Below are 128,734 nucleotides of genomic sequence, written 5' to 3'. Positions count from 1 at the left end.
AATTTCAGTAACATTTAGGAATGTAAGGTGCTTTGAAGTTTGAAGTTTGAAGTTAGGGCTATATTTGTCTAAAATATGAAAGATACAAGTATAGGGCTAATTTTCTTCATAATTTAATTATTTTTTTAAATCAACAATTAACTTATGAATCCAATAAAAGTTTAAATTATTTCAAAGTACTATTCTTAATAATTATTATGCCAAAAATTTTCAATAAATTTAAATTAATTAATCTATATCTACACATACTATCATGAATTTTTACATAACACGGGTGTCTCGCTAGTTTCAGTATAAGGTGCTGGGAGCCTAAGGAATCCACCACTATCCTATGCACAATTTTGGATGGGCCCCATGATTCCTGTGGCAGAAATAAATGGGCCAGGAGCCTAATTAGCAAGGGTCTTGGACCTTGGTGCTTGAATACTTAATTCTCATGAATCCAGATGTGGAGATGTCTATTGCCTATTGGGCAAGTGCTCCGGAAAATAAATCACATTCAGACGTAGGCACATATAGTGACAATCCAACCCAACTTTTTTTATGTTGGGAATCACGGTGGCAATCCAACATTGTAGCGAATACTCCAGTTGGAGTTCTTTTGCTTGCAAAAACGTCAGAGTGTCTTCATAATGTTGCAAAGAAAAAAATAAAAGCTTCATGGTGAAAAAGAATTGGCTTGGATGCATCAACCACGAGTCTAAGAAAAGACAAATCTTGCATTGGGAGTGCTCTCTTACAGACTAAAGTTGTTTAATCAATGAGAATGAGACACCTTAGAACGCCAACTCCATCAAAGAGTGGCCCAGTTAATTGGGTGATGGGGATCTATCTGGCTTTTGAATCCTCAGTGACTCAGTGTGACCCAGCTGACGAGAGGCAATATTTGTGCTGACTGCTGACTGCTGAGGGAGAGAGGTCATTCAACTCTAGTTAGTCTGCTCACAACCAATAAGAACAGAGGGGGCGGATTTGATTTAACTTTTGAGAGTGAGGTCACCAGTGGAGAAGCACTGTGCCCAGCGCCCACCTGACCCAGAGGCCGAGCCCAGGACTGAGTCTGACTGGGCCTAGTCCAGTCCATCAAGCCTACTATCAGCAAACCAAGTCCAGAGTAATTTAGCTGGGTAAAACATACTAAGGGTGAAATTTGTACAGCCAGCCCCGCTATGAGCCTATGAGCAATGAAACGCTCATGAAACCCTTCCCCTTGCCGAGCAAAAAATTGTTAAATGCACTATACTAGATGGGGCATGTTTGCTTGTTTGGTCTTACCCTAGAAAACAAAAACCTAACAATCTTATAGAAAAAACAAAGACCTTGTCATGTACATGTGAAAGTTGTTTTTGTTTTTAAACTTTTTACTAATATCACAATTGCTTTTGTTTTCAAAAGCAAAATCATACACATTAGAAAATGCCCCTCAAACTTTATGATTGCTTTAGGCTGCGTTTGGTTGCAATGCAAATAAATTTGTACTGATACAAAATCATGACACTGCAAATGATTTGAGTGTAAATTCTAACTTATTTTTGTTTCAAATTTTAACTTATTTTGTTTGATTGCAATACAAATAAAATAAAATAAGACATAAAACAGAATAAAGTAAGGTCTAAAATAAAATTAAATAAGAATTTCCATTTTTTCACATTTGCACTCCCATGCATTTATACTAGTGCAAATAAATTTGTATTGCAACCGATAATAAAATATAAATATGTTGGAATTTACGTATGAGTAGTGTATGAAATAAAAAGTATCCACATTAGACATGAATAAGAGGGAGGTATAAGAAACACCCCTTGCCATTCACTATAAAGCATAAATCACACTTATTAGACAATTTCAATTCAAAGGCCACACTACATTGGTTGTTGGGCCCCACAGCTTGGGCCGTTGACGAGTTTTTTCCGTATGACACATCAACCTATTCAGAGCATCTTTCTTGTCTTTTTTTCTCAAAAGATTATGGAATACAATTACTCTTTTGCTCCAAACCCATGGTAAATGCTGATATGGATTGTAGGGGTGAACAAGAAAAAAATCATTGTTTTTAAAAATGATTCGGAGACCGAATCGGTCAGGGGTTCGGTTATCAGGTCGAGCAGTTTAACTGTTCGAACTGAATAATCAGCCTGTTCTAACAAAAATTTTAAAAAAGATAAAAAAAAACGGTCAAAATCGTTCGAACAGTTAACCATCTGGATCAGTGGTTTACTGACCAAAATTAATGGTTTTGAACAAATTTCCAGTTTTGAAAAAAACTGAAACCAATCACCTGACCGGTTCCCGGTTTTTTCGGTTCGATCTGATTTCGGTTTGAAAAATAGACTAAGCACCCCTAATGGCTTGATATACCGCATAAGTGACCAATCCAGACATCCACTTGGTGGATGGCCCATATTGGACACATATGAATAGAGCTGTTGATGGGATGGATAGAATCTGGTTATTAACGGTTCAATAAGATGGACCCTAGAACCGAACTGATTATATATTAATCGGGATAATTGGATTTGACCAAATTAGACCCAATTATTCGACATCTACAATTACCCGTGATATTAACAACTTAAAACTTCATTTTTATAATGCAACCTAAAAAAATGACAGTAAAATAGTAATACATTCCAACCCAATTATTAATTGGGAATAAACATAGAAATAGAACCGGCATGAAATCGGATTTGTCCTCACAAAATTGTGTTTCCACTGTTATCACAGCCCTTTTCAGCCATGCCATGCAGGAAATCTTCCCATGAATAAAAAGATACAAATATAAAGATTTCTCAATACACGGCTGAAAAGGGCCGTGAGAACAGTATGAGCACAATTTTGTGAGGACTGAATCCACCCTTAACTAACATAATCAGTTTGCTTGTTTCAATTTCATTTGCTCCTTGCAAGATTTCCTTGCATCAATCTCAATACAGAGTAAGATGTGGCTGCGAGGTACGCTCAGTGAGAGCAGATCCCAATTCATGTATGTTGTAATTTATGAGAAAGTGTGCCCAATGCACGACTGGGACTAAATCTGGATTTGGCTCCTAGGGTACGTAGTCAGTAGCCTTTCCATCAGCATCATGAGTAATGAATAATAATGTTCCATGGCTTTCAGTTTGAGAACTCCCACTCCTGGACTGTCAAACAATGGCTTAATGAACTGATTAAAAAAAAAAAAAACTCTCATCTGAGTAAAACTACAATTGAATATGTTCTCTCTATTGGTTACTATGGTGTAACAGGAACAAGGTGGTTTTGATCTTTGGAAGGCTGCTTCTTCTGCCCCTACTGATGTTGCTTCGCACGTAAACAGGCTAACAAACAAAATGATGGAAGCCTACAGAAAGATGTTCCCTGCTCAGGGGAGTTTTAAAGCCTTTGCTGCATTACTGGCTAAGTGGGTTTCAGATTGATTGGCTAAGAAGATTAGTGTGAGACCCATTTGCTGATCGTGTGACCCTGATAAATGTAACGACAAAAAAAGGAGTGTTCACCACCTATTTGACATTTTGACATGTGTTCTGGGAGATATTAGAAGGGAAATGGCTTCCTTTGACCAGGTTATCTGGAAACATATTGATCGATCCTTGAATTTGTTAGCTCACTTTCTGGCGAGTGCAGAGTGCTGTGGTGGTGAATGGATTTCCCACCCCCACCTCCTATCTTGTCTTCTTTTTAGGTTTAATCTTGATACTGTTTGTAATGTCTCCTCTGAGCCTTGTCATTGTTTCTCTAGTTTAATGATAGCTTCTTTTTTACCCCCAAAAATTCTTGTTCATTCAGGTTTTCTCTTCATTCGCATTCATATGTTTATTTCTTTTCATATAATAGCCATTGGATTGTCGACTAGAAAGCATCTGGTTACTTCACAGATAAGTAACTTTTTCTCTTATAATATCTACTTTATGATCCGGATGAAGTATGTCCCTTTCTGCTATTGAAAAAGAACGAACTTTATCGGTCTTCCATTTTTTACTTCTAGTTTATATTCTAAGTTTGCCCTTTTATTTTTAAGATTTGGTGGCAGGAAAAAATTGGTTCTGAAGATCATGTTTTCTGTTTTTTAGTCTCAAATGAGGCAGCTAGAGGTAATTTTCAATACTAGAAATTCAAAGATGCAAAAGTAATGGAATAAAATTGAAATTTTAGTCACTTATCAGTGGACATATGGACTAAAGTTGAATCAATTAGTCATCGCTATGATATGTGGGTGTGTTGGAAAACAAGTTGGCATCATTATTCATTACTCATTTGCCATTAAAAGACCAAGTTCTCTGTGAATACCATATCTTATTTGAAATTCTCATTTCCCACTTCATTGACCATCTCAATGCATTGATGAGTTAGGAAGCACTATCAAAGAGGCCAATCCCCATACAGTGATGCCCATCTCAGTTCAAACCTGGTCCTTAGAGAAATCATATGTTTCAATTAATCTCTGACTTCCGCCAAAAAAATTCATAAATACTTCACTCTGAACAATGAAAAAATCCTAAAATAAATCATTTGGATTAAAATGCCTGCGTGGGTCAATTAAATTACTAGAGGTTTCCCATTTATTTTCTTTGAGTAGAAAGATACCCACTTACAGTAATCTTGTTGGTGGTTCTACACTAATGTGGGACTAAAGCTGAAGCCCGAAATAGGTAAGATTCATTTTCAATTGACTCTTTTTTTGGTAAGGAAAAGGGACTTTATTAAAAAAAGAGAACCTGATACAGCCACCAAAGCAACCAAACACAAACAGAGCTAAAACTAAAAGACACAAAACAGCAAACTAACAAAGAGAAAACTGGACTGTGACTACCCTACAATATACAGAAACTATCACAAACTAAATATTGTCACAAACACCATAGCTCCCAAGTCTGCAAATCCTCGGAAAGAAAAGGCAAAAGCCAATCAGGAGAGCTGTCAACAAAACAAAATAAAATAAAATAAACAGAACCAGAAAAGCCTTGCTTTGCAGCATTTTCAAGTGAATTTACTGTGATATTACTTGTACACAGGTCTCCAAAGTCAGTTCTATATTTTAGATGTAAGTCGAGCTCTTAACTGCTAAAGGAAAGATCCAATTGCTTGGAAATGACAATGATGGAGCCCAAGTAGAAAAACATTCCTTATAATGTCTGTACATAGAAGCCGACCTAAATATTTATTGGGTCCATGATACAAGCAGACACCTTATCTTCTTTCATTGATGATATACAACTGCAGATCCCTTTTTTGCACCTCTCTTCCCAAGCCACATGCAGGGATGTCAAACTGGTTGGGAGTTTGGTATGATTTTGGCTCAACCCCATACCCAACCTGAAGTCACTCCATTCTGAATCGGGCAGAACCCAACCCACTGTCATCCCTACAAGAGTGAAAAATTTCCCAGGTCCTTGGTATATACAGAAAGAGACTTGGGAGAAGAGGGGATCAGATCTACTACCCACAAGATGCTACAGCAACACATCTCAAACACGTTTTGTACTTGTATGTTGTCATGATGCGGTTGTACGATGTATGGATGTAGGGTCTTGTGGATAGCAGATCTGGACTCGGCGCAAAGAGTCCCAAAAACTAACAGGATGATGGTAAAGACTGGTTAATTTTCAAAATCATGATTTGTTTGGGCTCAGAGGTCTGTTAAAACAATGTGACATTGGTTAATAGATATCAAAATAGTTTAATTTCATGGGGAAAATATAGCTTTTAAATATACTGATCCAGAGATTGGTGCATATGGCACAAACATAGCTAGGTTGCTTTTGGGACAGTGGAGATCCTACACTACATGATATCCATGTAACAAACCTGTCTTTTGTGCTATAAAATTCCAAAAACATGAGTACTTGGAAAGAGAAGTCACTCCTACCACATGAAATCGCCTCTGGTTGGTTGGTCATTTATGACTTGGGCTTGTCAATTGATGACCCACAATGGGATATTCCTTCCCAGAACCATGGCTTATATCAAGATTTTGGAGTTCTACAGTAAGCTTGGGATGGGTCTAAATGAGCCACAATTGGCCTAGTTTTGGTGTTTCAAGCACATACTCCTTGTTTACAGTGATTTACTATTGTACCCAGATCAAATTAAACTAACAGTAGTCCTTGAAAGATGTAGCCATTCATTTCACTCACAGCTTTGGGAAATAAAGAAGAATACCAAGTAGACTTGTTTCTTACTTCTCAGTGGGTTCCAAGAAATGCTAACCATAACTCCATTTTTGGCTAAGTACCAACACCATTAGAGCTACCCCTCTCTGGCTCAATTAAAGCACATGGGTGATTGTTAGTATCAGCTTCAGAAGTACTTGGGTGCCAAAATTTCTCTGTAAGGTCAGTGCCAGGCACATGGCTTGAGCAAATTGGTTGCTGTGGTATCAAATAATATGCTTCTCAAGGTTCCAGGATTCCAGTACTGATTTCAGCATATCCGCATGAGCTGCGGAGAACCATTAACCAGACACACTTTTCCTAGATACGACCCACCATCTGTGTAGGGACGCAGAATTGGGATGTCAACCAACAAGAAATAATTCTCCAAATCACAATTGTTTAATGTTTATTCATGCCACCAATAGCAAAATCCAGAAACCACTGCATTTGTCTGGTCCTGTAGAGCGCATATCTCCCTGTGAGCAACCAAGTGGAAGGTAGCAATGCCATCAAATTGGGTCTGATGATACCCCCACTGAATCCAGGTTGGACCAGAAGAAACTCAGACCTTGGCCTAGCCTAGTCATAGCCCTTCTTAATTACAACTCAAGTATAGTTCCTCAGTTCCTCAGATCTCTGTGCTGAGCAAATCCCCAGATCCAATTAACCTGATAAAACAGGTTCCTGAATCGCTAATTGTGCTTTAATTCCTTCAACCATCAACAATTATTAATGGCATCACTATGACACATCAGATTAAACTCAATCACAATTTGACTGATAAGTTTCAGAAAACGAGACATTGCTTAAGTCATAAGTTCTCATAAAGGAAATTAGAAGGAAAGTGAAAAGAAGGTGGTTAATATATTACATTTAATTTTGTTTTTGTATTAAAAATAGCCTACTGAAACAACAAGGGACAAAAGGTGTTGTCATGGAAGTAGATAATTGAAGGTGCTCGCCGCATATCCCATGGAAGATGCTGGCTCTTGACAACCCCATTGCACTCTTTTTCAACTTTTTCTTTAAACCCCAAAAGGGGCCAACATCTCTACTACTTGTGTCACACTATCACTTCACCCATTTATTGCTCTCATGACCATCACTAACCCATTCACCCACAAAACCATTATAACAACCCAGTCGGCCTTGTTCATTCACTCCTCCGATCAGCACTGCACCAGCCCAATGATCATGTGACGCCGGCGGCAAGGCCAACGGCCACCCCTTCAACAAGGTGGGGGAGGGGCTTGGCCACATCAGTTTATTCAATCTTTTCTCTCTTTCTGTCAGTCAGCGACGTATTTGTCCTGTGCTGGTGTGGCTTGTTTGTGTACATCCATCGTCGTCCTTCCAGGGCTCTTGCTTATTCACGGACGTCTCTTGCTGCAGATGGGAGGAATGAGATTGATCAGGGGTGAACTGCCTCTGTGAGCTAGGGGGCAGTTTCTTCTCCTGTAGGGCAACTTGAATCCTTTGGCATTTTCACTTTCTCAGATGCTCTTTCTAGTCTTTATCTTCATAATTCATACTATGTAGGGCGGAGTCGATCAAGAGATATGTGAGGAGTGGCTAGTCTGCTTATCTTTCTTTTCTTTTTTTCCCACTTTATCATGCATTAAGTTATCAAGCTTTGTTGTCACCTTACTGTATAAGCTTAGGACAAACTTTATAATTGAAGCTTAATCGATGCTTGTAGTGTATTTCTCATTATTTTAATTGCTTGTTTCCTTTTTCACTTCCTTCTTCTTCTTTCACCATGACGCATAATCTCGCTCTCATTGAGTATTCAAGTTTTGATCACTCGCTGCTCATCAAAAACATCTCTCTCTCTCTTCAATATAATACTGGTCAATCTAGAAAACCCACGTCGACATACCCATCACGATTCATGAGGTGACCCAGTTTCCCCAGGTTCCGACAGAGGATTCCGAGTGTTGTTTTCTCTGCTAAAGGATTCAAAGTATTAATCCCTAATCTTTATCCAGTCTTCCAAACCGTTACAAGACGAGGCAAAATGACAAAAAGTGTCAAGAGTGATCCGATTGGCTCATTAATTCTTAGTTTCGTATCTCCAAAGTGCAAATAATAATAGTGAGTCAACTTTATTTCTTACATAGAATAAAGAATTAATATTCTCAACTTCTCATCTTATCCTTCATTGATATTTGTGGGTAATGGGTTTATGGGTAATGACTTGGATCAGAATGTTCAAGATAGGATTTGGGCGTGCAGGGTTAGGATCATTTTTTTTAATCACTAGCTGGCCCTCATGGTTGAAACATTCAAGGGGTCAAGGGGAGATGGGAGTTATCTTAGAAATCATGTTAGTTTAGGTCAGGGTAGTCATTTCATTTCCATAGAATTGGCATGCCCTTCTATTGCAAGTAGACTTTGACAAAAAGTCGACCCAATCCGACAAAACGGGTTAAGACCCCCTATCTAGCGACCTGTATCAGAAGTCGGGTCATGGGTCATCACGGCTCACCTCTTTTCAAACTAATGTTTCTTTCAAAACGGTTGACCTAAATGATTGAACCATTCAAACCATACAGTTAAATCCATATTTTTGGTAAAAAGGTGTTGACTTAGTCAAAGATCAGCTGGGCCGGGTGGTTGAAACCTGAATATTTAGCGTTAGGGTCTAGCCTTTGCCCACCAAATTTGCTTTGGCCCAGCCCAGCCCAACCTGACCCGATTGCCAGGTCTAATAGCAAGTAAACCATTTGCAGGAGTAAAAAGGGAGAAACTAAAAGATTAAAGCAACCCTAAGCAAAACTGTTAAACTAAAAATTATAGCCATTGCTTTATAATTAAGAAACACAAAACAGAGATGTAATTAGTTGTGGTAATTGGACTATATAATGTCAAATTATCAATAAATGAATGAACATTTTTTTTCTTGGGAGCCATAGAGTCTATGACTATACATTTACAGCACCAAATCTTTATCATTCTATCAACTCAACCAAGAAATGTCTAGTCTAGGGCCACAAGGCACCAATTTTCTGGCTACGAATCATTTACTTTTGTTCCCCTCTCTAGACAGTATAATACTATGAATCCAAGACCCTCCATTTTACAATTTTCAATCCTTCCCTAGTGGCCTCCCAATTTTTTGATGAATTTCTTTAGTAAAATCCACTTGGCAAATTGATTTATAATGTTTCCAAATTCAAGTTAGAGCTCGGGTCAAGTTGCAACACTTTGGCCTCTTGTACCAAGGATGAGTCCAAGGTTCAAAGTATCGTTACGTATCGGTTGATATGTATCATTCCGGGATCCTTCCGATACGCCCCTACATGAGTGTATCGGGGGTCTGACCGGTTCAGAGGATAAAAGGGTTCTAGACCGGCTCTCCTGAACCAGTTTAAAAAAAATATAAAAAAATAAGTATCAAAACACCCGATGCATATCGATATTTTGAAATTGGATGAGTCTATACCCCATAATTATATGCATGAGCAGATGCGGAAGGTTTATATGTGATGGTTCATGGGCAAGAATCATAGGTCAGAGATTTTTTTTTTTCCTTAAGCAAGACCATCGAGGATGGCCCAATTTGTTGATGGGATTAGTGTGTTAAAGATATGAGTTGAACATGGGCCGACGGGCCCAATATGCACCTGAGCCCAGTCCACTAATATTGGGCTTGGTTGTAGATTTAGCCAGTGGGCTGGCTGGGCTGGGTCTAACTTAAGGCTCATTTGTTTGAAGGCCTTAACCTGGGCCTGGCCTATTAGGCCCAATTGTCATGATAAGTTTGATATATTCGTTTATACTTTAAAATACTAGAATAGAACAAATCCGCAGGCTCTCTATGGCAAAGTCTGTGCATCAACGTGTATATATGTAAGATTATTGGCAAGGTTCAAAGTATCGACACGTATTGTCCTGTATCATTTTAGGACCCTTCCAATACGCTCGTATAGTGGGTGTATCGAAGGTCTGACTGGTTCAGGGGTAGAGGAGACCTAAACCGGCTCCCCTGAACCAATTGCAAAAAAAATAAAAAAAAAACAATAAAAATGTGTATCGATTCACCGGATATGCCCCTACCAGCATATTGGGCGTATCGATATTTTGAACCTTGATTATTGGTATCAAATCCTAAATTAACTTTAACATCTAGTGTTGTTCATAACAAGACGCAAACCAACCAACCCGGTCTGATCCAACCCGAGTTGGCTGGTTGTATTCAGCACTGGTCGGTTTCGGGTTACAAAAGAACATAAACCGATGGCTCGGCTTGATTTCGTTTTTCATGTGTGAAAACCAAAACCGAAGTGACCCAAACCGACTTATATATATATATATCAGCTTTATTTCAGAAATATACATATTATATATAAAATTTCTGATATATAAAATATCAGTTTTAATCCATCAAATCATTTTTAATATTCGGGCATCCAGCCTTTGCTTTTTTAGACTTGAATCCTTTACCGTTCACACCAAGAGAATTATTCACCAAACCGACCCAAACCGATTCAAACTGACCAGGTCGGTTTTAATTAGTACTTGGTCAGCTTCGGTTTCATTTCTAGGTAAACTGACCAGGTTGGGTCGGTTGGAAAAACGCCAATAAACCGACCCAACCCGACCCGTGAACAGTTCTATTAACACCCATCCCCCTAACTCCAAGAAAGAAAAGAGAATAGAAAAATTTTGGATTTTATCCTCACAAAATCCATTCTCACGATCTGTATAGCCGTACATTGAGAATATCTCCCCATAAATAAAAACATACAAATACAGAAGTACAAAAATGTTTCCAATTAACGGGCAGGGCTGTGAGGACCAAATCCGCTCTCATCTCCAAACACAGTTCCTAATCAATTCACTTGCTGGCTGGATGCATTGGCCTAACTAAAAGGTTAGTGTAGAATTTAAGACCCAGCCAAAAAATCCCAATTAAGAATCGGTTCTAAAATAAACAGGCATATTTTGACCAACTTATTTTTCTTTTGTGACTCAGAATTATTTGGTTATAAATAAATTGCAGTTAAAACCGTCTAACAACTAACACCCTTAAAAATGTGTGAAGCATAACCACTAAAAGCACCTATAAAAGGAGGTATACAGAACTGCAAAAGGCAGCTGTGATAAGATTTCCTTTCAACTCTGAGAAATCAGAGTTAAAGGAAATCAAGTAGTACTAATTAGATAGTTGTTTATTTCATTCTTTATTAAAATAATTTAATTATTATATATTTTTTATATCATCAACTGCATGCACTTGAAATTGAAGAAGAGCAGTGTTATTACAAGAATAAGATTGTGTTTTCTTTCTTCTGATTATCATGGTGAGGAGCTTAACTCAGAAGATTAAAATATGATTTGGGTTCTAGGCATTGCCCATGTGAGCCAAACAACTCATCAATTTTTCTTTTATTGTGCAGGATTTTCTGGCTGTTCTACTAATTGTTCTAGCTATGGTTTGCTGTATACCAACATGCTTGAATGCAGAAAGAAATTTGATGGCGCATACGATCAACGTTAATACCACAAGCCTTGGCATTAGCTCAACAAGCTTTAATGTTGTACGTTATGGAGCAGTTGGAGACGGCAAAACAGATGATTCCCAGGTAAATTATTTACTCTTTATAACAACTTGAGTCTGTTTGGTTCATAGCTAGAAATAGGAATTCGAAACGAAAATAGTCCATTCTATTTAACTATTTATTTGGTTCAAATAAATTTGGAATTGGAATCAGCTGGAATGAATTCTCATTCTCAAAAGGAAATGATCATTCCCTCGACTCTCCATTCAATCAAACAGTTGGAACCGAAATGGTTTCATACCCCTATTCCCGTGAGCCAATCAGACGCTTAATTATGACAAATTTTAATTCCTATTTGCAGGCATTTTTGAAAGCTTGGAGCATGATGTGCTCAGCATCAACAGGCATTCCTACCATGGTTGTCCCAAAAGGACTGACATTTTTGGTGAAGCCTGTAATTTTTAAGGGTCCTTGCTTGGCTCAGAACATCAGTGTTAAGGTACAAAATCAAAATAAAAACAAAAACAAAACTAGAAACCACTTATTTGATAATTACTTATTTTCTTTTCTGAACATTTTGGTATTGAAGTATAATCGGTCCATTCCCCTTTTCAAAATTTTTATTTGCATAGATAATGGGAACCATAATTGCCCCCAACACAACTGATGCATGGAAGGGGATTGACCAAAGCCTATGGATGGCTTTCACTTCTGTAAGTGGACTCAGAGTCAGTGGATCTGGAGTCATTGATGGACGGGGTTCTGATTGGTGGGATCAGTCATGCAGATATCATCCTGGGAATGTGAGTTGAATCATAGTAAAGATGATCTATAATTATATTTTTTTTTTGTCAATAATTTTTTAAAGCTATTTTTAATCACTAAAAATGGAATGTTAATTTACTTTTGGTGGAATATAATTTCAGGGATGCACTAAATTGGCACCAACAGTAAGTATTTCCCCTCTAGTGATGTATTTTTATTACAAATTAGAGAGAGAGACTCTCAATCTTCATAGCCCCTTGCAATTGTGCATTCAAAATTTCTCTTCATGAATAAAAACATACAAGTACGGAAATATTTTCAAGGCATGTCTATAAAAGGCTGTGAAAACGGTTTTGTGAGAATAAAAACCAAATTCTAGGGAATGATAGAAATTTCTTGTGGTGACCATTTTATGGCTTGGCATCATCAAATTCTCTTTTATAGGCATTTAAATTAAATGGTGGGTTTTATTGTTTTTTTATTTTAATATTAGTAGAGAATTTTAATAAAAGTATTAATGAATTTTTAAATAAATGTAAATAGACGATGAAATTCCTCAAGTGCAACCAAAGCCATCTCAGCAATGTTCAGTTCATCAATAGCCCACAAACTCATGTCCTCGTCATGGGATGTACTAGGTTTTATATCAATGGAATTGTCATAAATTCACCTGGACATAGCCCAAACACTGATGGTATCCACATCCAATCAGCCCAAGGCATGTTAATCCAAGACGCAAAAATAAGCTCTGGTAACTTGTATTTCCTTTTATTCCATTTTAGATTTCTCATTCTTTCTCATTTCTCATTCTCCATCTTTCCCATTTTAACTAAATATATGCCAAACAGGTGATGATTGTATCTCCATAGGGGATTACACTTCAAATATTGTGATCAATGATGTTCTTTGCGGTCCAGGTCATGGCATAAGGTAAGTTAATTCATGCTACAATAGGGGGTTTTCAACAAGAACCCAGATTTCATACTCACTTTTTATACCCACACTCTACCTGCGGTGAATTGCAGCCACACATCTCACAATTCAAGATGGCGGTGTATAGGTGTAATTCATGACGGATTGAATATGGATAAAGAATGGTGGGTAGGAAACCTGATTTGGTTTGACAAGATGGTTGGTTTTGTTTTTAAAACAAACATAGCAGTTGTTTTTGTTTCCGAAAATAAAATCAACCATATTGTATAACACCCCTTAAATGTTCTATTAGATGCATATTCAAAATTCAAAATTTTTATTTTATATAGGTTTCTAAATAGGTCATCAAGAGATAAAATGATACACATTTTATTTATTTATTTATTTATTATTTATTTTGTGGATGACAGCATTGGAAGCTTAGGTAAGGATGGTTCATTCTCGAAAGTAGAGAATATTCATGTTAGAAATGCCTCTTTTACCAATACGACCAATGGAGTGAGGATCAAGACCTGGCAGGTATGGAATCGAAAAAACCACCAATTCATCTCCATTTCTGATCATCCAAGCCAACACATACTAAAATGATTTAATTAGAATGGTTTGACCTAACCTCCATTATGAACACGATCAATTTTGATAATCTACCAAAAGTCTAATATGTATTGTTTAGATAACCAAGATTAGTTAGTGTTTTGGGACCCCAATATACAATATGGGGCGTATCATATTGATACGAATAATGGTTTTTGCTCATTTTTTATTTTTTAAATTAGAATGAGTCATTTGTTCGAATTGAATAATCGATTGGATTATTCGACGTAAAAATCGATGGCCATAATGGTTCTATGTCTAATCCGATTTCAATAGTTCTCTTTTTTATTTTATTCATTTTTTTTACAGACGGGAAAAGGATACTGTCAAAAGATTTCATTCAAGAGAATAAACTTCACCAATGTGGAAAACCCTGTAATTATTGATCAGAATTATTGCAGTGTACGTGGTGCATGTAAAGAATTGGTGAGACTTTCTCTCTTTCTCTCTGTTTAATTCTTCTTTGTTGTATCTTGAACACTATACAAGATGAAGTGTAACCATTTCTTTGTTCTTTAATTTGTTGAAGCCTACTGGTATCCAAATAAGCGATGTTGAATATGCCGATATGGTTGGAACATCAAGCACAGAAATGGCTATCAATTTCAATTGCAGTTCCTCATTCCCTTGCACCGGAATATCATTGAAGTCTATAAAGCTATCGTCGGCGACTCCTGGACAAACAGTTAGCTCCGCATGCTATCATGTCCATGGAAATGTAACTGGGCTGGTCATACCCAATGTTCTTTGTATTCAAAATTAAGTGAAAAAGAAAATAATGTACAAGCATTTGTTGTATGGCTTTTGATGAGCCTTCATGTTAAAGAAAGAAAACCACATTGTATCTTTACATGATCTGCGTCGAATGTGATTATTGCAAATTTATGTAACTAATTCAGAGCATTCTATTTAGGGTCCTTATCCGATCGGATTCGCTTGCATTCCAATCCGATTTGAATCTTATCGGATTTAAACATCTTGGATTTAAATTTGAATCCTAACAGATTCAGATCGGATTAGATTTAATCTGACTTTGTTTTAATTTTTTGGATAAAATATAAAAACCTCGCTTAAGTTTTCTGACAAAACATAAAATCATTTAACAAAACCCTTCCCTTTAGTTTTGAAAAACCATGCATTTGCCTGCCTTCCCCCACCAACCCATATGGAAAGCGCTGATCTAATGTGTTTATTTTTTAAATACCTATTTTGCCCTTATATCTATTAATTAAGATATTAAAAATACTCCAGAACACTATTCATCTTCTTCTCCAAGAACTAAGAACTAGAGGCAGCAAAGACAACCTAATCGTTGATCCCTCCATCTTTTCAATTTTCTCTCTCTATCTCTCTCTTTCCTCCTGTTTTTCTTGTCTAACCACTTCTTCCTCCCTAGTCCTTACTATATCAAATATCTCCGCCTCTCTCTCTTTCTCTGAACTTTTACCCTACTCATTGCCATTTCCATCACGGACCCATGGCCATGGGTATGGTATAATGATAATTTACTTGTTCCTTATGATTAATATGATATAATAATGATCGGAAAAGTATGGTTAGACCCAATGCAGATTTCTGAATTCCATGCAGATCTATAAACATTCAAAATGTTAAAAACCCCCATTCTATACATCAATGCCCGCCCATTAATTAGCATCAATTCCGAACCGGCACCTACCCCAATTGTGCTTTAGGCCTAAAAATTCTGACCCTGGGCGAAACTGTCATTCTCCCTCTAATGATAACATATTTCTTCCCATTTTTGGTATGCTATAAATTTTCATCACTCAATGGAAATATATACAAATATTTTACGCTAGCTTTCTCTCTGAAACATTTCCCTCAAATCTTCTACAAAACCCCATTTTTTAATATTTTTTTCTCATTTTACAATGTTTGTGTCCTGACTTAAATCTGAATTTCTTTGTTAAAAATCAGAACAAAGCACGCCATGAATTTCTACAAAAAATATATATATATTGTAGTTTGCCTCCTTAAATCCTTTAGTTGTAGCCTGCTATTTATTTGTTGCAGAAATTGAAGTTGCTGCACACCTTTTTCTGTGTTTGTCACTAGGTACCAACAATATGAGAGGTGGAAAAGAGGTCATCTGCTTAGATACCTACTTGTTGTAATCTGCAATTCCAGATTTTGTTGGATTTTTTCTTTTTCATTTTGCCTTTATCCTGCTCCTAAAGCAACAAGTGTTCATGGACAAGACATCCAAAATTTTAAACTTGGAGGGCTCTCATGCTCTCCCTTTGGGGTAGAGTCTCAAGCTCCTCACTGTTTTTACATGGAGTTTCAGGGCTTGGGTTTTGGAAATGGCAACCGTAGAGAAGACTCACTCCCATGCCGATTTAGAAGAAGGAGGTCGTTGTGGTTTTGTTGTTGCAAGCAATGCAGGGAGTGAGGGAAGCATTTGATTCTCCCTTGCTGATGAAAGATCGTGGCATTCCCAGTTTGGTTCCACTACCAGTGGGTCGTATGAAGAGCATAGGTTCTCCAACGTGTCTTATATTGAGAATGGGGGACTTCTGGCCACCGCCAGAATTCTTCGACGTTAGATTGTTCAGTCAAGATAGATTTGTGTAAAGTGGTATACCAGAATTTGGTGCATTCAGTTAAAGTGGACAAGGATTGTAGGGTTTGTCGTTTGAGATTGAAGAGTACTAATGAGGAATCTGAAATTCCTATTGAATCGGGTTGTTCTTTCAAGGATGATTTGGCTGCTGCTCACAAGAAATGCATCGAAGCTTGGTTCAAGATAAGGGAAATAAGTAAAAACTCAGGGGAGGGAGTTCAAAAGATGGAGGGATGATGAACGATTAGGTTATCTTGGCACCTCTACTCTCTAGTTCTTAGTTTTTGAAGCAGAAGATGAATAATATTTTGGGGTATTTTAATGAATTTATATCTGAATTAATAGATAAACTAGTGAATGACCCCATACTAAGTACGGGGAAGTTAATTATCTTTATACATACATACATTCATACATATATATATATAAACATTAATGATTTTTATTACCATTTTTTATTATTGTTTATAAACTGCCATTTTTTAAGACATTCGTACAGTCTACGGGTCCACATAACCCTTATATGTCAAACCCGTAAAATTATATGGGTCATTAATAGATAAACTAGTAAATATTTACTTAATTTTTTCCAACCGACTATAATTATTATATAATAGATTTGTTGATTCATATTTTGCATTTAAGAATAAACATTAATGATTTGGCTTAAAATTTTAATGAATGTTAATAAATATTGATTCTTACATAAGGTTTAATTATTGTATTCGTTAATTATTATGGGGCATGCTTTGAATAAACATTAATGATAATTGATGATTGTTATTTTGTTTTTTATTATTTACTTAATTAAGTACTTGATGATTGTTATTATTATTAATTATTTCTATAAATAATTGATTGTTATTATTATTTACTTAATTCAGTAATTTTCAGCAAGTAATTATTTGAACCCACCTCCGACCTTTCTCTCTCCATCTGCCCCTCTTTCATTCTCTCTCTTCTCCTCCTCCTTTTTCTTCTTCTTCCTCCTTTACTTCCCTCCTCCTGTGTCGACTACAGTAGCTCCCATCTCAGGTTTCGTCAGTAGTTCCCATCTCACCGAATGCACACCTTGACAACCAAACATAGTCGTGTAAATTTTCAAAATCTACCGGTCCCAATTTCCATAAACAACTAATCAGTTCACATTTCCCATCTGTGTAAAATTGAATTTACACCTAAAACAAATGCAGCCTTAGGGATAGGAAGAAAAATAGAAAAATAGAAAGGAAGATGAACCTCTTTGTTTTGTCACTTCAACTAGGGGTAGGGAAGCATAGGAAGCATAGTTTAGGGAATAGGGATTATTTAGGGTCTATTGCTTAACCGCTTAGGGAATTGGTAATTATTATGGGAAAATTCCACTTAGTACCCTAAACTTTGGGGTAGTGTCAAGTTAATACCCGAACTTTCAGACGTGTCACCATAGTATTTAAACTTTCAAAAAGTGTTAAGTTGGTCTTTGCCGTTAATCTATCGTCAATTATCTATTGAAAATGTCAAAACTACACTTCAAAAGAAGACATTATTCATTGTCTTCTACATTGAGACTGAATCAGTTATCTTCAAAGAAAAAGATAGAAAAAAAAACATCAAATATAATAGAGGGAAACAATAACTAAAAGCAAAGAAATAACTAGACAAGATTTTGTTTCAGATCTAAAGATAGAAGACAATGACTTCATCAATCTAGAATCTCAAACACCTCAACTGGTTCAGTCTCAAGGTAGAAGACAATGAACAATGTCTTCTTTTGAAGGGTAGTTTTGACATTTTCAATAGATAATTGATGGTTGATTAATAGAAGGGACCAACTTGACACTTTTTGAAAGTTTAGGTACTGCAGTGACATGTTTGAAAGTTCGGGTACTAACTTGACACTACCCCCAAAGTTCAGGGTACTAAAGTGGAATTTTCCCTTATATAATCAAATCGCATTGGATTTATTTTGGATCAAATCATGGGTATATTTGAATTCAATCTGATAAGCAAATGGATGGAATTTTCTAATTTGATTTGATTCGATAATCCAATTAGGAATATTCAAATATGACATAATTGGATCGAATTTGGATCGGATCAAAATCCGATCCATTTGCACCCCTATGCTTACGGATCCAACAACTTGCTTCTTTCCCTAGATATATCACATAAAATCTCTTGGTTTAGATCTAGTAACCCCTTTTGTTCAACCTCAATTATTTACTCATTAATTCTCTCAACCTTCCAATTTACATCCCCAAAGTTTTCCTTGCCCTGTTCTTCAACTAAAATCTTAAAATGTCAAATTTAATCATAATTCGAAAACTAGCATAACCCTCTATTATGTTATCCAAAATTCCTCAATTATTTGATTACACTCCTATAACTTGGCTAATTAATAAAAAAAAACTCAAAGGCATGCTAGTTCTTGGCTCTTGATTCAACATTAACACCACGGCCCTATTTCCTTTTCGAAAAGTTACTTACCCACCTGTAAGATGGGTATTACTTATCCGGGTAAGTGATACTCGGGGAAAATATTTTTTTCCATAGACCCCACATAAAATCTGAAAAAATAATTTGGGTATCTTGGAAAATGGGAACCAAAATCCCATTGTCCAACTTTCCCCTTCTCAAAATCAAAAAAAAAAAAAAAGAGCCCTAAGGCTGAGTTTGGAAATGATGCAAATATGTAGAGTGTAAAACAATTCATATAAATTGCAAAATTGGGTTAGTTTTGCATTGACAAATTTACCTTCTTACCAAGCAGACTTTTTAGTTGTAATGGATGCAAACATGAATTCCAATAAAGCATATTCTAATAAAGCATATGCTTTTTTTAATCAAAAACCCACTTGAATGCAAATTTACATCTTTTTTATTGATGTACTTTTACATCTCATTGTCAATGTAAATATGCATTGGTCTGTCATTTGTCAATGTATAAATCTAATGTTGCCAAACATAGGCAAAAGTGAACCTGAGTGCAAATTTATCATGAACCAGGATCTACACTCCATTTGCATCATTTCCAAACAAAGTCGAAGGGTTTGTGATATGATCCCTACCTAGGATACATAAATCCATGTATCCTATGATCCCATCCCCATCTTGCCAAAGCAATCTCCATCCCCAACCCCATGGAGGCTAAGTACTTGGCGAGGATGGGGAAAACTGCTGTCCCTATTACTTTCCATTTTATGGATGAAGGCAATGTCTTTATTTCCATTCTTGAGCAATTTGGGACTTGGAGCCACACTCAATAGTGAGTGCTACCTATGGATGCAAACGGATCGGATCATATTCGAATTAGGTATATCCAAATCCAATCTAATAATACAAATCATAGATTCGACCCAATCTAAAGATCCAATCGGATCTCACAAATGTCGATTCAAACTTGAATAAGGATGTTGGATATTCGAATCTGATTTGATTCAATTTATTTTCTCGAGTATTTGTCAACTATCTTTATTATATATACAACTTTTGTAAAAATAAATAATATTAGAAAATTACAAAAGTGCAATATAACATATTTATAAATAATATATAAAATGATTGATTTGGATAGGGGTGGTCCAAATGAGATCGGCTTCCAGTAGGGAAAACCTGTGCCCACACCGTTCTAACAGCCTTTCCCAACCCTGCATTAGGAATATCTCCCCATGAAATAAAGCGCATCAGTACGGAGATGTTCTCAATGCAAGGCAGTAAAGGCTGCTCGAATGGGTTTTGCCTTGATTGAAGCCGAACTTGGTTCGAATATCATTCAATCCAACATAAAAATTCAATAAGAGGATATCTGAATTCGACAAAATAGGATCGGATTTTGAGTCAGATCTAATCATGACCCAATCCATTTGTACCACTAGTGTTGCCATTGAATGTTATCCCAAGCCCCACATTTCTTGGGAATGAGAATGAAGGTAATGACTTCATCTATATAATGCCTTGCCTAGGAAGACGGTTCTCATTCTTGAGTTGACTCATGTCTTGGCAATTAGCACATGTGTTGACATGTGTCAACTCATGAATATTTATTTATATGTTAAAATTTAAAAATTTTATATTTTATATAAAATAATAGACATTTAATATAAAATAAAATATACTTGTTTATATATAATATACAAAATGTAATACAAAATATATAATATAATTATAATATAAAATAATTATAATATAAAATAATTTATATTATATTATATATTTAAAAATATATGTTATATTATATTGTGGGTCGGGCTTGAAATTTTGGGCCCATGTACGGGCCCGAAATTTCCCAAGCTTGTAAGCTCAGGCTATGCCAAGTTAGCACAAAAAACTTTGGGCTTGGGATCAAAATTAGTGGGTCGGGCTAGGCCAGGCCAAGAATGACCACCCTTAACTTGACCCCCTCCCCAACTAGAGGTGTAAATTGGGTTGTGTTGGGCCGGAACAACACGACCTATGTGTAGCTCGTGCAAAGTGCAAGCTGTGTAGGGCCATGCTTCCCTCCCCTAAGATACTTTGGGGGTTGGTTTAGCATGATCCATGGCTTGAACCCACACGTGCCCGTACTGTGCCATGCCTTGCTAGGAGTCGGGCTGGTCCGTGGGCCAAGCTATGAGAGGTCTATTTTAAAAAATGAAAAAAAAAATCTTAAAATTTTTATTTTATATGAATTTTGATGTATACAATTGTTTATATATACAATAATTAAATAAAATGGTATAATCAAATTGAAAACAATATATATATGTACTATATATAAAAGTGTGAATGCAATTTAAAACTTTTTTGGGACTAAAATTACCCTCTACTTTTTTGTTTGAGAAAGGGTATAAAAGCCAGTTTATTACAGCTTTAATGGCTACAAAAATGCACATAATTGTGTATTTAAGGTTAAAAATTTAACTTCAATTATTACTTTTCACCGTCCGAGAAAGAGGAAGATTTTGTAGGATAAAAAGAAATTTTTTGAAGACGGGAAAACATTTCCTCAAGAAAGGGGAAAGTAGACTCACCCAATATTTGTACTCGAACATGTTCATATTCAGCCTTTAAACCCATTAAAAACCTTGTCACATCAAGTTGCTCTCATTGTTGTTGTTGAACTTGAACATTCAGAGTCGAAGCATGATACACATTAAGCTTATTACGGAGGTTTCTCATTCTTGCATAATATTCTTCCAAGCTTTGATTACACTACTTCGGGTTAAAGTACTCTTGGTAAAGTTGATATACTCTTGTTATTATCTTGGTCGGAATAGAGTTTCTTAACATGGTTACAAATAGAGGTGTAAATCAGGTTGGGCCACCTACGGTCCAACACGATGCCACGCGGGTCATGCCAAGCCCGACATGGTCATGTGGACCATGTTGGGCCTAGGGTTTAGAGTCCACGGGATGGAACGGCACAGCATGACTGTGCATGCTGTGCCACCCACGGGCCCGTAGTGCGGCCCTCCCGAAAACTAGCCATTGGGGGGGGTTACAAAAATAACCCCCAACAACTATATAACAACTTGTTTAGGGGGCATTTTGGATAAAATGATAAATAACTTTATAATGACCAAAATACCCCTCCTAACAACTAAAAAATGGCTAGTTTTTAAGGTCTTTTGGGAAATTTAATTATTTTTAATTCCTATAAATAGCCCTGTCCTCCACTATTCTCATTATACCAATTTAACAATTTTCTTAATCTATTCTCTCATTCTCTGAACTCTGAAGTGATCTAAACTCTGATTGACTGTTCTCAACTTTATTGAAGTTTCAACAAGAAGAAGGCTTGCTTTGCTCAACTAGCGCAAGTATCTCAAGTTAATTAGCATTTAGCAATTTGGGAGGCTTGGACTCTTGGAGTTGAAAGGGTTAAACCATTGAAATCAAGTTGGGATTCCGAACCGGCAATTCAAGTAAGTCCAATTAAATTAATTTTTATTTTTTAGAATTAAAAGAAAAATGGTTGGCTCCTCCCAAAATCGATTCCCCAGCATGTTCAATGTTGACGATATTCAGTCATATCATGATAGTGTTAGCACTGATATGGATGCTATTGATATTGATGGTACATCCACCCTTAGTACTGATACTAGGGGAAAGAAAAAAAAGGCCACTAGGTTGGTTAGCCCAGTTTGGAAAATATTTAAAGTAGAAGAGGTTGAGGGGAAGGGAAGAAGAACTGTTTGCCAAAAATGTAGGAAGGACTTTAGCTATTGTAACAAGAGTGGCATTGGCCATTTGGGCAAACATTTGCTAAACCATGAGAAATAAGAAGAAGGGAGATAAACAACACAAACACAAATTGGGCGGGGGGGGTTGGTATATTTAAATATTCTCAAAAGATAATGAGGCAATAATTAGAAAAATACATTGTACATGTTGAACAACCATTTTTGTTAGCCAAAGATACTAAACTCGAAAAGTGGTTACATAACTCTATAAATCCATAATATAAAAAAGTTTCTAAGAATACTATTAAATCAAATGCTCAATTTTTTTTATTCATATAAACAAATTTTAATTTATATGTTATCAAATATTAATTATAAAGTTGCAATTACTTTTGATGTTTGGACTTCTAAATTTAACATAATTTATATTTGTGTTACCGGTTATTTTATTGATGAAAAATGACTTCTAAATAAAAGAGTTTTAAATTTTACTAGTCTTGATTGGCCACATACTAGTCCAACTAGTGTTGCAAGCATTTTAAATATTTTACATGCTTATGGAATTGAGAATAAATTATTTTCTATTAGTTTTGATAATGCTAGTAATAATGATTCCATAATAAATATTTTAAAATCTCAATTATTACCATGTTTAAATGGTAAATTATTTCATATCAGATGTTCATTCGACATCTTAAATTTATATATTCAGGATGCTTTAAATAGTATTTCTACTCATATTTCTAAATTTAGAAATTGTATTATATATATTAAAAGTTTTGGAGTAAGAAAACAAGAATTTAAATATTTATGTCAAAATTATGGTTTAAAATATAAAAATTTTATATTAGATATTAAACATAGATGGAGTTCTACCTATGCTATGTTAGAAAGTTGTATATTTCATAAACAAATTCTTAGTGATTTTTATAATGCAAAAATGCCTAATGATATTATATTTGAAGAAGACTAGGAAATGACAACCTGTATAAGAGATTTTTTAAAACATTTTTATGATGCGGCTAATGAATTATTGGGTATTTATTATCCAATAGTTGTAATTTACCTTATCAATTAATGGAGATTAGTGTTTTTTTTGTAAAATATAGAAATAAGCTATAATTTAAAAGTATTATTGAAATAATGAAAAATAAATTTTAAAAATATTCGGAGAACATTTCTCCTCTTTATTGCTTAGCTACAATATTATATCCTAGGATTAGGAAAGATGGTTTGAATATTTTACTTGAAACATAGTGTGAAAATATGAACTGAATTTGGAAATGAAAAGAAGAAATTAATAATTTATTTTTTGAAATATACATTTTATTAGAATATGAAGTAACGAGAAATAATTCTACAAGTTGTGTAGTTGCATCTTCTACTTCTGAATCTGAACTTGAGCCTAGTAGTAGAAGATAAAAACTTTTTATTTAATAAGTAGAAGGCAAAAATTTACTACCTCAACAAGTTCTGGATCTGAACTTGATGCTATCATAACCAATTCACCTCACCCCACACAAAAGTCAATATGATAAACAAAAGAGTCACCTTTTACTATTTAGCACTACACCACACACCACACAATAAAATATACTTATGACCACACTATTGCTGTCATGAGTTCAGCACTCGAAAACCCTACTGCCAACACATATCCAGGTATAAACAATAAAGAAAGAAGTTCATATGCATACCTAACAATACACATTGTGACATGAATGAAATCCAACCCAAAAAGAAGGAACCACACTCCACTATTAGTCAATTAGAGATTTCTGTTCACACCTATCCACAACCAGCCCTTTTTATACCATCGAGTAGAGGGCATTTAGTGCACCACCACAATGGCCACCACCACAACAACTGTTTACCTCCAAGAAGGAAAAATGATCACTCCTTTTTAGTCCCTTATTGATCCTCCAATCTATTTAAAAGTTACTTCCAAAATAAAATCTGATATGGTGATCTCAGGAGGACAAAGGGAGATGAAAGAAAATGGAGCTCTAAACTGATTTCTTACTGCTCTGATACCATGTGAATAAATCGATTAACTCTAGTTCAGTTTTTGGTCTGAAATATGTAAGAAGAAGAAGAAGAAAGAGAGAAAGGAGAGAATAACGGGTTCAGTCAGTGAGAGAAAAGTTACATCTCCCAGCTGACCCACTTTGTATTTATATTCTATGTGTTGGATTACAAAAGATAATATTGTCCCTCATTAAGAATGGGACACATAAACTCAAATAAAACAAACTATTCAACCTTAATTAGATAGACAAAAGACTTAACTACCCTTTTACTGTCGACTCTAATAGAAAGAAAATGAAGAAAAAGGTAGGAAAACCTTTGCAAAACTATCATACATACCGATACTTTAAACCTTGAATTTGACATTGATATTTAGGGACTATGAATGCAAAAATTGTCCCTTTGTCATAAGATTTTGCTTCCATGAATTTGAATCTGAATGTATTTGCTTCTGCCATGTCTAGCTTATGTTTCAACTTTGAAATAATATATCAAGCATATCTCTATTGTTATTCCTCCTCCATCTTGCAAGGCTTTCATGATTTTTTCCCCTTCACTCTTCAAGTTTGGGCCAATCCAAAAGTTCTATAAGCAGTATTCAATAAAAATTTGGGAGGGCTAAACTTGGTCATTGTACAGTAATTTACACAACTCTATACCAAAGTGTCATTTGTAGCTTCATTGAATCAAAGTTAAGCCCTTCCAAACAACTCCCTAATAAGGTTTATAGTAATATTAATACATAAACACTATTAATTAGTGGCGGTGTATTAATGAGAATCTTCCTTGTAAGCTTCAATATTGAACTAGTAACATGCTATATTGCAACATAACTTCTACGAAGGAGTAGCATGGAATTAAGGGGCGTGGAAGTTAGAAGAGGTGCTTGGTTTGTTTAGAAAGAGGGCAACAAAGGTATTAAGTTCCTCTACTTAAGTTGAGTATCTAGATGGTAAGCTCTCTATAAGTTAATAGATAGTAAGGGTTTCTACTTTTCTATTGTGTAAGTTAGTTGGGTTTGGTTGGAGAATGTGTGAAATGTTTTTTCATTAGCTGTTATAGGTGTTAGTAAGTTGTTGTCGTGTAGCTGTTTGTGAGTTTCTTGTATGCTTTTGTTGTATTTTGTTTGCTAACTTAAAGTGTTGTTAGGTAAGTTTCACCCTTCCTAGGGTTCCTTCATCCTTATATGTAGGGCTATTTCTTCCATGTGGAGTCATTTTTTTTTCTTTTCCTTTCTTTGTTTCTTAAGCTCTTTTGTCTGTTTAGGTGTGAAGATGAGTGAGCAACAAACAAACATGAATGATTTGGAAGCAGAATTTGCCCAAACTATGCAATAATTTGATGATCATGTTAGTGGATTTGTTCAACTATGGAGATTTAAGTAATGATGAAGGGTAAACAACTTATAGTTGAATAGGAAGTGGTGGATCAAATTGTAGTTGCTTCATTGGGGGTGCAAGGAATTAGAATTACAAAGCAAATGGGGACCATTCCGAGTCTCTAGTAATACTTTTTTGTTCTTTTCTTCTCATATTAATAGGGAGGCTCGATCTGTTTTTAGTTGGAATTGTATGAGGAGTGGCTAGGAAATTTTTTCTTCCAAATGTGAGGAATTTTGTTAAAAATAAAACTCCAGACTTTGTTTTCCTTTCTGAAAGCAAGACCCAATGATGATAAAAATGTTTTCCCTCGCAAGGAAATTAAAATATCCTAATATGAACTCTTATCATGCAAATACATTGGAAGGAGAATTTGCTGGTGTATCTTTTGGAAACTTCGAAGAGATGCATTTTTGTTCTATGAACTCTTGTCTTACCAACATGTGGAACCTTATAAATTAAGCTAAAAAACTTCAATTCTAGAGTTCATTTAAAGATTCTATCTCACAATTTGCTCATCAAAACTCTCCCTTTTTTCTGTATTGGTGGTTTTAGTCTTTATTTGTCTATGGTCATGGATGATTGATGATATGAATCATGATCTAGTTTACTATTCTAGGTAAAAGACTCTAAAACAAGTTATCTTGATTTTCTCTAGTTTTTTAATTTTTTTGAAATCATGTGTTGGGGGTAGAGTTGTAAATCAAGTCATGCTGCCCGTAGCCCGGCACGACAGTACATGGGCCGTGTCAGGTATGGAACGATGGGGTGGGTCGTGTCAGGTCTGGTGTTTTAGGTCCATGGTAGGCCTGTTCATGGGCTGGGTAGCCCGATGGCCCGGCCCGAACCCCGGTCAGGCTTGGTCATGTAATTAGGCCCGCGGGCCTAACACAGTAAGCCCGACAGTGTTTCGGGCCAGGCTCGAGATTTTTCAAAAAAGCCCGGCCTGACTCAACATTATATATTATATAAAATATATAAATAATATAATATTTATTAAAATATATATATATATATATAATTTAATATATACATTTTTTATTCTTTTATTTATAATCTCTCTCTCTCCCTCTCTCTATTCAGCCGCTAACAATATGGACTAAATTTTGGGCTTGGGCCCAGGCCCGAGCTTCGGAATTTTTATGAGGGTCGGGCTCGGGCCCAAGTTGTAGGCCCGATGGTCGGGTCGGGCTCGGGCTTTAGAAAATTTTGTTAATACAGAGTGAAAGCCTGGCCCGGCCCATGAACAGGTCTAGTCCATGGGCCGGTATGGCACAACACAATTGAGTGGGCCGTGTCACCACAGCTCACGTTCTAGCACACAGACACACACATATATACTAGTAAGTGTAGACGTGGTAATTCTAGATGATAATAATGATAATAATGATGTATCCAAAATTTTCTATAAACTTTATATATTTTTTATTTTTTGTTTTTTATTATTGATCAGGTGCGAATTACCAATCCAAATCTAATTACATAAGCACCTATCCAAATATGTGATAATCGGATTGAGTTGTAAAGTTTTAAGTATCATTGATATGCTTATTTTATTGGATAGATTTTTCTTTTAGTGATATTTGATCATTTTTGTGTATCTTTTTTTTTTGTTCATTTATAAAAAAAAATGTAAGATTTAAATAAAAGGAATTGAATGGGGTGAAAAGTTGCAGTTCAAATTACAATTTAAACCTCATAATTAAATAGGGACTAAATGAGTATTTTAGTCAAAAGAAAGTTCCACAATCTTATTCATATTTATAATAGTAGTGTAAATATAGAATTATAAATGTGTTCAATTTTTTCTATAACTTTTTTGTATTTTTGTGTGTATTCTAATATGTCACACTTACTTTTTGTTTAATCTGATAAATATATGATTTATATACATCATACATGTACCTAAATGTTTTTTTTTCAAAATTTATGTATTTTTTATTTTTATATTTTATTAACTTTTATTATTTATTTATGACATTAATGGTTAATATGTTTGACCCAAAATCTGAACTATTGATCTTTTCCAAATAATAAAATAATTCAATTTTTTTGTCAATTCTAAATTATGTATTTCATTTTCATTATCAATAAAAATAATTATTGTTTATTATACTTATTTTTTTAATTTGATTAATAAAAATATCATAAATGTGTAATTTTTTTTTATATTTTTTTGTAAGTTTCTATATTTATTTCTATTTTAAAAATTTTATTACCTAATCATGACTTCTTAGGTTGATCATTTTGATTTGGATGGTTGAATTGCTTAGCCACCATTTGGATTTAAAATGGTTTTGTTTTTTGAGTCAATTTTAAAATATATGGGTTTATATTTTTAAAAGTATTGACACAAATCTAATAAGAGAAAATGGAAGTTAATAATTTAAGTATAAGATGTAATAAGAGGGGAACAAGAGGGGAAGGTCATGGAAATAGAAGTGGTGGAGGTGGATATGGATTTTCAAGGAACCAAGGTGGTCCTATGTTTAATCGTACTAATAGCCATAGTGGAGGCCAAGAGCTAGGGGGAGGCCATGATAGAGGAATAAGTAATGGACCTGGGAAATGCACATACTGTTAATTTTTGTTATGATTTACTTGGTCCACATAACACTTGGGCTAATCATGTTATGATTATTAGCAGTGGTACAATGAGTGAGAACCAGTAGACTGATCAGGTTCCTTCCACATCCACTAGTGCTTCTGGAAAGGAAATGATGAGTGTCCCACGTGAGGTATATGATAAGTTTCTTTAGACATTCTCTTAGTAAAACATAGCTACTCTTGCCTATTCAGTTAATGGCTTTCTTGGTTTCCAAACTCTCACATTGGATCATTGACTTTGGAGCCTCAGATCATATGTCTGGGACTCCATATATGTTTTCTTCATTTTCTCCATCTTCTACTTCTCAAACAGTTACCCTTGCTAATGGTTCTACCTCTCCCATCTGCGGTGTTAGTGATGTTGATCTAAAGTCCTTATCATTATCCTTTGTTTTATATGTACCAATGTTCCCTTTTAATCTTATATCTGTTAGTAGGTTAACCAAGTCACTTAATTGTTCTATAACCTTTTGTCCCTTTTCTTGTGTGTTTCGGGATCTCAAGACGGGGTTGAAGATCAGTGGAGGGCATGAGGCAGGTGGATTGTATTATCTTGATGGTAGTGGCTCGAAAATAGCTCTCTAGTCATCTCTTACCCCTCTCTAGTGGCACTGCAGACTTGGTCATTTATCACTCAAGGCTTTGAAGTTGTTGGTTCCATCTTTAAGTTGTCTTCCATCGTTGGATTATGAATCGTGTCAGCTTAGGAAAAACCATAGAGTCTCTTTTAGTCCTAAAGTTGATAGTCGTGTTTTAAATCCTTTTTATTTAGTTCATTCAGATGTTTGGGGTCCAAACAAAGTAGTGTCATACAATGGTTTTAAGTATTTTTGTTAATGATTTTTAAAGGATGACATGGTTCTATCTTATGAAATATCAAAGTGAATTGTTCTCTATTTTTTAAAATTTTATGCTAAAACATGTACCCAATTTGGAGTTCATATTAAAATTATTCGCTCAGATAATGCAAAAAAAATACACCTTAACACCATTTCAGCAATACTTAGAGTGTCACGGGATAATTCATCAAACTTCTTGTTCTTATACCCCACAACAGAATGTCGTGGTTGGATGGAAAAACTGACACTTACTTGAAATTGCTCGGTCCATTATGTTTGATATGAATTTTCCAAAGCATCTTTGGAGTGATGATGTCCTAACATCATGTTTCCTCATCAATCGGATGCCCATGCCCATCATTGGAAGTCAATTCACTTTTCTCAGTCTTGTTCCCTACTCTTTCTCTATTCCCTCTTACCCCTAGAGTCTTTGGTTGTGCTTGTTTAAACAAGTTAGATGCTCGTTTTACCAAATGCATCTTCCTTAGATACTCCAAAACCTAAAAAGTGTACAAGTGTTATAGCCCCAGCTCTCATCAGTCATTTGTGTGCTTTGGTGTCACTTTCTTTGAGTCCATTCCATTATTCTCGAATATTGATGTCCCTCCTCCTTCTCCTATGGTTCCACTTCTAGTTCTAGTTGAGGACCCCCTTCTATGGTTCTTATTCTATCTTTATTGCCACCTTTCCCAGTATAGGTTAATACTAAAATGCCACCAATCACATAAGTGTGTACTCACAGAAGAGCACCAACCCCTCCTCCAAATCAATCATCATCAATGGATCATGTGTTTGCATCTCCTCCTCCTAACCTTTATCTTCCTATTGCATTTAGGAAGGTAAACATAGTTGTACATCTCATCATATTTCTCATTATGTTTTTGTTGCTCACCCTTTCGCTTCCCATCGCCATTTTATATATTTGCGATCCTCTGTTTCCACTCCTAAGACTGTCTTAGAATCCCTTACTTCTCTAGGGTGGTGACAAGCAATGGAAGAGGAATTGTTTGCTTTGCAACACAATCACACGTGGAAGCTTACCAATCTCCCTCCCGGTAAGCATGTTGTTGGATGTAAGTGGGTTTACATTGTAAAGTATCTTCCAGATGGTAGTGTGGAATGATTAAAGGCCAAGTTAGTGGCCAAAGGCTATTCTCAGTTATAAGGTGTTGATTATACAGAGACATTCTCTCTTGTGGCTAAGATTGGTTCAGTTGGGGTATTAATTTCATTAGCAGCAATGTATGATTGGCCTCTCTTTCAACTTGACATAAAAAATGACTTCTTACATGGTGATTTAATTGATGAAGTATATATGGAGCAACCACTAGGGTTTGTTGCTCAGGGGGAAGATGGTAAAGTTTGTAGATTTAAGAATGTGACTGAAACAATCTCTACGTGTATGGTTTAGTAGATTCAGTGAAGTAGTAAAGAACTTTGGCATTAAACAGTGTTAAGTAGACCATTATGTGTTCAATCATGACTCAAAAGATGGGAAATCTTGTTAGTGGTGTATATGAATGATATTGTCATAATTAGCAGTGACAATAATGGGATTGGCAGGTTGAAAAGGATATTGATAAACTAAAATACTTCATGAAGATAGAAGTTGTAAGATCAATGCATGGAATTAACTTGTGCCAAAGGAAATATGTCATTGATTTACTTGAAGAAATAAGGTTGTTGGGTGCCAAACCAGCTGAAATACCTATGGGACCGAATGTTAAGTTGAGTATTGATGCAGGTGAAGAGTTTGATGATCCTATAACGTACAGGAGGTTGGTGGAAAAACTGAATTACTTGCTATTACTCAGCCAGATATATCATTTGTTGTAAGCATGATGTGTCAGTTTATACAGCATCATCGAGTTTCATATTGGGAATCAGTTGTAAGAATAGTTAGGTACCTAAAGGGTGCTTTAGGTCGTGGTTTGTTATACAAAAGTGGATGGACTCATGAGATAGAAGAGTATACAGATGCTAATTGGGTCGGATTTGTGTTGGATCAGAGGTCTACTACAGGATATTCTACTATAATGGTGGCAAGGAGTAGTACATAAGCTGAATACAGGGCTATGGTTCATATTACATGTGAATTAGTGTGGTTGAAAAATCTTTTGTAGGAAATGGGCTTCTCAATTGACAGTCCCATGAGGTTGTACTATGATAATCAAGTTGTTGTACACATTTATTCTAATCTAGTCTTCCATGAGAGAACAAAGCATATTGATGTCAATTACCATTTTGTACAAAAAAAAGTGATGGAGTGATAAATACAACTCATGTGAGTTTAGGAAACCAGTGTGCAGATCTGTTTACAAAAGGGGTTGAGTCGGGGAAGAGTGAATTACATATGTGACTATATGATATATACTTTACAGTTTAAGGGGGGAATTTAATGTCGATAGTACAAAGGTAGTTAAATCTTTTGTCTATTTAATTAAGATTGAATAGTTTGTTTTATGTGAGTTTAAGTTATGTGTCCCACTCTAACACAGAGAATATAAATACAAAGTGGGTCAGCTGGGAGATGTAACTTTTCTCTCACTAACCGAACCCTTTCTTCTCCCCATTATCTATTTTTTTCTTTCTTCTTCTTCTTCTTCTTCTTCTCTTACATATTTAAGACCTAGAACTGAACTAGGGTTAATCGATTTATTCACACCTTCAAACCAAACATTGCCTAAATGGCCAACACTTGGCTATCTTTTTTCTCAAGAATTGGGTCGGGACATGTATAGGAACGATGTCATATGTCCTAACTCATTGTGTTTAATATTCTAGAAAGATTAAAATACAATATGATAATATCCGATACTAGACATTTTTTAAATTTCAGCTTTGCATTTGATTCATCACAACTCAAAAAAGGTAAAAACAACGCCCAAACAGAAATTTGGTGCTTCACTGCGACTCCCTTGTTCAATTGCAAATGCTGGGTCATCCGGTTTTGAGCCTTTAGATCTCCATAGACGAACCATGTGGTTCGACCACCTTTCCATATAGACATGATCACATGAATGAATTGACTGCATCAACATGTAATCCTTTTGCTCTGTACTAACATATCATAGGCAGTTTGAATTCTGTATATTGTAACGGCTATACCTTCCAATTGCCACGTGTCAACCGAGTTTACCTTCCCGCCATCTTCCAATCCAAATAAATGAATAATTTTATTCCTCTAAAATACTTTCTACTTTTCCCGCGAAAATATCACTTTCTCATACTATTACCAATTTACCATGTACGTATCCGCACAAAAATTTAAATAAATAATTCTAATTTAATATTCAGAAAGAAACCATGCTGAGCCACGAAGATTCCCATTCAAAATTTTGAGAACTATCGGAAAAGAAGAAATAAATGTAGAAACAAAACCAGCTCTTGCCCTAAGCTACTGCGGTACTACCCTTATAAGTCTAGAAAGACCAAAATATCCGTTAATGGAAAATGGAACCAAGTCGATTCTGAATAGATAGAGTTTTATGGGCAGGGGTATATTTGGCAATGTGGAAGTAAATGCCTCTCTTCGTAAATTGGCTCCGGAGATTGTTAAATTTATTTACGATATCTACCCTTTGCCCCTGCTTATCTACCACCTCTTGCTTTTTTCTCTCTCCCTAGCTCTCTTTCGCTTTGGCTTCCCATCAAGGAAACCTTGGACCTATCGTCTCCGTCTCCACCTATTTTATTTCGTTCGTGACTCGAGGGATCTCACAAAACCCTAATTTTTCTTTGTTTTTGATCTTTTGTGGATTGTCTGTTGATCGTTTGTCATTGATTCGGAGGTTTTGAAATCGTTTGCAAAGGATTATATGCTTGGGTTTTATTTTCTTCGATCTGAATCTATTTCAGGAGCGGCAAATTTAGGGTTTTTCGTTCTTGTTTTTTGGGTTTTTTGTTTGGGATACGACGGATTTGGTTTTTGCTCTCAGATGCATATCTTGTGAGGGTTCTATTATTCGATTTGTGCCGGATGGCGAAGGGCACTGATTCAGAGCCGTTCGTATTGTTGTCGGGTGTTAGGACCGGTCTCAAACGCGAGTTTGCTTTCGCCTTGAAGGTCCAATCGGAGCTTTCTGGTTCACTTGGTCGAACTCGGTCGAGGAAGTTTGAGAATAGCCCTTCTAGTGAAGGAGTTTCAGAGAATTCGAGGAATAAGAGACTCAAGAGTTCTCATGCAAAGAAGGGTGTCAAGGATGCTAAGGTGAAAAGTTCAACCATAGAGGAGGCGAAGAGAGACTTGGTGGCATCTCTTCTCGAGGAGCCTAAGAGTGATCTGGTAAAATCTGCGGGCGAAGAGGAGGCCGAAAACAATTCTGTACAACCTATAGGAATAGAGGAGTCAAATGGTGATCTTTTGAAATCTGAAAGCGAAGAGGAGCCCGAGAGCAATTCTGTACAACCTATAGGAACAGAGGAGTCCAATGGTGATCTTTTGAAACCTGAAAGCGGAAATAAGCCCGAGAGCAACCCGGAACAATCAGTAGGAACAGGGGAGCCCAATGGTGACAATGTGAAACCTCTGACCGAAGAGGAGCGCAATTGCAATCCAGTACAATCTGTGGGCATAGAGGAACCCAACAGTGATCTGGTGAAACCTGCGATCGAGGAGGAGTCTGAGAACAATCTGGTGCAATCTGTTGAAGCGGAAGGGCCTGGCAACGATCTGATGAGACATGTCGGAGAAGAGGAGACCAAGAATGATTGGTCAGAGTATGTAGAATCAGAGAAGCTGGAAAAACCTGCAACCGAGGAGGAGCCTGAGAACAATCTGATACTATCTGTTGAAGCAGACAGGCCCGCCAGCGATCTGATGAAACATGCCGGAGAAGAGGAGACCAAGAATGATCGGTTAAAGTCTGTAAAATCAGAGAAGCTGGTGAAACCTGCGACAGAGGAGGAGCCTGGGAACAATCTGATACAATCTATTGAAACAGAGAGGCCCGACAGCAATCTGATGGAACATGCCAGAGAAGAGGAAACCAAGAATAATTGGTTAGAGTCTGTAGAAGCAGAGAAGCTGGTGAAACCTACCGGAGAAGTGGAGACCAAGAGAGATTGGGTACAATCTATAGAAACAGAGAAGCCCACTAATGAGCTCGCCTTGAAGGTTCAATCTGAGATGTCTGATTCAATTGGTACGACTAGAGCTAGGACGTTTCAAAATGACTCTTCTAGTACTGGGGTCTCAATGTATTCAAGAAATAAGAGATTTAAGAGCTCCCATGCAAAGAAGGATCTGGAGAATAATGAGGTAATGTCTTCAACCGATGGCGGGCATAAGAGCGAGCTTAAATCTCTTTGTGAGGATGAACCCAAGAGTGATCTGGCTAAACCAACGAATGAAAAGGAGCCCAAGAATAACTGTGTACAATTTGTCGGAACAGAGGGGTCCAATGGTAACATGGTGGTGCATGCTGGTAAAGACCATAATTCACCCAACAGCGATTTGGTAAAATGCGTAGAACCAGGGGAGTCTAATAATAATGAAGCAAAATCCCAGGCTGAAAAGGATCCAGAGGGCGACATTATGAAATCCCAAACAGAAGAAAGCACTGTCAAGGAAGCCCAAATGGTGGTTCATGATAATTCTGAGGTAGAGACCCCCTTGCCTGCAAGGCCTCCAAGGCGTTTTACTCGTTCAGCCTTGACAGAGGAACTGAAGAACAATTTACTAAAAGCAGTTGTGAAAGAGGAACCAATTGAGATTCTATCTCCAGTTAGTAAGGAGCCAAGATGTGACCCTGGGAGACCTAGAACAGAAAGAACCAGTTCGGGAATTCCAATGGTGATTGATGATGTTAGTGAAGGACAAAATGCCTTGCAGGAGAACTTGCCTAAGCGGTTTACTCGTTCAGCATTGAAGATACCCAAGGCTGAGCCAATAGAGGTATCTGCAAGTACGAGCGGGGATTCTGTTGTATCAGAAGATTCCAAGAATGCAGCAATTGCAAAAGGCAGTTCTGTTGTGTCAGATGATGCCAAGAGTGAGGCATTGGCCAAATGTGACAGCAAGAAGGATGATGTGGTTAGCCCATTGAAAACACCCCCAAAGAAGAAGTTAGAAATGAAAATGTCTAAAAAGATTGCCTTGACCAAGTTTCCCTCAAGGGTGAAGGAGCTCCTTGAGACTGGTTTGCTGGAGGGATTGCCTGTCCAGTACGTTTATCGCAGCAGGAAGGTATATCTTGCAGCTCTCTTAGGTTCTAGTCTTTGTTTCTGTCTCTGTGTCCCTAAGAGATTTCACTTTTGTTTCTTTACTGCACTTTCTTACAGCAAGGAGGACTTCGGGGAACGATTAAAGATTGTGGGATCTTGTGTACCTGTACATCCTGTAAAGGATGCAAAGTAAGAATCATTTCTTAAGTGAAGGCAGCTATTATGTCCTTTATGTCAAGATAGTTGACAAATTGAATGGATATTGTTTCCTTTAGGTTGTTACACCCTTTTATTTCGAGCAACATGCGGGTAGTACAAATAAGCGCCCATCGCAATATATTTACTTGGAGAATGGGAATAGCCTTCGTGATGTTTTAGAGGCATGTAAAGGTGCTTCTTTGGATGAGCTGGAAGCAGTTATTAAAAGTGCAATTGGTCTATCAACAATGAATGATTCTACCACCTGTGAGACAAGTCCCGCTTGTACAACTGGTACCACTTCCAGGTATGCTCTATTTAAGATTCGTCTCCAGCAATGTGGTGCCTTTTCATTTCTGCTCTAGGGATTGCTATTTTGTTCTAGGCTTCTGGGTGCAATCTGTAATATTAATTGCTTGTGTAATTATATTTATAAAAAAATGCTTGTGTAATTATAGTTGATTGATGGGTTTTGGATATTTTTCTGGAATATTATTGCAATAGTATGAACTAGATTCATTCACATTAAAAAATAATCATACTGCATATCTATATGTATTTTTTGCATATATATATACTAATTGAATCTAGAAAGAACATGAAAAGAGACATCAACAGGAAAGTTGGCAATAACAAATTCAAGTTTTGGGTAATACCATTTGGGTGATAGTTTGGCTTTGGACTTGGGATTCCATTTGCCAATTTGAGGAGAGTTTTGTAATTTTTGCATATGCTCTGCGATACCTGGATAACTGTACATGGTTAGCTTTCCATTTTGTAGTTTTGAGGAGTGTTATTATCCAACATGACACTGGATACTACATGGACACTTTAGATATACTTTATAGCATTACTACTTCTTATATATGTGAAACAATATGTTTAAACAAAGCATACTCAAAAAAATTGTCAAGTTAATTCAAATTGGCAAGACAAGTTATTGAGAAATGACACTTAGCTTAAAGAACAAGGTATAAAAGCATGATATGAGCATACCATGCGGGATGCCTGTATCCATATCTGTGTTTGGGATTTTAGGAAATGAAGAGTTGTTTCATCATAGCATATAATAAGTGAGAGATTGGACAGTGTAGATTAGAAATTGTAGGTTTGCTATCATCTTTGTCATTAGATATTTTTCCATGATGTGGAGCTAGAATGTGTGAACTAATCATTTGTTTACATGGTGTGGAGCTCATTTGTCAAGGCAATCAATGCCTAGGCAACAAGGTGCTCATGGAAGGTTGCTTTCTTAAGCACCTAACTTTTTTTTAAAGGTGCTACATGATACTTATTATTATTTTTTGAATATATAATAATAAAATATGCATTATTAAACTAAATTATTGATTTTGTGAATTTATATACTAGTTTCTCTTTATTGTTTTCTTTTTTGTTATGGTTCAACCAACACACATGTTGGTGTATGCTGTCTTTAACCCTTGAAGACTTCAAAACCTGAACCAATAAGCAAGAAGCCTAGAACTTAAAATTTTGTCCAATCAATGCATCTATATAATGGAAAATAGATTCTTTATTTGGGTCAATGAGGGAGCTCCCTATCCTGCCAGTTCAAGGCACCGGGGTGAAGCTAAGTGACCAAAGTGCACATAGACACCTAGGCACCTAGGCCTCGCCTAGGTGATGGATTTTCCTATAAAGCATCTACTGTTTACTCTTAGTCCCTAATGTGTGATGCTACTGTTTCAGCAAATTTTTACTTCAAGAATGACGAAAAGAAGGGGTGCAGCCCCTATTTTACAGTTGATAATCCAAGGGAAAGAACTATAAGAAGTAAAAAAGGAGTGGATCCTTGTTCCAGTTGAAGAGAAAGAAGCAAAAATGTAGAAGAAGTGTAGCCCCTGTTTTAGTAAACAGAAAGGAGCAAAAAAATGAGAAAAAAAGGAAAAAGGAGAAGAAAAAAGAGGGGCGGAGAGCCCATTTTGGTCCAAGAGAAAGAAGGAAAAAGTTAGAAAAAGAAAGAGAAAAAATTAAGAAAAAAGGGAGCAGAGCATCCTATTTATGTTTGAAAGAACCAAAGAAGAAAAGAACTAGGAAAAATCTAAGAAAAGAAGATGAAGAACAAGGTGGTGGAGCCCCTGTTTCAGTCCAAAAGAAGGAATAAAAAAGTAAGAAAAATAACAGGAAAGAAAAAGAAGCAAAAAGGGGCAGAGACCCTGTTCAAATCCAAGAGAATGAAGGAAAAAACCAGGTAAAAATCTAAGAAGAGAAGAAAAAGAACAAAGGGGGGGGGACCCCTATTTCAGACCAAGAAAGGACATGAAAAAAAAATAAAAAAGGTAAGAATAGAAGGGGCAGACTAAGAAGAGGAGGAAGAGGAGGAGAACCAAGGAAGAATACATGCCTGATGTTCTGTTCAAGTTCAAGAATCAAGGCTCTTCGATTGAGACATCAAGTCTCTTTGGTCCTCAAAAACCCTGTTTGAGCACTAACAAGGCTTAAAATAAATAAATATAATAATATTCACTATTCAGTACATATTACAATTAAAATAGTGGTACAGTATAGCATGATTTACTTAAAGATATATGAACTAATCAATTAGAAAATTACAAATATATATTTATTTACTTATATAATCCGCCCACCTTGCAATTAGGAACTTGCCTTGTTGCCTAGGCATGTCCTTAATTCACTGGGTATGCACCTAATTTATAAATATTTAGTCATTTGGGCGAGGTGAGCTTGTAATAGTGTTCAGTGGCCTAGGCATCACCTAGGCGTCGCCTTGACAACTATGCCTGCCACATGGAGAAATCCTGTGTTCAATCCACACTGTCCATTCTTTTCTTTGTCAATGCTACTCCTATAGCCATTTCAGCCATATATTTCACCATGTAAAAGAGTTTTGTCAGAGTAATGATACTTTCTATTTTTGTTTTTTAAATTTAAAATGCTCATAAAGGATATTTGGCAATCGGTAAGTTTTTTGGGCTGAAGTATACACCTTAGTTTAAGGGTGGAAAGAGGTATGCCAGGCACTTTGAGCCCCAATACAAGTTGCCCCATGGAACATCCTTGTTGTTTAGACTTCCGAAAACACAATGACTAGCAGAGTGCCTATGTATAATTTTTGGATGGCCTTTGAGCCCCAAAACAAGTTACCTTGTGGAAATCCTTGGTTATTTAGACTTCTACAAACAGACAATTCTCTCAGGAATTTATACAGGTTATTTTGAAGGCTTGAATTTCTCTAGTTCTCTAACTTTTGTAGTGATTGGGAGAACATTACTTTTGGCTCTTTGTTAGGGGGGACTGGGTAGATGTGAATGCTTTTTAGCTACTAACCTGCTCTTTTTCTCTGATTCATTTCGGTTTCTTTGTACGGATTATTTCAGGTCACCAAACCCAGCTTTTACTCCAAGATCATCCAACAGTTCTTTGAAGAGTGTATCTGTGCCAAAGAGTAAAGGGAGGTTAACGAGGAAGTCAGTATTCTCTTTGTTGTGTGCATTTATGTACTAATATAGTCCATCTATGACGTGTAATTATTAGCTGTTTTCTTTGAGTACTTGCTAAACTTAATTTTTGGTACCATTTCCCCAGAGATCTACGATTGCATAAGTTGGTCTTTGAGGAAGGCGGGCTACCAGATGGAACTGAAGTAGGATATTATGCACATGGAAAGGTTGTTGCATTGAAGATAATGCAAAAAGAATCTCCTTTCGTTTTTCTTTATGATTCTTTTTGTAATAACTAATGCTTAACCTCCTGATGGACAGAAATTGCTGGAGGGTTACAAAAAAGGTTTTGGAATATTCTGTCGTTGCTGCAACACTGAGGTACTCCCATTACTTTGTGAACTACTGATTTTCTGGATAGTATGAACAGCGCTGATTTTCTATACATTCAATGAGCAGGTCAGTGCATCACAGTTTGAAGCTCATGCTGGTTGGGCTTCACGGCGCAAACCGTGAGTTGCAATTTGAAAGTTGAAACATTTGGTGGAAATCATCTGATTCTGAAATTAATCCTAACTTGAGCTCATTTGCTATCTTACAGGTATCTAAACATTTACACATCCAATGGAGTGTCACTTCATGAATTGTCACTATCTCTGTCAAAAGGCCGGAAGTTTTCTGCCAGTGAGAGCGATGATCTCTGCACCATTTGTGCAGATGGTGGGGATCTTCTACTTTGTGATGGATGTCCCAGGGCCTTTCACAAAGGTGAATTTTTATTTTCTATCAGTAACTGCATTTTCCCTTTCATCCGTTTTTTGGACTTCTAAACTTTGATAAGTTTAATACTTGTTACACTAGTGAATATGAGAAGGCAGGGGTCAATAGGAATCAAATGTATTGGGGTATTATACAAAATAGGGAGGAAATGTAAGGGGGTGGGTGGGTGGGTGGGTTAGATGAGGCTAGCAACCCAAAGGGTGAATGGCGCTTAGTTGCTATAGTGCTGTTTGTATGCTAATTGATAACCTTAGAAAGGGTATCTTTTTATAATATTTTGTTTCTTTTAGAATTCAAGTTTGTAAATTTATGTCTCTTAAGCTTTTCTTTTGCCTTTTTTTTTCTATTCAAAAGTGAGGCTTCACTTTGTTCAGAGAACTTGCTTTGTGCCTCTGGCTCCAGGAACGACTTGGTCCATAGTTTCACTTCTTGCTTTTAAAACAACATTTCAACCTTATGGTTTTTTTTTCATCATTAACAATATGTTTTATTAAAAAAGAATAAAGTAAATGTGCAAAAAACACAAAACAGTAAATACAATGTGAAATATTGGTCCTTTCTCTGACCAAGTCTTCCCTCAAGACATACCTAAAAGAAGCCGTACATTTCTTACTACCCTCTTATGGCATTCAACTCCCGCAAAACAATCCATGCGAACAAGGTATTCCTTGATGAAGAAACTTTGTTTTAGGTAACTTATGTGCCACAAACCATTCTCATTTCATCATCCACCTAATAACAACCTGTAAATCATGTTCTACTTCAACTCTTTGACATTCTGATTGATGTAAAAATCTTGATCCTTGTAAGGGAGCTAACATTTCTGCCTTTATAGCAGTGCATAATCCAACTGTTCAACCCTGTCTTCAAGATCCCCCTTTCAGATAATCTTATGCATCTTCATTCTTCTTAACAAGACATGAAAAAATGATGAGATCCTCCTTCCTCCTCCCCCTCCTTCCTACTCATCCCTCCTCTTAAGGTGGCTTATGCCTCCTGTGCTTGAGTCTCGAGAGGCTTATGCCTCTTACATTCTGAACAGTGCCTCACGCCTCCAGGTAGTGAAACGGCTGGCGTCATGCTTTCACATTTTAAAACATTGGCCTTTGCCTGTTAGAAAGCTCATAATGTAAAGAGAGAAGTGTTTCAGAAACCCTAAATATGCTATGCATAGAAAGTAATTTGCTAGCCAGGATGGATCATACAAATTGAGAAGTATGATCAAGTTTTATTTCAGTTTTATGATAAGAACATTTCTTCAATTAATGCATGAAAAACCTCTTAATGTTAAAACCTACATCTGTAGAGCTTGCTGTCAGGGAAGAGGTGAGTCTTAGTTTATTGAGACCTAATTCTGATGCAGAGGTTGGCTATTTGGAAATAAACCTTTGAAATAAAGAGGATAAAGAAGAGGATTTGGGAATGATAGGATGATTTAGGTGGGTGATGATGTGCTTCAGACTGACATATCCATGAGAAATCAAACACCGTATATTGTATGGAGATTGGCCTTAGTCTTTTGGATGGCCTATAAGAACATTAATGACCAGAGGAGGGAGATCACCCAATTGAGGAAGAAGGCCAAGTTGAGCCCAGCAATTTGTTTACTTTGGATGAGGTTTGGGGATGGGGTAGAGGTGGAAGGTGAACCAATTGAAGATTTTCTCTGTTTGACCAATAGGAGGTCTGGAGGCAGAGGAAGGCATGATTATGGGTAGGGAGCCTATGGCAAAAAGGCCTGTTTCCTCTTCTCTTTGTTTCTCCAAGGTGGATGTTATTGTGAAGAGCCATATGCATGACACAGACACTACCTATGAATCCTGGATGCCTATACATGCCTAGTGTAGTAGTGTTAGATACAGTACTTATTGGATATGGTACTGAATACTTTATAGATGCTTCTAGATGTACTCTATAGCATAAGACTTTTAAAACATGTAAATTGTATGTTTTAACAAATCATACCATAAAAGGTTCTCTACATGTTGGAAATTCAATTAAATTTAGCAAGATAAGTAAATACAAGCATGATATTATAAGCACATTACATAGATACTCTTATCCATATCCATGTCTGGGATTATAGGAAATTGAGGACTGTATCCTTCTTTTGTTTCCTCTAGTGTTTTTTTTTCCCCTTCAGTTCTATACATATTTTATGCATATTATTTTTGGCTTTTGGCTGGTTGTCTTTTGTAGACAAGACTTTCTTGAGGAGCTTCTCTTTCCTTGTCTGTATTTTCTTGGAGTCAAACATTTTTGTATGTGGTGGTTAATTATTCATATTTTAATTTACTTGGAGTGGGGTGGGGTGGTGGTAATGCTCATAGGTTCTTTTAGTTTTTCCTGGTGGCTCTCTTTCTCTTTGTGTTTGCCTTGTTTGTTAATATTACTTTTATTAGAGATAATATATGCTTGTTCTTTTGCCTGTCCTGGCATTCTTCTTTGATTGGTTCACGCCAACAGATTTTATGTGATGGTTTCCTTACAAGTAGTAGTAATTATAGTTTTGATGTGTATTCTCAATTGTTTCTTGCAGCTTGTTTGTCTCTATCAAGTGTTCCTCGTGGTGATTGGTATTGCAAATATTGCCAAAACATGTTTGAGAGAGAAAAATTTGTAGAGTATAATGCCAATGCAAGGGCTGCTGGAAGGGTTCCAGGAATTGATCCTATAGAGCAGATAACCAAGCGGTGCATACGTATTATCAACACACCCGAAACTGAAGTTGGTGGATGTGTTTTGTGCAGGTGAACTAAAAACTAAGGGGTGTTGTGAAGTTGAATTGTCAGAATTTTCAGTTAATGATTTAGGGGCTGCTAATAACAGCTAAAATGACTGAACTGAATGATTTATTGATTTGTTTGTTAATGAATAAAATAATTAAATAAGAAAACATTTGAGAGTATAAATCAACCCAATTTCAGCTTCAGCCATTAAGGAGATTGTAACCTCCTGAATAGCTTATTTACTAAATGGTAGAGCAGTAGGTCATTCAGTTTAGCCACACCAGCTATTATCCATCCCTAGGGCTGTCAATGGGTTGGGTGGTGGCTCTACCCAACAGAAATGAACTGACTGAACTAATTATGTCTGTTCCGGTTCTGTGGTTTTGTCCCAATTAATAATTGGGTTGGGACAGGTTCTTGCTGATCCAAACTGATTCAAACCTGAACCAATTATATAGTTAATACTATATAAATGCCTCCTGTTTTCTTGTAATTTTTGTTATATTTTATGTCCCAAATGGTAAGTTTTATATGTATATAAGAAAACTTAGGTTAAAAAACATTTGTTTTATAAATATGATCATTTTTATTAAGGCCATATTATCAAAAACATAGTTTTAAGCTGTCTTAAATGGTTAATAATCATAGGTAATTTTAGGTAAAAAACAAAGTTCATTAAGGTTGTATTATCATAAGTAATTATAGTACAATCGGATCAGACCTGATTGTGTCAATTAATAAATGGAACGGTTCTGGGTCCGTTATATACGATTAATAATTGGTTCAGGACTCATACAGCCTAAATGGCCCCTTGGAGGCTTTTGCTTTTATTATTGTTCATCATGGATATTTATTATGAAGCACTGGATGACCTGTTCTTGTATCCATGTGGTTCTTGATGGTACTCAGTAAGCAGAGTTGCATGAATACTGACATGGGAATCAACATCCTATGTGTGTTTTGGGAGTCTGACTTGGCAAGAAGAAAAACAAGGATTTTTGGACATGTCATAGAAAAATGCAAACCATTAAAATAATCTGTACATTTTGTTTTGGAATTCTAACTTATATACCCATAAAAAATGTCTAGAACTTCATCTTTATTACTTGATGATGATTTCTAGAAAAATGGTATTCACTGTGTAAATTAGCTATACATCTAGGATCTAGGTCAAATAAGTAAGTATATAAAGGAAAATCTTCTGGTGAAGTGTTGGTCAGTAATCCATGGAGTATCAGAATTCAACAATGACCAACACTGACACTTCACTTAGGAGAAAGTCCATGCAACACTGCATGTAAGCAATTAATATTGCCCGAAATCAATGTCTAGATTACTTTATGCTCGATCTTTCTTTCTCTCCAATTTTTGTTTACAGCTTAGGGCTTACTTTTTCTGATGTTGTGGAATGTAGAGGCCATGGATTTACCAAATCAGGGTTTGGTCCACGCACGGTTCTGCTTTGTGATCAGGTACTGGTTTTGTTCTTTTAATCTACTTGTTGTCACATGTGAAGTATTAGAATAATGTATTCATAGAAGTGCTGCTCTTCCTTAAAAATTTCTTATATTTGAGTTTTTCTACTGATCAACACATACTTTTTCCCAGTGTGAGAAGGAATATCATGTTGGTTGTTTGAGGGAACACAACATGGCAGATTTGAAGGTGCAGATAAATGATATTATCTTATTTCTATATTCCTTACAGCTGTTATTACTTTATTATACAGTGTCTCTGCAACTTCTTCCTTGGCTGTAATTTCTTTTACTTGATGCTATTCATACAACAGGAATTGCCAGAAGGGAAGTGGTTCTGTTGCACAGATTGCAGTAGGATAAATTCTGCTTTGCAGAAGTTGCTACATCGTGGATCTGAGAAGCTCCCAGACTCTCTTTCGAATATCATAAAGAAGAAACAAGAGGAAAAGGGTTCAAACAATGATGCTGACCTTGATGTAAGATGGAGACTTCTTAGTGGAAAAAATGCTTCTCCTGAAACTAAATTGTTGCTATCCAAGGCTGTCGCGATATTCCATGTAAGTAATTGTCTTTGCTTTATAAAAATGATAGAAACTGTAACTCTATGCCCTAACTAAGATTGTCAAACGAGAACAAAAAATAGCTTATTACTGATGTTATTCTACAAAATAATCTTGTCTATTACTGAAATGATGATCTAAGACAAACACATACCCCCGCCCCAACAACTAATTTCAAATAGTGAAATCCGACTTGCGAAATGTGAGGAAAAACATGAGATAGCTATTCTCAGTGATCAGTGGAAGAAAGGTATTGTGACGCTGAATAAATAGGAACCTTTACTTTTGCTTCTAATAGGTTGTAGGTAGTAGCTGTTTACAGATCTAGGGAAGTGCAGTGGTCTTTTTGAATAGATGCTTTCTGGGTAAGTCATGGTTTGTGTCTAGAGAAAGCTTCATGAAGGGCTTAGAAGGGGTTTGAGGAGCCTAAAACAGTTCATTAGTTGTTCTCCTTTTAGGTATGAAAAAGAGGGAAGTTGAGGGGGAAAAATGCTAGGCAAATGGTCTTAGATGCTATGTGGTGCAAAATGGGTGCTGGTTGGCATACTGTCTAAGCCAATGTTCTGTAACTTGGGCATTGCAGGTGCTGGACTGACAAGTCCAAGGGAAGAGAAAAAGATTTGGTGAGGGAGAAAGAATTCTAGAGATAATCTAGTAGTGTGGCAGGAGAAAATTTCTTATGCTTTTTTTTTTGAATATTGACAAGGGAGTCTAATTTCAAAGGTCAAATTATTCTATTAAGTTTTGTTTGATGCTCTGTAACAATGAAAAATGTCATTCTTTGTGTATGTTCCAGTGTTTTAAAAGTGCAAGGTGCAAAAAAAGTGCAAGGAACAATTTGCGCCTGAGGCGCAAGGCGAGGCACGCTCCTTTTTGAAGCAAGGTGCAAAATAACAAAAAATGCTAAAATAATGTCAGAAAATTCAAAAAAAAAGCCAAAAATTTTAAAAAATGCAAAAAATATTAAACATAATGTTAATAAAAATATAAACTTAAATTTTAAAATAAATGTTTTAAAAAACCTATTATCTAAAATTAAAATAAATAAACATAACATGTAAAGCGTATTCAAATGAAAATTTGAAAATAAAAGCAAACATATAAAGCATTTTCAAGCATGCAAAACCCACAATCTCTTTTTTTCCCTAAATTGCATTACTTCAAGTAATTAACGTGATGTAAAAAACATATTGCATTCTTGATTCTATGAGTCACTTTTGTACCACGCGCCACACCCCTCGAGGCAATCCCAAACAAGTCCATGTTAGGGTCTTAAATTCTTATTTCTCACATAAAAGATAATGATTTTATAACTTTAATTGCCTTTTAAGAAGATATTTTATTGGAATGAATGAATGAACACGATTAGCAAATAGGGGGGGGTTTCGGCATGGTTTAATATGTCGATGTCAATGGAAATGTCGCTTACCAAAATATAGGACATATGTCGGAAATGTCGAGGGGAAATATTGTAAAAATTAGAGACATTGTGGAAATATGTGGAAATATGTAATGATATTTTGTAAAATGATAAAAGAAGCATTAATACATATTTCTAGACTGTTATCTTATTCCCAACCATTATATAAAGCTAAGAAACTAAGATCAATAACAAATTAGTAAATGATGATTTACTAATTTATTATGCATTTTGATGTTTTTACAAGGTTATCCAATATTTTCTTTTCTCAAATTTAATTCTGATTTATTATAAATTCTAATATATTTATTCCACACTAGTAAATAGAAATACATTTATTCTGATCTTTTAAATATTAAAGTTATAATACAGTATGTTTTATTATAAATTTAATAAACTGATTCTCCTTTTTGCAGTACTAACTATTAAGATTATGATAAATTCTGATTTCTTATAAAACTTAATGAATTTATTATGATTTTTAATACTAAATTTACAATAAATTATGATTTAGTATAAAATTTAATAAAATTATTCTCATTTTTATATTAAATTTAGAATATGATTTATTATAAAATTTAATAGACATTTTCTGATTTTAATAAATATTTTAAAAATACTAACTAGTTAATATTTTATTACTTGAAAATATTTTATGTTTTATATTATAAAGTAATTAATTTATTCTTTTGTTTTTATTTTTTGTTAATTTTTTTATAAATATTTTATTTGAAATATTGAATAGAAGTTATTAATGGAATAATTTATATTAATATACTATATTATATTAATATAATATACTAATATATTATATTATTAATATACATTAGTCGGCATCCTATCGACATAATAGGAAAAACTAGGAAAAACTGTTTTTTTTTGTTATTTGGACCGATTTGGTCGACATTTCCGAAATATAAGGGAATGTCGATCGAAATAATTTAATTTTTATATTACCATCCATTTTCATGTCGGTGAGCCTCGACATCGACATATGTTGGGTGACATTAGCGAAATTTTGCGACATTTGAAACCATGGTTCTCGGAGCTTCGGTGAGCGAGTGAATGCCTAGGCGCACCGAGCGTGCGGACCTGGGCGAGATGCATACCCTAAAATGTGCCTCGCCTGTGCGCATAGGCACACCTTTTAAATCACTGGTATGTTCTAGTAACTATGGCTGTAGAAGGGAGGAGAACCCAGAAAAGACTATTCTGTCCTTATTAGCAGGACAAAACTAAAGTAGACAGGTGTGTTTTGTGCAGATCTGGAATTGGTTTTTCCCTTGTTTTGGGTGCAGGTGGTCCTTACCTGCAGAAGCTAACTTGGTGTTTGATCCTTCTATGTTTACCAGTAGCCTTGATTTGGACAATTTGGGAAGAGAGAAATGCGAGATTTTTTTTTGAGAAAGAAAAAAGCAAGGAAGAGATAAGGGAATGTGTAATGATTAAAGTGATCCATTGGATCAAATCTTTGGATCTGTTTTCTCAAATTTCTCATGATGACTTATGGGGAAACTGGAAGGAATTGCAAGTTCTTCCAGAAAGGGAAGAATAAATGTTGTCTGGCTACCCCCACCTGAACACTATGTGAAGTTGAATTTTGATGGGAGTAGCAGGGGGAATCCAGGACCTTCTGGTATAAGAGGGTCATGAGAGACATGGAAGGAAAACTGGTAGCCTTATTTTCTGGCCCAGTGGGGATTGGGGACTCTCTCAAGGCAGAATTGCTTGCAGCCTTAAAAGGAGCACAAATTGTGAATGAACTGAACATGACCAACTTGGTGATTGAAGGGGACTCAAAATTGGTGGTGTGTTGGTTGAAGGATCCAGAATCTGTAATATGGTGCTACAGGAATGTGATAAAAAAGTTTATATGGATCACCTAGAATATGAATTTCAGGATACAATGGGTAAGGAGATCGGAAAATGGGTTAGCTAATACTCTTAACCAAGCAAGGGGTGAATAGACAATCTTTGTTTTGGTCTCACTAGTAATATTTTCTATTCTGTTTGTGTATAGAGAGGAAGCATCTTGTGCCTCTCTAAGGAATGCTTGTAGTGATTATATCTTCAGAATTAATAAAATCTAATCTCATTTATCAATAAAAAAACTAAAGTAGACTGGGAATAGAATGCTGAACGGACTATACTGCCCCTGTTCATACACCTTTTTCCAGTGTATGTTCCATACTTTCCAACTCAAGAGTCAAGATATAGCTGAGAATATTTTTTTGCTAATTTTTTTATGTAGGGGTGCAGCTTCTGTAGACTTGATTTGGGCTTTTGTCAAAATTTGAATGAGTCCAGCCCGAATCAGTGTAAAATGCCAACTTGGGCCAACCCAAGTTCCACCTAGGGATGATCATAGGTTGGGGCTGCCGGGCCAGATCAGCAAATTAATGGCACAATGGTCTCAGGTCCGGGGCCCGGCCTGCACCCTCGCCTTGGAAATATGTGTTCAGGCCGAAGGAAGCAACTAACAGTATGGACATCATGGTTAAGGAAATATCAACTAGTACTTTATCCAAAACAATCAGGAAATGTGAAGAAGATTTTGAGTCTTGATGTCAGACATACCTGTTACCTATAGAACTAGAAGAGAGACCTTAAGAGAATCAAAGATTCAAGTTCATGCATCAAGTCCCTTCAATGTTGAAATGGCAAAAGAGATCGAGTTAGTGAGTTTGACTCTTGAAGATGAATGGGTGAAAATGGAAAACCCCCAAAAGGTTCAAGAACTGGTTGGTGGCGAATTGGCAAGAGAGACTAAATTAGTGAACCTTAAATCTTGTTTCTTGAAGATGGAAAAACCCCAACATATTGGTCAATGACGATTGGGAAGAGAAAGTGAGATAGAAAGTTAAAAAAAAAACTCAAAAACCCTAGACTTAGATGAAGAGTCAATGAGTGATAGTGTTATGATTCAAAACTAGAAGGTCTTTTAGGGTATTTTCTCTAACTATTAATAATTTAGTACCATACACGGCTGAGGTGCTGCACAACGGCACAACCTAAAGTATAAAAGTTGACTAGACTAGTATATGTACTAGCATACCTAGGATAAGTGCGAGCCAGGCTGGGCTTTCCTTTCCTGAATACACGGCTAAGGGCTGTCCCATTTTTATCCGATCTAGGTTTGGGTCCAAGTGGGCCAAGCCTAAAAGAAAAGTACAAGCTCGGGCCCTGGAATTTGCAGGCCGGATAGGCTGGGTCAGGTCAAAAAATGACCATCCCTATTTGCACCCCTATTTTTATGTGGACTTCAAGCTGGGTCCACACAAAACTTAACTAAAGACTTGTAGATTTGAACAACATTCCTAACTAGAATAGGGCTTAAGAAAGCAAGGTATATCTGAGGATTCCTTAGGGTCTGATTGCCACTGTGAACTGCACAAATCTAGTAGACTTTGAGAAATCTTCTTAGGAGGTTCCCATAGTTGAGTGTCACATTTCTTCATGTGGAGGTTCTTATGCATATGCAGAAACTTTAGGACTTTTTGAGCTCTTTTAGTGCATATTGCCATTGTGTAGATTGTAGAAGATTCTTTGAACAACTTTTATTTTCTTTTCGAATTTTATGGAGGCTTCAGATGCTTTTCTTTTCTGTTGTTTGATTAGATGTTTTTCTTGTCATTAATTATCAGTTTTGGCATATAAAGATATTGCTAATGCATTCTCTAATTGTCTGCCTCTTTCTGTTCTCTAGGACCGCTTTGATCCTATAGTTGACTCAACTACAGGACGTGACCTTATCCCATCCATGGTTTATGGGTGAGTAAGACTAATAATCTCTTTTTTATGTTATGGTTGATCATTGCTTTCTATTTGTATTTTTTTTCCTTGTAGCTTTTGCTCTATTGTGTATACGACTTTCTAGCATTGGAAGCTTTTACAGGTATTGGGTGTCCATTCAGGAAATGCTGAAAAGTTGATCTGTGGATTGTTAGTATGTATAAATAATATTGGAAAAGATTGTTGTTTTTAACAATAATGAGCATCATATGTTTCGTTAATCAACAGAATTTTATGAAAGTTTTTGTATTTGGTATACACATTGTCAAAGCATACATTTCTGCTGATTATGTTTCCATGGGAATTTAGTAAAGAATTCCTAATTCTGGTAGATATTCTTTGCACATGCATATTAATAAAAAGTCTAGATCAGTTCTATACCAAATACTTTTTTGAGTATCAAAATCAAACATCCATTGTATATATTGGATGCTTCAACTGCTTACAAGATAAAACAATAGGAACCCAAAAAGTGTCTTATCAGGAAACAGTAGAACATAAGAAATTGACTTTATCAGAACCTAATTCTTCTCCCATTTAAGTATAGCCTCTGTATTTTTTCCCTAAATATTCAAGAGTAGGAGTGACAAGATCAGATCTGGTGTGAGGGGCTCCAGGTCTGGGGATAGAATTGGTCAGCTGTGAGCTGTTCTTTCCTCATATCTTCTTCTTGGGGATGAGTTTCTTTCATTGCTACAATAAATAAATTCTCAAGCATTGTTACTGATATAAAATATGTATATTTTCCCTAAATATTTATTATGCTCTTTATTTAAACTTGCTACTGACATTCTTAATATTTTTGTAGGAGGAATTTAAGGGACCAAGAATTTGGAGGAATGTATTGTGCAGTATTGACAGTGAAGTAAGACTAATTTTTATTTGTGATTTAGGCACCAGTTCACCTTGTGGTTATCTTATGACATGCTTTATTACTATTGCAGTTCATCTGTAGTATCAGCTGGAATTATTCGGATTTTTGGACGGGAAGCCGCAGAACTTCCTTTAGTTGCTACAAGCAAGGATTATCAAGGACAGGTGAGGCTAAGATCCACACAATTTATTAGAGTAGAATTCAAAGTCAGGTTCCTTTGTTCACTTCCAAGTGTTAGGGGGTGTGGGGTAACAGAACAAAATAATCTGGGAAAAGAAACATAAGGGATGTTATAAATTGATAAGGGTAGAATTTTTACATGAATGTGCAACCAATCCCACCTGCGAGTATCATCTTGTAAACTAAATATAACATTGATCATTGATCCCGGATATCTCTTAAAGTGTGATGCAGTAGAAAGGCTGCTGCTAGTTGAAAATGAGAAATTGCTAATTGTAGGAAGATGCAAATTATGAAGGCAAGCAATAAATAACATCCTGTTGACCATATTCTTTAAGGACAGATAAGTTTATAAATAAGAAAAACGATGTACCTTTTGGTTTCCTTTATGGCATTTATTTTGATATTGATAGGGCCCAGTGCCTAGGCCCCATGGATCATGTTATGTGAATGTGTTTATTGCTCCCAGACCAAAGCTTAAAGTGGGGTTATGTTAGCTTAAGAATTAGACATTCCAGCATACTCCATTGCATGCAATTTCTTTTCCATGGTGGTGAGGTTTTCTTGCATCTATTTTTTATGTTGGTGAATCTCCAATCTAAGGGTTAGGTGGTGAGGTTTTAACCACGTTATTCTCCTCTATCCTTTTTTTTGCAATTTTCTTTTTCTCTTTGTTGTTTCGGTGGTTGTTTTTTCCGCTCTTTCCTTTCATATTTTGGTAAAGCTCCCTCCTTTTGATGGAATCTCCTTAATGCCAAACATCTGATATAAAGTGTATCCACCCTCATCATCTTTGAAAAGATCCTTTTGATTAGGGCACTGGGGGTGCTGTATGTACTAATTAAGTTTGCAACTCTATATACCAAAACAGTTTATGAGAAGTTCTGCCTCGTCTTCTTTTTTCCCATTTTTTCTTTGGTGGACAAAAATAAATTGTAACTCTTGCAGATCAAAAGAAAAAATGATTACTCTTATTTTGAGCTTTCACAGGGCTACTTCCAGTCGTTGTTCTCTTGCATTGAGAGGTTACTAGGGTTCTTAAATGTGAGGAACCTTGTCCTCCCTGCGGCTGATGAAGCAGAATCCATATGGACAGATAAATTTGGGTTCATGAAAATACCTGAAGACCAGGTGAGTAGGTTGAGCTTTATTTGTGTACATATCTAGTCGAGTTGCAGAGAGTAAATTTCAACTTGGGTTTTGAATCGCAGCTGAGCAAGTTGAGAAAAGAATGCCAGGTGATGACGTTTCAGGGAACAGCCATGTTACAAAGGCCAGTCCCAAAGTGCCGAATTATTGGTAAACCAACTGAAGTTAGCTGAGGTGGCATACTGTAGGAGCCCTAAGGTAGAAAGCTAATAGAGGAGACATTTTTGCTGAGCCTTTTCACTTGAATGTACAGGGAAGGATCTGTATTTTGATTATGTACAGTAAGGAACAGACTCCTTCCATACCAGTCAAGGATATTTATGTTATAGTTTTCTAGCAATGAAAAGAAGAAATGAATGCTGTCGGTGGAATACAAAACGGGGACCAGATGACGGTCAGCAGCAGAGGAGAAAATCCATTCTTTTGTAACTGGGGTTAGGGGACAGAGGAGAAATCCCTCTATTTCTTTTTGTTTTTTTGGATGTCCTATATCTTTTAAGCCTCTTCTTGGATGTCTTATCAAAGAAAATGTTCTTCGTTTTTTGATTTTTCATATGTAATTCCGTAAGATTTTCATTTCTTGTCAAAGCTCAAAAGCATGGTTTACCTTTCCCTTTGTGGACGTCGGGTGGAATCTGGATGGAACTTTTTACTTTTACATACCAAATGAGTTGCCTTTCTTGCTCACTGGCGCATCCATTTGTGAAATCCTCGTACTGGTTTATTCAAGCCTGAAAGTACACCATTTGATGCCTGTAGTCCATTGCTCGTACATGTCTCATTTTGTTTTTTGTTCTCTTCATTCCTTTCAATCTCACCGACTTGGGTAGGAGAACGGCTTTTTGTTGGGGTATATAGACAGGAATAACATGGACGCCATCCTTCAACCCCCAACACCTCACCTCTGAACTCTGATAAGGAATTAGCACATTGGTATGCAACTTGGGCCAGAGTATTTCCAAAAGCCAACGTGAGTTTGAGGTTGGTTTAGGCTTAGGGTTGAAAAATATGAACTTGGCTTAAATTTATCTTGGGGCTTCAACGATAACCGATTTTTTAGTGTAACATAAGTATGACATCAATGCACCATAACTTGGTCCCCTAGAATTTGTTTTGTCTTTGTCAGGGACACATAATTTAGGAGTTCAGATTAGTATCCAATACTTTCAGTTTAATGTCACTTTGGTCTCTGAATTTAAAAAGGTGTCAACTCAATACTTAAACTTACAAAATGCATCAATTTAATATCTATCAAATGTGACTTAAAACTTTTAAATATATCAAAATTATCTTTCAAAATAAAATATTATTCATCCCGTTCTTCTCCAAAAAGTTAAAATAATACATTAAGTTTTAGATAGAGTTTTGCAAAATGGTAATGCTCACAGTCAGCCGCCATTAAACCCTGATCGTGGCATAATGGTAGACGCTGGAATGGTAAACTCACCGGCTATCAAGGTGGATGCCAAGGAAACACACTTCCCAAGACAAACAGTGGTTCCGAGAGCTCTGTATCTCGTAAGCTCATGGCAAAGGCATCGCTTTTCGGACTGAAGCGTGATTGGTATCATCGCATTTGTGGGTTTCAATGGATTCTACTGATATTACAAATATACAATTGTGTCAGATTCGGTTCCCTTTCCACGAGCGGCATAATTGTTCCAATGGGCAGTGTCAAGAAACTGGAGAATGTCTACAAAATCGTTATCAGAATCAGACTCTACGAACAAGACCCAGTTCTCCTGCATGTGAACCAACTGATCGCATTTCGTTACTCGACTTCCGTAGCCATGGATATTAATTAATGCAGCTCTGAACGGATGGGGCCGACGACGAGTATGTTTGAAATTCAACATTTATGGTGCGAAGAGACGTATGGACGATGAATAGACTTTAAAGACTGTCGTACTATACTTATTTACTCATCTCCTAGGCTAACTACTGCATGACCAATCCAGTTTGATTTCTCTGGTGGCAGAAATATATTGAAGTGGCGATTAAGGTTGTCGAAGTCCGTCTAAATGCATCCCTATGGATTCTCTAAAAGTGCCTCGGTTGCACCTCCATTCCATCAGATCGTGAATATGGAGGATTGAAAGTTAAGGCCGCCATCTGTCGTTAATAACAAACCGACATCTTGGAGGGGCAAATTCCAAAAGTCCTAAAACCATCAAGCAAAGGTCTGCATCGCCTCTGAACATTATAGAGCTCCATGATTCGGTCATAGTTCTCTCCCCACCATCTCTGACATTGCCTTTTGCCGTCTGTTTCCAGAAACGGAAAAAATGGTGTTCTATTGTTTGTTTGGATTTTTTTTTTCCATAAAAAATAGTATTTTAAGTCATACTCTAAAAATTGAAAAAGGCATAACGCTGAATTTGATGTTTTCTCAGATTGGAGCTCGTTGCTGCTAATGAAGATGTAATGTGGCAGTGACGTGAACTTCTTATAATGGGTACCAGTGCTGAAAATAGATATGGAGCACTAGTACTGGTATCAGTGCTGAAAACAGATATGGAGCACTAGTACTGATGAGGTGTAATTTGGTCTGACCTATCAACACCCGGACATGTGGAAGCTACCTGTTGACTAGATGACAACTTGGCTTTCCTGCCACCTCAACAAGCTAGGTTAACTCGGGTACCTCAGGCACCTCGGCTAGATTGAGGTCTGAGCAACTCGTGAGGCCCGACCTGTTGAGGTGACATGTAGCCAACTTCTAGAAGCTAGCCACCTGTCTTCGACCTCTTCGAGATCATGTGGTACGTCCGCAAGTCTTATCCTCATTCCGCTCGAATCGGACAAACTCGATAAGCCTTATCAGCTCACACAAAGTCTACCTCCTGGAGCGGAATGGAATCCTAATAGCATGGACCGAAGATCTCGGAGGAGTTTTGTAAGGCATAGGGTAACTCACCTATATAAGGGCACCAATCCCAATAGTATAAGGTATGTACGATTACTTGCTCACTAACTTACTTGCACTTAAGCTTTCAGCTCACACACTAAGAGTATTAATTTAAGCATCGGAGCACCCACACCGGATAGGCCACTCCGGGTCCTCTAAACACTGTTTCCTTACATTGGGAGGGCAGCTCGGATGTTGGACACTTTGCTGGCTGGTTGAATTGCAAGGAAACAATGCTTAGAGGACTTGGGGTGACTTAACCGTTGTGGGTGCCTCGATGCTTAAGTTAGTACTCGTAGTGTGCGATCTGAAAGCTTGAGTGCAAGTAAGCTAGTGAGCAATTAACCGCACATACCTTACATTGTTGGGGTTGGTGCCCTTATATAGGTGAGCTTCCGTATGCCTTATGAAATGCCTTCGAGATCCCTGGTCAGTGCTAATAGGAATCTGTTTCGTTCCAAGAGGTGGACTTCGTGTGAGCTGATAAGGCTTATCAAGTCTGTCCGATCCAGGTAGGATGAAGATAAGGCTTGCAAATGTGCGGCATGATCTCGAAGAGGTCAGAGACACTTGGCTAGTTTCTAGAAGTTGTCTACGTGTCATCTCGGTAGGTCGGGCCTTTACAAGCTGCTCGGACCTCGGTCCGAGCTGAGGTGCCTAAGGTACCCGAGTTGGCCTGGCTTGTTGAGGTTGCAGGAGAAGCCAAGTTGTCATCTAGTCAGCAGATCGCTTCCACGTGCCCGGGTGTTTATAGGTTGGGGCAATTGGCCAAATTACCCCTCATCAATTGCCCCCACTCCCCTTACCAGGGGTCCTGACCTGGTGCAGGAGTTCATGACGAGCCTGGGTGGATTTGGCCAGGTCTTTGTCCTAGTCAAGGTCCGGTCTAGGGGTTAGACTTTGATGACCCAATAGAAAGTGTTGTTGTTGCTCTAGGAAACGTCCTACTTGGCAACAACGTTTTTAAACAAAAAAAAAGACACTATTTTCTCCGAAAATGGTACTTCCAACCTACACATTAGTAGCACCATTTTCTGAGAAAACGATGCTGTATTTATAGTATTGATGCCAAACATATACTTATTGAACATCTCTCGGTTGCACAATACAAGTTAACTCTAAAATCCTTTAGTCAGGGTTCCTATTTAAAGCAGTGTTGTTAACTAACTTCTACACAAATTTGAGTGTTTGGTATGGAAAATGATCCTAAAACCGATAATAAATCTACACACAGGCTCAATTTGGCCTCAAACTTATTAGAAGAATGGGATATTAGTGATTGATGAAGAAAATTAGATGACACCTAAAAGATGTTTGTGTTTTCTTATATTTCACTTAACGACTAATTAACGGTAAGTAGTAAATTAACACAAATTTAGGTACTTGATTGACATTTTTGAAGTTTGGGCACCAAACTACCAAAGTGATACTGTGAGCCTCCGTTTCATTTTGTCATGTACCTAGGTCGCTCGCAAGTTGGTTCATTCGTTCAGGTTGGTAAATCTTATACATTAGGAACCTGTTCATGTACCTATTATTATTATTATTATTTTTTTTTTTAAATTCTCTCCGACAAATAATATCATGACGGTTCAGTGGAAATCAGAAATATTATCGTTTATGGCTCTGCAGTGAAAATCAAAATCTGCATTGAACCTGTCCGTATTTCTCCTTAAAAAATAACTATATAAATTCTCGATCAAAGCCTCGAAGGCACGCTAAGAATAGTACGTTATTAAGGTCAACCCAATTTGAAACCTCAGAAGAAAAAATAAAAAAGAAGAATATTGAAATGTATTGAAAAATGCAACTAATATTAAAAAGGTTTGGATTTTGGATATGCTTTAGATATGCATGGATATGATGGAAAAATAAAGACACACATGGATATGCCATTGAAATTCAAATTTATATTAAAATTATATGAATTTTATATAATCTACAACTCTAACAACTTTATACATAGAGGTGTAAATCGGGTTGTGCCACCTGCGGCCTGGCATGATCTAACATGATTGTATGGGCCGTGTTGGGCTTGGGGTTTCAAGTCGACAGGATGGGCTGACACAACCCTCACTATCATTCCATGTTGCCTGTGGCTCGCGGGCTGGCCCGACTCGACCCTATATATTTATATATATTATATATATTATAATATATTATATATATTTTAATATATTATATGAATTATAATTATATAATAATATATAGTATATAATATATTAATAAAATAAACAATTGTTTTCAATTTTATTATACTATTTTATTTAATTATTGTATATATAAGCAATTGTATATATCAAAATTCATATAAAATTAAAATTTTAAGTTTTTTTTTTCAATTTTTTAAATAAATAGCTTTGGCCCGACTTGGCCCAAGGGCTTGGCCCACAGATCAGCCCCGATTCGATATGGGCCTGTGCAGGGTTGACTTGTGGGCCATGCTGGGCTGACCCCCAAAATATCCCAGGGAGGGAGGCACGGCCCAACACAGCCCGCACTTTGTATGGGCCACATGCGGGCCGTGCCATGCCGGCCCAGCACGACCCGTTTTACACCTCTATCTATACATAAAACATGAATTTTAATAGTTCATGACTTTATTTGAAGTGTAATTTCACCATAAAAAGGGGATATATAAACTATGGAAATATCTCAAGCAAACATTGTTATATATACACATAAACATATACATAGCATGACTGACTAATACTATAAATCTCATTAATTACCATTTAAACGTTACAAAATTTAAAATAATCAAAGTATAATAAATAATGGTGATATGTTACAATAAAAAATTTACCTTCTCTTAAGAAATTAATCATCCAAAATAATTCTCTTAAATGAATAACTGAGATTATACGGATGGAAAAACATTCAGAAATGGTTTGATTAAAGCTCGACCTAGGTATTAGCAAATGAATATATTTTTGTACTTTAATAGACATGGATATATTATAATTTCTTATCAATGCTAGTTGAATAGAATTATGAAGTGGTCTAGTGGTTAGAACTTAGAATACTTAATGTTTATTGTAAGCAACCAAGGTTCAAATGCTTTTTTTAGCCCCGTTTGGGAGCATTAAAAATAAGTAATTATAATAAGCACTTTAAAAATAAACAAGGAATGGGTGGCTTTTTTAAATGCTTATTTCTTTTTTGGGACAAAATTGTCCCCAAATATTTCTGTAATTTCGTGGGACTCCTCCCTTCTTCAAAGGATGATAGAATCCTATCATTTTCTCTATTTGAACGTCTAAGAGCAGTGGCGACGACTTTCCTAATACTCTCACAGCTTCAAGCATGTGAAACACCAATATGTAGTCCCATTTTATTCATGTTATTTGCTTCATTTTCTTCATTTCTCCAAACTCTTACCTTCTCCCATGTTTTCAGATCATAACACTCTAAGTTCAATGAATTTTTAGATCTACCACCTATTCCATAGTAGCTGACGACACCCTCTCCAATACTTAACTTTTTTTTTTTTTTAACTGTTTTACATCACAATTTGTCATATAATATTCAAAAATATCAAATTTATGCCTTTTGTTGAGTTAGGCCTATAATGGTCATTTCCACGGATTTAAGTATTTATGGAATAAGCGGATCACCAAAGACCACATTATAAATAAATAGTTAAAATAAGTATAAATGATTTGGGAAACGACTTTTCAAACACTAATAAGTACTTAAAAATAATTACTTATTAACTAAGCCACTTATTTGCCAAGCATACCCCATTACCCTTAACATCCTAGTTTTATATTAGATTCCCGGGGAGGTGGAGTAGGTGGGTCCCATGGAATTGCAATAATCCTGCATTCGACCTGCTACAATGGGGCCCATGAAAAACTTTTTTCTCGAGAGTATTGGTTACCTTGGTAGTGGATAGGGGTGCAAGTCGGGCGGGTTGGATTAGGTTTATAGTCAAACCATGCCCGACCCTAAAATTTGAGTTTTAGGCCCCCGTCCGATTTTCCCAACCTGAGCCCAGCCCACTCTGTAATTTGATGCATTTGGATTGGGTTTGGGCCCGAGCCGGGCTCAAGTTAGTCAATCAACCCACTCTAAAATTATACATAAATAAATGTATTTATGCAAATATATATATATATATATAATATCTATACAAATGTTATATATACAAATATGTATGTATGTATACAACATTTATATATATATGTATATATAATGTATATAATTGCATCAGGCTCGCCCAAGTCCAATCCCATGACTGAAAATCCAAATCCAGCCCGTATAAAATTTCGGATTGGGCAGGTTCGAATTCGGGCTGGACCCGCCCAAACTGCACCTCTAGTAGTGGATAAATTAACTTACCCATCCCGCAAAAACTCAAATTGCATGGATTCTCACGCCTTTACTTGTTCTCTTTCGCCTGGTCAAATGTTGTATTTATGACTATATATATGAGTACGCAATGTTTCCCCGGGAATCGCTTGCCTGGTCCCTAAGGCTAAGGAAACGCGTTACCCAGGTAACACAACCAACAAGGCCTTAGTGTAAAATATACAAATCCTCCCCTGAGTTTTGAAAAATCCTGCATTTACCTCCTTGCCATCATTCTCCTATTTACAAAAACGTTGGCCTAATGTATTATTATTTTTTTTTTGAAAATACCCATTTACCATTATCCCTATCAATTCTGATACAGATTTACCAAAATATCCTTAAAAGAATTTCTAATTTTTAACTAAAAATTCCCTAGGTTAGATTGAAAAGAGCAAAGCATGGTTTTCGAATCGTTGTTGATTAAACGGTTGGACCGTTCGGCCCTGAAAATGTCTAGGCAATCAGTTCCGTTTTACTTCAAACCCGGTCCTTGGCCAAAAAATGTTGAATCCGTTGACGACCTATTAACCTAGGCAGTCAAACCGTCAAATCATCGATCCGCTCAACTGTTTTTGGTTATTTTTTATTTTTAATTATTTTTTTAGATTTTTTTTTGTCAGAATAGGCCATCCGTTCGAACCGAACAAACGAATTATCAACTCGAAAACTGGTGGCCAGAACAATTCCGTTTTCAGATTGTTATTAAAACCATAATATCTTTGTAAATTCATTAGGATTGATTGAGTGAAGTATAAAAGAGCAAATCTAACATTTTGAATTATATTAAGACAATAATGTCTTTGTTTTGTTTTTGGTAATGAATCTAGACAATAATGGAAGGGAGGTAACTGCAAATTTCAAAACTACATTGGGCGTGGAGGTTTTTGTTAAAATGAAGCATGAAGGGAGGATTTAATATTTTACCCTTAATCTTATAAGTAGTGTGTTAAATAAGATTAAATATAGGGTCAATTATGACAATTTAATGGGCATTAAATAATTAAGGGAAGTGAGTGAGAGAGCTCAGAGGTGTAACGGTCTTAAGGCTTGACGTGTTCCCACTATAACCATTTTCATGCATAAGTGGGTTGTTTCGTGTGATGGTGTTGGGTCCGGATTTTCCCACCCTGCTACTTCATCTCCCCATTTCCTGGAAAAATCGAGAAAGTAAAAAATCTCAAACTGTACCCTGCTTCTGAATTTCTGATTAAATCCAACATTCGCTTTCTCCCATACACCATGTATTCTTTCGTCTTCTCGTTGAAACATGAGTCATTGTCAATGGGAATCAGTCCACTCATATTCACAGAGACATTTCTTTCCTCTCACGCCTATTAACACTCATCCCGCCATGCACACCAATAAAACAGTTCAGTCCTCCCCAGAACGGAATCTCTCCCCGCCATCTCTTGCTCAAAATAGTATCATCAACCTGAACAAGTTAACCATTACAACAACCACCCCAGCAACGACTCTTTCGTGATGAGAAACAGAATCAAATTCTTCTTCTGGTTTTCGGCTTTTATTGTCATCCTTTCCATTCCAGTTCCTCTCAATCTTAACACCATCCCTTCTTCTTCTTCTTCTGGCCTTAGTATTACAACTTACAGTTTTGGAGTTGCCATCTTCGATCGGTTGGTGAAGCAAAATGGCATTGACGTCTTCCTTTCTCTTATGAGGCGTGGCTTTCCCGGAAGAGTTTATCACCCCCGCCGTCCTGTGAGGAGGTGGAGGATCAACTGTGACAATCACTTCAAATGGGCGTCTAGGGTTGCTTTGGACTATAATGGGTCCCTTATCTTGACGGTGGATTTGAATGGATGTGCCAACTTCAGTAGCGTTCAGAAGGCAGTAGATGCTGCCCCTGAATATAGCTCCACCAGGACTCTCATCTTAATTGATCCCGGAGTTTACAGGTCTTTCAATTCTAATTTATTGTTGATTTGTAAATTTATCGTCCTGTCGTATGTTTGGTTTAGTTGTTGCTGGTTGCTAAACTGCTTCTGATTTGAAAGAATCAACTCACCCATTTGGGCATTTACGTTTTAGTGTAGTTATGTAGTTGGAGAATGCATTTTAGCAAGCAGATGGGTCGGACTTTGTATTTTGATCAGGGAAAACTCTAATTTAGTTAACTCCAGTTGAGCTTTCTATCTAACAATCTAGCATTTCAATGAGAATAGGGATTTTTGTAATGCTACAGTAGATTAATTGGTTGAGAATAGATATCATATTTAATTAATTGCAGATGATAAAGCGTATGCAAATTCAATATGGTTGCAGGGAGAAGGTAGTTGTGCAATCTAACAAGACAAATTTGATATTCCAAGGAAAGGGTTATCTCAGGACATCCATAGCATGGAATGACACTGCAAATTCCACAGGAGGGACCATCTACAGTGCCTCAGTTGCCATCTTTGCTCCCAACTTCATAGCTTGTGACATTAGCTTTCAGGTAATGTACTTGTCTGTTTATCCCATTGGTTAGTCTGTGTGAGATCTGTACTGATTTCCATTTGATCACAGAATCATAGCTAATTTCTGGGTCTATTTTATTTTGGGTGTTGGTGAAGAACACAGCTCCATCAGCATCTCCGGGGGATGTTGGTGCTCAGGCAATAGCAGTGAGGATTGCAGGTGACCAGGCTGCATTTTATCGTTGTGGCTTCTATGGTGCACAGGACACGCTTCATGATGATAAGGGGAGGCATTACTTCCAAGGATGCTTCATCCAAGGCTCTATTGATTTCATATTTGGGAATGCCAGATCTCTTTATGAGGTAAGGTATACAGGATGAAATGTCCAACCTCAGCAGCATATTTCAAGCCTATAATTATCTAATGACTAATTTTTGTCCTTACAACTCTGCAATATAATGGTCAGGACTGCACGATTAATTCAATAGCTAAGCAGGTTCCCATGGAGATCAGTGGATCCATCACAGCACATCAAAGGCGGTCGACGAATGAGAAGACAGGGTTTTCTTTTGTGAATTGCAGCATTGGTGGCTCAGGAAGGGTGTTGCTCGGCCGAGCTTGGGGCGCCTATGCTTCTGTTATCTTTGCCAGAACATTCATGTCTGATATCATAGCTCCAGAAGGATGGAGCGACTGGAATTATCCCTCCAGAGATGGGTCTGTGGTTGACTATTTACCTTCAATTACTTCTCTTCTTATGCTTTGGAAGTTCTAATTTTGATTAAATTTCTGCTTCTGTACATGTGTAACAGGACTGTCTTCTTTGGGGAATATGAGTGTGTTGGAGCAGGAGCAAACTACACACTCAGAACAGCATACAGTAAACGACTAAGTGCTCCTGAAGTAAGTCCATATATTGATATTTCATATATTGACGGGGACCAATGGCTTCTTCCTCTTGGAAAGAGTTTATCTGCCATCTGAATCTCCCAATCGCCATTAACAAAGAGGATTTGTGCAGACATGCATACTAATTTGTACACTAGTCTTGGGTTGTATACATGGAAATGGAAACTGAGACCTGCAACTTAGCCAAATGGTATTTGAAAGGTGATTCAGTGGGAGTTGTGTGTAATTGACAATAGGACTAGGAGGCTATTTAACAGCTTGATGTGTAAATTGAAGATACCATCCATCCTTAATTACTAGATGCATTTATCTTTTTGGGTTAAGGAAGATGTTGTTTGATACATTGGTGTATTTAAATCTCAATGTTTATATTTGATTTGTAGCATTTGAAATTGGGAAAGTAAGTTGATTTGCACAAAACTCAATGCACAATTATTTATTATAGTTTCAAACAAATAAGATGGGAGACCTGAAGTGGAAACACCCCCTACTGGGAAAATGACAAAAAGGTTTTTTCTTCCAACACCCCATGCACATAACCCAATGTAGACGATGGTAAGCGTTTGAACTTTAGAGTGGACATGAATTGAGTTTTTCATGAATTATTCAAGCTCGGCTAATGAAAAGCTCAATTCAGCGTCATCTAAATTGAACTTAGAGTCGAATTTAAGTTCAATATACAGGCTTATTTGCTAATTGAGCCAATCTCAAGCCAATGTAACTTGGCTTGTGAAACTTATAATTCTAATGGAGTTTAAATATATAATATTACTTTTACATATATAATTTTTATTTTTTATATGTATAAGTTATTATTTTTTTATAGGAAGTTGGGCTCTTAATTGATCTTGAGCCTCTTTTTTTTTTTTTGACAAACCGAGATCAAATAGTTGGATATTTGGCTTGACTAAGCACGAATTCATTCCCTATTTGAATTTCAATTTATCCGAAAAAACATGATTTGAATGCAATAGTCAAAGGTAGTGTTTGGCATCGGTGCCATTGCTCTAGAAAATGGTGATGCATTAGTGCCACATTAGAAAAATTGGTGCTCAAGAAAACAGTAACATGTTTGGAACTTTTTTTTCGTAAAAAATGGTGTTCCAAACTATGCCTCAGAAATCGAGAAGGCATGGTCTGGGGAAATACTAAATTCGACATTTTCTCAATTTGGAGCTCATTGCTACCAACGAGGACATGATGTGGCAGTGACGTGGACTTCCTATAATGGGTATCAATGTTGAAAACATATATGGAGCTCTGGTACCAAATAGGTGTTACTGTTGCCCCGAGAAACGTCCTACCTGGCAGCAATGTTTCCAAAGAAAAAAGCAGACACTGTTGCTTCCAACTCACACATTTTATCAGAAAACGATGCTGTATATGCAGATGCCAAATATATACAAAATGTATATATAATACTTGTGTGAAACAGGCGAAGCGAGAGAGAGAGAGAGAGAGAGAGAGAGAGAGAGAGAGAGAGAGAGAGAGAGTTTGAAAGCTCCAAAACCATCAGATATGATGAGTAGGGGTGTCCACGGTTCGGTTAACCGAACCATGGCATTTTTTGTAAATCAAACCGGTGGTACTGGTTTTTCCAATTCTCCAAACCGAAACCGAACCGATACCACTGGTTAACTGGTCCACTGGTTTTGGTTTTTGATCGCTTCAGTTCTTTGGTTTTTTGGTTTTTTATATTTATAATATATATTATACAAATATATGTATATTATTATATAATAAATAATAAATGATATATAATATATTATAAATATTTGAAAAATATATAATACATATAATATATTTACAAATAGATCATTATAAATATATATAAATATATATTTATATATAATACGAAGTAAATATGTGACATATATTAAAAATATACATAAAAATATATATACTAGTCGGTTCAGTTAACCATCGATTTTTTATAGGTTAATCAAAAACTGAACCGATCCTTCGGTTTTTCAAAAATCCCAAACCGAAACCAAACCGGTCAGTTCAACTAACCGCATTTTGCACTTCGATTTTCTCGTTCGATTTGGTTTTTCGATTTTTTATGAACACCCCTAATGATGAGAGTATTCATTTTTGGATATGGGAAATGAAACATCAACTTTAAGCCTAATAGACCAGGCCCATTAGGGTCCAAATAAGTATTAAATAATTTTCCATGCGTCAATAGCCACGGAAACAATCAAGCGTGGATGGAAATGGAGCATTGATTTGCTATCTTGATCCACAGATCCAGTAACCGAAAGTCTTGGTCGCCATGACTCTTACATATGAACTACTAGTTCAATCAGCCAAATTTAAAAATTGAAAATCAAATTCCAAACGGTTCAGTAGCTTCTTGAACAACCCTTTTTTGATCCGTTATTTATGGATAGAATCCGCACTCCCTCAATTCTAGCAAATCGAGAGACGGAGACGGAGCTTCTTCAGGTGAAAATTTTGAATTTTCTTCTTCCATTCTCTCATCATCACCCGCTTCATCTTCCTTCTTCACTGTGTTTTCTTTCTTCCCTCTTTGATTCCCAAAATCAATAAACCGATATACTCAGTTCTTCTATGTTTCCTGGTCTCTTCTCCTCCACTAGCGACTAAAATAGGATTGTACCAAGAAAATAGATATGGGCCAGATCCAGTACTCCGAGAAATACTTCGATGACACTTGTGAATACAGGTATCGAAATTCCTCTCTCGGATCATGAAGAAATCGAATCCATTTTACGTTTTTCGCGATTTGATTGTGGTTGGTTATGCTCTAGGATTACAAAAATTTCTCCGATTGTGTCTTTTTTCAGGCATGTGGTTCTTCCTCCTGAAGTGGCCAAACTGCTGCCTAAGAATCGTCTTCTCTCTGAAGTAAGTAGAAACTAGAAACGAAGAATCAAATCTAATTGAAGACATGGTTCAATGAATTCACGGAAAGCATAAAATGAGTGTTGATTTGTATTTTGTTTATCAGAATGAATGGAGGGCGGTCGGGGTTCAGCAGAGTCGAGGGTGGGTTCACTACGCGATCCATCGTCCCGAGCCACACATCATGCTCTTTAGGAGGCCACTCAACTACCAACAGCAACAGGAGAACCAGGCTCAACAGCACTTGCTCGCCAAGTGAATGTTAAATTGTTAACCCAGAAAAGCTTCCCCCGGAGGAAGGAAGGAAAAAGAAGCCATTTCCCTTTCCCTGATTATACAGGATTCCCTGCGTTTAGTTTGGAATCTTTTCGTCTTGAAAAGACAAAGAAAAGAATTAGGATTTCTGATATGAGAGAATATGGTTGTTTTCATTGTAAGGTGGAGTAGGTTTCTTGTTGTCTTTCTCGACTTGGTTTGCAATGAAATTGTTATACTGCGTTTGCTTCATCTACTTCAATTGCTTAATCTGGATTGATTGATTAGTGAGGGATTAATTGGTCTTGGTTTTTCATTTGCTTTTATAACCTATGTTGCTTGGTTTATGGTGTTGGCTCTGATTTTGATGTATGCTGAAACATGGATCAGAATTCAGAAATTCAGAAGATTTATATTTATGGTGACAAAAATACAAAAATAAAATAAAAAAGAAATTCGGGGTTTAGTTTTTCTCCTTATTTTGAGTATGTTTTCTTCCCCTCACACCTAGCTATTATTTTAGAAAAAAACTGAAATTTCGAACTTTGTTTCTAAAATGCTTAAATGGTGGCTGTTGGGGATAAAACCTCATGTAAAAGTGTGCAAATTAACTATGGGATTTTTCTTCTTTTTTTTTTTTCTGGCTATAATTAACTATGAGAATTAAGAAATGAAAAGAAGAGATAAATAGAATGTGAGCAAAATCTCTCTCTTTTTTTGGTAATGATAATGAGAAAAATCTGGCGCATCTACTACTCTATGCAACAGGAAACGTGAATAAATATGAAAAGTAGACTAATGAAAAATAAGTAGACCCATGACATTGTTAAGGCCCTGTTTGAAAACACTTAAAAGAAATGCTTAAAAGAAGTACTTCTTTTAAGACATGAAATCACACATTAAGTGGTTTCAAGTACTTCTTTGACACTAGAAAACACCCATAAACACAAAGGTGTGTCAAAGACCCTAGGGTGATTTCTTGGGGAAAAATACTTTAACAATCAAGTTAATAGAGCGAAGAAGGAAAGATGAGCTGAAAAACTCGATGAAGACTATTCTGCCCCCGGCTCAATGCCACATGTTGGCTTCATCACCCATCACAAGTTTGATGAAAACTCTTCTCTTGCAAAGAGATGCTCAATGTATAAGAATGAAATACCAAAAGACTACACACCAAGACAAAAGATACTTATAGAGAAGCCAAAGAATAATAGAGTTGGGGGATTTACAATTTCTCTCTTTTCAGTCTTATCCATTAATTATTGATTCTGTAGATGGAAAAATGGTGTGGTACTTGCTTTGCTGGGCTTGGCTAATGCAATCGTAAACAAAATGTAGTGGAAAGCCCAAAACAAGAGTTCAATTCTTGTCAGCTACAACATTGGTTGGGTCACTGCTCACTAAAATAGGATAGAGTTGATTATGGCCTGATAAGAGAATACATTAGATCCAATTTCAACCTAGACATCCAGGATCAGGGATGCAACATAGGTCGGTTGGGATAGGAATTTTGTTAAATTTTCAATTGACCTAAATCTTAAGTTCCTAACCTAACCCTCAATATAGCTTCTGCTTTCACTAACATTAAGCCCAATATAGTTGAAATTCTTCAAATTGAGCAACCGGACTTGGAATCTATAAGATCTATGAATAATAAACCTAAAATTGGACCCTATTATTGATTGGCTTATCAAGTCTGGCCCGATTTTACCTAACATGCCTTTAAGCTATGTTTGGTTTGAAGGAAAATGCAGGGAAACCTTTACATTGTATAGGTTCCCTGTCTTTTCCTTCCTTTTCCAACCTTTTCCTTTAAACCAAACATAGTTTTAGTTGTAACTAATAAGTGCTTATATTATCACATGCCTGGTCTCCTTCCTAGCCAAGTGCAGCATTTTGATTGCACTCTTTGTTTCCACAAGTCAACCTAACTCCTTGAGCACTCTCTTTGGCTCTTGGACCAAATGGGCTCACCCCCAATTCACACACTAAGGCAAAGCTCACAAGTTTTAGAGACAGAAAACTCACAAAGGCTTAACTCAAAAGCATTCTTTATTAGCTCAAAGATAAGGGTGCAAGGCTCACTCTTGGATACCTTTATTACTCTATTGGAGGGACTCCTTCAATGCTCTTCTTGGATACTCTCCCTTAGATGCTTTTACAAAATGGAGGGGGTCATATTTGTAGGCACTTCCACCTCCTTTGGAGTGCAATCCTAACCCTCCCTTTTCCACCTCTTTGCAATAGTCATTGGATTGCACTTTATCTCCACCACACATTTTACACCTCCTCATATCAACCACACGTTCCACCTCCTCAAGTGGGACTTTTTAGACATCTTCCTATAATATTTCTTCGCTAGAAATTTACAAGGATAACCCTAAGATATTCTAGACTTTAGACTTCTCTACACAACTCTAGAATACTCTATATACATTACTAGAATACTCAAGATGGGTCTAGAAGACTACACTCGTGAAGACTCCATGCTCTCCAAGATGATTCTAGAAGCCTTTAGAATCCTCTAGACTTATCTAGAAGTCTATAGAAAGCCCATGAAACCTCCAACGTGTAGCTTCTTTGTAGTCTATTCAAACGGCCTTGATAACATACTTTGCATGTGACAATTTTTTTATGACGATGACGATAAATAATATGTTTCAAATATTTTTTACTCTTTTTTTTTTATATTTTTATGTCTAAAAATTATTCTTATTTTTCACTATTATTTTTATTTAATATAATGGATGCATAATAGTAGAGATGTGCCCAAATGTTTTCTACATTTTTGTTTTTTTATTATTTTATGTTTTCATCTTTTTAATTATTATTATTGTTTGATAAAAAAGTTGAATTGTTGACTGCCACCAAACAAGAAAACAACTTTATTTTCATATTGGTTAGATTTGTACCTTATTTCAATCATTAATGAAAATATTTATTGGTTGTTACACTTATTTTTTTTAACATAGTTAATGAATATAGGACTTGATGAAATAGTGTGAGTTAGTACCCTAAATATAATACTTAATGAGAGGGAGTTGAATGAGGAGAAATGTTGTATTTCAAATTACATTTTGTGCCTTCACAATAAAAGAGGGACCAAATTCATAACTAAGGGTATTTTAATCAATAATAGGATGCAATGAATGTTAATGGGAATTAATACCTTAAATATAAAACTTAATGAGAAGAATTTAAATGAGGAGAAAAGTGATTGTTCAAATTAAATTTTTGTCCTTACATTTAGAGAGGGACCAAATTAAAAAATTGGGATATTTTAGTTAAAGAAAATTTTCATACTTTAAACAGTTATGAAAATATGAAATTATAATAGGTAAAGTGGTAAACTATGAGAAGGGTGCAAGTTTAATGCTCAATTTGTAAAGTTTAAATTGCATTTGGCTCAGAAATTTGAGCCAAGTCAATGTGGAGTCTGGATCTGGTCCCAACAATCGGCCCCCCAACAGCCATTACAACTGTACATCAAGAACATATCTTGCTATGAAGGACAAGGCAGATATTCCCAATGCATGACTACACTGGATGTTGGGACTACATCCGAACTCATCCATGTGGGAGTTAATAACATTGGCAGGCACAGAATTGGCCTTATTATAAATTTGGGTTAGGTTGAAAGAAGTAAACCCAATTTCAATCCCATTATAATTGAGACTGAAATTGTGGGTACATAACTTATCCAATTAATATATTTTCATTCATGAAGAGACTTCCAATGCATAGTTGTAAGTGTTGTGAGGTGAGTGTTGATGGAGCGCGATCCGGCTGGTCTTAGCTATCCGCTGCCTTGCTTCCGAACGGGGTAGCATGGAACTTGAAACAGAGGAGATGGGAAAGCTTCGGGGGGAACCCGGTGTAGAGGCTCCGAAGCTCAAGTTAGAATCCTTCAAAAGCAAGGTAGTACCAGATAGCGCAAAGTTTGCATCCCTCCGTTGTCGGGGGGCAGGGGGCTCTTATAGTCACTTCGTGTATTCGTCCCGAGGCCCTTGTCAGATCGGGTATGATTACCCTTGTGCTTGTCAATTCGGCCGTCGTCCTTTCTGCTGAGACAGAACCGTCACTGCCTAACCGTCTAACTGGAGATGGCGACGTCAGTGGCAGTGGCAGGTGGCCGTTTAGAGTGCTGCTGCCAAACGTCAGATCCCAAGTCAGTCAGGCGTGGCGCCCTCGGGCACGGACTTCCCTAGTGTCAGGCATGGTACGACTTGTTTGGTTTTGGTGCCCAGAAGGTGATGCAAAGTGCTGAGCGAGGCGGTCTTGAGCTCGGAGGTATCTATAGGGCAGGTCAGTTTCGGCGAGGTGTATCCCGAACTGTTACAAGGTGGGTCAGTTCAGCGAAGTGTATCCCGAGCTGTTACAAGGTGGGTCAGTTCGGCGAAGTGTATCCCGAGCTGTTACATGGTGGGTCAGTTCGGCGAAGTGTATCCCAAGTTGTTACAAGGTGGCAGTTCGGCGAAGTCTATCCTGAGCTGTTACAAGGTGGCAGTTTTGGCGGTGTATCCCGAGCTGTTACAAGGTGGGTCAGTTCGGCGAATTGTATCCCAAGCTGTTACAAAGGTCAGTTCGGCGAAGTGTGTCCCCTTGTTCCCGCCTAGGCTTGGCCCCTTTTGCCGAGCTGTTGTTTCTGCCACATGTCACATAATAGAGAGGTCGGGCCAAATCTTCCTTCATCAATTGCCCCCCACTCCTTGCGCCGGGGGTCTTGCCATGGTGCGGGGAGTTTTCGCGAGGTAGATGGTGGATTTGTCCCGTCCTTCGAACCTTCACTGTTCGAGACGCTTTTGCTAGGGTTCTTTCGGTTTCTGAGAAGGTTGGAAACGTGCTTACTCAAGAACGCTGGTGGTTGTGACCGCGCGTTTTAAATTTCAAACCAATTCGCGCCGCTGGGACGTGACAGCGGGTCATTTCAAAAAGGCACGCCACTGCTGTACGTGCACGGTCGACTGTCAGGGAGATGTGCGGTGCGTCAGTTTCAAAAAGACGCATGTCGAAGCGACGTCGGTTTCAAAAAGACGCGCTGACGTTTCACTTTTTTCGGAAAGACGTGCGCCAATCACGTCTCGACCTTAAGGGTTGTGCAATCGATAAGAACGTGGGCCGTCGGATCGTCTTCGGTCTGCACGGTCGATTCTTGGTTACTGTAGATATAAATAGTGGGGGACCCCGGTTGTTGTCACTTCAGCGGTTTGTCTACTGAGTTCGCGTCCAACCCTTCAGCTCGCGTCCAAGTCTTTTCCAGCTCGCGTCAAGGCTGGTTATACAGTTCACGGTTCTTTGGTGTTTCTTCAAACCTTCCGGTGAGTACTTTCTTGAATTCGTCTTTTCCCCAATGTCTAGCTTTGATAGATCAGACGATTCTTCGAGTAGGGCCGATGTAGGTTCCACCAACCGAGCCGTGTCCCCCGACTGCCTCAGTGATCCTGAAGTGGAGTTTGAGGACTACGAACCAGTAGGTCGAGTCGCTTCGGGCAGTTTGGCGTCTACCTCCCGCCGAGGTCGGATGCTAGACCGGTTTGGCCCTTCGACCATGACGCCTGAGGGGCTTCAATCCATACTTCTATCTTACAATCTTCCTGGGGGGTACACATATTTTATTCCTTCGGGTAGCTTTCCTTGGGAACACGGTCCTGACAAGATCGTGATTTTTCGAGTGCAGCTTGCTGCAGGGTTGCGACTTCCTTTCCATCCCCTTCTCGTCGAAGTCATAAACCACTTCGGTGTCACCATTGGCCAGCTTCATCCGAACTCTATTCGGAACCTGGTGGGGACAATTTCCCTTTTTTGCGAGCAGAACTTTCCCTTAGACTTAGAGATATTCTCCTCTATCTTGATGCTCAAGAGACAGGTGGGTTCTCTTCCTGGGGGGAGACGGGCGTATTACCTCTCTCCTCGCCAGGGTTTCAAGCTTCTGCACGATCTTCCTAATAAGGTCCCGGCTTAGAAGCGGGACTACTTCGACGTGCGAAGTGCACAAGGATGGCCCTTTCAGACCGGGTGGGGTGAGGCCGCTCCCGATTTGGGCGTAACTCTTGATAAAGAGACGGTGAAGGGTCTCCGGCAATGGGCACAGCAAGGCTTAAAATGCCACAACTACTTAACGGAGGTCAAGCTTATTGCAGTCGGCCTGAGTTCGGGTAGGTTTCTAGCTATGCGGTTTCTTGCTTGCTTTGTTCTTTTCATTTTTTCTGATGTCGAACTCGTTTTTGCAGGTGTCATGGACACGGAGAGAACTCGTGGGGGGCGTTTGTTCCAAGGTATGAAGAGGAGGAAGCGGGTCGCCAAGCGAACTCGTACCGAGCTGCCCCTGGATGAGGAGCCCCAAGCCCCAGACCATACGCCAGAGGATCTGCCCAGGAAGCCCAAAGTGACTCCACCGTTGCACGAGACTGTCGGGGCGCCTTACGCTGAAACCACTCATACGGGCGCTCCTGCGTACTCAAGTGCTCCTGCTCACTCCGGGTCTGCTCATACGCGGGCTGGGCCCTCAGGCTCAGGAGCTCAAGGGGAGTTTAGGAGCGTGTTGACGCCAAACTACGCTCTTCAGAAGAGTAGGGACACTACTTTCCCCGAGGAGGTCGCGGCGTGGACCGATCTTCCCTTGAATCAGGTCGCTTGCCGCGCCGTAACACATGCCATGGTGGTAAGTTAGATTCTGTCTTCCTTATTTATTCTGTTGCTTCTACTGTCATTTGCTCACTTGTTTCTTTTGGTAGGTGAATTCTTCGATTCATGCCTTGGCGGCCCAAGTGGAGAGGAGCTCGCGATAGGTGCGAGCTGCTGAGGTTTCCGCTCATGCTACTGAAGAAGCCTTCCGTGCTGCAGAGGCAAATACCCGGGCTGCTGAGGCGGCTGCTTATGTTGCTGAAGAGGCTGCTCGCGTCGCGATGGCCAGACAGGCGAGGTCTCAGCGTGACGCCGAGGCCATGGGGGTAGTTGTCAAGCATATGGCGGACTTGAAGTTGGATTTGCAGCATCAAGTCGAGTATCTTCAGGAGGACATCAGGGAGAGAACACAGATTTTTTCCCAAGGCATTGAAGTCGCCAAGAAGAAGGCAGTTGAAAACTACATTGCCTCCCCGCGTTTTGACGATCTGATGGTGGACTCTTACAGGAGGGGGTTCAAGTTGAGCCGGTGGATGATCCGGAGTACATACCCCGACCTCGATGTAAGTTCCATAACCACTTTGCGTATAACTCAGGAGATGGCCAATGCTGCCGATGGCGAGCCGGACTCTGAAGGAGAGGCAGGGCCTTCGGGTGTTGTTGAAGTGCCTTCCGATGGCGAAGAAGTGGTTCCGGGCATGTAAAATTTTTTTTTTGCCAATGTACTGTTTCTTGCAATGGAGTGTCTTTTTCCCCTTGCTCATCTTCCCCGAGCTGTTTCTTTGCCGAGTTTTTAAATTTCTGTGGTCTTTTATGCCGTGAACTGATTTTTTGCCTGATTTCGTCCACTTTGCTAGGTGGATTATAGGTAGTATCGCCTCAAGTTCACGATGTTCCACGTTCGGGGTACTCGTTTGCCTTCCAAGGTTTCGAGTTCGTATGCGCCCCCGAGCGCTGATTTTACTTTATAGGGCCCTTCCCAATTAGGTCCAAGCTTGCCGATGCCGGGTTCGGGCACCATAATCTTATGGAGGACCAGGTCGCCGACTCGGAAGCTTCGTTGCTTTACTCTGCTATTGTAGTAGCGAGCTACCTGCTGCTGGTATGCCGTTGTTCGGATGTGCACGAGGTCCCTTACCTCGTCCAGTAGGTCAAGGTTGGTGCGTAACTCGTCTCCGTTTGTCCGATCGTCGTATGTTTCTAATCACAACGTTGGTATTTCGATTTCCGCCGGGATCACTGCTTCAGTGCCGTAGGTGAGGTTGAAGGGGGTTTCTCCCGTGGCTGCTTTTTCGGTTGTTCGGTGAGCCCATAAGACACTTGGTAGCTCTTCGGCCCACAATCCCTTATCTCGATCCAGACGTGCTTTCAGTCCGCGCAGGATGGCTCTGTTCATTACTTCTGTCTGACCGTTTGCCTGCGGGTGCGCGACTGTCGTGAAATTTTGCCGAATCCCCATGTTCTGGCACCACTCTTGGAACTTGATATCCTCGAACTGTTTGCCGTTGTCGGAGATTAGAACCCGAGGTAACCCGAACCAACATACTATGTTCTTCCAAAAGAAGTTCTGTATGTTTCGAGCCGTGACAGTTGCCAGAGGTTCGGCTTCTATCCACTTCGTAAAATAATCTACCGCAACAACTAAGAATTTTCTTCCGCCTGTTGTTGGTGGGAATGGCCCTAGGAGGTCGATGCCCCATTGTGCAAAGGGCCACGGGCTGGCGAGGTATTTGAGTTCGGAGGTAGGTTGATGGTGGATGTTAGCGTGCTTCTGACACTTGTCGCATTTTCTGACAAGCTTGACAGCTTCTGCCTTCATCGTTGGCCAGTAGTATCCTTGTCGAAGTGCCTTTTGGGCGAGTGCTCTGCCCCCCAAGTGTCCGCCGCACAGGCCTTCATGAGTGTCGCGGAGTACGAACTCGGCTTCGGTAGGTCGCAGGCACCGCAAATAGGGGAGCGTGTACGACCGTCGGTATAACCGTTCGTCTATTATGACGTATTTGGCCGCCTGGCGCTGCACCCTCTTGGCCGCATTGCGTTCTGCAGGGAGGGTTCCGTCTATCAGGAAGCTTGCGAGTGGATCGATCCAACTCGGCTCTGCTTCTAAGACGGGAGCGACCTCCTCTGTCCCCCCGAGAATACTAGGCTGAGGTAAGTCCTCTATGTACACAGTTCTCATATTGTTGTGACTCGTACTGGCTAACCGGGACAGGGCGTCGGCCTCAGTGTTTTCTGACATCGGGATTTGCCTGATGATGTGTGACCGGAAGTTGAGCAGGGCTTCTTTTACTTTGGCTAAATATGCGATCATGGAGAGATCGTGTGCTTCGTATTCGCCGGTAACTTGGTTTACCACGAGCTGAGAATCGCTGCAGATGACCAAGTGTTTTGCCTTAACCTTTCGCGCTAGGTCCAGCCCGGCGATCAGTGCTTCGTACTCTGCCTCATTGTTGGATTCCGCGAACTCAAAGCGTAGTGCGTATTCTACTTTTGTGTCGCTCGGGCCGCACAAGACTATTCCAGCTCCGCTGCCTTGCCGGTTCGAGGAACCATCCACGTGAAGGATCCAGGGCTCCTCATCCCAATTCGCTCTTCGCCTGACCAGGAGAGATGCCACACTGGCTGCTACTTCACGGGGTTCGGACTCTATGGGCTCAGGAGCTCCGGGTTCGTTGCAACTGGGGACCTCGGGCTCGACTTGTGGGGCTTTGTGGCTGAAAGTGCACTCGGCAATAAAATCTGCCAAAGCTTGGGCCTTGATAGCGGTTCTCGGTTTGTACTGGAGGTCGTACTCGCTGAGTTCGATGGCCCATTTCGTCAATCGACCGGAGACTTTGTGTTTGAGTAAAACTTGTCTAAGAGGTTTGTCAGTTAGGACGATGACGGTGTGAGCCTGGAAGTACGGGCGGAGTTTACGAGCTGCTATTATTAGGGCGTATGCTAGTTTTTCTATCTCCGGGTACCTTGCCTCTGCTCCCTGTAAAATTTTACTAACATAATATATGGGTCATTGGACCCGGTCTATTTCCTTTATTAGTACCGAACTGACCGCCTCGTCGCTCGCCGAGAGGTACAGTTCTAAGACCACGCCCACCTCGGGCCGGGCTAAGGTTGGCACACTAGCGAGGTAAACTTTTAGTTCGTCGAACGTGAGCTGGCAGTCCTGGGTCCACTCGAACCCTTTGCCTTTGATTGCCTTGAAGAAGGGTAGGCAGCGGTCTGCTGATTTGGACAAGAAGCGGCTTAGAGCGGCTATGCGGCCGTTTAGCCTCTGAACCTCTTTTACTTTCCGAGGTGGTTTCATATCTAGAATGGCTTTTATTTTGTCTTGGTTGGCCTCAATACAACGTCGATTGACAATGTAGCCTAGGAACTTGCCCGAGGTGACGCCAAAGACACACTTGTTGGGATTCAACTTCATGCTAAACTGACGCAGGATTTGGAAAACAGAATCTAAGTCTTGTACTAACTCTTGTGAAAACTGAGTCTTGACGACCATGTCGTCTACATAGCACTCTATCTTCGTACCAATCAGGGGCCGAAATAGCCTATTTACAAGTCTTTGGAAAGTTGCCCTGGCATTTTTTAGTCCAAAGGGCATGACTTTGTAGCAATACAGGGTGAACTCGGTTATGAAGCTGGTTTTTTCCTCATCGGATGGGTCCATCCTAACTTGGTTGTAGCCCGAGTAGGCGTCCAGGAAGCTTAGCAACTCGTTTCCCGAGGTCGCGTCCACTAGGCGGTCAATTCTGGGGAGGGGGAAGCAATCTTTCGGGCAAGCTCGGTTCAGGTCGGTATAGTCGACGCACATGCGTCACTTGCCGCTTGCCTTTTTTACCAACACCGGGTTGGCCACCCAGCTCGGGTAGTGGACTTCCCTTATGAAGTTTGCTGCGAGGAGCTTCTCGACCTCCTCGTCGACCGCTCTCCAGCGTTCTGGGGCTAAGTTGCGTTTCTTCTGTCTAACAGGTCTGACAGTTCGGCTCGTAGGGGGTCTTCGATGGAAGCTCCGATGCTTAGTGTGCAAGCTGGGTCCATAGCTGAAGTCGGGATTGCGACTGTTTCCTCCTTGGGCGAAGCTCGCACCTCACCTTGCTCCGTCGGCCGCTCCAGTTCGAGGTCGTCGGTCGCCTTGGTTTTTCCCTTCAGGGCGGCAACGTAGCACTTGCGGGACTCGAGCTGGTTGCCCCGCACTACCCCTATACCGAAGTCCGTAGGGAACTTCATGGCCAAATAGTAGGTGGAGACCGCCGCCCGTAGGATATGTGTGATCAGCCGCCCTATTATGGCATTGTATGGGGAGGGGGTCGCGACTACCAGGAAATCATGGTTGAGTCTGACCGCACAAGGCCATGTGCCGACTTCCACAGGGACAGTTACTTTTCCGAGGGGCCTGACTTCCTCTCCGCTAAAACCTACCAGGGGAGTGTTCGCGGGCTTCAGTTCGCTCCTCTGTAACTGCAGCAGGTCAAATGCTGATTTGAAGAGGATGTCCGCTGAGCTGCCCGAATCTACGAGTACGCGCCTGACCTCGAAGTCGCTGATCCTTAGCTTAATGACAAGCGCGTCATCATGGGGGTAGTGGACTCCTCGCGCGTCGTCCTCCGTGAAAAAGATTGGTTCTTCGGTCTTTGGTCTCTTTGGGGGGTTCCGTTCTTCGAGAGCCGCTTCGCGAACTGAAGTCCGGGCTGTTTCCGAGGTACACCCCGCTACCATCGAACCTCCCACTATTACATGGATGGTTCCCCGAACTGGCCTCTCTTCCGGAGGCTGCTTCTGCAACGGTTCGGCAGGTCTGTTGCTAGACTCGGGGGGCATCCTTTTTGTGCTCCCTTTGCCGACATGCTTTATTGTTATTGCTGTGCTGTACAAAGTTTCTCAAGTATCCGCGACGGATGAGTCCCTCTATCTCGTCCCGGAGGTTATTACACTGTTCGGTGCTATGACCATGGTCTCTATGGAAACTACAATACAAATTCTTGTTTCTCTCGTTCGGATTTCCTTTTAGGCGAGGTGGCCACTTGACGTACGGAGCGTCTTTGACCGTCATTAAATCTCTGTCCGCCTCGCGTTTAACGGCGTGTAGTCCATCCAAACTGCTAAGGGGGCCCGGAAGGACTGGTTCGGCTTCGGCTCCCGGGTTGGGTTTTTTCTATTCACCGGGTTGGAGAGCTCGCCTTTTCTCTTTCTTTTCTCGTTCCCGCCTTCGGTTCGTTGGTTGATTTCTTCCTCTGTCCTCATGAACTTATCCGCGAGTTTGAGGAATTCGGCCACGGTCGCGGGCTGATTGGCCACCATGTGCCATTTGAACTCTTTGTGCGTCACCCCTCTTTTGGCTTCCGTGAGCTGCACTGCGGGGTCTAACCGCGGTATTTGCAAGCATGCTTCATTGAACCACTTGATGTAGCCCCGAATAGATTCTCCTTCTCTTTGGACCACTCCGAAGATGCTTTCCTCTGTTCTGGGGCACCGTTGGTTGGTGACGAAGTGTGTGGTGAAGACTTGCACGAACTGGGCCCAGCACTTTATCGACCCGGGGGCCAGGTTCCTGTACCAAGTGCGGGCTACCCCCCTGAGGGTGGTGGTAAAGGCCACGCACATGCACGATTCGCTAGCCCTGGCGATGTGCATTTGCGACTGAAAGGCATCAACGTGGTCGTTGGGGTCGAAGGACCCGTCGTACTTGTCTAGAGGTGGGAGCTTGAAGTCTCTGGGTAAGGGGACCTCCAGGAGTTCCGATGCGAAGGGGGAAGGAACGGAGAGAGCCGGGGCAGCCCCTACCTCATCCGAGCTCGTGTCTTTGCCTCTGAATTCCGACAAGGCGCGGGTGGTGGTTTGGCGACTTCGCCGTTGAGCGGGCCTTGTGCTGGCGCTGCTGACCTCCGTGTTACCGAGCTCGATGGGCCCGGAGTGCTGGTAGTCCGCCGCCAGGGCGCTGAATCGATTTTCGGTGAGCGGGAGCTCGGGCTTGGAGCGCCGGGGTGCCGACCTCGCGGGCGAGGTTCCCGACCCGCCTGCGGGTTGCGAGGCGGGGATGACATTTTTCTCTCTTTGACCTGGGGACGAGGCCTGGCTGTTGGGGTGGTTTTGGGGCCGGGAGGCCTTCGCCTGGCGGGGGCGCCCATCCTGCGGGGAGGCCTTGACCGGCCTCGGAGCGGGGTGGCGAGGTGGAAGTAGTGGTTGGTTCAGTGGCAGTTGGGGGAACTGCTGTTGATAGTGATACTGGGAGATGTTGTGCAGCACTTGGTGCTGGTGAAGCTGGTGTTGCTGGAACTGTTGCATTTGGGCTTGCATTGCCCGCATGCACTGCATCAGGTCCTCCAATCGGTTTTGGCTAGCTGCCAGGGGGACGACAATTGGTTCAGTGAAGGTTGTCTCAATGGGGAGAGGAAAGGGGACGCTTGTGGTAGGAGGGTTTACGGGTGCCACTGCTTGTGGCGTGTTCAAGATGGGGATCCCATCTGCCGAAAGGGGGATGGTGAACTATCCAACGCACACTACGGGGACATGAAGTTGCTCCCCGGTGGCGTTTGTCTCCGTGCCACGTCCGGTGTTGCTGGAGGAGGCCATGAGTGTTGGGTTTTTTGAAGAAAAAAGGGGGTATCGAAGTTTGGAGGGAGGATTTTTGAAGCGTTTCCCACAGACAGCGCCAATTGATGGAGCGCGATCCGACTGGTCTTAGCTATGCCTTGCTTCCGAACGGGGTAGCAGGGAACTTGAAACGGAGGAGATGGGAAAGCTTCGGGGGGAACCCGGTGTAGAGGCTCCGAAGCTCAAGTTAGAATCCTTCAAAAGCAAGGTAGTACCAGATAGCGCAAAGTTTGCATCCCTCCGTTGTCGGGGGGCAGGGGGCTCTTATAGTCACTTCGTGTACTCGTCCCGAGGCCCTTGTCAGATCGGGTATGATTACCCTTGTGCTTGTCAATTCGGTCGTCGTCCTTTCTGCTGAGACAGAACCGTCACTGCTTAACCGTCTAACTAGAGATGGCGGCGTCAGTGGTGGTGGCAGGTGGCCGTTTAGAGTGCTACTGCCAAACGTCAGATCCCAAGTCAGTCAGGCGTGGCGCCCTCGGGCACGAACTTCCCTAGTGTCAGGCATGGTACGACTTGTTTGGCTTTGGTGCCTAGAAGGTGATGCAAAGTGCTGAGCGAGGTGGTCTTGAGCTCGGAGGTATCTATAGGGCAGGTCAGTTTCGGTGAGGTGTATCCCGAACTGTTACAAGGTGGGTCAGTTCAGCGAAGTGTATCCCGAGCTGTTACAAGGTGGGTCAGTTCGGCGAAATGTATCCCGAACTGTTACAAGGTGGGTCAGTTCGGCGAAGTGTATCCCGAGCCGTTACAAGGTGGAAGTTCGGCGAAGTTTATCCCGAGCTGTTACAAGTTGGGTCAGTTCGGCGAAGTGTATCCCGAACTGTTACAAGGTGGGTCAGTTCGGCGAAGTGTGTCCCCTTGTTCCCGCCTAGGATTGGCCCCTTTTGCCGAGCTGTTGTTTCTGCCACGTGTCACATAATAGAGAGGTCGGGCCAAATCTTCCTTCATCAAGTGTAAAGAGTAAATTCAAATTCTAACAATCCACACTAAAATTCAGACCTAGAGCCTGTTATAGGGTAAGATCAGTTTGGCATGTATGCCATTTTATTTCGGGGTCTCACTTGATGATTTCAACTCCCATGAAATGAGAGGATGAGTTTTTTTTTCCAAATTTTCATATTCTATGAATTTCACATGCTAATATAACCCAAAAATAACTTCAAATTCAAACCCTTTCTTGTGATCTCATCATTGCCCTTACACTTTCATTTGGGTGAATTATAGATAAGCATCATGCACTTTAGGGTAGTGATAGATAGGTACCCTAAACTTTCAAATGTGACACTTGAGTACCTTGAACTCCTAGAAATAGACATTGTGGTCCAGTGCCGTTAATCCACTTTATGGTGTAGAATAAAATTACCAAATGCCTGCACATACATACGTAAATACATACATACATACCTATATATATAGAGAGAGAGAGAAAGAGAGAGAGAGACAAAAATAAGAAAAATCAAACCTAAGAATGTAGCTCCTCTAATTTGTAGATTGATCCACATTTTCTATAGTTCAAACCTGAGAATGAAATCTAAGAATAAAAATAAGAATTTCAAAATAAACCAGGTTTGGAGGTCAGGATACTCAAGTAGTACCTGTCACTACCCCAAAGTACAAGGTCCCTATATGTAATTTACCCAATGAAAAATCAAACATGAAAATGAAACCCTTTTTCTTTGTTGATTTATCTACATTTGTTGTAATTCAAGCCTAAGAATGAAAAATAGGGAGAAAGGGTTTACAATTTAGAGTTCCATACACTAATAGAAGGGCAATATGGTTTAAAAAATACAAAAGAGGACAATATATAATGTCATCACGGTTCAACCCCAATTGAACCTCTGACCCGTGAACCTCTCCCTTTTACAGGTCGATGCCCAGGTTAGACTGTTTATTTCTGGGAATTCAAGCTACTCAGGTATTGTATTTGAACGTTCAAAATACCTATCTATCACTACCCCCAAAGTACAGGATAGTTATCTATAATTTACCCTTTTTTTAAAGAAACCCGTAGATAAATCCAGTCAAGTTAGCTCAAAGGAAACGGCCCTTACAAAAGTAAAAACAAGAAAATGAGGTACGACTGACCATTATGAGTTCTATCCAGAGGCCATGCCTTTCTTAGCTACAACAAGAGCAGCATATTAGCTGTCCTAGGATTTTACGCGAGAGAGGTGTTGAAGTTACTTCGATCAACTAAGGTGGTTTGAAGCTGCCACGGTGGATCAAAGTAATCCCCCAACAGGAACTTAACAATACATTTGGCATCACATTCAATTACTGTAGATGAAAGCTAACTCATCAGCCAGCAAAGAGCAGACATGCAAGAAAAGCTCTGCAGCATCAACATTTAATTCTCCCCATAGCCGCTTTAACATTGCTAACTGCAGCATCAACATTTAATTCTCCCCATAAGAGGTTTACACCAAGACTGAGTGTGTTTGGGTTAGCACTCAATGCCAATAGAAGCATTAGCCTTAGAAATAACACTGGTGGGATTGAATGAAACACCATCAAAGATCAACTCATTACATGCAAGCCATAGATGCTGGATGTAAGAACAGCCCAAAATAGCTCTTCGTAAAAGGAAAAAAAAAGGAAATCCCACACACACATGCAACAACGAATTCACATCTGCACCCCACAGCATATCTCAACCGTGTATTGGGAACATCTCCCACTGACAACCTTGGGAGATTGTTCCCATGTGAGGCGTTTGAGGAGCGCCCTTTGTGGGGTGCAAATGTGATCTCTACAACACAACCAAACAGAATACTGAATGATAAATATATAGTCTAGAGTCTCACACCATTGGGAGCAAGTAGAGCTACGGCAGTGGGAACTTTATTGGTGTAACTGTGTAGCCGATTTCTTAGCAAGACAAAAAATGTTCGGTTGAAGGGAAATAGTGTAATTCCCCCAACTTTTGCTGTAATTAATGTTTCTGACTTTTTCCTTGATTCAATAAATTCAAAATAAAGGGAAAATCTATGATGTGGAAAGACATGGTACCCAAGAGTTTGTAACCAATTAAAACCCATCCATGAATTTTGATAAATTCTACCTGAAAGTCATATCCTCCAATCGAAAGGATTTTATCCTTTGGCCCACCAATGGAACTGTCATATGAGCATATCTAAGACTATTGGGAGGATGCACATAGGAACCATCTACAAGATTACAGAGGCTGCATATATCTGTATTTGAGTTTGAAACCCGGATTGCATGGACCCACACCCCAATTCAATCTTTTTAAAATCTGTGTAATAATATTTATGCGCATATGTTTGTATAATATTACCAATATGTTTCATTAACATGGTTGAAACATTATATTTTCATTTAATGCTCTAGCTCAAGTTTCATGGACTTTTTTTTAACTCATCTTGTGAGTAGTATACAACATCTAATTCATTTTTAGTTCATTTATTAGCAAGTACTATTCTGATATTTTTAATTTAAGTTATTAGTGATGTGCTGAAACAGATGAGTGGAAAATCTAAAAAGATAAGGTCAGAAGAAACCAAGGAACAGCGCCACTAACTAATAAAATGATAGAAAGTAGACTACAATGGATCGGTTATGTGCATAGAAAACCATCTACAGCGTCCATGAAAAGTAATCAAGTTGAAGTGGCTAAAAGAGCTAGAGGCAGACCAAAAGGGACATGGGTCACAGTAAGAAATGACTAAAGCACTCATAACTTAACAAAGGATATGCCATTAAATAGAATGGATTGACAAAGTCCCTTACGATTGGGATAATGCTTAGATGATGATGACAGAATGCAAAAGATAAAATTCAATTCAAATCGAAATATTAATAGCACCAGATCTAAATCTAGGTAACACCTGATTTGTTTACACCTCCGAGAGCACATAGGTAACTATCATATGCTTGAAACTTTATACCAAGTTTTCCAGACAAAGTGCCTTAATGGTGTTTTATCTCTGCTAAAACTGATTGTTAGGGGGAGTCCAAATTGATGCTTCATATCAAGTTTTCCTGTCAAAAAAATGTTAAACGGACAGTTTCTTAGTTCTTGGCATATTTTGCAGATGTAAAAGAGAATCCCTCAGGCTATGTTTGGTTTGAAGGAAAAGGTTTCAACTTTCGACGAAATTCACACCCAATTCAGTTGAGGAGGTTGCTCTACCAAAAGGACACATTTTATTTGAGATATTACGTACTGAAGAAAAAAAACTGATCCATCGGATACATGTTATATCTACTCTTACTTTGTTGTGGTATGCTGGATTTTCATAAATTTACCGTCCTCAATAAATAAAATGGTAATACAAAGGGTGTTTCAGATGATGACTTTGCCTAATCCATGATGATTCCAACTTCCAAGTCCCCAATTTTTCAAATCCAAGCAGAAATCAGGTTGAGTAGGCTTGCGTTAGACCACCACAAAGCTGAGTTTCACATAAAGTTGGATTTAATCATCATGATCACAGAACAAGCATAAAAACAAGAAGCAAATCTGTCCTCATTTCCATGGTGGGGAGGAAAGAGAAGAGTAGAATGAATAGAGAGATAAATAATGGGGATAGGAAAATAAATGGATTAGATGTTTCATATGGTAGCCTGAAATGTGAGGTCAAGGCAGGTATCTGCATTTTATGGTTAAGATTAGGGATTGACAGTTTTAAAGAAATTCATGCACTGATGACTGATCAATGACCAAAGGCATCAGTGTTTATAACAGCTTCTTCATATATGTACAAGATGCACCAGATGTCCTCTTTAATCATATTTTGTACAATTTTTATTCAAAAAAATGACAAAATTTTGAGGGGTCTTGAAGCACAAAAGGGAGGAACTGCTTACATTGTCAAATGTCAATTACATTTTACATATGCACATACAGATTGATTGATGATAAAAGGAATGACAAGGGATTGTAGGTTGGGGGGATTTAATTTGATTTTTATTTTTTAAAAGCCAACAAAGCTAGTTTCCATCCATCAAAATTCAGTGTTTTAGTACAAGTCCTCGTTTAAATGGCTAATGAGAAAATCTGGAATAGAATTCTAGGTAACATTACCATTGAGCAAATTTAATTCCAGGAATCAAGACAAAAAGAATTCAGAATCCAAATTTCCCCTGATCCCATCACAGCCCTTGAGTTTTGACCAACTATTTATTCACCTCCAAAACCGTATCATTAAGATTTTAACCCATATGTTAAGACTTTAGATGGTAAAAGTTTGGAAATGAGATTAAAAAAGAACAAAGAAATATAGAAAGGAATACGAAAATCCTTTTGGAGATAGATACTAAAAATCTCCTGGAGTAACCAATCTATGATGGGCCAAACATTCAACATTGAGAGTATTTCTATAGTTTAATTAGTTGTACTCCCTCCTTTTCCAAGCCAGTGGGCTGTGCAACATGCACTTGTTTCGTCTAAACATGACTCGAACGAGGAACTCTATAAAATCCTATCAGTCGTAAAATCCAAGTCCAATTTATGCAAACCTTTAAACCCACGATCATATTTTTCGATTAAGATTTCTATTATAAGATCAAGTGGTATCCTAAAATTTATTCCGAGAACACTGAGGCTCATTCGAATTCCAATTCTAAGAATTCTGGAAAGACAAGTTACACCAGAACCAGATAAAAAAAAAAAAGCTCGTAACTACTATCAAGATGTCAAAATTTCAGTCTAGTTTACTCACTGAATATAAGAAACTAAGAAAAACTGGGGAAAAGCTACAACACTAATAAATAGATTAGCAATCAGATGAACCGCACGCTCCTAATGGGAATAACAGAAAAGGCTATGTTTCCATGTACAATAAAGCGGATAAAAGACATTTCAAGATAGACTATACCAAAATACAAACTTGCCCAATTTCACTGGTCGATACATCACTCGGGCGAAGAAGAGACAATAGCCTCCAAAATCCGCTTACTGTGCAGCCTAATTAACTCAGCTCGCTTAGCCAGAACTTCAGCTTCTGCTATCTGCTGCAACCGCCACTCCTCGTTCATACGCTTCACAAGCGACACGTCCACACACCGCAAACCTTCTCTCACCATTGCGTTCCCGGGCAGGCGAAGCATCTCTTCAACCACATATGGAAATTTCCTCAAGCTTACTTTAGTATCCTGAACGGTTTCCCCATTTTTGGTCTGCTCATCATTCCCGACGGTCAGTCCCTTTTCAGCCGGTTCTTCAGCCACCACTGCTTCTCCATTTTCAATTGGCGTAGTAAGAACTTTTCTTTTCGGCTTCTCCTTCCCCTTTTTTAGGGTTTTCAATTTCGCCTTCTCTTTACGAGTAACCTCTCTTGGTAGCTCCTCCTCCTCCTCCTCCTCTTCCTCCTCCTCCTCCTCCCCCTCCGCAGAATATTCTGCATGTTCCTGCTCCTTCTCCGGTTCCTCGCCCCAGATCCTGTGAGAAATCTCAAAAAGGTCCCTCTCATGAGGGGTCTTGATGAATGACATGTTCTCCACTTGTTTACTGTACTTCAGTCGCAACTTACGGAGCTTGTCGATCAGCTGAGTCCGGCTAAATTCAGAACTCAGGGAGTCCTTAACGCGATCGAACAGTATAGTGGCCACGGATGCAGGAGATTCAGAGGCTTTAGCCGTCTTGCTGATTTCGAGGAAGGCTTTAAGGAGTTGGATCTCATCCTCTTCGGAGAAGACCCGTTTGAACGGGATGCTCTTCCTCTCCTCTGGTGACGCTATTCCCGACGGTTTTGACGAGCTCTTCCGTCGCTTCTCGGCGGGATCCTTGCTGGGAGAGTATTTCTTCCGCTTTGACGTCGGTGTCTCAGAAGGGCTCGACATCAGAGAGAGAGAGAGAGACGGGGAGGGGGAGGAAGGGTTAGGGGAGAGAGATTCTGAATTTTGAATTTAAGAAGACTTTTTTAACACCAGAGTTGTTTTAAGTTTTGGGCTGGTTAGGCTACACAGCTCCTGGTGCGTACTGCGCATTGTGCGCAGAGTAAATGTAATATTCCTGGCAGGTAGATTAAACGATTCTAACCGTTTGATCTATATCAGAATATCAGATAGAGATAAATTTGCCTCCGAAATTCGTATAAATAATAAAAAAAAATGGATGCTCTCTCCACCTGGCGCGCAAATATCTTCGAAGATTGCAAAAATTGATTTCAGAGGGTCTCGCCTGCTTTACAAGGAAGCGTTTAGGATCCAGCCCAAGGTATCCATTTGAGTGTTTTTTGAATTGAGTATAGTTTGATAAATCGGATTTCTAGTCTTTTTTTATTATTATTTCATTGCAAATCTCTCTCTTGCTGTTATGTTTTGGAAAGAAATTGCAAATCCTCGGTGTACTCTGGAATTACTTCGTTTGGTTGGAATTGGATTCACTTGTTTTTTCCCCGAAGTGTTTTGAAGGGAAGTTGTTGTTTCGGTGGATTGTGGTGAGATAGTAGAGAAGATAAGATCTTCTAACCGGTCAGGGCATTTGGGGTTTGGCTGATTATTTTTAAGGCAGTCATGATTGTTGCTCTCATTAATACAATGGGGATTCTCAGTTAAATTAGATTATGGGGGATCAAGAAGATATGATTTGTTAAATAAAGACATTTCTCAATCGCAAGCGAGAAACTTGCTTGCGTGAAGTCTCGGTTAGACGCAACTCGGAGGGGTAGATTATGTACAGCTTCCTACGGAACAAATTTTGTGAGACATCACAGAGTTCATCTGAACAGAGCAGCACCTCATCTTAGTCAGCGTTGAGTTGCATGATTTGTATCATTTCTGAATTTACTGTGTTGGCCAGGTTTCTAAACGTGACTGTTTGATCCTTGTTTTTTTCTTTTGTTTTCTTGGTTTGCTTGTGAAATTGCATTTTGGGAGGTCAAGGGGATTTTCAATCATACAGTGGTTTGGGAGATTTTATTACAACCATAGAATGCGCAAAACATTGAGGCTAAGCTTGGTGCAGGAAATTGGAGGTTTGCAGTTGGGACACAATTCTTGGTACAGGAGTTTGGGGCCTTACATCAGACTTAAGAGGCAGAGTTGGAATTTGGTCCAACTCCATGAAATTACATGTTAGGAATGGAGTTCAGAATTTGAAAAAACTATCAGTACAGGTGTTTTTTCCCTGAATAGGCCCCAGAAGTTATGGATGATGTGGATATCCAGTGCTGCTTTTGAATGACCATTGTGAACAACTATCCCGAGTACAAATGTAATTCACCTTCACTGCAACTGCAATTCCCTGTTGTTGACCAGTCAATGCAGAGACCACCTTTTAACTCTTCAATTCAAAGTGTTAACTGATCCATGGATTGTTCAATAATATTTTATTTTTCCAAAGTTCTTTTCTTTTTCTTTTTTTTTTTGGGTATCTCCTGATGCTTGTGAAATTCCGGCAAATACGATTTGCACCTGGTTGAAGACAGCGATTGTGGAACTGACTCCCTACACCTTTATCACACCATCGATGCTTTGCTTTTAAGAAATTTGACTACTGATTAAAAGATTTTACCAGTTTTAAACTCCACAAGCACCAAACCAATCACTGATGCTCACTTTGGTGGACTAGCTAAACTGCTAACGATGCATTTTTCAAAACCCAAAAGGCATATTTTCAGTTAGAGAAGAGACAATTCGGTGTGATAAATAGTGATGCAATTTGGCTACCCAAATTGAAGACTGTACACAGCTTTGGGCCTGGGGCCTTGCGCTGGTCCCATTAAAATTAAAAAAAAAAAAAAAAAGCTCAACCTTAGGCTGCCCAAGTTGCAACTGATGTCTCTAGCCTTATCCAAACATTAACGTTAGAATTTCAGAAATCATATTTTCAAGATTTGGGAATTTCAGTCTTTGAAACACACAGCCCTAGATTGCAAAGTGATGCTTGTGGTTGCAGAAACTGCTTGTTATATTTGGATTCCATGATTTTTTCCTATTGTAATTTAACTCTGAAAGCAGTAAGTTGATTATTTCCAAGCCTCTCCAACATGCTATATCTTTTCCTACTAGACAAATAAGGATCAGTACCTCCCATGTTATAATCCATGTCTACTAACACAATGCTTTAATATTGCTTTGTTGTAGAATTAGATACTGGTTTACAGTGGGGGCATCACTGAAATGTAGTAGAAAGAGTCTCTGAACAGTTGAAAACATGCTTAATTGTTGGTCGGACAATCCTAGATCATTGATAGATGTAAATAGATGAGGCATGATAATAGGTGACAATCCTAGATCATTGATGGATGTAAGTGCCTTCATAAGTATCTTTTCTATGATGAAGTATGTATGTAGGCTTTAAACTTCATAAGTATCTTCATAACTATCACGGATTTAAACTTATGAGCCACATTATGAAACTTTGGGTGAGAATAATTGAGCAAAGGTTTTGACATGAAACAAGTATATTAGAAAACCAGTTTGGGTTTATGCTAGGGATATCAACCTTGGAAGCCATCTTTCTATTAAGATGATTGATAGAAAAGTTTGGAGAGAAGAAGAGAAATCTTCATATGGTTTTCATTGATCTAGGGAAAGCATATGATTGAGTCTCTAGAGAGGTAATATGGTGGATTTGGGAAAAGAAAGGAGTGCCAAATAGACCTAATGAAGGATATGTTATATGTATGAGGGGTGCAAAAACCAATCTCAAAACACTTATAAAAGAGACATCAAATTTTACAATTACAATGGGTGGTCTTCAGCAAGGTTTAGCACATAGTCCTTATTTATTTGCACTAGGCATAGATGAATTGAGTAAACATATTGAAGGGGAGGTCCCATGATGCTTGATTTTTATTGATAACATGGTATTAATTGATGAAACTAACAAATAATTAAATGCGACATTATGTTTACGAACAACAGGACAACTATATTAGAAGCAAGAGGTTTTAAATAAGTAGGACTAAAACAGTGTATATGCAATGTAAATTAAATAATAATAGGAGTGCAAACCAAAGTAAACTTATGATTGAAGACCAAGAGATAACCCAATGTGATCTCTTCCATTACCGTGGTTCAATAATCCATAACAAAGGAGAGACTGAGGAGCATGTTGCTCATAGAATTAGAGTAGGATGGGAAAAATGGAGGGGTGCATCTGGAATCTTATGTGATAGGAAAATACCACTTTCGCTAAAAGGAAAATTCTATAAAACAGTTGTAAGGCCAGGCATGTTGTATGGAGCAAAGTGTTGGGCAGTTAAGAAACAACATATCCAAAAAATGAGTGTGGAAGAAATGCAAATGTTTAGATGGATGAGTGGTAAAACTAGAAAGGATAGGGTTAGAAATGAACTCATATGAAGGAATCTAGGAGTAGCTTCTATAGGTGATAAGATGAGAGAAACTAGACTAAGATGATGGTATGGTCCAGTGCATAGAAGGCCATCTACAACACCCACTAAAAGAGGTGATCTATTACAAGTCGAAGGGGCTAGAAGAGTTAGGGACAGGCCAAAAAGGACTTGGGTGGAAGTAATAAGAAATAATTTAAGTGCTCGTAGATTAACAATGGATATGGCACTAAACAGAATGGAATGGTGAAACAGGATTCATATAGCTGACCCGGTGACCCCATATAGTTGGGACAAGGCTTAGATGATGATGATCATGATGAGATGATATTCATACCATGTATTTAATTGCAGTAACATCTAATATTTTTTCATGACTGTCATTCTTGAAACATCCCCTTGGTTATAAGATGGACTTTCTGCAACATGTCCATCCCAGTTAACCTTATTACCTTTCTGTGGTATTTTGGTTCAGGTTAATTTACTATTTTAAGATGAAACATACATGCAATGACTCAAAATGGAAAACTCCTGAAATCTGACTAATCAGAAATCTCTTTACCAAAAACATAAAAAATCTAATCAGAAATCCTTGTAAAATGCAACTCATGATGAGATCAACCCAATCAGCCTTCTTAGGACCATCTTAATTGGTGATGGTTTGTTTTCAAAAAGCCCTGACATTTCTCTTAGAACATACTGTCAAAACAATAGCCTTAGGTGCCAATTTCTACATGACATAACCCCTCATACTAAGCTTTGACATAAGCCATCATTCCATGAAGTGATTGTTGGTAGCACCAACTGGTCCCATAATTTCCAAAGTATAAGACTATATCCATGACTGAAACTGCAATGCAGGAAAAGGTTGCTGCTAGACACATCCATCCCTTCACTTTGTGCACACGAAGGGTCCTGAATGATCGTATCTCTATTAATGAGCTTGTCACTAGTCAGCACTTCTCCAGTGTAACTGTCCCAACCAGGAATAATTTTGAAGGGACCTGAGGTATCCATATAAACTTGCTACCAAAGTTTGGCTTCCAGTATTTAAGTAAAAAAGGAACTTCATTGAGAAGGTTATAGATGAATCTCATAACCATTTTCTAGCATCCTTGCAACCAATCCTTGGTTAGTTTTGATAAAATCTCATCATAAAGAGTTGCCTATTCATCCACTCCTAATCATTAATACCCCTTTATAGGCGTCCTGACATAAGAGTTCACTTAGTAGAGCTTCCTTAAACCTAAAAATGATGGACAGGGACAGAAGCAAAGCCTTCAGTGGTTGGTTACCGCACTATGAGTCACTCCAAAGTCTTATTCTGGGCCTATCTTCAATCTGGTATCTAATTCCTTTACAGAAGTTGTCCAAGCAACCTTTTTCAATCCCCTCCAAGGAGTGCATCTGTAAGAATTTCTGTCTTTTTCCACCCTATGTTTTGTCTTCCATACTTTCTCTACCATAATCCTCCTCCACAAGCCAGAAGTTATATTAGCCAAATCTCCACCACCATTCCCAGGTAGGGATATGTTGATTGGCCAAAGCTTTCTCAAACCCAATCCACCTTTCTATTTTGTCATGCATATTTTGTTCCAATCAACTAGATGGAACTTTTGTGGAGGGAAATAGTTAAGAAGGTTTGTAAAGCACTTTTTATTGAAGTGAGTTTGCCATCCTTTAGAGGTACTTAACTTTCCATGGTGTCAATCTCCTTTCAAAATGCTCAATGGCAATCCTAAATTACATTGAGGGAAATGCATCAGATGCCCAATGGCAATCCTAAATTACATTGAGGGAAATTTACCCACTTGGCAGCAAAACACCTATTCCAAACATGGTTTTCGAACCGTTGATCCAGACAGTCACACTGTTCGGCCCAGGAACCGTCTAGGCAACCAGTTCCGTTTTACCCCAAACCCAGTCCCTAGCCAAAAACTGTTGAATCGGTCAACGACCTGTTGACCCAGGTGGTCGAATTGTCGACCAGTTCAACGGTTTTTTGCCGTTTCTTATTTTTAATTTTTGTTGTCAGAATGGGCCATCAATTCGAACCGGATAGTCAAACCATCGACCCAGAAACCAGTGGCCAGAACGGTTCTGTTTCCGGGTCGTTTTTTAAAACATTGATTCCAAATTCTCAAACTTTTGCACTTTCCCACAGCTGTCAGTTCACTTTTTTTTTACCAATAACAGAGATTTCATTAATTGGTTCAAGGTTGAAAATACATAGAAAGGGAGCTAAAATAGCTTAATAGCTTAACTCCCCAAAACTGTCGCTAGACACCCAAAAAACAAAAAACAATTACAGCTGAGCCTAAAAAAACAGACAGCCATCAGTTCACTATTTGCCAGATTGTCAACTTGATATGAATTTCCAAGACCTCCTTGAACCATCTGAGCACACATCTAATATACAACAAATGAGATTGCTCTTGGTTGCATAAAAATAATGTATCATTTGCAAATTGAAGGAGGGGTCTTTTTGCTGGCACTACTAACTTCAAAGCCTCCCAAATAACCTCCTTGAACAGACTTTCTATGAGTACGTAGAACTTCAGAAATGCAGATGAAAAAAGAGTGGACAATGGGGATCACCTTGGTGGATACTTAGACATCTCAATGCAGCATATGTTCAACTTGCATCAAGCCTGTCCAAAATTCTTTTTGTCTAACACATAAACCAGGAGGACCCAATTAACAGGCTCATAAGATTTCTCCATATCAATTCTGCAGATGAGGCCCTGGTTGACCACTCCTAATTTTTGAATCTACCAGCTCGGTTACAATCAGGATTCCATCTAGGATCTGTCTTCTATGGATGAATAGCACCTTGCAAAGCCTAAATTTTAGGTTTAACTTAATCTACTATGGGCTACATCCTATTTCTCTTTGGCATTATTGTTAGGTTTTGACTTTTGATCTCTCATTGTCTTCTTTTGATATGCTTGGCTGTTATAATAGTCTCCATCCACAAGTGTGTGCATGCTACTAAATTACATGAAAGTCTTCTTTTGATGAAGGTTGTTCTTTTCCATTTATTTTCCTCCATTTTTTATTGTGTTGTCACCCTTATGTTAGCTTTCAAAGAAGAATCTTAACCTGATTCTTATAATACTTCCAACAGTTAATCTTAAAATGAGCCACTTTTTTGTTCATCATTATCATCGTTGCAAAAGTACATTATTTTTCTTCATGTTATTGTCTTTTATATTTCTCTTTTTATCCATCAGTCATTGATTCCACTGTCTTTTTTCCCTTATCTGATAGTTCCTCCTCCTCGGTGTTTTTGTGCTTGAGTGACCATCTCTGTGGGATTGACATCTCCATTTTAAATATAGATTAGTTCAATTTAACTATATTGTTGCCCCACACCTACCTGAGGAGTCTGGCATGCCTACTTGGAAAACTTGAAATGTTGACATGTCTACAATTTATTTCCTTGTCCACTGGGATATGTTTATGTAATAACCATAAGGACACCGGTATGGATATTTTTCTTTCCACATACTATTCTTTTTTAATGTGACACATCAAAAAATTATGCTGGCGGCAGGATTCCTTAATTATCAACTGAATAATGCATTGAAGACTCCAGTATTACTGATCATCTTCCAATTAACTTCACTGAATTATACCAATGAGAAGCTGTACAAATAGCTAACAAGTTGGACCTCAAGAAAAGGCCATACTGATGACCTCAGCTTCAGAAGAAGCTTTGTGTTCAAAAGTACTGTCGTTTCTTTCCAGCCACACCACCCACAAAATTGCCAAAGGGATGGAGGACCAGCAAACTTTCCCTTTCTTAGCCAACCTAGATATGTGCCATTCCTCCAGCATTTTTTCAACTGTAATATTTTACATGAGGTTCTTTTCTTGACTATTTTTCCTTCTCTTCTTTCTTTTCAACTTACTATATTTACTTTGGGTACTCTTCTTTTTCCATTTTGATTAGGTTATTTTGTTCTATTAAAGATAAACTCCCCTGTTCATATCTTTGTTATGGCTCATCTAATTTGATCATGTTATGTACCATTTTAATTTTTCTAATTAGAAATACCCATAGTAGAAAGCCTTATGTGCTGATTTCGGCCAAGCTTCTTGTGAAAGAAAGAGTAGAAAGTTGGGGATTTCAGCAAGAGACAAAGGAAAGGGAAAAAAAGAGAAGGTCGACTAGGATAGATGATCATAACCCTAGCCGCCGACCCCTCATTCTATTTATAATTAACTTAAGTACGAGATATTACAAAGATGCCCTTAGTAGGGCGGCAACTCAAACTAAGTAATTACAACTCTTTAAAAAATAGAAACTAATGGGCCCAAGGCCCAACAACATCTTAATTTAAAAGAAAATAAACTAAACACAAGTCGGCCCACTCAACACTCCCCCTCAAGTTGGGAGTAGATGTCATACATCCCCAACTTGCGTAAATCATGCTCCAACTTATTCTTTGCAACGCCTTTTGTGAGGACATCAGCAAGCTGTAGATCAAAATAAATGTATGGAAGACAAACTTCTCCAGAAGTTACCCTTTCTCTGATAAAATGTTTATCTACTTCAATGTGCTTAGTTCGGTCATGTTGGACTGGATTATGAGCAATATTAATTGCTGCCTGGTTATCGCAGTATAGCATCATAGGTTCTTCTGCTTAAACACCGATTTCTTCTAACAGAGAACGGATCCAGAGAAGTTCTGAAACTCCATGTGCCATGGCCCTATATTCGGTTTCTGCACTTGATCTTGCCACAACTGTTTGTTTTTTACTCTTCCATGAGACTAGGTTACCCTCAACTAGGGTGCACACTCCTGAAGTTGATCTTCTGTCATCGAGGCATCCTGCCCAGTCTGCATCTGTATAGGTCTCTAGCTTGAGCTGTCCATGATCAGTAAACAATATGCCTCTACCTGGATGTCCCTTCAGATAAGCAAGGATCCTGTCAACTACCTTCCAATGCTGGTCTCTTGGAGCATGCATGTATTGGCTCACTACACTTATTGCATAGGAGATGTCCGGTCTTGTCATGCACAAGTATAGTAGCCGACCCACAAGTCTTTGGTACCTCCCAAGGTCCTTTACTGGTTCACCTTCTGATGCACTGATTCTATGGTTTTGATCAATCGGGGTGCTAGCTGCTTTTGTTCCAAGTTTCCCTATTTCTTGGAGAAGGTCCAAGACATACTTCCTTTGAGAGATAAAAATTCCATGTTTCGATCTTGCAACTTCAATGCCTAAGAAATATCTCAGTTCTCCAAGGTCCTTAATCTCAAATTCCTTATGTAGGTTCCTCTTCAGACTATCAATCTCACTCAGATCATTCCTAGTGACAATAATATCATCCACATAAACAATTAGGATTGATACCAAGGATCCCCTGCGCTTCACAAACAAGGTGTGATCAGATTGGGTTTGAGTGTAGCCGAAAACAATCAGGGCCTATCTGAATCTGTCGAACCATTCTCTGGGGGATTGTTTCAAACCATATAGTGACTTCTTCAGCTTGCATACTTTTCCCTCTTTAGCATTATCATAAAAACCAGCTAGAAGATCCATATACACCTCTCCTTGCAGATCCCCATCTAGGAAAGCATTCTTCACATCTAGTTGAAACAAGGGCCAAGAATATGAGGCGACAAGAGAAAGGAGTATCCGAACAGAGGTCATCTTTGCAACTGGTGGAAAAGTCTCTAGATAATCAATGCCATAGGTCTGTGTGTATTCTTTTGCAACAAGTCTTGCTTTGTACATCTCTATGCTTCCATCTGTCTTATACTTTATTGTGTAAACCCATCTGCATCCAACTGTCTCCTTGCCTTCTGGTAGGTCTACAATCTCCCATGTCTGATTCTTAATCAAAGCCTCCATCTCTTCTTGCATAGCTACCTTCCACTCAGGTTTGGAGAGAGCTTCACTAACACCCTTGGGTATAGACACGGAATCAAGAGAAGAGAGAAAAGCACGGTAGGAAGGAGAAAGTCCACTGTAGGATAAGTATTGTGATATGCAATGAGCAGTGCACTTCCTCTTCCCTTTTCTAAGAGCAATAGGGAGATCAAGGTTATCTGTAATAGTGTTAGTGGGACCAACAGGAACTGAAATAGTGGAGGGATCAAGAGGAATACCTGGATTTGTATTAGCCGAATCTGGAGTCTCCAAGGGATCGGCAGGAAGTGGTGTGAGTTGTGCTGTAGTGGAATCAACCTCCTTATGAAGTCTCTGCCGTGAGTAATATTGTGAGACGGAACGCAAAGGGGGTGGCAAGGTATGTGGCATCGGATGGTTGTCAAGCACAGTAGTAGACACAGGAACTGGAACCGGGAGAGGAATAGACTGCTGACTTACTTCCCTAAAACACTCCCCTTGAGAAGGATTCCTTGAGAAGAAGTATGTAGATTCGAAAAAGGTGATGTCCATAGTAACAAACCGGTTCCCAGAGACTGGATCATAGCAACGGTACCCTTTTTGATTCTCTGCATATCCAAGGAAGACACATTTCTTTGCCTTGGGATCAAGCTCCGAACGGTACGGACCAAGAATATGCGCAAAGCAGACACACCCAAACACCCTTAGAGGAATATGAAACATCTCCCCGTGAGGAAAAAGAAGGTTGAATGGATTGCTGAATCCAAGTATATGAGAAGGCATCCTGTTAATCAGATATACTACCGTGAGAACAGCATCACCCCAAAAACGAACTGGAACTGTCGCTGTGATCATCATGCTTCTTGCCGTCTCAACAATGTGTCTATTCTTTCTCTCTGCAACACCATTCTGTTGTGGACTGTAGGAGTAGCTACTTTGATGGACAACACCATACTCCAATAGATATGAGGCAAGATGTCTCTCAAAATATTCCCTAGCATTGTCAGATCTGAACATTTTGATTCTAGTTCCAAACTATGTTAATATCATCTGATGGTATTGCCTCACCAAGGATGGTACCTCATCACGTGATTTCATCAAGTAAATCCAGGAATATCGAGAGAAATCATCCACAAATAGGAGAAAATAGCGATAGCCGCCCATAGAGGGAACATGATAAGGGCCCCACACATTCGAATGAATAACATCAAAAGGAGAAGAACATTTTTTATTACTTGGTTTAATAGAATGTCTACAATGCTTTCCAAGTTCACAACCTTCACACTTCAACCTTGACAGACTCACAGACTCAAATAGTTTTGGGAACAAAGAACTTAAAGAAGAAAAAGACAAATGACCTAGACGATTATGCCAAAGTATAATATGATCCACAAGTTTTGACTCACTGTCCTTGCAAACATAATGACTTTGGTGAATTGGAAGAGTATCCAGGAGGTGGATTCCATTCACTTCACGGCCACTCCCAATCGTCTTCTTTGAATCCAGATCCTGCAAAATACAATGTCCATGAGAAAAAATTACTGAGCAGTTCAAATTCTTAGTCAAGCTACTAACAGATAACAAGTTGGTGCTCAATCTAGGAACATGGAGGACAGAGGGTAAACAAATGGAATCATTAATCTTGACAGATCTCTTCCCAGCAATAGGAACATGGGATCCATCAGCTATGGAGACCCTATCTCTGCCGGAACTGAGCTGGTAAGAGGAGAAAATGGTGGAGTAATGGGTCATGTGCTCTGAGGCTCAAGAGTCTATAATCCAAGGAGATCTCTCCTTACCTGAAGCAGAAACATAGTTTGCAGTGACATGTGGACTACCTGTGTGGGCAAGGGAGGTAGAGTGAGTTCTACCTGTGCTACCTGTACCTTGTTGTCCGGTTGCGACTGAATTGGAACTATTTGTATCCCTCTGATTCAGAAGTAACCCAAACCTCTCAAGCTCGGCCCTTACTGCAGCAGCTGCAACAAACTCCAAGGCAGCTGTAGTAGGGGGGGCCGGAGTGCCACCAGTAGGTGAAGCTTCCAACAAGTATCTCTTGTATGCTTCGGTTTCTTACAGTAGTCACATACTAGGTCCCTTTTGTCTTCCTTCTTGTTCTCATTGCCATTCTGTTTAGGTTTCACAGCACTTACCATAGCAGACTGATCAAACATGAGATTCATCATCATTACATCCCTCCTGCACTCTTCTCCTGACACGAATGCATATGCTTGGGAGTGAGTGACACTGTCCCTGGAAAGAAGATGTTGTCGTGCAATGTCATACTCAGGGTTAAGGCCAACAAGGAATTCGAACACCCTATACTTCTCTAAGTGTCTTTGATAGGTAGCTGCATCCTTGGTGGTTTCCCAAGAAAAGGTCTCTAGATGGTCAGTCTCCTGCCACAGGGTCTTAAGGATTGAAAAATAAGCTGCAATAGATCTATCTCCTTGCCTAGTAGCAATAAGCTGATTTCTTAGTTGATAAGCCCTAGCAACATTCTCCTTCTGTGAATAGGTCCCTGCAATCCCATCTCATATCTCGTTAGCAGTGTTTGCCCATAAAAAGTTTTTACTTATATGTGGCAACATAGAATTACACAACCATGTCATTACCATATAATTTTCTTGTACCCACCGGGAGTTGCCAGTTTCGGGTTTTACCTCTTCACCAGTAATATACCCCAATTTTCCACGAGCCCCAATGGCCATCTTTGCAGATTGGGACCATTCCAAGTAATTTGTACCATCCAACCTAACTGTAGTAATGGTTCCGGCTCCGAAGGGGTCTCCAGCACCTCCTTCCGCTGGTCCCATTTCATTCCCGGGCTTATATTCAACTCTGTGTCCCTCCATGTGTCTCAAAGAGGTACAGAAAACAGCTAAAAAATGCAACAAGAACAAACAAAATACCTTCTGGAACCAACGACACTCCTTTGGTGTCCTAGACTTTCTTCCCACGAAAGATTCCTTTTCGGTGGGATGGGGAGAAGAGAGAGAAGCAACTGCCCTCTCTAGAGGCCTCCAAACCACATGGAACTTGAATCGCCCCTTACAAAAAACCCAAAGGAACCCTAAAAAAAATAGAGCGCCACTACCTAGGTCAAAATTGAAGAGTCCAACAAAATCAGGATTCTTCTCATTTCTCCAGTTTTTCCTAATTCTGATGAGAAACCCTAGACCAGCTACAAGGCATACAGATCCATCAAGAAAATCCAAAAACTAGGCTTACCTGAAAGCTTCGATCAACCTCTTAAATCTCCATGCAGTTGGCTGATCTAGGGCTGCAGGAACGAATATCTTCAAGAACCTTCAACCTGCTCTGATACCAAGTAGAAAACCTTATGTGCTGATTTTGGCCAAGCTTCTTGTGAAAGGAAGAGTAGAAAGTTGGGGATTTCAGCAAGAGATAGAGGAAAGGGAAGAAAAGAGAAGAAGGTCGACTAGGATAGATGATCATAACCCTAGCCGCCAGCCCCTCATTCTATTTATAATTAACTTAAGTATGAGATATTACAAAGATGCCCTTAGTAGGGCGGCAACTCAAACTAAGTAATTACAGCTCTTTAAAAAATAGAAACTAATGAGCCCAAGGCCCAACAACATCTTAATTTAAAAGAAAATAAACTAAACACAAGTCGGCCCACTCAACACCCACAATATGTCTATAGCTTGAAATGTCAATGAGGATTAATTTAGCATTTTATATCATTTTCTCTTTCTTGACATTTGTGAAGCATTTGGGATCTACATGGATCTTGTTCTGCCATTCCACTCTTTTAAGTGCTATATCCATTGTTAAACTATGGACCCCCTCAAATCATTTTTGACCACTTCAATCCATGACCTTTTTGGTTCATCCCCAGCTCTTCTAGACCCGCCAACTTGTACTAGGCCACTTCTCATGGTGCTTTAGATGGTCTTCTCTGCGTGTGGCCAGACCATCTTAGATGACTTTCCATATTTTATCACCTACTGGAGCTACTTCTAGGTTTCTAGGCTAAATTCATTTCTAATCCAATCTTCTCTAGTTTTTCTGCTCATCCATCTCAGCATTTGCATTTTTCTAAACTCATCTTTTCACATGTTATTTCTTGACTGCCCAAACTTCATTATATACAACATTAAAGACCATTACCCAATGTTGGTCCCAGCTCTTTGGGGTCATGGGAGGGGTAGACTGGGTATAGTCCTAATTTTTGTCATTTTTCCACACAGAGTGGCCACCCTCAGATTCAAATCTGTGTTGTCACGCTTGCCAGCCCAATCTTTTACCATTACACCAAGTAATGGCCCCTTTGTTCGGTTGTTCCGTACAACATTGTTGTCCTTGTAACTATTTTGTGAAATTTCCTTTTAATCTCATAGGGCTTTGATGCAATCATCTGTTTCGCCCATCCTGCTCTAATTCCATAGGCAATATCCTCCTAATCTCTCCCTTGTTATGAACTATTGAACCAAGGTAATTAAAGAGGTCTTATTTGAGATATCTCTTATGAACAAGGACCCCAGTAATAGGAACTGCATTGCTAGGGAATTGTTAACTGTCGCTTTTCTTCTAGTGGCAGCTTTCATCCCCTCGTAATTATCAGCATAATCTGATACTCTCTCCTCTTTAAAGATACCTAATTGTGAGTGATGTAGTCTCTGCTACAGATGTTCAAATGGAGGAATCGTGGAATCGTGGAATCGTGGAGGTTATAATCGTGGAGGTTATAATCACTTACAAAGGTTAAAGTTAGCCTTCTCATCTGGCTAGAGTGATCTTGTTGGTGGTGACTACGTAACTGTTAATGGAATTGATCTATGAAAATGGAAGGACCTTGGTCTTTTACGTTCTTAATTGAAGAAACTAAAGCATTGGCTAATTCCTTGCACAGCTCAATCGGCTGGATACCCAGATATCCAAACACTTTGTCTAAAGGTCTTGCAAGGGAAGGAGATCAAGCAGGACTTGCTCTGAGGAGCAGAAGGCCCAGAGGCACACTGTTTTTACTTTGATTTCAGTGGTTGTTGCTTTGTATAGCTTGTATTGTTCCCTGCTTTAACATCTTTTCATATCAATAAAATCTCCTGGATCAGTGTTAATGATCACAAAAAAGAAAATGTTGTGGAGGTTATAACACAACCAAAGAATAAATGATTCATTAACTGCCTTTAGTTCTCCAGAGCATTCCAGAAATTACTTTCCCAAAATGGTCTTGTTTATTTCTTGATACATCTTTCTTGGCCAGATTATACAATCTTAATGCCTCGACTACGCAATGCCATTGTGGCCTCCGGCTTGGTGGCCTTTGCAGCTGCAGGCTTGGCATTTCCTTTCCTCTTTGTGTAAGTAAAATGGAATTCTGAATTTCTAATTAGTACCTATTTTGATATTCTATTTTTCTGTTTCCTCAAGCTATCATTATTTATTTATTTACTTGTTTTATTAATTCATTCAGGACCACAAAGACGAAGCCTGTTATTGATTCATCAAAGCCACTACCACCACAAGCAACTTTCCGAGGGCCTTACATAAACACTGGTTCACGTGACATTGGACCAGACCACGGGTCTTGCCCAAGGGGGTAGCCTATCATTTGTAAAAGACTATTTATACAGCCTACCCAGGCGAATTTATGTAAAAAAAAAAAAAAAACAAATCATCTTCGTAGTGTATGTTTATACTTAATTAGTGAACAAAAATCTGATCCTAACCATTTGAACACTGGGCTCTTTTGTGGATTATGTGATACAATTTGTATTGCATTAGATACCTGTCAAACCAATAAGATTACACGATCAGTCTGTGTAAACCACATTATCTGATTGGTGCACATACTCTATTTCTTCCTTCGTCTCCATCTTTTTATTGCATCAGTAGCTCTATGCTTGGGACTGCCAGTGGTCCAGATTGACCTGAAAGATCCAATTTGAGTACCGATTTTTTAATAGGATTGGGATTGGTTTTATTTGTTCAACCCAAATTAAAAATGCCCCTACTCTAGCAACATTTAATGGTTTTAAAGTAACTTCCTTGTGGAAGGTGCCTACTGAGTGACTGACTCTGTTGGTAAAGTTTTGAGGGGTCCTTAAAGCCTCAAGAAGAGGAGAATAATTGGGCTGATATATATGACAAGGATAATCCTATGTCTCTTATAGGGCAGCTGTTGTGTTCTTAGGTGGATACTGGATAGGAGAGGCTGCCCTTTGGGCAAAACTGATAGTTGACAGTTTTAATCTTTGACTTTGATACCAGGTGCTGAGGCTATATGTTGATACATGTAGCTTCAAATAACCGTGACAAAATATTCTAATACAGGAATCCTTGTGGATGGCCTTGTAATCCTTATTATGAAATGCAGTATATTTTTATCAGTCTCCTTAGCTTTCCAACTATGACCCATTTATATAGGATGTCTAAAATCGTCATTTGCAGAGGATATATAACATATTTGAAGGAGATAGCAAAAGATTCAATAGGCATACTGTTATCTGTTATTAGGTCTGCAATTTGGGCAACTGGAATAAGACTTATTTACGTTATTTAAGATCTATTTGGAGACATTGAATTTATTTAAGATCTACATGTAGGTTAAAGAAACATAGATGATTCTTTTCTTTCCACCTGACAAGAAACATAGCCCAACTATACTTGACATTTCATTGAAGAATTGCTCTACAGTCAAGTCATTTGTTAGATGAGATTTAGAGAAGGTTGAAGTAGTGATTAAGAGGGAAGAAGAAAAAGTCATAGAGCTACTGATGTCTGAAAGACATAGAACAAAGGAGAAATAGGGTGTTAATGGTTCGGTTCTAGGGCAAAATAAAAGAGAAAAAAGGAGGAGAGAGAGAAGAAGAAGATGGAGAGAAACGGCTAAAGAGAATTCAAACTTTCTCTCAGCCAACCAGCTCTTTATTTATAGATTTTGTGATAGTAATACAAAAAATAGACAAAGCAACTAACAATAAAACAAAGCATAAAACTAGAATACCCTCTTGACTGCCGACTCTAATATAGGTAAAGTGAGAGCTTGGGCAAATGGCAGAAACAGCAAATGAAGAGGAGATTTACTTCAACATTACACTTATGTAACAAGCCAGACATAATACGTTCACATACTTCCTGAAGATGCAAGTGTAAAAACTCGAAAGTTATTAGCTTTCTTTGTTTTGACTGCACTTTTTCTGACCCTCCTGCATAATCTCTTGGATCAACAGTGACATGTTTAAGTAAGACGACCCCTTTTCTTCAGTTGCCTTCTTTGCCTTATGCCCAAGCTCACTTGCCTTATTTCTTCTTTCTTCTCCCTCATTTCCTTCCTGCATCAGCATATTTATGGCCTTTTCAATTTCTTCCCTTTTCACCAACACTCCAGCCTTCTCTTCGTCCCCCAACTTAACAGGAACCTCAACTCCTATGCGTACTCCAATCTTCAAAACGTGTATGATCAACTTCTCATTGAAGAACTGCTCTGCAAACACTGGCCATGTTATCATTGGAACACCTGCACAGATTGATTCCAGTGTTGAATTCCATCCACAATGTGTCAAGAACCCTGTAATTGCAGGGTGTGACAGGATTTGAACTTGTGGTGCCCAACCTTTAATTAAAGGACCTCTACCTTTGATCCTCTCTTCAAACCCCTCCTCCAATAACCACTTTTCCAACTCTGCAAATCTGTCTGCAGTTCTGATTACCAATATAAATGGGTAGTTTGATGCTTCCAGACCCAGTCCCAGTTCTATCAACTGTAGAGGCACCAGGCGACACTGGCTACCAAGGCAAACATAAAGAACAGATTTCGGCTTCATTGAATCAAGCCACGCTAAACATGGTTCTGCTCTACTGAAGCCTTGTTACCTCTCTCAAACTTATCTAAATCATCCTTGTTACAGAGAGAAACAGGCCCGATGCACCATACCTTTTTCTGTATAGCTTTCTGGTATTCCTCAACGTACCCAAGCTCTAACTCTTTAAAACTATTCATCACCACTCCATATGCTGTTAAATCAGCCTCTCTCATTTGTCTGCGGATGTCTTCGAGTTCTGGTTTCACAACAAAGGATCCTGGTAGCTGAGCTTTGGTCATCTCAACCCTGTGGAGCATGCCTGGAACCATGAAGGGTTCTGAGTCGGAGGAGACTGTCTTATGAGCATTGTAGTGTTGTACATTGTGGGAACCGAGCAGAGAGAAGCAGCACATCCCATGGAAGATAAGCCTTGGAATTTTAACTTGTTGGCTATTCTGGATGTCCATGGGAGGTAACTATCTGCAATTATGCAGTTGGGCGGAGGTGGTTGTTGTTGTTGCAGATACTGTTCCAGTGGTTGTTGCAGCATGCTAGCTGCATCCAAAAAATTTCTGATCGAGTCAGCTGAAGGGATGCTGTCCAGATTCTCACATCCCTCTGGTAGGCCAGCTTCTAGGCAGGGAAAACGGAGTGGGAGAAGACGGATTGGAAGACCAGATTCTACTGCACGATCGATGGTTGTTTTGAAGCGAGAAGCATTGACAAGTGTAGTAACGAAGGTGACAATGACACCCCTCTGAGCAAGAAGTCTAGCCATGTCGATCATGGGGATCATGTGGCCTTGGGCCATTGGGTCATGTAGCCCATTGTACACGCCTTGTTTATAGCGGATCCTGCCATGTCGTGACGAAGACAAAAGACCTGTAATATAAGGATGCCTATACTAAACTGCAATTTGATGACTTTGACCGAATCTGATGAGCAATATTTGGCTGTTTGGGAGCATTCTGTCACGTTGCTTCATTCAGTCCCTTGTTTGTATTTTTTTCTTAGCATAAATTAGGATATGCTTCTGGTGTGTTCCACTCGCCCATTCATGCGTTTGAGGTGGATCTGTTTTTTTCCTTTTTTTTTTTTTTTAAGTGAAGTTTTGGCTCTAGAGGGAAAGATTTTTTGTCCTAAACCCCTTTTTTTTGCTGCAAATTGTCCTCGACTTGGTTGGTGAGTGGATTGGCCAATTGAGGTAATTGAACAGTAGCTATGATGATATAAGCATGACTTCCTATGTAATTTTGAGGACAACTTAAACAAAAGTACTTGTGAATTAGGCTGTGGACTGCTTAGCAAATTTAGACAATGTTGCTCGAACAACCTCTTTGGCATTATCCTCTGAGATGAAATGTTTCTTTCAGAATTTGAATGCTGCTTGCTGACAAAGGCAGAAGTTAACAATAAGGCTGCAATTTTCCTTTGTGATTGATCCGGAAATAACAACCATGAAATAAAGAATTGTTAAAGATAGTCTTAGAGATCATAAAAATATATATATATATATATATATATATATATATATATATATATTCAGAGCCTCTTCTAATATAAGGCTGTGTTTTGGAAACGATGCAAATAATTGTAAAATTGGGTTATACCCTATTGTATCTGACAATTGACTAATACTTTCCTTATCATTAATGTCATTTAATATTTGTTATCAAAAAGAAAAAAAAGATTGTTTTACCCTTTCTTCCTCACCGGACAGCTAAGACATGAGGGATTTTCACCGGTAAAGGTCTTGGATCGTCGTCACATAAAAACCATTGTAATGGAATCTTATACAAGGGGGCATACCTGCGCCAAAACCATTCAATTTGGATTATGTCTATATTCCACTCTTTCCTGCCGAAACCAGAGAGACCTATGAGAAGAGCAGCACGCCATGGAATTAGAAACTCACCTCAAGCCCCCCACTACTAACCTCCAGTGCATGTAGACTTACGTCGTCGCCTGGGTCGACTCCGCCACCAAGCTTCGCACCCGTGGCTGCAACAACCCCACCTAGAATCGGAAACTCATCCTAGAGATTAACTACATCTCCCCTCAAGGCCTCAAGACCCCCACTACTAACCTCCGGCACATGCAAAGTTATGTCATCGACTACCTGAAAGATACCGCCGCCCCTCCTCTGGAAGATTCCACGGCTTCGATGCCCCTCCTCCGGCAGATTCCACGGTGTATTGAACATCGGCGCTATGGTTATAAAAAACTGCACTGGCTTTGCGTCCTTGAATGGATTCTTTGATCGAGTGCCTTAATCTGATGGGAAAGAACCGAAATCTTTACCTTCTCCGTCATTGGCGGTCGCTGCAACTTCCACTCGACATAGAGGACGCAAAGCAGCAGCACCCCCTTCCGATTTCTTCCCTTTTCCCTCTTCCTCTCTCTCTCTCTCTTCTTCCCGCCCTTCTTCTTCTTCTTCTTCTTCATCCCCCATCAATCTCACCTCCCTTGTTTAAGTATCCTCTCTTAGTCAATCTTTTAATGCATAAAATATTAGAGATTGCTATGGCCTATCAGTCCACCACGGAGTGGCTCAATTGCATGCTTGAAAAGGCAATAAGTTATTAAGTTCAGACACATCAGACAGCACCAATGACAGTTGCGGTCCATCCATTCATCCAATCGACAAGTCATAATCTGTTGCACTTCAATTCCATTCACTTTGTGTTTCTTAGTTTTGGTTGCATGGTGGTGAGTTATGCAAGCAGTGTTGGCAGGTTGCAATGTGGTCGATGGGTTGAACGGAAATAAGAAAAACAGAAGCACCTCTTCATATGGATTATATGAAGGATAGTTGGGCCATAGCCACTTCCTTATGCAACCGTTTTTAGCCACGTACCAATGTTTTGTGACATAAAAAATTTTTTTGGCTAATTACTTGTTATTTGATTCGGTGGTGACGTGCCTTAGTGATGAGCTACTTGTTGGCGAACTGCCTAGTGGCGAATTGCTTGGTGGAGAACTGCCTGGGGACGAACTGCTTGGTGGCGAACTGCCTGGTGGTGAACTGCCTGGTGACGAGCTCCCTAGTGGCGAGCTCCCTGGTGGCAAACTGCCTGGTGGCGAACTGCCTGGTGGTGAGCTCCCTGGTGGCGAACTGCCTAGTGGAGAGCTACCTGGTGGCGAACTCCCTACTAGGCGGCATGTGACTTAAGAGAATGGTGGAGCTCCCTGGTGTGGCACAACCCGACTGCCCTCAGCATGAGGTGGTCTTCTTTCCTTTGTAGGCAGTGGGAGCTGAGAGACCTGCGAGAACTCCATCTTTTCCTCCTCTTTATAGGTGGCGGGAGTTGAGGGACCTGCGAGAACTGAATCAGAGGTTCCGGGGGTACTTTCCTGACAGGGGCTCTCCGACGCTTAAGTTAGCACTCTAATTGTAGAGAGCTTTGAAGATAATATTGGAGAAACGAGAGAGCTAGAGAGCAGGGATTACCTCTATTTCCCCCCCCCCTCTTCCCCTTTGGGGGGTGAGGTCTTTATATACCGGAGTCCTCACGGGTTAGGTGGGTGAAAAGCCTCCAAACGGTAAGACTCGTCACATCCCGTCAGAACCGGGGTACGGTGGTGAACTCCTCGAGGTCGTCAGGCTAGCGCTCGTGTCAGGCCAGATTGGCGCCTGGGCCAGGTTGTCAGGGCGGTGCCTGCATCAGTCGGCAGGTCGGTGTCTGGGCCAAGTTGTCAAGTCGGTGCCCGTGTCAGTCGGCGGGTCAGTGTTTGGGCCAGGTCGTCAGGTCGGCGCTCGTGTCAGTCAGCAGGTCAGTGTCTGGGCCAAGTCGTCAGGCAGGAGATCTTCCTGCGATACGCCAAACTACTCCTATACCGAGCTTCTCTACAAGTGACGTGTTGCCTATGGTGAGCTGCCTGTGGCGAGCTGCTTATGGCGAGCTGCCAATGGCGAGCTGCTTATGGCGAGCTGCCAATGGCGAACTGCCTATGGCGAGCTACCTATGGCGATCTGCCTATGGCGAGCTGCTGCCTGTGGCGAGCTGCCTATGGCGAGCTGCTCCCTGTGGCGAGCTGCCTACGGCGAGCTGCCTGTGGCAAGTTACTTATGGCGAGCTGCCTATGGCGAGCTGCCTGTGGCAGGCTGCCAATGGCGAGCTGCCTATGGCAGGCTGCCTATTGCGAGCTGCCTGTGGCAGGCTACCTATTGCGAGCTGCCTGTCGCAAGCTGCCTGTGGCAAGCTACCTATGGCGAGCTGCCTGGAGGCCATACTTAGTGGCATGAGGTGCCACGTGTCACAATTCCACTGGAGGGCCAAATCTGCCCTCATCAATTGCCCCCACTCTCGAGCCAAGAGTAACTCAGCGAAGGGAGTAGATTTCTCTTGGCCCGTAAGTCAACGAGCTAGTAAGTGCTGATCCAATTCCTAGTGTGGCCCGTAGGCTTTGGGAGTGACTCGTAGTCTAATCTTCTTTGACTTTTGCCCGTGCCGGAGAGGTGATCGGGTCTTAAGCAGTAATGTGGTCCGTAGGCTTTGGGAGTGACTCGTAGTCTACTCTTTTTTGACTTTGCCCGTGCCGGAGAGGCGACCGGGTCTTAAGTAGTAATGTGGTCCGTAGGCTTTGGGAGTGACTCGTAGTCTACTCTTCTTTGACTTTGACCATGCCAGAGAGGCGACCGGGTCTTAAGTAGTAGTGTGGCCCATAGGCTATGCCTGTGAGGTGTCGAGCTATGATTGTGTTGCATCAGCTTCGTAATGTCGGTCACCCGCTCCTACAAGAAGCTACTAGGAGCTCGACCTTCGGGGGCAGCACTACTAATTTTAGGTTGCCAGCTCATATGGGAGCCTGGGAAGGCTCGACCGGTAAGGGCGCCTATGTAGTCTGTTGGCCGCCAACTCCCATAGAAGCCACGGAGAGCTCATCTTTGTAGGGGGACCTTGCGGAGAGGACTGATGAGGCATTACCTGAATTGAAAGCAAGGTTGGTAGAGCTACTTAGTTCGTTAGCTCCCTGCATACTCTTTGAGTTGATAAAAAATGTAAGCTATAAAGCGATAGCTTCAATTTCTAAAAAGTGAGGATTTAGATTTTTGGGAGAAGAGGACTTAGCTTTTGTAAGATGAGAACTTATCTTTTTGTAGTGTTTCCCACAGACGGCGCCAATTGGTGTAACCGTTTTCGGCCACGTACCAATGTTTTGTGATGTAAAAACTTTTTGGCTAAGTACCTCGTTATTTGACCCGGTGGTGACGTGCCTTAGTGATGAGCTACTTGGTGGCGAACTGCCTAGTGGCGAATAGCCTGGTGGAGAATTGCCTGGGGCGAACTGCCTGGTGGCGAACTGTCTGGTGGCGAACTACCTGGTGACGAGCTCCCTAGTGGTGAGCTCCCTAGTGGTGAACTGCCTGGTGGCGAATTGCCTGGTGGCGAGCTCCCTGGTGGTGAACTGTCTGGTGGAGAGCTACCCGGTGGCGAACTCCCTACTAGGCGGCATGTGACTTAAGAGAATGGTGGAGCTCCCTGGTGTGGTGCAACCCAACTACCCTCAGCATGAGGTGGTCTTCTTTCTTTTGTAGGTAGTGGGAGTTGAGGGACCTACGAGAACTCCATCTTTTCCTCCTCTTTGTAGGTGGCAGGAGCTGAGGGACCTACGAGAACTGAATCAGAGTTCCCGGGGGTATTTTCCCGGCGGGGGCTCTCCAACGCTTAAGTTAGCACTCTGATTGTAGAGAGCTTTGAAGATAATATTGGAGAAATGAGAGAGCTAGAGAGTAGGGATTACCTCCATTTCCCCCCACCCCCTTCCCCTTTGGGGGGTGAGGTCTTTATATACCAGAGTCCTCGCGGGTTAAGTGGGTGAAAAACCTCCAAATGGTAAGACTCGTCACGTCCCGTCAGAACCAGGGTACGGTGGTGAACTCCTCGATGTCGTCAGGCTGGTGCTCGTTTCAGGCGGCCAGGTCGACGCCTGGGCCAGGTTGTCAGGGCGGCGCCTGCGTCAGTCGGCGGGTCAGTGTCTGGGCCAGGACATCAGGTCGGCGCCCGTGTCAGTCGCCTAGCCCAGACACGGGTCAGTGTCTAGGCCAAGTCGTCAAGAAGGAGATCTTCCTGCGATACGCCAAACTACTCCTGTACCGAGCTTCTCTACAAGTGACGTGCTGCCTATGGCGAGCTGCTTGTGGCGAGCTGCTTATGGCGAGCTGCTTATGGCAAGCTGCCAATGGCGAGCTGCCTATGGCGATTTGTTGCCCGTGTCAAGCTACCTATGGCGAGCTACCTGTGGCGAGCTGCCTATGGCGAGCTGCTGCCTGTGGCAAGCTACCGCTGCCTATGGCGAGCTGCTGCCTGTGGCAAGCTGCCTATGGGGAGTTACCTGTGGCGAGCTGCCTATGGCGAGTTGCTGCCTGTGGCAAGCTGCCTATGGCGAGCTGCCTGTGGCAGGCTACCTGTGGCAAGTTGCTTATGGCGAGCTGCCTATGGCGAGTTGCCTGTGGCGAGCTGCCTGTGGCAGGCTACTTGTGGCAAGTTGCTTATGGCAAGCTGCCTATGGCGAGCTGCCTGTGGCAAGCTACCTATGGTGAGCTGCCTGGAGGCCATACTTAGTGGCACGAGGTGCCACATGTCACAATTCCACTGGAGGGCCAAATCTGCCCTCATCAACTCCTATCAAAAGCATCAACAGCTCATCATCCCTTGCAGATTCTACAACCGCTCGATTCGTTAAAGGATGAAAGGGTGGCTCGAATGGAAGATTCAAGAAATAAAAAGGAAGGTTCAGGACAAGGAGCCAGAATATGGCCCCGACCTCGTACGCTCACTCGACATTGAACCGACCAGAATCCCATCCATCACTAGCACGTCCTCTTCAACTTTAACCGGCGTGGTGAAGACTGGCGATGACCTCGAAGGTGGGGTCTCCAGGTTTTCTATCGACAACAGAGGGGATGATGAAGAACAACGAGGCGATATGTTGAAGCGATGGAGGAGCAACGGGTGAAACTTGGTGGAATTGATGATCTAAGATGGAAAAATGTCAGCGGAGGGTGAAAGGAATGCACTTGTGGCACGGGAGTACTAGATCAGTGTGGAGTCCACATCGAGGGGATTGGGAATTTCTAATAGTCCTAGAAAACAAGGGACGATGGAGTTGATGTTTTTGGTAGATGAACCTAAGCAGACGATTGGAAATGGGGGAGAAACGCAGTCTAGTAGTCGAGAGGTGTGGCAGAGGGCTGATTTCGAAAAGGGTTGGAAGTTATAACAAGGGCATATTGCGTATTTTTTAAAACTATAACAGTTACGTGATGTACATTTGAATGGTTTACGATGGAATGTTAACGGTAAGGGAAGTATTAGTAAATTGTCAGAAACACTAGGGGTAGTGTTAGTCAATTTTCAAACAGTAAGGGTACACTTAGTCAATTAACTAAACCATAAGGATAGTTTAAGAAATTTACCATTTTTATCAAAAAGCCACTTGAATGCAAATTTATTTTTTTTGTTGATGTACTTTTATATCTTATTATCAATGTAAATATGCATTGATCTGTCATTTGTCATACATAAATGTAATGTTGTCAAACACAGTTTAAAGCGAACCCTGCAAATTTACCCTAAACCGGGATTTACACTCTATTTGCATTGTTTCCAAATGCAGCCTAAGTTGAATGATTCTTTATAATGTTTAATTATTGTCATTTTCGTTATAATTAATTAAATTTCAGCACAAGATATGAATTCGTCTATGCTTGTCCAAGCTTTAAGCGGGATGGACTTTCAAATGAGGGGACATATTAGAGAATAAAAACTTATTCAGAGACTTCACGTAACAGCTTAAGCTTTTCGCCCATAATTTTTTACCTATATTGAAAAATTGAAGCCTCTCACACTTTATACCATAATTTTTTACCTATATTGAAGAATTGAAGCCTCTCACACTTTATAGAGTACCTGTATGTTTCCATTATTCGGTTTAATCGAACTTCGATTCATAATCTGTTACGCACTAATTTAAATTTTAATGACCTTGTAACTGTGTGTGAGGATACAATTACAGTGGCTGTTTGTTCTGAATGACTACTTGATTCATGATATCTTGGATCAACAGTGTGATGTTGGTATGAGAAGGAAGATCCCCCCTCTTCCACTGCTCTCTTTGCCATCTCCATGAGCTCTGTTGCTCTCTGTCTTCTATCTTCTGCCTCATCTCCCCCATCCATCAACTGGACTATGGCCTTCTCCACTTGTTCTCTCCTTACCAGCACCCCAACCTTCTCTTCCTCTCCCCACTTACATTGGACATCAACACCAATCCTGACTCCAATCTTGAGAATTTGTACAATCAGCTTCTCATTACAGAACTGCTCTGCAAACATAGGCCATGTTATCATGGGCACACCCGCACAAACCCCTTCCAGTGTTGAATTCCACCCGCAATGTGTCAAGAAGCCACCTATGGCCGAGTGAGACAAGATTAATACCTGAGGCGCCCAGCCCCGAATCAGGAGACCTCTTCCTTTGGTCCTCTCCTCAAAACCTTCCTTCAACAACCATTCCTCAAAGGATTCATTACTGTTTCTGACTACCCAAATGAATGGGCGGTTTGATGCTTCTAGCCCCAACCCAATCTCTATCAATTGTGGAGGAATCAGTCTACAGAGGCTGCCTAGACAAGCATAGACAACAGACTTTGGAGCTCTAGCATCCAACCACTCCAAGCATTGGCTTCCATCAATTGAGGCCTTATTACCTCTCTCCACCTTATCTAACAACTCTTTGTTGCACAATGACACTGGCCCAATACACCAGGATTTCATTCCTTCAGCTTTTTTGCACTCCACGGCATAACGAGGCTCCAGTTCGGAGAAGCTATTCACCACCACTCCGTAGGACGATAGTTCAGACTCTCTTATACGATTATGAAAATCTTGTAGATCCGAAGAGGTCTGAGTAACAGTTCCGGGAAGATGGTCTTTGGTGAGCTGAATTCGATCTGGTAGGCCTGGCACCTCAAAGGGCTCTGAGTCGGAGGTGATTCTCTCAAGAACCTTGTGGTGTTGTATATTGTGGATGCACAGGAGAGAGAAGCAACAGGTTCCATGGAAGATGATTCTGGGTATTTGAAACTTGTGGGCGATATCAGATGTCCATGGGAGAATCATGTCGGATATAATGCAGTTGGGTGAGGGTCGTAGTTCTTGGAGCGATTGTTGTAGTGGTTCTTGGAGCATTTTGGTGGCATCAAAGAAGCTCTTGGCCAAACCTCGGGAGGGGAGGGTGTCCAGATTCTCAGACGTCTCTGGCGGTAAGCCTGCTGCTGCATGTGGAAATTGGAGTTGGAGAAGACGAATGGGGAGGCCGAATTCAATAGCCCGGTGCATGACGGAGTTGAAGCGAAGAGCATTACTCCCCGCTCTGCAAATAGTCTCGCCATGTCCATCATGGGGATCATGTGGCCTTGGGCCATTAGAGGAATCAACACGAAGTGAAGCTGTGAAGCCATGGCAATAATGGAGGGTGATGATCAGCTACGACTCCTCTCTCTCTCTCTGTGAAGTTTGTGAAGTCTGATGAGATAAGATGAGATATTCAAATAGAAGGTGGCCAAAGCATGTGTCCAATATCAGTGCCATAAGAGGTGGCATAAGCAATTAGTAAGGACGAAGTGGCACGCTGGTCCACACTCCATTATTATAACTTTTCTTGGAGATCGGTCTGTGTCAATTTCGACTGTGAATGCTGTCTGTATTTTTAAATGGTTGTCGGAGTCATGGACTCATGTGCAGGATTTCAAATCAGCCCCCCCCACAACGTCCTACACCACATTCCCACCGTGTATTGTGAATATTTCCCAATGATAATTCATCATTTTTTATATCATCATCGGAAATGTTCCCAATGCATGGGGAAATGTGCTGTGGAACGTTGTTGGGGGCAATTTTGTGGGGGACTGATTTGTTGTTCATGCGCAACTCGTTTTTACTTAGATATTAGGCTATGTTTAGTTTGAAGGAAAAAATACAAAAAAAGAAAGAGAAATGCAAGAAAACTTTACTTCAAACCAAACACAACCTTAGGGCCTGCCCTAACTAGACGAGGTCAGTCCAAGTTTTGGCCGGCCTCCTCAAACTGATAAGGCCTTTTGGGCTTTTCACTAAACATGGCTTCGTGGAGCTTACCTTGCAGTGGGGAGAAGTTGTTGCGTGAAAACCCTCCAAAACGGGCTACAATAAAGAAGACTTGAGTTTGAACCTTATACACCACACCACTAAGCCATGCCATGCCCCATTTACTTGTTACAATTACATGCATTTTTATTTTTAAATAAACTCACTTTTTTGGGGATGTTTATCAATAAATTCTAAAATTAATTACTAAAATTTAAATGATAATTAAGATAAGTTATATTGATTTTTTTTTAAATTAAAGAATATACACACATTTTAGTTTTTTTTTCATTTTTCAACCATTACTAATTATGTCTTTGATATCTCACACTATAAACCATTAAAGTGTGTTTTTTATCCATTTAAATAACTTATTTTATAGTCATATAAGACCTATATTTATTATTAATAATATAATTTTTTCAGGTACTGTACATTTGAGAAACTACTTGTATATATATCCTAAACTTTTAAAAACAATTTATATATGCCTTATTGACCGGCCCCACATAACACAAATAGGACCTTAATTTGTCATTGCACTGTTTAAAGCCGATAAGCCATTAACAGCTCACTCCAAATGCTTTCATAATACCAAATCTGTCCTTGAATGTTCAGAACATTGGAATCCAATTCCTCTCCTGGACAGCTAAAATCGAATACTGTCAAAATAACGCAATGAAAAATAAAAGGGTTTTGATTGGTCAAAACTCTTTTCAAACCATAACTTTCCCGCATCATAGATTTTTTCGAAGCTTCATTTAGTTTGCGGGAAGATTTGTGTGGGATGGGATGTGACGACATGGGAGTTTTATTGGGATGGGTTGGAATGGAAAAGTGTAAAAGATGGCACTATTCACGTTCCTCATTCGAGACGACTAGAGGCACGGCTATCCCTTCAGATGGAAAACACCACCATATCGAAAACACCACTATTCACGAATAGAGGCACAGCTTCAAGAATTTCACAAACAGAGGCACGGCTGTTCGTGGTTGTTTCAGTAGAATATGTGGCTGTTTCAGTAGAATGGGAAATAGAAGACTCCGACTCTAGGGAATCGTTTCTGGGTAGGACGATGAAGATTGTGCAGACCTCTGCGAAATGGAGGTTTGTACAGACCTTAGTAGGACGACGATGAAGACTGCGAAATTGAGGTCTGTACGTTTCTGGGGAATCATCTTCATCGTCGTGCCAAGACTCCGACTCTAATCGACCTATTGATGAATTAGAGTCAGAGTCTTGGCACGACGATGAAGACGATTCCTCAATTCGTCCTTCCTCAAAACATGCGCACTCTCGCCAGCTCCCAACCCCCTCCATCCGAGCTGAAACCTCCCGTTGAGCCTGTCATAGTCTGAAGAAGAAGAAGAGAGAAGACGGAGGGAGAGAAGATGAGGGAGAAGAGAGAAGAGAAAGACGGAGTTGCACTGAGAAAGGGAGAACGGGACAGAGACAGGGGACAGAGAGAAGAGGAAGACAAACCCAAGGACAGAGATAGGGGACTTCCGTCTGTTCGTCGTCACTGAGAAAGGGAGAAAGACGGAGTCGCACTGTTTCTCTCCTTCCTCTTCGTCATCGCTGGTTCGCTTTTGTCGGTCTTCCCTCCTCTGCTCATCGTGATGGTAAGTGGTAACAGTGATTTTCTAGATTTTCCACCGGGGTCGCACCAACCATGATTTTGGGATCTATCATCCCACGTCTTTCCCATCTCATCCTTTTTTTCCCTCAAACCAAATAAGAGAATATACTTACAGTATTTCCTTTTTTTCATCCCATCCCACAAATCAAACGGAGGCCAAGGGTTCGACTATGATATGGTAAAGATATGACATCTGAAAATTTTTTGATCAATCAACCATTATGATAAGCCAATTAGGTGTTATTTATAAAAATTCATGGGATACTCACGTAAACATGACAACCACGTTTAATAGCTTGAGGAAGAAGTGAGAATTCTCACCGTATTCTTCACATCTATGTTTGACACTGAAGGATTTTGCAGCCACTATATCCTTCTGTCACAGCTATGTTTTATATTGGTTGAAGAAGAGAGAACCTATAGTTATAGTTGTTTGTTGTAAGCTGAACAAATACTCTTCCACAGATTTTCAGATTTTCAGGGGCAATGATTACAGTCAAAATTGGAATTCTTTACTTGTTTCTTCTTCAAATCATCTTAGAAGTAGGGTCTTGGGTTGGGTTGTTTTTCACACAAGGGTTTTAATTAATCAGTGTTTTGAAAACTGGACTGGATCGGATGGTTGGACTAGAAAATCAGAAACCAGTGATCAGTTCAATTTCACCCCAAAAACTCTTTTTGGCTTAAAACCATTGATTTGATCAGTAAACCATTAATCTGGGCGGTTAAACCGTCGACCTGAACAATATTTTTTGGCCATTAAACCATCGACCTGAAAAATGTTTTTTGGCCATTTTTTTTATCAGAACAGTTCATCCATTTAGATCGGACAGTCGGATTATTCAACCTATGAACTGGACCCAAAACGGTTTCTTGTACGATCCAATTTTAAAAACCTTAATTTTAATTGATTTTTGATTGGGGGGGGGGGGGGGGGGTTCTTGGTTATCGCACATAAAGACGCAATTGAATATCACAGCCAGTTGAATCAATAGTTATTCAAGGATGGGAGTGTCATCTAAGGATGTCATTAGCTTTTCTTGCAATTAATCCCCAATGAATCAGTTGTGATGCTAACTACGTTTAGGAAGATAACTATTCCTTGTTTACATACACTTGTTAGGAGGATAACTATCAGGAAAAACCAACAGATTCAGTGCACTGTAGAGTCATTCATTTAAGATGGATGAATGGAAGAATGAAAATCAAAATTTCCTTGCAATCTTTATGGTTTTGTGCTGACTTCTGTAGGTGCATACTCCTTAAGAAACCTAATGGAGCTAATTCCATTAGAATCTTACTTACCATTAAAACAGCTAATTTACTTTATTGATAGTATTTTTCTATTACTTGATTAAAACTAGATAGAATTAACGACCTTAGTATCATTCCTTTTGCTTTAGCTATCTTATATAACTATTTTCTATATCTCATGAAGGAAATTTTGGCCCGACCTCGTAATTATACAATACGTGGCAAAGGCAACAGCTCGGCACAACAGTGTGTCCAAGGCGCGAGCACCAAAGGGAGGAACCAGTGGTCCGAATTTCCTACCAGCAGTCCGAACTCCCTACTAGGAGCCCGAACTCCCTACAAGGAGCGCGAACTCTCCCTTAGGCCCCGAGCATCACACAAGGCAATGACCTGAACTGGCCTGCCCCACGATAGTTCGGGACACTCCCCTATCCGAACTCAAGACTTCACCTCGCCCACCACTCCAATACTTCGCCTCCAGGATGCCAAACTGAACAACCATACCTTGCTTGACATCGAGGAAGTCCGTACCCAGGGGTGGCGCACCTGACTGACCTGGGATCTGACGCTTGACAGCCGCACTCAAACGGCCACCTGTCACCGCCACCTGCTACCGCCATCTCCAGTTGCAGAGACGGCTCCGACAAAGAGAGCAGTGGCGGTTCTGTCCCAGCAGAGGTGATGACACCCGAACTGGTAGGAGCGCAGAGATAATCATACCCGACCTGACAGAAGCCTCGGAGTGAGTGCGCGAAGTTCCCTCAAGAACAAGGTATGTGAACTTTGCGCCATCTGGTTTTATCTTGCCTTTGAGAGAATACTAACTTGAGCTTCGGAGCAATTTCATCGGATTCCCCCCGGAGTTCCCTCATCTTCTCCGTTTCAGGTTCCCTGTAGCTCCGTTCAGAGGCAAGGCCGTTGACAGCTAGGACCGGCCGGATTGCGCAACATCAATTGGCGTTGTCCGTGGGAAACGCTTCTAAAAGCCTCCCTCTAAAACTCTCATAACCTCTTATTCTTCCAAAAACTCCAACACTCATGACTTCTTCCAGCAATGTCGGACGTGGCATAGAGACGAACACCACCGGGGAACAACTCCAAGTCCCCGTGTGTGCATCGGACAGTTCACCATCCCCCTTACGGTGGATGTGATCCCCAACTTGAATGTGCCACAAACAGTGGCGCCCGTAAACCTTCCTGCCATGAACGTCCCTCTTCCACTCCCTATCAAAACAACTTTTGCTGAACCTACTGTTGTCCCCCTAACGACCCGTCAGAACCAGTTTGACGACCTAATGCAATGCATGCAGGCAATGCAAGCCCAAATGCAACAATTCCAGCAGCATCAACTCCAACAGCACTAAGTACTACACCACCTCTCTCAACACCACTATCAGCAACAGTTCCCCCAACTACCCCTGAACCAGTCACTGCTTCCACCTCGGCACACTGCTCTGAAGCCGGTTAAGGCCTCCCCTCAGGGTGGACGCCCTCACCGAGGAGAAGCCTCCCAACTCCAGAACCCCTCTAACAGCCAGGCCTCATCCCCAGGCCAAAGGAAAAGGAAAATCACCCCCGCCTCGCAGCTCGTAGGTGGGTGGGGAACCTCGCCCGTAAAGTCAGCACCTCGGCGCTCCAAGCCCGAGTTCCCGCTCACAGAGAACCAATTCAGCGCCCTAGCAGCAGACTACCAACATTCTGGGCCCATCGAGCTCGGCAACACAGAGGCCAGCAGCGCCAGTACCAGGCCCACTCAACAACGAAGGCGCCGGCGAAGTTGCCGAACTGCCACCCGTGTCCTGCCTGAGCTTAGAGGTAAGGAAGAGACGAGCTCGAACGTGGTAAAAGCTGCCCTAATTCTCTAAGTTCCTTCCCCCCTCGCATCAGAACTCCTGGCAGTCCCCATGCCCAGAGACTTCAAGCTCCCACCTTTGGACAAGTATGATGGGTCCTTTGACCCCAATGACCACGTCGATGCTTTCCAATCCCAAATGCACCCCGCTAGGGCTAGTGAATCATGCATGTGCGTGGCCTTCACCACCACCTTCAGGGGGGTAGCCCGCACTTGGTACAGGAACCTGACCCCCAGGTCGATAAAATGTTGGGCCCTGTTCGTGTAGGTCTTCACCGCTTACTTTGTCACCAGCAAGCGGTGCCCTAGAACCGAGGAAAGCATCTTCGGAGTAGTCCAGATATAAGGAAAATCCATCCGGGGCTACATCATGCGATTCAATTAAGCATGCTTGCAGATACCACGATTAGACCCCGCGGTACAGCTCGCGACGGCCAAGAGAGGAGTAACGTACAAGGAGTTCAAATGGCACATGGTAGCCAGCCAACTCGCGATTGTGGCCGAATTCCTCAAGCTCGCGGACAAGTTCATGAGAACAGAGGAAAAGATCAACCAAAAGACTGAAGGTGGGGTCGAGAAAAGGAAAAGAGAAGGTGAGCCCTCCAACCCAGGTGACAGAAGAAACCCGGCCCGGGAGGCGAAGCCAAGCCAGCAGTCCCGAGCTCCCTTAGCAGTTTGTACGGATTACACGTCGTTAAACATGAGGTGGACTGAGATCTTGATGACGATCAAAGACGCCCCATACGTAAAGTGGCCACCTCGCCTAAAGGGGAATTCAAACGACAGAAATAATAAACTGTATTGTAGTTTTCATAGAGATCACGGTCATAATACCGAACAGTGTAATAATCTCTGGGACGAGATAGAGGACTCATCCGTCGGGGATACTTGAGAAATTTTGTACAGCATAACAATAATAATAACAATAAGGCAGGTCGGCAAGGGGAGCACAAAAAGGATGCCCCCGAATCCAGCAGTAGACCAGCCGAAGCGTTGCAATGACAGCCTCCGGAAGAGAGGCCAGTTCGGGAAACCATCCATGTGATAGTGGGAGGTTCGATGGTAGCAGGGTATACTTCAACAGCAGCCCAGACGTCATTTCACGAGGAAGCCCGAGAATGACAGAAACCTCCAAAGAGGCCGAAGACAGAAGAACCGATCTTCTTCACGGAAGACAATGCACGAGGTGTCCACTACCCCCACGATGACGCGCTTGTCATAAAACTAAGGATCAGCGACTTCGAAGTCAGGCGCATACTTGTGGATTCAGGTAGTTCAGCGGACATCCTCTTCAAGTCGCCGTTTGACCAGCTACAGTTGCAGAGAAGCGAACTGAAGCCTGCAAACACTCCTACGGTGGGCTTCAGCGGAGAGGAAGTCAGGCCCCTCGAGAAGATAACAGTACCTGTGAAAGTCGGCACATGGCCTTGTGCGGTCAAACTCAACCATGATTTCCTGGTGGTTGCGACCCCCTCCCCATACAATGCCATAATAGGGCGGCCAATTACACATATTCTGCGGGCAGTGGTCTCCACCTACTATCTGGCAATGAAGTTCCCCACAGACTTCGGTGTGGGGGTAGCGCGGGGCGACCAGCTTGAGTCCCGCAAGTGTTATGTTGCCGCCCTGAAGGGAAAAACCAAGGCAGCTGACGACCTCGAGCTGGAGCGGCCTACGGAGCAGGGCAAAGAACGAGCTTCGCCCATAGAGGAAACGGTCGCAATCCCGACCTCGGCTACGGATCCGGCTCGAATGCTACAGATCGGTGCTTCCATCAAAGAGCCTCTACAAACCGAACCGGTGAGTTTCTTACTTCAAAATTTAGATATATTTGCATGGTCCGCGATCGATATGTCCGTATTGACCCTAGCCTTATAACTCACAAACTTAATACTGACCCTATAGTCAGACCCATTAGACAGAAGAAACGCAACTTAGCCCCAGAACGCTGGAGGGCGATCGACGAGGAGGTCAAAAAGCTCCTCGCAACAGACTTCATAAGGGAAGTTCATTACCCGAGCTGGGTAGCCAACCCGGTACTGGTGAAAAAGGCAAACAACAAGTGGCACATGTGCGTTGACTACACCGACTTGAACCGAGCTTGCCCAAAAGACTGCTTCCCCCTCCCCAGAATTGACCGCCTAGTGGACGCGACCTCGGGACATGAGTTGCTAAGCTTCTTGGACGCCTACTCAGGCTACAACCAAATCAGGATGGACCAGTCCGATGAGGAAAAAACCAGCTTCATAACCGAGTTCGGCCTGTACTGCTACAAGGTCATGCCCTTCGGACTGAAGAATGCTGGGGCAACCTTCCAAAGACTTGTAAATAAGTTGTTTCAGCCCTTAATTGGCACGAAAATAGATTGTTATGTAGACGACATGGTCGTCAAGATGCAGTTCTCACAGGAATTAATACAAGACTTAGATTATGTCTTCCAAATTCTGCATCGATTTAGCATGAAACTAAACCCCAGCAAATGTGTCTTCGGTGTCACCTTGGGTAAGTTCCTAGGGTACATTGTCAACCGGCACAATATTGAGGCCAACCCGGACAAGATAAAGGCCATCCTAGATATGAGACCACCCCGGAAAGTAAAAGAAGTTTAGAAGCTAAATGACCGCATAGCCGCTCTGAGCCGCTTCATGTCCAAATCCGCAGACCACTGTCTACCTTTCTTCAAGGCAATCAAAGGAAAAGGGTTCGAATGGACCTGAGACTGCCAGCTCGCATTTGACAAGCTAAAGAGCTACCTCGCTACTGTGCCAACCTTAGCCAGGCCCGAGGAGGGCGAGGTCTTAGAACTGTACCTCTTGGCAAGCGACGAGGTGGTCAGTTCGGTACTAATAAAAGAGTAGATCGGGTCCAGTGGCATGTCTATTATGTTAGTAAAATTCTGCAGGGAGCAGAGACGAGATACCCGCAGATAGAAAAGTTAGCATTCGCACAGGTAATTGCAGCTCGGAAACTCCACCCATATTTCCAGGCTCACACCGTCATTGTCTTGATTGACAAACCTTTGAGGCAAGTCTTACTCGAGCCCGATGTTTCCGGTTGGCTGGCGAAGTGGGCCATCGAGCTCAGTGAGTACGACCTCCAGTATAAGCCACGAACTGCCATTAAGGCCCAAGCCTTAGCAGATTTTATCGCCGAGTGCACATTCAGCCTCGAAGCCCCTGGGCCGGTTGAGTCCGAGATCCCCATTTCGGGTGAACCCGGAGCTCCCAAGCCAATAGAGTCTGAACCCCGTGAAGTAGCAGCCAGTGTGGCATCTCTCCTTGTTAGGCCAAGCGTGAACTAGGATGAGGAGCCTTGGATCCTTCACGTAAATGGCTCCTCGAACTAGTAGGGCAGCGGGGCTGGACTAGTCCTACGCGGCCCGGGTGGCACGAAATTGGAGTACGCACTACGCTTTGAGTTTGCGGCATCCAACAACAAGGCGGAGTACGAGGCACTGATAGCCGGGCTAAACCTAGCGCAAAAGGTAAGAGCAAAGCACATAGTTATCTGCAGTGATTCCCAGCTTGTGGTCAACTAGGTTATGGGTGAAACAAAGCATGCGAGCTCTCTATGATCGCATACTTGGCAAAAGTAAAGGAGGCTCTACTCAACTTCCAGTCACACTTCATCAGGCAAATCCCAAGGTCAGAGAACACTGAGGTCGACGCCTTATCCCGGTTAGCCAGCACGAGTCACAACACCATGAGAACCATGTACATAGAGGACTTACCTCAGCCTTGCATTCTCGATGGGGCAGAGGAGGTCGCTCCCGTCCTTGAAGCAAAGCCGAGCTGGATTGACCCACTCGCGAGCTTCTTGCTAGATGGAACCCTCCCTGTGGACCAAAATGCAGCCAAGAGGGTGCAGCGCCAGGCAGCCAAATACGTCATAATAGACGAACGGTTGTACCGACGGTCCTACACGCTCCCCTACCTGCGTTGCTTGCGACCTGCCGAAGCCGAGCTCGTACTCCACGACACTCATGAAGGTCTATGCAACGGACACCTGGGGGGTAGAGCCCTCGCCCAAAAGGCACTTCGACAAGGATACTACTGGCCAACGATGAAGGTAGAAGCTGTCGAGCTCGTCATAAAATGCGACAAGTGTCAGAAGCATGCCAATATCCACCATCAGCCTACTACCGACCTCAAGTACCTCACCAGTCCATGGCCCTTTGTACAATGGGGCATCGAACTCCTGGGGCCATTCCCACCAGCAACAGGTGGGAGAAAGTTCCTAGTGGTGGCAGTAGATTACTTCACAAAATGGATAGAAGCTGAACCTCTGGCAACAGTTACAGCCCGAAACATACAGAACTTCTTTTGGAAGAACATAGTATGTCACTTCGGGCTAAACCTCGGGTACTGATCTCCAGCAACGGCAAGCAGTTCGAGGATATCAAGTTCCAAGAATGGTGCCAAAATATGGGAATTCGTCAGAACTTCACATCGGTCGCACACCCGCAGGCAAACGGTCAAACAGAAGTAATGAACAGAGTCATCCTACGCGGACTGAAGGCACGACTAGACCGAGTTAAAGGGTTGTGGGCGGACGAGCTACCAAGTGTTCTATGGGCTCACCGAACTATAGAAAAAACTACCATGGGAGAGACCCCCTTTAACCTCACCTACGGCACTGAAGCGGTAATCCCGACAGAAATCGAAATACCTATATTGTGACTAAAAGCATATGACGATCAGACAAATGGAGACGAATTACGCACTAACCTCGACCTACTGGATCAGGTAAGAGACCTCGCGCACATCTGGGCAATGGCCTACCAGCAAAAAGTAGCTCGGTACTACAATGCCAGAGTAAAGAAGCGGAGCTTCCGCATCGGCGATCTGGTTCTCCGTAATATCATGGTGCCCGAACCCGGCGTGGGCAAACTTGGACCAAATTGGGAAGGGCCCTACAGAGTAAAGAGAGCGCTCGAGGGGGCATACGAGCTTGAAACCTTAGAGGACAAACAAGTACCCCAAGCGTGGAACATCATCAACTTAAGGCGATACTACCTATAGACCACCAAGCGAAGTGGACAAAATCGCTAGCAGAGCCCAAGGGCTAGGATGCTGAGCTAACGAAGGAACCTCGGCATAGGCAAGCAAAGAAAAGTGTCAGCCAAAGGCTCAGGCAAAAGTGAAGACTTAAAGTATTAAACAACAAAACAGGTCGTGCGAGTGCAGTAACCCAGGCAAGAAACAGATTGGGCATATGATCAGTTCGGCAAATACGGTCAGTTCGGGAGAAAGAACAACCAACACTTAACCAAAAGAAAAGTCATTCCATTTCAAAATAAGGGAGTGTACATTTCGAAAAAAAATTACATTTCACAGGCCCATAGCTACTTCTTCATTATCAGAAGCCACTTCAACAATACCCGAAGGTCCTGCCCCGCCCTCGAAATCTGGCTCACCATCAGCTGCGTTGGCCATCTCTTGAGTTATGCGCGAAGTGGATATGGTACTGATATGGAGCTCGTGGTACGTGTTCTGGATCATCCACCAGCTTAATTTAAAACCCCTTCTGTACGAGTCCACCATCAGGTCATCAAAGCATGGTGAGGCGATGTACTCATCGACGACCTTCTTCTTGGCATCTTCGATGCCTTGAGAAAAGATCTGCATCCTCTCCCTAATATCCTCCTGAACGTATTCAACCTGATGCTGCAGATCCAGTCTCAGGTCCGCCATGTGCTTCACAACAACCCCCATGGCCTCGACATCTCTCTAAGACCTCGCCTGCCAGGCCATAGCAGCGCGAGCATCCGCCTCAGTAGCACGAGCAGCCACCTCGGCAGCACGAAAAGCCTCTTCGGCAGCTCGCGCCTGCCTCAATATCCTCTCCACCTGGGCTGCCAAGGCATGGATAGAAGAGTTCATCTACCAAAAGGAAAGAACAAGTGATCAAGAAAACGACAACAAGAGGGACAAAAGCAAAGAAGCCCGACAAGAAATCTGACTCACCACCATAGCATGAGTGGCAGCACGACAGGCGACCTGGTTCAAAGGAAGATCGGTCCACGCCGCGACCTCATCGGGGGAGGTGGCCTCCCTACTATTCTGAAGAGCGTAGTTCGGCGACAACACGCTCCTGAATTCCCCTTGGGCTCCGAGCCTGAGGGACCAGCTTGCGTATAAGCGGACCCAGAGTAAGTAGGAGCACTAGAGTAGGTGGGAGCCCCCGTGTGAGTAGTCTCAGCATAAGGGGCCCCTACCGCTTCTTGCATTGGAGGAGCCACCTCGGGCTCCCTGGGCGGATCCTCTGACGGGTAGTTTGGTACCTGAGGCTCCACATCTTGGGGCAGCTCGGCACGAGTTCGCTTGGCGACTCGCTTCCTCCTCTTCATGCCTTGAAACAGGTGCCCACCGCGGATCCTTTCTGAGTCCATCACACTTGCAAAAAAGAGTTTGGCATCAGAAAAAATGAAAGAACAAAGCAAAACAAGAAACCTCTGAGCAAGGAACCTGCCCGAACTCAGGCCGGCTGCAAGCTCCGTTAGATACTGATGGCATTTTAGTCCTAGCCATGCCCATTGCCGGAGGCCCTTCACCGTCTCTTTACCAAGCGTAACACCGGAGACAGGGGCGGCCATCCCCCACCTGGTCTGAAACGGCCACCCTAGTACACTTCGCACCCCGAAGTAGTCCCGCTTCCACGCCAGGACCTTGTTGGGAAGTTCATGTAAGAGCGTAAAACCCGGGCGAGGAGACAGGTAAAACGCCTGCCTACGCCCAGGAAGGGACCCACTTGCTTCTTAAGCATTAAAATAGAAGTGAATATCTCCAAGTCTAAAGGAAGGCCCTGTTCGCAAAATTGGGAGATTGTCCCCACCAAGTTACGAATGGAGTTCGGGTGAAGCTGCCCGACAGTAACGCCGAAGTGGTTCATGACATCAACAAGAAGGGGGTGGAAAGGCAGTCGTAGCCCTGCAGCAAGCTGCTCCTGGAATATCACGATCTCTTCAGGACCGTGTTCCCAAGAAAAGCTACCCGAAGATATGAAATAGGCGTACTCCCCAGGCAAGTTGTAATAGGTAATAAGGGATTGGAGCCCCTCAAGCGTCATGGTCGAGGGACCAAACTTGTCTAACATCCGACCTCGACGAGAGGTGGACGCCAAACTGCCCGAGGCGGCTCGACCCACTTGAAGAACCGTTTGAGTTGTCCAAGCTAGACATCGAGGAGAAAAGATTGATTCCAAGAAAGTACTCACCTGGAAAAAGGCTTGAACAGACTACGGGAACTGGAACACGAGCAAAAAACCTTGAAGGCGAACTAAAAGCCTGGACGCGAGCTGAAACTTGGACGCGAGCTCAAGAAGCAAAGCGCAGAAGTGACAAAGCGATTGGGGTCCCCCACTATTTATACCCACAATGACCGAGAACCAACAGCGCAGATCAAAGCCAATCCGACGGCCCGCAGTCGCGCTGACCACACGTCCCCTGAGACCGAGACGTGATTGGCGCATGTCTTTCTAAAACTGAGAAAACACCGGTGCACGTCTTTCTGACACTGACAGAACGCCAACGCACGTCTTTCTGAAACTAATAGAATGCCAACTCACGTCTTTTTGAAACTGACAAAACGCCAGCGTACGTCTCCTCGCATTAAAAACAGCAGCGACGCATTTTTTAAATTCGAAAAGACACGTTGTCACGTCTCCCAATGGCGCACTTTTTTGAAATTTGAAGCGCGCGCCGCCACGTCTGTCAACATTTGTAGGCAGGTCGGCGCGTTTCTTGTCTTTTGACCGCTCGAGAAACCCAAAGAACCCTGACAACGCACCTCGCACTATCGAAATTCGAAATACGAGACAAATCCACCTGCCACCTTGCGAACTCCCTGCGCTAGGGCAAGACCCTTAGCACGAGGAGTGGGGGACAATTGATGAAGGAAGATTTGGCCCAACCTCGTAATTATGCAACACGTGGCAAAGGCAACAGCTCTGCACAACAGCGCGCCCAAGGCACGAGCACCAAAGGGAGGAACCAGCGGTCCGAACTCCCTACCAACAGTCCGAACTCCCTACTAGGAGCCCAAACTCTCCCTTAGGCCCCGAGCCTCACACAAGAAAACGACCCGAACTGGCCCGCCCCACGACAGTTCGGGACACTCCCCTATCCGAACACAAGACTTCACCTTGCCCACCACTCCAGTACTTCGCCTCCAAGACACCAAACTGAACAATCGTACCTCACCTAACATCGAGGAAGTCCGTACCCAGGGGCGGCGCACCTAACTGACCAGGGATCTGACGCTTGACAGCCGCACTCAAACGGCCACTTGCCACCACCACCTTCTACCGCTATCTCCAGTTGCAGAGACGGCTCCGACAAAGAGAGCAGTGGCGGTTCTGTCCCAGCAGAGGTGATGACACCCGAACTGGCAGGAGCGTAGAGATAATCATACCCAACCTAACAGAAGCCTCGGAGTGAGTGCACGAAGTGGTTAAAAAAGGCTCTCTACCCCCCAAAAACAAGGTATGTGAACTCTGCGCCATCTGTTTTTATCTTGCCTTTGAGAGAATACTAACTTGAGCTTTGGAGCAATTTCATCGGGTTCCCCCCGGAGTTCCCTCATCTTCTCCGTTTCAGGTTCCCTGTAGCTCCGTTCAGAGGCAAGGCCGTCGACAGCTAGGATCGGCCAGATTGCGCAACATCAATACCTCTCTTCATTTTTCATTATTCCACCATACCTCATAACTATTTTTATTCCTTTTAAATATTACTAGTGGAATGGCCCGTGCGATGCACGGAGTATTTGATGTTGATGGTGATATTTGACTATGCTTTTATATATTGGGTATAGATTTGTAATTTATGTTATTTTTTTCATTTTTTATGATTTCCTATATGTATTTCTTTGTTTTTTATAATTTATATTATTTTCTTCATTTTATGTGCTTTTTCATAATTATTTTGCAATAACATATATATAATGGGAAAAATAGAAAGTTAAGAGTGAAGTTGGAAAGTAAAACTAGAGTGTTTTGACCAAACCAATTGCACCATTCTCATTTTTCACTATGATATATAAGTTTCTATGATTTTCTACATTTTTTGTAAATTTTCAATGTATTTCTTTGCTTTTTGTAATTTATATTATTTTCTTCATTTTATGTTTTTCATAATTATTTTGTAGTGACAATATATATAATGTAAAAAATAGAAAGTTAAGGGTAAAGTTGGAAAGTAAAATTAGGGTGTTTGATTATCTTGGATTCGAGGCCCAATTCAACATCCAATTTGATTATCTTGGATTCAGATTACATATTTATGTAATCGGATCAGATTCGGATGTTACAATCTACATCCAATTAATAATAAAATCAGATTTGGAATTGACCCAATATGATTTGATTAAAATTTGAATATGATTATATTATAATATTTATTAATTTTAATATATAATTATATTAAAATTTAAAAATATATATATATTCTTTAAATTTTATATTATATATGAATTTATATATAATAAATCTAGTATGTTATATTTATATTAATTTATTATATATAAAAGTTGAAAAATAAATAATTTTTTAGTTTTACTGGTATTTTAGAGCATTTAAAATGGAGTCGGATTAAATCCGAATCCTATATGAGTTTGTTAGGATTCAAATTCGAATCTGAGTCTCTAAATCCAGTCGAATTTTGGATCAAATTTGAATATAGTTTCTTAATATTCGGATCGGATGCGGATTTTGCTACATCCAATCAGAATCCGATCCGATTGCTGCCCTATTGGGGAGAAGATCAAATAAGGCCTAAAGGGAGAGAGAGGAGTAGGTTCCATACCGATTTTATTATTATTTTATTTGTTAAAAGCCTGAACCGTTAACTAAATAAAATTGGAAAAATAAAAAACTATTATTATTTTATTTGTTTCATCCAATTACAAGTGTTAACCGTTAATTAAATAAAATAAGAAAACTATAAAAGGTAAAAATGGAAAGTGAAAATCAAGCTTTTTCACAAAACATTGTCACCATCCTCATTTTTATAAATGGTACAGACATCATTCTCATTTTTTAGTATAGTATAGAAATTTTTATGATTTTCTATATTTTTGTAATTTTTTTGCGTATTTCTTTTTTTTTTTGTAATTTATCTTGTTTTCTTCATTTTGAGGAATAAGGTGCGTAGGATAAGAGAGATTCCATTTTTGCTTCCTCCTAGGGTTTAAAGGAGAGAATTGGGGTTTTATGATTTATGCCTTCGCTTCATGTGTGAATGATGGCATTTGGCCTTTTGCCTCCTACTGTTCTGCTCATCAATGGTGGGGTCGTTATTTGCATATCTAATGCTTAGCCTTAGGGTATAGGTTAATCCTGATTCATTTATATTTAGATTTGAATCGAACATCCATTCAATTTATATAGAAGAATCCAAATCTCCTGCCATCAAAATGCATTCCAAACCCCTATGGCACTACCAAGTACAATCCCTACGATATTACGTTGGTAGGGTGTCAGATTACCGGATTGGTCCGATGATCATCGAGAAAAAACACCTAAAATGAATCAATATAGTAAATGTTTGGCATCGATGCTTCGGTTACAGCACTGATGTGTGGCTTGGAGCACCATTTTCTCAGAAAACAGTGCCTTTTTTAGGTTTGGAATCATTGCTGCCAGGTAGGATGTTTCTTGGAGAAACAACAACTTTTTTTGTTTGGTACCAATGCTCCATGAAATGTTTTCTGCACTTCTATCCATTATCCATTGCCACATCACTGCCCTATTGGCA

The 128,734-nt window shown here is 40.3% G+C and overlaps 5 protein-coding genes, 2 long non-coding RNA genes and 1 pseudogene across 8 annotated transcripts; 5 read left to right on the top strand and 3 right to left on the bottom strand.

The window, feature by feature from the left end:
- Nucleotides 1–11,215: 11,215 nt before the first annotated feature.
- LOC148870974 (putative polygalacturonase At3g15720) lies at nt 11,216–14,798 on the top strand. The gene is made up of 10 exons (XM_088970544.1): nt 11,216–11,458; nt 11,555–11,740; nt 12,018–12,155; nt 12,289–12,459; nt 12,583–12,606; nt 12,965–13,172; nt 13,270–13,351; nt 13,765–13,873; nt 14,258–14,374; nt 14,478–14,798. The coding sequence occupies exons 1-10, from the start codon at nt 11,456–11,458 to the stop codon at nt 14,709–14,711; spliced, it is 1,272 nt and encodes a 423-aa protein (XP_088826670.1). The 5' UTR covers nt 11,216–11,455; the 3' UTR covers nt 14,712–14,798.
- An 18,293-nt stretch (nt 14,799–33,091) lies between these two features.
- Nucleotides 33,092–52,887, top strand: LOC148870973 (uncharacterized). Its single transcript, XM_088973312.1, has 17 exons — nt 33,092–35,715; nt 35,811–35,882; nt 35,969–36,198; nt 39,251–39,340; nt 39,459–39,540; nt 39,635–39,694; nt 39,773–39,825; nt 39,915–40,081; nt 42,633–42,843; nt 44,237–44,294; nt 44,431–44,487; nt 44,612–44,857; nt 49,987–50,051; nt 50,881–50,937; nt 51,017–51,110; nt 52,117–52,257; nt 52,338–52,887. Exons 1-17 carry the CDS (start codon nt 33,508–33,510, stop codon nt 52,446–52,448), a joined length of 4,002 nt encoding a protein of 1,333 aa, XP_088829438.1. The 5' UTR covers nt 33,092–33,507; the 3' UTR covers nt 52,449–52,887.
- A 7,891-nt stretch (nt 52,888–60,778) lies between these two features.
- On the top strand, nt 60,779–63,286 carry LOC148870972 (putative pectinesterase 14). The gene is made up of 5 exons (XM_088970543.1): nt 60,779–61,455; nt 61,823–61,994; nt 62,113–62,319; nt 62,424–62,674; nt 62,770–63,286. Exons 1-5 carry the CDS (start codon nt 61,022–61,024, stop codon nt 62,939–62,941), a joined length of 1,236 nt encoding a protein of 411 aa, XP_088826669.1. The 5' UTR covers nt 60,779–61,021; the 3' UTR covers nt 62,942–63,286.
- Nucleotides 63,287–64,962: 1,676 nt separating this feature from the next.
- Nucleotides 64,963–66,245, top strand: LOC148870971 (cyclin-dependent kinases regulatory subunit 1-like). Of its 2 annotated transcripts, XM_088970542.1 has the most exons (4): nt 64,963–65,314; nt 65,470–65,555; nt 65,677–65,737; nt 65,841–66,245. In XM_088970542.1, the coding sequence occupies exons 2-4, from the start codon at nt 65,503–65,505 to the stop codon at nt 65,991–65,993; spliced, it is 267 nt and encodes an 88-aa protein (XP_088826668.1). In that variant the 5' UTR covers nt 64,963–65,314; nt 65,470–65,502; the 3' UTR covers nt 65,994–66,245. The 2 variants fall into 2 exon arrangements, with proteins under 2 accessions (XP_088826668.1, XP_088826667.1); XM_088970541.1 differs by having other exon boundaries at nt 65,054–65,555.
- An 18,590-nt stretch (nt 66,246–84,835) lies between these two features.
- Nucleotides 84,836–86,135, bottom strand: LOC148870970 (uncharacterized). Its single transcript, XM_088970540.1, has one exon. It carries the CDS (start codon nt 86,009–86,011, stop codon nt 85,085–85,087), a length of 927 nt encoding a protein of 308 aa, XP_088826666.1. The 5' UTR covers nt 86,012–86,135; the 3' UTR covers nt 84,836–85,084.
- Nucleotides 86,136–86,266: 131 nt separating this feature from the next.
- On the top strand, nt 86,267–101,134 carry LOC148870969 (uncharacterized). Its single transcript, XR_016107385.1, has 4 exons — nt 86,267–86,387; nt 93,029–93,339; nt 100,568–100,664; nt 100,778–101,134. It is a non-coding gene; the product is annotated as an uncharacterized LOC148870969 (long non-coding RNA).
- Nucleotides 101,135–102,327: 1,193 nt separating this feature from the next.
- On the bottom strand, nt 102,328–112,668 carry LOC148870967 (uncharacterized; annotated as a pseudogene).
- On the bottom strand, nt 104,730–105,573 carry LOC148870968 (uncharacterized). The gene is made up of 2 exons (XR_016107386.1): nt 105,025–105,573; nt 104,730–104,918 (listed from the first exon to the last, which is right to left on the bottom strand). It is a non-coding gene; the product is annotated as an uncharacterized LOC148870968 (long non-coding RNA).
- Nucleotides 112,669–128,734: the final 16,066 nt, after the last annotated feature.

This window comes from Nelumbo lutea, chromosome 2 (genome assembly GCF_056320005.1).
Source record: "Nelumbo lutea isolate HS-2025 chromosome 2, American lotus-T2T, whole genome shotgun sequence".
Lineage (NCBI taxonomy): Eukaryota > Viridiplantae > Streptophyta > Magnoliopsida > Proteales > Nelumbonaceae > Nelumbo > Nelumbo lutea.
Note: the sequence above shows the minus strand (reverse complement) of the source record. Positions and strands in the feature narration are given on the sequence as shown.

Excerpts from the sequence above, each read along its gene's own strand:
- LOC148870974 (XM_088970544.1), top strand. Across the intron at positions 11,741-12,017 it reads GCAAAACAGATGATTCCCAG|GCATTTTTGAAAGCTTGGAG; the intron begins GTAAATTATTTA and ends TCCTATTTGCAG. Across the intron at positions 13,352-13,764 it reads GGTCCAGGTCATGGCATAAG|CATTGGAAGCTTAGGTAAGG; the intron begins GTAAGTTAATTC and ends TGTGGATGACAG.
- LOC148870973 (XM_088973312.1), top strand. The coding sequence starts at position 33,508 with ATGGCGAAGGGCACTGATTCAGAGCCGTTCGTATTGTTGTCGGGTGTT. Across the intron at positions 39,826-39,914 it reads TGGGCTTCACGGCGCAAACC|GTATCTAAACATTTACACAT; the intron begins GTGAGTTGCAAT and ends GCTATCTTACAG. Across the intron at positions 40,082-42,632 it reads TCCCAGGGCCTTTCACAAAG|CTTGTTTGTCTCTATCAAGT; the intron begins GTGAATTTTTAT and ends TGTTTCTTGCAG.
- LOC148870972 (XM_088970543.1), top strand. The coding sequence starts at position 61,022 with ATGAGAAACAGAATCAAATTCTTCTTCTGGTTTTCGGCTTTTATTGTC. Across the intron at positions 61,456-61,822 it reads ATTGATCCCGGAGTTTACAG|GGAGAAGGTAGTTGTGCAAT; the intron begins GTCTTTCAATTC and ends ATATGGTTGCAG. Across the intron at positions 62,675-62,769 it reads AATTATCCCTCCAGAGATGG|GACTGTCTTCTTTGGGGAAT; the intron begins GTCTGTGGTTGA and ends CATGTGTAACAG.
- LOC148870971 (XM_088970542.1), top strand. The coding sequence starts at position 65,503 with ATGGGCCAGATCCAGTACTCCGAGAAATACTTCGATGACACTTGTGAA. Across the intron at positions 65,556-65,676 it reads GATGACACTTGTGAATACAG|GCATGTGGTTCTTCCTCCTG; the intron begins GTATCGAAATTC and ends GTCTTTTTTCAG. Across the intron at positions 65,738-65,840 it reads AGAATCGTCTTCTCTCTGAA|AATGAATGGAGGGCGGTCGG; the intron begins GTAAGTAGAAAC and ends TTTGTTTATCAG.
- LOC148870970 (XM_088970540.1), bottom strand. The coding sequence starts at position 86,011 with ATGTCGAGCCCTTCTGAGACACCGACGTCAAAGCGGAAGAAATACTCT.